The sequence below is a fragment of the Fundulus heteroclitus genome, chromosome 12 (genome assembly GCF_011125445.2).
Source record: "Fundulus heteroclitus isolate FHET01 chromosome 12, MU-UCD_Fhet_4.1, whole genome shotgun sequence".
Taxonomy (NCBI): domain Eukaryota; kingdom Metazoa; phylum Chordata; class Actinopteri; order Cyprinodontiformes; family Fundulidae; genus Fundulus; species Fundulus heteroclitus.
This window is the reverse complement of record NC_046372.1, coordinates 3685172-3806216: the sequence shown is the minus strand read 5'-3', so window position 1 is coordinate 3806216 and position 121045 is coordinate 3685172. Positions and strand designations below refer to the sequence as shown.

At 41.3% G+C, this 121045-nt stretch overlaps 6 protein-coding genes across 12 annotated transcripts; 3 read left to right on the top strand and 3 right to left on the bottom strand.

The window, feature by feature from the left end:
* The first annotated feature begins 5959 nt into the window (after nt 1-5959).
* Nucleotides 5960-17701, top strand: LOC105919091 (leucine-rich repeat-containing protein 43). 2 transcript variants are annotated; one of them, XM_021311588.2, is made up of 12 exons: nt 5960-6127; nt 6214-6432; nt 10016-10126; nt 10444-10583; nt 12359-12597; nt 12721-12884; nt 13520-13685; nt 13980-14119; nt 14191-14280; nt 16079-16288; nt 16420-16522; nt 17097-17701. In XM_021311588.2, the coding sequence occupies exons 1-12, from the start codon at nt 5999-6001 to the stop codon at nt 17264-17266; spliced, it is 1881 nt and encodes a 626-aa protein (XP_021167263.2). In that variant the 5' UTR covers nt 5960-5998; the 3' UTR covers nt 17267-17701. The 2 variants fall into 2 exon arrangements, with proteins under 2 accessions (XP_021167263.2, XP_012709787.2); XM_012854333.3 differs by having other exon boundaries at nt 5961-6127; nt 17088-17700.
* A 1557-nt stretch (nt 17702-19258) lies between these two features.
* Nucleotides 19259-53727, bottom strand: clip1a (CAP-GLY domain containing linker protein 1a). Of its 6 annotated transcripts, none has more exons than XM_036143751.1 (28): nt 53577-53727; nt 47864-48143; nt 46477-47033; nt 45751-45875; nt 45454-45670; nt 45162-45359; nt 44972-45063; nt 44828-44888; nt 41385-41489; nt 36218-37126; nt 35981-36097; nt 35776-35833; nt 35602-35685; nt 35298-35454; nt 34989-35154; nt 34402-34617; nt 30130-32562; nt 29331-29468; nt 27707-27813; nt 26508-26628; nt 26354-26406; nt 26161-26181; nt 24699-24816; nt 23976-24126; nt 23783-23835; nt 21796-21801; nt 20319-20440; nt 19259-20222 (listed from the first exon to the last, which is right to left on the bottom strand). In XM_036143751.1, exons 2-28 carry the CDS (start codon nt 47952-47954, stop codon nt 19994-19996), a joined length of 6705 nt encoding a protein of 2234 aa, XP_035999644.1. In that variant the 5' UTR covers nt 47955-48143; nt 53577-53727; the 3' UTR covers nt 19259-19993. The 6 variants fall into 6 exon arrangements, with proteins under 6 accessions (XP_035999644.1, XP_035999645.1, XP_035999646.1 ...); XM_036143752.1 differs by lacking the exon at nt 53577-53727 and adding an exon at nt 53111-53458; XM_036143753.1 differs by lacking the exon at nt 21796-21801.
* Nucleotides 53728-55630: 1903 nt separating this feature from the next.
* On the bottom strand, nt 55631-62459 carry zcchc8 (zinc finger, CCHC domain containing 8). The gene is made up of 14 exons (XM_021311594.2): nt 62240-62459; nt 62069-62111; nt 61891-61965; nt 61580-61682; nt 60004-60081; nt 59360-59463; nt 59086-59151; nt 58927-58987; nt 58712-58848; nt 58448-58590; nt 58238-58344; nt 57902-57988; nt 56987-57107; nt 55631-56831 (listed from the first exon to the last, which is right to left on the bottom strand). The coding sequence occupies exons 1-14, from the start codon at nt 62412-62414 to the stop codon at nt 56032-56034; spliced, it is 2100 nt and encodes a 699-aa protein (XP_021167269.2). The 5' UTR covers nt 62415-62459; the 3' UTR covers nt 55631-56031.
* A 1278-nt stretch (nt 62460-63737) lies between these two features.
* Nucleotides 63738-67236, top strand: si:ch211-110p13.9 (uncharacterized protein LOC562347 homolog). Its single transcript, XM_012854335.3, has 4 exons — nt 63738-63927; nt 64072-64201; nt 64312-64445; nt 66033-67236. The coding sequence occupies exons 1-4, from the start codon at nt 63814-63816 to the stop codon at nt 66804-66806; spliced, it is 1152 nt and encodes a 383-aa protein (XP_012709789.2). The 5' UTR covers nt 63738-63813; the 3' UTR covers nt 66807-67236.
* Nucleotides 67237-68041: 805 nt separating this feature from the next.
* Nucleotides 68042-74002, bottom strand: rsrc2 (arginine/serine-rich coiled-coil 2). Its single transcript, XM_012854337.3, has 10 exons — nt 73871-74002; nt 71910-72051; nt 71662-71702; nt 70548-70708; nt 69850-69981; nt 69649-69765; nt 69382-69467; nt 69031-69296; nt 68842-68931; nt 68042-68743 (listed from the first exon to the last, which is right to left on the bottom strand). Exons 1-10 carry the CDS (start codon nt 73874-73876, stop codon nt 68564-68566), a joined length of 1221 nt encoding a protein of 406 aa, XP_012709791.1. The 5' UTR covers nt 73877-74002; the 3' UTR covers nt 68042-68563.
* A 1663-nt stretch (nt 74003-75665) lies between these two features.
* kntc1 (kinetochore associated 1) lies at nt 75666-114792 on the top strand. The gene is made up of 61 exons (XM_036143749.1): nt 75666-76099; nt 76650-76770; nt 77213-77328; nt 77577-77655; nt 77813-77890; nt 77984-78018; nt 78110-78220; nt 78350-78443; nt 79723-79775; nt 79871-79983; nt 80137-80191; nt 80280-80378; nt 80484-80527; nt 80633-80695; nt 80786-80861; nt 83870-83995; nt 84086-84252; nt 84347-84458; nt 84584-84727; nt 84818-84874; nt 85620-85694; nt 85790-85909; nt 86975-87118; nt 89218-89313; nt 89458-89561; nt 89648-89750; nt 89841-89975; nt 90064-90183; nt 91392-91464; nt 93070-93137; nt 93241-93542; nt 93632-93804; nt 94154-94254; nt 95435-95579; nt 95681-95737; nt 95823-95986; nt 97695-97799; nt 97906-98034; nt 98336-98452; nt 99148-99257; nt 99388-99607; nt 100685-100774; nt 100863-101028; nt 101277-101335; nt 101758-101965; nt 102042-102115; nt 103622-103826; nt 104101-104213; nt 104312-104367; nt 105460-105538; nt 106910-107034; nt 107131-107266; nt 107345-107440; nt 107614-107670; nt 107926-107980; nt 108443-108506; nt 109175-109304; nt 109395-109484; nt 110431-110585; nt 114478-114575; nt 114654-114792. The coding sequence occupies exons 1-61, from the start codon at nt 75962-75964 to the stop codon at nt 114671-114673; spliced, it is 6618 nt and encodes a 2205-aa protein (XP_035999642.1). The 5' UTR covers nt 75666-75961; the 3' UTR covers nt 114674-114792.
* The last annotated feature ends 6253 nt before the right edge of the window (nt 114793-121045 follow it).

Below are 121045 nucleotides of genomic sequence, written 5' to 3'. Positions count from 1 at the left end.
ATAAATGTAAACGCAAATCCATAAATAAATGTAAACAAAAATCCATAAATAAATTAAATTAAATAAATAAATAAATAAATAAATGTTTAGGGATGTCTTTAGGCAGATCAAAAATTACAGGCTGGAGTGAAGTGGGTTACTTTCCTCACGGTAACATATTTGTGTAACTTTCAATCCACTTTATGGCGGTGCGCAAGATCCAAAGGGCGTACGTCTTCAGCCCGTAGTGTTTCTGTGGCGGTAATGTTATGGTGCAGTTCTTCAGATTTACTTTGCCCTCGCATTTGTTGATCCCTTTTTCCAGGTTCTCGATCATGAACTGGAACATAGTCGTGTTGCTGATGATGTCGTTCTTCGTGCTGTCGTCCAGAGTGAGGTTCCCGATCATCGGCGGCAGGTGGATTTTGAGGTATTCGTCGATGGCGCACAGGGAGTGCAGGGTCGTCGGATCGGTAGTGTTTCCAGCCGGAAAGCTTATTCCAGCGACTGGCTTCGAACTACTTGATGATTCGTTGTAAATGTGTTTGACCTGTGGAGGAACGGAGACGACTCGTTAGGAAGAAGGCACGCTGCAGCACACGACTCTGGAGAAGTCATCCTTCAGGCACCAAACCTGGGTATTCAAATATGGTATTTACGCATAGGACGAAAAACTTTAGCAAAGAGGGCATGTAAAACCAGATTAAACTGGATAGAGTGATGTGCCATTTTTAAAATTAGAATTAACATATGACTAAGGTTATCAGATCAACCTTCCTTTTAAGGCCTCTTAGAATTACCTAAGTTATTTCTAGTTACTAAATGCCAGTAAAAAGTATTTTTTTTTAAACTTTCTTCAAAGTCAGAGGTTTACAAAAATGAATACCTCTATTACTATGGTGTTAAACATACTGGAAAGCCCAGAAGATGATGTCACGACTTTTTAACCTTCTGATGGGTTCATTCACAGCATTGCAGTTAATAGTAGGCAAACCCCTGGATGGATTCTCCAGCGACAGCTTAAATAAGCGTGACCACCTTTGATGTCACACTTGCTTGTGTAACATTAAAGGAGAAGCCAAAGAAATCAGATAAGATATAAGGGAAAAGCTGTTTATCTAGATGCCTGAAGGTGCTACGTTCTTCTTTTCAAGCGATTAGTCACAATCATAGACACGATCATCATGCTGTTCAGGAAGAAGATGGGTTCTGTGTCCCAGAGAGGAAAGTGTTTGTGTGTGAAAAGTGCAATTCAGCTCTAGAACAAATGCAAAAGACCTTATGAAGACCCGAAGTCCCGCACTAACACGGACTTAGTAAAAGCCACTCATAAAGAAAGAGGCCATTAGTGGAAAAAGTAACAGAAAAAGGCCAGATTACAGTCTGCAAATGGATTCAGAACAAATACATTAATTGCAGAGACACGTCTTGTTTAAGCTAAAACTAGATTGTTTTTGCTCATATTGACTATTATTACATTTGGAGGAAAAGGAGGAAAAAAAACTTGCAAATCTGAACACAATTCAAACGCCTAAGTACGAGTGTGGCTGCGTCATGCTGTGTGGGTGTTTTGCTGCGGGAGAAACTGGCGTCTTCAAACAGATGCCATCATGAGAGGAGCGTTAGGTGGACATCCTGAAGTCAATACATCCATTTGGAAGGTTAAACATGGGCACAAATGGATCTTTCAAATGTACTAGGGCTAAGAATATGGTCAAATTAGTAGCTTGAGGCCAACAAAGTCTTTTTTTTTTTTAAAAAGCCATCACAAAGCTCTGATTTCAGTCCCAGTGAAAAAGTGTGGGCAGAGCTTAAAAAGGTGTGTGCGAGTAAAACCTGATTCAATTACACCCGGTCTGTCAGGAGGACTGAGCCAAATTATTGTGAAACAGTTGTGGAAGAATACTCAGTATGTTTAACCCAAATAGTACAGCTTAAAAGGAAATTTATGCAAAGATTTAAACTTAAGTTTTTTTTTTTTTTTAAATCTCTCTCTACTTTGGCATTTAGTAAACAACACAACGTTGATGTACATTATGCTACTTCCACTTGCATTTGGCGCTACACACATATCACAAAATGCCTACAAGCATACTTACATATAGAGATTCCGCCGCCTTCAGGTTGTTCAGAAAAATCTTCACGTTCCGGTTAAAGTTTTCTGTCTCGTTCCGTTTCTCGCACATCTTGACCTTAACTGGTTTGGAGGCCACCGAGGTCATGTGCACGATTGTGACGAAGAGAAGCAGAAGCTCTGCAAAGGGTCACACATAAAAGAATACAATGCTGTCATCTGCGTAGATAGTCATCCAAAAAGCTTGCTGAAGTCAAACCGAAAAAAAAACATTAAATCTAAACGACAAGAGAAAGGAAAATTTGATCTTTAAGGAAGTAAAAAAATCTTGTTAAAATTAAAAAACTAACATTGAAGCATTAAAATACACACGGAGTAAAGTCACCAGAGTTAAGAGATACTTCTAAATTATCTAAGAGGAGCATACCTTTAAGCAGGCTCATGGTGAGGAGTGTTTCTGTTCGCTGTTCAGTCAATGCTTCTGGCCTGGCACAAGGTGCTTATATACTCAGTTGCAACCTGGGACTTTTTTTTGTATGCCATCAGCTGGTTGATGACGTCACCTTGGCATTATCATTTCACATATCTCTGTGTACGTCTTTCGTTTTTGCAGTCGAAGGGCACCGCTCACCATAGTGGTTTTACTGTGTGGAGGCAGCGCGAGCTACCACAGAGAGCTATCGGAGGCATCTCAAGTCTGCACTGAAACTGCCTGGTAACGCTTTGCAGCGCCGTGACACAGAATCTCGAACACAGACATGCCGGCAGGTTAGGGGGGCACATGGGTGGGATGCATTCACATATTTTAGAAGCTGGAAAAGCAAACAGTCGAGGTTCGTCGCTCGACTTTTAGCTGTCGATTTGAACACCAAGTTTTCCAATTTCGTGTTCGTCCGCAGCGATATCTCTACCTGTGAACCCATGACGACGTTAAAGATATCCAGATTTGGATTTTCAAGGTGTATAAAAGCATATTAAAGTAGATAATCTAAGCATTTCCAAGTAAGACATGTTGTGTCACTTTCAGTCTATCTACCTTCATCACCTCCTCCTTCCGCTAGGATAACAAACCACCGGATTATTCATGATGCAGATTTGCTGTTTAATTGCAACCACAGACAGAAATCTGATTAACCTTTTTTTTTTTCACTATCCAACAGATTTCCTTGGGACGATGTCAGTTAGATTAACTTGAATCAACAGTGGATGGAAAAGATGACGCAAATGCCTGAGGCCCACGCCAAAATATTCCACTTTCAATAAATAAAGCGTGTAAATTGGCTTGCAACGGTATGTTTTATGCAAAAGACCAACAGGAAATAGCATAGAATCTAAGCAAAGGGCATCGTTTTCGATAGCTCATACAAACTAATTTGAAAAAATGTTTTATCTGCAGAACTGTGCACAGGTTGGTGCATGCATGCTCCTTTTAGGCTTCCTCCTCCTTTGCTATTTAGATCTTTCAGAGTGGTAATCAGGCCTCTGTTGTCAAGCATTCGGTGCTCCTGTTATCCTTACTTATTGTCTCCTTCACCTGGATCCTGACCCAGGATCAAGCTTGTGTTTCTTTTGTCCTGGAGATCAGTTCCTAGCTCCGTGGACCTAAGGGGACAACCTTGTTGAGAGTCCTGTCACTAGTCTCTCCTCTGCTTGGGGAAATATTCTCCAGAGAACGACCGCTCAGCTGGCTGCCCACCCGCTGATGCTGGCCACTTCACTTCACTCTCCTTCCTGGAAACACGGAAGAGACTTTCTATACCAAAAAGCCACCAAGCACCACCGCCTGTCCACCTCAGTCTCTGGGGATTGCTCACCTCTTCCTGGAAACCGCTGTTCTCCTACAAAAGACAAACACTTCTCTCCCCAAGATTCATTCATTCGTTAAGCTTTTCGAACCTCTTACCTCTCTTTCTCAGTTCAGAGAGTAACCTCCAAACGACAATCCAGACGTCCAACTTATTCACCTTTTTTTATTAACATGATAATCAGTTATCCAGTGTATGTAATTGTTGTCTGCCCAAGAGTCAATTATTTTAAAAAAAGAGACAGAAAGTTTAGTTGTGCATTTGTGTTCAACTTCCAGATTTGGCAGTTTGTAGACATTTTTGTTGCCGCAATTTTTTTTGTTATTTTTGTTTTGTTTTTTTGTTTATTTTGGGCATTTGCATAAATGCAGTAAAATCAGATCAAGAGCCTCTTTGAACAACATTTTTCGGGTTTCTCCAAAAATCCCCTATTTTGGCCTGGATTTTGGCCTGGACTTTAACTAGACCCTTTTAAACCTCCGGACCACTCAGGTCTTCTGACTCCAGCCTACTCTGCATACCTAGAACCAGAACTAAATAAGGAGAAGCAGCATTTAGTTCCTATGCTCCACTTATCTGGAACAAACTTCCAGAAAACTGTAAAAGTGCAGAAAGCCTGAGTTCCTTTAAATCAAGATTAAAAACACATTTGTTTAGGATTGCCTTTGACTGTTCTAGTTAAACTGTTTTACTGAAACATCATTAGCTCAACTTTGTAGTCTGTTTTTAATATTTGCTTGTAGATTTTATTTTTCCATGTTTTATTTTGTTTCTATAGTTTATTCCAACATGCTTTTATTGTGTTTTATTTTCCTATATTTTAATCATGTAAAGCACTTTGCATTGTCTTTGCACTGAAATGTGCTATACAAATAAATCTGCCTTACCTTTTGACACATGAATGTTTTGATCCAAACCGTTTCATCATTGCTCTGTATGTATTTAGGGCCGTTGTTCTGCTGGAAGGTGAACCTCCGCCTCAGTATCAAGTCTTTTACGCCCCTTTAACACTTTGTATCCATTTAGGTTTCTCAATCTTTCCATCGGTTTTGATCAGTTTCTCTGTCCCACTGAAGAAAAACATTCCCTCAGCATGGTGCTGCCACCACCATTTGTCATTAAAGGCATGATGGCTTGAGGATGTCAGTTTTTCCACCTAAGCAAAAAAAGTTCAATGTAGACTCATCTGATCAGAGCACCAATGTGCACATCTTTATTTGTCATTACAACTGTACATTCCTACAAAATACCTCTGCATTTAAACTACCTTGTAGGGAGCAGTGGACAGTTTACAATCTGGGGCCAAGGGTCTTGCTCAGGGACTCATAGGCAGTCAGCGGGGTTCAAACCAGATACTTCTGAGGCAGCGTACTTCTGCAAGCACGCTGCCCTAACCACTAGGCTGCCACTACTCCTTTACTTGGCTTGTGTCACTTTCACCAAATGGCTTTTGGTTTCTCTTCTACCATTAAACAAAACTGCCCTTAGTTTAAAACTGTGTTGCCGATGGCTAACAGTCAAGACCTGAGCTGTGGATCTTTACAGCTCCTCCAGAGTTACCACAACCTGCTTCTATAAATTGGTATTCAGGGCATCTAAGTGAGTAAAAGGGAGATAAATACAAATGCATGGCAGCTTAGTTTTTTTTATTTTTAAAGAGATAAAGAATTGTGAATCATTTTCCTTCCATTTCAATTATGCACAGCTTTGTGTTGGTTTATCAGATAAAATCCAGTTAAAACACTGTAATGGGACAAAATGTCAAAGGGTGTTACTACAAGAAAAACAAATAAAACATTAACAAAATCCAGAAATGCTCCTATTTTTTCTTGCCTGAAACCAACAGCATTGACATTTTTGGAGCTGTCCTGCAACCTTTTGTATCACAGTTTATTCTAAAATTATTGTAAACCTTTTGTCTTGTTTCATTTTTGCTTTCACAATTGTACTTTTTTTAATGCATTTTTACTTCTTTTTTTTTTATCTAAACAGAGAAGTCCTGTCATTTTCAGTGTAGGTTACACTTGGTGGTTCACAGCAGCCCCAAACTGCTCCAGTGTTGATGGACAGGAGCCCCACCTGTTGCCTGGTAACCAGTGATGTTTGTAAACAAACGGCAGAGGACAGGCGAGCTGATTAAATGGCTGACGGGTCACCAGGTAGGGCATTCAGCTCACCCATCATGAGCTCCAACACGGTCTCCGCTGTTCTGGAGAAGCAGATTAGGCGTCTGTGTCTGAATGACTTCCCCTGTGGACGTGGCTCCTGGGTGAGTTTCCAGCTTTTAGCTCCACGTTCTGCACCGGACTTATGGTTTTCATTGACAAAGATGACAAAACGGGATTTTGATCTCAGAGAAGGACCAAAAATGGTCCAGGCGGAGCGGGAACGGAGCCAGCGGATGCCCTCCTGGATCTGCTGAACTGCCCTCGCTCTCCGTGGAGAAACGACGGTCAGTCCTGGAGTCCTCAGGCTTCAGGGCTGAGAGAGCTGGCTGTGCGAGAACCAAGGCGCCACCTGCACACAGATTTCATATACAGTTACTTCACTACAATACGAATCCCTGGCAGGAATGTAAGTATGCAAAAGGACACACACACACACACACACACACACACACACACACACACACAGGTGTTTTACTCCAGTAGATTCATCAGGTCAGGATGGACGTTTGCCTGTGGTGGCTGAAGGAAATACCGACTAAAATCAACGTGTTTAACGGGTTTAATTTCATCACCCCGCAAAGGTCCCGATTAAAACACCGTTAGCTGTGCCCCTGTTCAACAGGAGGACAATGTGAAATATGAAGCTGTTAAAATGTATTTGTTTGTATTTTTCTTTGTCATTTCAAATGTTTCGGATCATCAAACAAAATTTAAAACCTGACAGCGATAACCTGAGTAAATGCAGAATTCAGTTTTCAAATAATGTTTTTTCTTTTATTAAGGGGGGGAAAAAAAGGGTGACAAGGTTTTCACCCACTAAACCTCATCATGACTGTTTTTACGGCAACAACATCCATCAAACTTCAGCAAAACCTGGCGACCACAGCTAACATCACTGTGGAGGAATTTGAACCCTTTTCTTTTATTCAGCAACACCAGAGCCTTTTCTACCTTTAACTGCATGTTTAAATGTCATGCCACAGCACTTTAAAAATATTTCTATGCCAGACTTTGACTAGGCCACTCCAGATTTAGCTTTGTTTAGCTATTCAGAGGTGGGCTTGCTGTAGTGGTCGGCTGATTGTCCGGCTGTGCTTCAACCTGAGGACTCACACAGATGGCCAGATGTTTGCTTTGCACCAGATGTAGCTGTCCACTCACCACCCCAAGAGTTACACTTTTCTCTCATCAGTCCTCAGAATATTTTTTACCAAAGGTCTTTGGGATCAACGAGAAATTTTGAGTAAACCTGAAACGGGTCTTTGGCGTCTTTTTGCCCACCATTTTGTACTGGGCTATAAATGTACGATATCGATGTCCTTTTGCCACGTTCTTCTTATTGTTGAATCTTGTTGTTGTTCTGGGTTTTTGTGTGACCTTCCAGATGAGTTGTAAACGGACTGTTGGAGTCATTTTGTTAGGCCGGCCTCCCTGAGGAAGGCTCGCTGCTGTTAAATGGTTTCTCCAGGACACTTTCCTGCAAAACGTAAAACAGATTCCCTTCCCAGACTGTTAAAATAATGACTTTCAATTTTGTCTTTTCTATAATTACTTACTTTTTGGGTTTTTTACCCTACTTCATGTTGTCAGACAAGTACTATTTTAGTTGTTTTTACATGCTTTTCAAACACGTGGTTAATCACATGATTAAAAATGGGAGATAAAATCAACAACAGCAGCAAAGTTCATTTAGTACCAAAGTGGTCAGGGGTGTCAGGAAACTATTCTCCACACCGTTACACCACGAGCTGCAGCCAGAACCGTTGATACAACCCAGGGAGAAGCCATGCTTTAATGTTGTTTACACCAAATTCTGACAAAGCTGCCAAAATATGAACTTTTTTGCTAAAATTCGAGACTCATCCGACCATCCAAAGTTTTCTAATCCGTTGTCGAACCTGAGTGAGTTGCTCCGTGTCCTGTTCTTAATGAGCGGCGCACAGCGGGGACTTCTAACACTGCAGCTCATCTTCTTCAGGGTTCATGTCACGTGTTCAGAGATGGTTATTCCTCACATCAATCGTTATTGGAGCTATTGTTCACTTTTCATCACACAGAACCGCTCTGCCCGCTATCTTCAGATCATCAAAGTATTTTGGTTCACACAGCCGTAGATTAGTGGTTATTTCCTCTTTTTTTTTCAGACCGCTCTCTGTTAACCAGCGGCTGTTGGTGAAAATCTGAGTATATCAGTAGTTTCTGGAATACACCGGCACCAAAAGACCAAATCACATTCAAAGTCACTTAAATTTCCATTTCTTCTCTCGTTGTGATGCTCCGCTTGAACTTCACAGAGTTGTCTTCCCAACATCCAGAAGACATTCAAAGAGGTTGATTTGTAGTTTGTCTTAACAAACTGAACAGGTGTACCTAACAAAATGGCCAATGAGTGTATGAGCAGCAACTCGACAAATTTGTGGTTTATTTGTTTGCTTCAATTCTTGAGGATTTACTTCTAATTATTCATAAATCAATAAAACTCTTGCTTTTCAACCTATGTATTTAATCTTCAGCCATTATAGATGTTAAGAGCCTAATGCATCTCTCCCTCCATCCATCCATCCATCCATCCATCCATCCATGCACTTGAAGGGATGCAGAGGAGCTGGTGTTTATCTCCAGTGGTCATGGGGCAACACCTTGAACAGGTTGCTAGTACATAACAGGGCAACACAGAGACACACAGGGAAAGCAACCATCACACACATTTTTGCACTGTGCGGGTAGAAGCCAGAGAAAAACATGCAGGAATGCAGAGAACCTGCGATCTCCATGCAGCAAAAGTCCAGGGCAGTTTTCTAAATCAGCAACATCTCACTACAAGGCTACAGTCCTAAGAATCCCCATCATGCACGCCTCTCTGTATCATGAGGGCAGATCTCTTACAGCGACTGAAATAAAAACTTAGGAATATGTGCAGTAAATGTTGCATGGTACAAAAAAAGATATAATGCACAATAAATGTTATGTTCCAAGTGCGTAATGAGCTGTGCTCTGGGAACCCAATATTTGAACCAGACACGGTGTTGCATTTGCATTTTTAAAACGTTTATTGAAGGGCTTGAAGACGGTGGCAGACAAGACAGGCAGATGAGAGCAGAGCAGGCTGGTGATACCAGAATGAACAGGTGATGGCTGATCATGGCTGAGGGCAGGAGCTGACCAGGCGATGAAGGCAGAAACAGGCAGAGGGCCAGAGTTACAGCCCACGAGGCAGGCATAAGTAGGCGGCGTCCCAGGTGGAGGGGCTTGGGGATGATGAGCAGCAGCAGGTGTAAGTCGTTGTGGTGAGTGGAGTATGGAATGGGAAAGAATCAGCCAATTAAATAAAAATAAAAATAAAAAAACGCCTAAAATAAAACATAAACGTAAAGCCCAAATTGTGACAAAGTGTCATTACCCCCCGGGGATTTGTGCTTTCATTTTGCACTGGTTAGTTTCCTGGCTCGTACTTTCTTTATTTTTTTGTCTATTGTGTTTATTTTCACTGTTATAGATTAATTAGTTCTTCGGCTCCTATTTCACCCAGTAATCATTCTTGCATCATAGTTCTGCTGGGTTTCCCGTGTTTCCTCCCTCTCTGCTTTGTCTATCATTCTCTCTCCCCATCAGCTCTCTTCCTTCATTGCTCTGTTGTCCTTCATAATCCTCTGACTGCTTCCACCTTTCTTCGTCCTCATCTCTCCACGCTGCCTCTGCTTATACCCCCTGGTTCCATCTCTCCATTACTGGTTTGTCTGTTTCCCTTTGTGGATTTTGCTTCCTGCCGCCCTGTTTCTCTCTACCCTCTGTATTTAGGGCCTCGCCGTCTGTACGCTTTCTCTAATCTTTTTAATTAAACCTGAGCCTGGATCCTCCTTCATATGCACCCTGACACCAAGCATGCATTGTTTGAAATGTTTCCCAGACTCAGAGGAACAAGCTGCACCTACAAAAAAACCCGGCAGTTTTGGTTATTGTGCGCCTCACGTTGCGTCTGCTTCTTCCAGGTATCAACTATTGACGAGGGCTTGTCGAAGTTCTCAAAGCTGGAGGAACTGGTCCTGAGCGTCAACTCGATCTCCGAAATTTCTTCAGCGAACCTTCCCAAGACGTTAAAGGCACGTTGTGGCGTTGCATCAGCGTGACGCAACGGCTCTCTGCAGCTTATCAGATAAGACGTCGGTTCAGCAGGTTCCACAATATTAGGAAATGCTCGTTCACGGTTAATCACACAGAGCAGGAAAGAAATCTACTTTCCTCTCGCTTCACCTCGCATCAAAAGGGGTTTCACCTGGTGCCTAATGTGAATCACATGGTGCAATATACAGTATCTGAAAGCATTTTTTTAGATGAATTCGTAAAGGCAGATGTTGCAATGCAGAGATGGATATCTGATCGAAGGTTGTTGTTTTCTTGCTTTTTTTTTTTTTAACAGAGTTTAGAGTTGCGTTCAAATCGACTGTCCTCGTTGAGCGGCCTCACAAGCTGTCCGCCTCCTCAGCTGCAGTACCTCGGCCTCGGATCAAACAGTCTGGGTTCCCATAAAGACTTCTCTCATCTTACAGGAAGACACTGGTTAAGACATTGGCACACAGACAAAACACACGCCGGAAGTTGTTGGGTTTTTAAAGAGGTAACCCAAAACCAGGTCAAATGAAAGCTCAGTTACAAATGTGGGCTTTTTAATTGGTCATGAGGTAAGGATGTGAAAGCCCTTTAGTGCCGGCAGGTTTCACTGCGATGTAGGTTTTTTTCTGATTTGACAGCAGGTTTCAGAGGGGACACCCACTGAAGCGCAGGGCGCTCAGTCTGAGCTACAGCTGCAGAAGAGGCTGCAAAAGAGAAACTTTTTGATGTCACCAGAAAAAAAAAAAAACATTTGAAGGCGGGTTTGCTCTGTTCAAAAGAGTTCATACTTTTACCAAATCACTGCTTATTCGACAGGTTAAAAAAAAAGAAACCTCTCTAGACACCATCACCGACAGATGCTCACATGTTTTAATAATTACATGGTGTCTACCAGCTTTTGCAAGTTATGAGACCATATTTTGTCCATTCCTCTTTGCAAATTAGTGTAAACTCAGTCAGATTGCACAGAGAACGTCTGCAACTTAATTCATAGATTAAAGTTTTTTGTTTATTTCAGCCAATATTTTTTGCATATTTTTAAGAATCAGAATCAGAATCAAGTTTAATCGCCAAGTAGGTTTGCACTTACAAAGAATTTGACTTGGTGTTGATGGTGCAGACAAAAAATAAGAATACAGTAAAATAAGAAGCAAAGGTTATATACATGTAAGCTGTATACACTCAGTAAACTGTGCGTTAATGTAACGCAGAAGCTTGTAAGTCCTGAACGAGGGAGAGAGACAGTGTCCAGTTTCACGGGCGGCTCACTGCAAAAATGGATCTAAAAATAAGTAAAATGTTCTTAAAGTTAGTGTATTTGTCCTTGATTTGAGCAGGTAAATAAGATTATCTGCCAATGGAATGAGTATTCTAACCCCTAAAATAAGATAATTAGACATCCTGCACTTGAAATAAGATGATGGAGATGAATTGTTCCTATTTTAAGTGCAAAAATCTTATTCCATTGGCAAATCATCTTTTTTACCTCCTCAAATCAAGGACAAATACTCTAATTTTAAGAACATTTTACTTATTTTTAGATCCATTTTTGCAGTGTGGCCTTGTTCATAAGGCTGCTAGCAGATGGTAAAAAACTGATCTTGTGGCGTGAGGTTTTGGTCCTGATGGACCGCAGCCTCCTGCCAGAGGGAAGTGACTGAAATAGTCCGTGACTGGGGTGCGAGGGATCAGCCACAATCTTCCCTGCACGCCTGCAGAGTCCTGGAGAGACTATGAAATCTAAACCATTGGATAGTAGCTCTGGATGTTTGGGCACCCTTGTTCTGCTGGACGATGAACCTCCACCATTGAAGCCCCCTACAACCTCCCGCAGGTGTTACCCTGTCCCTGCTGATGGAAAACATCCCCACACCATGACACCGCCAACGCCATGCGTTACAGTGGGGGATGTCGTGCTCTGGGTCATGCGCAGTGTTAGTTTTCCACCATGCATCTGGTTTTGCATGTAGGCCCTTAACATTACATTTTGGTCTTATCTGACCAAAGCACCGTCTTCAACATGTTTGTCCCCTATGTGGCAAACCGGCAAGCTCCTCCATAGTTACAAAGGCATGACGCTCTGTTCGCCCAGCCTGTTGGTTTAGCACCCCTGTGTGTTGGTAGGTTAGCAGTGCCGTACTCTGTTTTATGACCTACGCGGCCCTTAGGGGTTCTCCACAACGTTCTCCCTGACCCGTCTCTCTGATTCTTTCTAACCTCAGGCCAAAGCTGGTGTGTTTGGACCTCAGCGACTGCGAGTTTCAGGACCAGCGGGCCCTTGTGACCGCCTTAAAATCCCTCCCATGCCTAAAGACCCTGATGCTGAAGGGGAACCCCTTCACACTGGCGCCAGCGTACCCAGGTTTCACCGTGGACAGCCTGCCACAGCTCGTTCGCTTAGACTTCTCGTGGATCTCCTCGGAGGAAAGGTATCGGTTCGGCGGCTTGGCCGGGATGAGCGGTGAGCGCATGGAAGGACCCCTCGCAAAGACTGCCTGTCTTCAATTATCAAGATATGTCATTGGGTTAATTGGAGGAGCGGGCCTGTTGTAATATCAGGACGTTTTTTTTTTTGTCGTCACAGATCTGATAGAGGATGTGGCATCAGTCACTGTGAGTCTGAGCAGGTTGAGGGGAATACCAGACCCTCTGATGGCCGTGGATAAAAAGGCTCCTGACTTTCCAGTCGTCACTCACAGATACTTCATCTCATACCAGTTCCTTAGTCATCAGACATCTGATAACCGGGTGAATTATCCCTCCCACTCTTCACTTTTAAACGCATCTCGGGTCCCCGAGTGTTTCCAGCGAAAATGTAATCTAGTAATTATTTAGTATTAGTCAGGGCATTTGCATTCATTCGTTTGCTTTTAACCCAGGTTGAGTTTAGAGGAAAATGACGCAACAGATTTGAATTTGGGAACGCGGTTCTTGTTTGGGGAAATCTCTGAAGTTGAATATTTAATACCACACCAGAAAAAAAAGATCCGTTCAGATAAAGCAACAAAAGTCAACGTCTTTATGACATTAACACCAGTAAAGATTGCATGTAAACGTTGAACCAGGACCGAACTTCACCTTAATGAAACGCAACTTTTTCTGAGTTATACCTACTTTATTGCATATATGATAAAAAAAAATCCCCCCCTTGTTACAATTTTGGACCTTATAACATCGCTACAACTGCTGGACTGAGATTCAACAGAGTTCATTCTGATGCTGTTCAAGCCTCCAAATATTTGGCTCAGATACTTTTTCACCAAATCTTCTTTACCCAAAAACATGACAACTGCAGAGTTGGTAAATCTCAGATAACCTCATAAACTAATTGACGACGCAGTCACACTTCACGGCCCTTAACGTTGCTGCGCTGCTGCTTGCAGGGAGGTGACGGTGAAGCTAAACCTGACGCAGCGTCTCGGGCGGCGGAGGAGGACTCCATCTGCTCTGACCTGCAGTCGAACACAGAGCATCAAGGAGAGGCGTCCGTCCTGCAAACCGCAGGCCCCGCAGTCAATGCCCATGAAAACATTAGTGCAACCGTGCGCCGTAAGAACACTGTTGACTTTTGAGCTTCACAGATTTTAGGCGTTCAAGCACAGATTGTTGCACAACATGCGGAAGAGCTGACGTAGGCTGATTAAAGACAGATAAAACCTAAAGTCTATCAGGCATGGCACCGAGGTGGTTATAAAGGGAAGAAAATGCTCAGTATGTTAATACAGCTTAGTAATAGGTTCTGTAAAGCAGAGCTGGTCTTTTTTTTTTTTCTTATCGCTCTCTGTGGAATTTCCTCCGTTCATCTTCCTCTGGTTTCTCATCAGGTTTTCTCTTTATTCCAAGTGTCGCAATACAGAACATCAAAACTGACATGGTCAGACTGCATGGACCTGAGTCACTCACTAACACATACCGTCGGCCCACTGGGAGACCTGAAGAGGTTCTTTAGCCAAGGACTTTGTCTCAGCCTAGAGGAGGAAAAGGTACAGCAAATAACGCCTGATGGGAGAAAGATGTGTCCAAACTTATCTAAAGACAGTCTCTGACCTTGTAGATTCTGTCGTGGCCGGCGGCGTCTGAGGAAGTCCCGCTGGTCAAACCCAGCCCAACAACAAAAGGGAAGAAAGGTCAGAAGGACGAACAGGTGAGTTTGTTATCCGATCACCATAAAACCACAAAACTATGAACCAAAGGGGTTGCCTGGTCCAGTTTAAAGAATATTTCTTCTATTCCCCAGTGAACTCCCTCACAAACGCTAAGAAACTCTGACGACAGTTAAATGACAAAGCGCACAAAAAAAAAAAACTACGTTAAAAGAGCTTAAGAAAGACTGACTGCCTGGAAAGCAAACAAAAAAGAATAAGGAAAAGCACCTTTTTAGCACCTTAGCTCACTGAGAGTGGATGGTGGAGGCAGATTTAGTTTAAAAGAAATTAATCATAGCAGTTCAAAAGATTGAAAAAAAAAAAACGGTTTTGTAATAGTTTCCGAACTTCGAAGCTGCGAGTCAGTCGAAAATGACAATTTCAACTCTAAATACGAATATGATCTAAAAGATGATGTTTTCCAGAAAGGGGCCTGAAATCTGTGAGTTAGACCATAAAGTTGGTCAGAAAACAATTTTAGATGCCGTAGACTTTCATGTGTAGTTTATATTTATTTATGTGCTCGGCCCTCGCTGATAACAAAGCAAAACTGCTGGAGCAAATGGAGGATTTACATTGTTGCAGTGAGAGATTTAGTTTTGAGAATTTCAAACGATTTACTTCAAATTCAGAAGTTTACATTGACTATGATTAATAAGCCTTTAAGTAATTTTGGGAAACCCCAGCTGATGATGCCGTGGGTTTCATGCTTCATAATATTTGAGTTTCCCTCAGGCACGCCTACGGACGTATTTTAGCATGATGCTTCAAGATCCATGCTTCCTTGTGTGACATCATGAGAAAATTTAAATAAATCAGCTAAGACGCTTTTCCATGGAGAGACTTGTCCACCTCCACAAGTCTGGCTCATCCTCGGGTACAATTTCCAGATGCCTGAAGGCGCCTCGTTCATCTGCTCTAACATTTAAATCCAGGTACAAACCGCACGGCGGTGCCCAGCGGCCCAAGTAGCCTATTGGTCTGTGAAACTGGGTGAAGTGCTTTGAGAGGTCTGTATGACATGAAAAGTGCCACATAAATTCAGCCCATTTACAAATAAAATCCTTTAATTTTTTGTGGCATGTTACAACTATATATGAATGGCGGCAAATCAGGACTGACTTTTGGGGATGTTATTCTAATTGTCTACCAGGATAGCTGTCTGTCTCTGCTGTAGATGAATCACTTATTTCATGAAGCTATTAATGTTCAGGACATGATTATTTATTAGCTGCTATATTTTAGAAGACAAATTGACTGTTGCTCATAAAAAAAAAAAAAAAAAAGGTTTGTTCAAGAAACCATGGCTGCCTTTGTCTGGGCTGAAGATTTCCCAGTTTTTCAGAGAGAGAGAACATAAACGTGTTTAATCGTATCCTGTGATAGTTGTACAGAAAATATATTCTATAGCTAATTTTGAAAACGTTTTGGTTAGCATCACGTTGATAAAAAAGCAGATCTCTTATTTCCAAGACAAATTGCAGATTTAAAAGTTCAGATATTTTGCTTAATGTTCAGTAAAATATGGATTTTGGGCACATTACACAGTTAAACAAATCTTTTCTAATAATCTTTTTTTTATATAAAAAGTACAATTTTTACCTGTAATTTACTTCATAACCATGCATTTTGCAAAAAGACTTTTATGAACTCTTGAACTTGAACTTAATGAACTTAAAAACTTGAATTTAATGAACTTAAAAACTTAACATTAGTGCACAAAATGTACATTTTACACCCATCTGACTTGGTGCCTGAAAGGCATCCAGACATAATGTATTTATTCTGTTTTATCAGGTCAAATCAGCCTCTGCTAAAGACAAACCCAAAGACAAGAAGAACAAATGTGCACCACAACTGGTCCAGGATCCCCCGATCAGAACAGTACTCGCCTCTGCACACATCCCAATGCATAGCCTGGTCCACGGCAGCCAGAGGGTCGCTGTTGTCTGTGACTTTGGTCCTCTACCCACAGACTCTGAAGTGGAGGCTGCACACACGCAGAAGGCAAGTTTAATGTGCCGTAGCCTACATCCATTACTGATATGCCGCTGAGGCTGAATACAACCAGCGTTAATGGATTAGCAGCTGGGAAGTGAAACCCGTTCACGTGTGGTTCATTTTTAACCCATTTTAAGGATTCTGAAAGGACAATGAAAGAAGACAAGAAGAAGGAAGACAAGGGACCGAAGCAGAAAGAAACCAGCAGCGCTGCACATAAAAGTTCAACAGCTTCCAAAGGTTAGTGTGATCAAACTTTAGGAAGAGTCCTGCTGAGAAACCGCTAAAATACTTAAGAATCACCACAGTTCAGGTGAGCTTCCTATTTCCTTACTCCTCACATTTCAATTCAATTCAACTTTAATTTTATAGCGCCAATTCACAACACATGTCATCTCAAGGCACTTTACAAAGTCAAATTCTATTAAATCATAAAGTCAGATTGGTCAGAAAGTTTTCTATCTAGGGAAAACCAGCAGATTGCATCGATTCTTGACAAGCAGCATTCACTCCTGAAGAAGCATAGAGCTACAGGGACAGTCGTCTGCATTGTACGATGGCTTTGCAGCAATCCCTCATACTGAGCATGCATGAAGCGACAGTGGGAAGAAAAACTCCCCATTAACGGGGAAAAAAAGACCTCCTGCAGAACCAGGCTCAGTGTGAACGGTCATCTGCCTCGACCGACACAAATCACCTTCAGCTTTTCTCTTTTGTTTTGGGTCAATTCACAAACAGGATTTAGTATTTTTGATGGATTCTTGCTCTGTTTCTCAGGTCTCCCATGTTCATTGTCTCCGTTTAGGGACAGCAGGAAAGGGTAAAGACGTGGCAGACCACACAGACCCGTCTGTGCCGGACCAACAGGAACCAGCGACCGTGGAGCTGCGTGTGGAGCTGGAGAAATGGAGGACACCATCCGAAGCTCGTCGTCTCACAGCAGCGCCGATTACCCCAAAGCAAGGCATTCATGAAGAAATATAAACGTGTTGTTCAGGCAAAGAGGGGGTGTTTTATCTAAAAAGCCAGCAGTCTGGTATTAAATGCACAGCTGACATGGTGGTATTTGCTCAGTATGAAGTAAAAACTGCATCTACAGATCAGGGCAGAAACCCGAATCCATCCGTAATTGGTCAAACAATCTTGTAATCTTTTCACATCATTTCGGTGCTTTTTCTCTAATTTCCTGTTCAGTTTTTGACCATTTTCTTAGAGAGGTTTGCTTATTACTACCCTTATCGCCTCACCGATGAGTCAGAGTCGCTCATGCATTTACTCACCATGAGCATCAATGTCTTTTTTCATTTCAGGCTTTTTAATTATTTGTATCATTCTATCTCCAGGGAGGAATGACTGCAGTAAAACAATCAGCTTAAATTAATTAAAAAGAAAACATTCAAGAAATCATGGACGGAATCTAATGGGAGAGATTAATTAAAAAAACTAAATAAAACTAAAATAAAAAAACTAAGAACAAAAAGTGTGTTTATCAAGCTGCGGAGTGACTTTGTGGAACGGTTTGAATACAGACATGAAGTACAGTGCAAACATAAATATATTTCAAAAAAGGTATAAAAACATACTTTATAGGGAAGGTGAGGGGTAGGTGTAAAAACATGTGTATATATATAGATGTATATGCATGCATGTATATATACACATGGGTTATCTACACTGCTTTACGTATGTAAAATGAATGCAGTACATGTGATATGAAAAATAGACTAAGGTGAGAGCATAAAACAGTGTCAACTTCTCCCTTTTCAAACTTGTACTAAATTGGTTTGATACGTTTTTTATTATGACAGTTTCCTTTGTTATACTTATGTATTCTATGTGAGGGCACAGGTTTAATTTTATTGTGATATATGTTTTGCTAAATGTGCTTTTCATTTGGCCATCCTAAAAAACATACATACACATATATATATATATATATATATAACTTAAACTTCACCCCTTACGTCTGCAGTTGAAACTCATCTGTTTCAACAGCACCATAAAAACAGTTTCTAAACCCCAAACGTCAACATTTTAACACTTATTTAATCTCATTTAGCTCCAGATAAACCAAACTGTCCCAAAGGCGGTGAGTCCGAGACCTCGTCAACCGCAACAAAAATTTCCCACTGCGCTAAAGCTGTTAGTTCGGTTTGTTTTTCTCCACATTAGAGATTAAAACTGTATTCTAGAGGTTACTTATCAATAAAAAAAAAAAATAAAAACATTGAAAATGTAGGAATGATTCATGTCAGGAGTTTGACATAATATGCAGTAGTGGCTCAGAAAGGTCCCCTTCTGTATTCATTAACATATTGACACTAGATGGGCTCACATCCTCCGCACGGTGTGGGACTGAATGCATATCTTTGTTTTAACGAAATAATTCATGAAAATGTGCCGCTGAAACAGCCAAGATGAGCCCTCCCAAGTTTAACACGATGTTTTCTTATTTGCCACTGTGTTGAGAAAGATTGAAACCAGTTTAGTTGTTGGGACATTATGTGAGACCAAGACAAGGTTAGAGCCTGTTTTTTAACTTTTATCCATCCTCCCATCGACTCTGATCAGCTTCCAGGTCTCTGCTGAAGGCAGGCGTCCCGACAGCATGACGCTGCCTTCACTGTGCCTCACCAGGCAGGGTGAAGCGCATTGTGGGCTTTCTGGAAAATAGTTTGGATTCTTTAATTGTTAGTTTTGGTCTCATTTGACCTTCATTCACATCTTCACTGCGTCTACGTGGAGGCTTGGGTCAAATCATGGCTCTCTTGGCTGATTAATGGTCTCCTTGGCTGACCTTCAGCTTAGGTCTTGATAGGTTTACAACGGAGCCATCCAGCTCACAAAATCGCAATAAAATACCTTGAAGTTTGTAACGTGACAAAATGTGATCAGGTTCAGGGTGTGAATACTTAAAAGTTCTTGTTGACTTCAACTTAACAGGAGTTACCAGATTCTGGAAATAAATGATAACAGTTCACGACACATGCAGTTTATTTATTCATCCATAAACTTTATTTTCATACAGATATTTAAAACTTATTGATAACAATGCAAAAGGAAAGCAGCTTTATCAATAAGAAACTTTCTGAAAAGGCCATATCAACAGGAATAGAGGGTTTACAGTAGGCGAGAATCTTAAATCTCCCAGCATCCACTTCAAAAAAAGGACCATAAAAAGTTAAAACCCGTTGGCGCCGCATAGCTCCGGGTTTCGCCGCTCTGCTCCAGACTGTCCCCATCACAAAGTTACATTATCAAACCTTTTTAAACAGTACATACTATTTCCAGGCATAAAAAAATAAACTATAGCTCTTCGATTTTTTTGCTCAAAACTGTTTTCAATCAAGTATTTTACAGTTTTCAAATACGCGGCGTTTCAGATGCTGTATCATCTCTGTAGCCCCTGACGATCTGTGCAAACAATGGTGGGATACTGATAAATTAACTCCTCTGGAGACGACCGCTGGGTCCCCTCGCTCGCTCAAAACCAGCTCACTAAACATTCCCCCCCCCCTCCTGAGTCCTTCATAAACGTCCGGAGACGTGCTGGAACCGTTCTTCTACGAGGCTGCTTAAGGGCTAGTGTGGACAGCTGTGCTTGGCAAAAACAAGCATGAGAAACATCGACAGGCTAGGACCCGAAAAGAAGGGAGCATGATGTGCAAATGTACTGATTGTGCGAGCGGCGGCTTCAGGGGGGGGAAGGCTTTAAAAGGTCTGGTCGTCCGCGCAGGACTCGGTCCAGTGGCCGAAGACCTCGCAGGTGTCGCAGTAGGGCCGCTCCTCGCCCTTGCTGCCGTGGTAGGCGGTGTGGGGGGGGGAGTCGGGCGTCTGCTCCTGTAGGGGGCAGTCCTCCGTTTCGTGGAGATCGAAGCAGTCGCAGATGTCGCAGAACTTCCTCGGTGGAGGTTTCTTCTTCGCCGGCTGCTTGTCGTAGCTGCGGACAGAAATGAGGAGGGGCCCCCCCCTTAGTGAGGGATTCAGCCGGACCCAAAATGAAAAACCCAGAAAATCTGCCGTGAACGGGACTTACTTGTCATCCAGCTCACTTGGATTATTCCCATTGAAAGCAGCAGCTGCCATTTTCTCCAGCTTGTCCTTGAGTTCCTCGTTTTTCCTCTGGAGGTCGATGATAACAGAATTCAAGAACTCAACCTGTAGAGGAAAACGTAGCCAGATCATCATTTCTGCATCGTGTGAAAAAAATGCATAACAAAGCTGCAGATACCTGGATTTAACGTCTAGAGAACATCATTATTTACATGTAGAAACTTATTTACTTGCTGTGCGACTCCCTTGTAGTTTATCCTGCCTTTATGTTTAATTTCATCGCAGTTACGGTTGGTTTTAGATTTTAAGCAAAACTTTCTTAAAAGTAAATTTTCCGTAAAGTCAAAAAGTTGATGGTGGTGATGTTTTAAAAATATATATTTTAATGTGAAAACAATTAAAAGTTGAAGTCATTTTAAAATCCTATTTTAATTTCATTACTTCTACCCCTGCCACTGTGTTGTTTCTCGCCCCATAGTTGCTGCTGCTGTCACAGAGTTTACAGACTCCCACATGAACCCACTAAAAAAAGCTACTGTTGCCATCAAGTCTTTTCCCTTCAACATAGAAAGTACTCCTGGATCAGTATGTTTTTTGTTTTTTTTTACATATCTTGTTCCTTTCAAACCAGCAGTCAGATGGGCCCAGTTCTCAAGAAATCAGCTGGACTTTAACAACTTGATACCGACTGGCGTATTGAAATGGACTTCACTGCATAGTGTTATAACTAGGGTCATTTTCTATCATCGGAATTAAAAAAACAATCAAGTTTCTCTCACTGATTTACAACGAAGATAAACTTTCTTGTAGCATTTTCTAGTTTTGTTAAATGTAAAAGTTCAGTCAGAATTAATATTACAATTGGAACGGGGGAGAAAAAAAAAAGTTAATGGAAGAAGCAGGGATGTTCAAACGTACAAATGTATGAGAACTAAATGTAATTTAGGACATGAAACTTAAATTAATATTATTGAAACTCTGCCTTCCATAATATTACTTTTATTCTTTAACTCTTGTGTAAAGTCACTAGGTTACTAGGGCACATTACGCAGTTAAAACAAATCAATCACTAGGTTAACCTCAGTTACAATATAATCCCGTGAGTCACCGTAATCCCACTAGTGATGAAGATGGTGATTTCCTGCAGTGGGTTGTCAGCTTAAGATCAATCAGAGCTTGGATTGAGTCACTGGGTGTGTAGGAAAATGTCCCATAGTGGCTCAACGAACAATTAATCCCGATACTACTGCAGCTTCTCAAGCATCAGTTTTTTTTCCGTCCAGAATTTTAATCAGAGAGCCGAATGAAGCTGAAGGTACTTGACGAAACAAGCGGGATCGATCTTTAGGCGACAGCTTGCAGTTTTCACAATACCACTACGGTGTGCGTCAAGTGGATGAGGGATGGGAGCCACAGTGACAAGCATGCACAGATGGAGCTGATGAGAAACTTTAACAAACCGCTTCCTGATGGTGGTGCAGCATTGCCAACATCAGAAACAGAGCGGAGGAGGAGAGTCGAATTTAAAGAGAAAAAAAAAGGGAAAAAAAAAAAGATCAAAAACTGCAGAGGACACACATTCTGGTGATATCACACTTACGTCATCACAGATGCAGATAGTACAGGATGTTGTAGGGCCATAAACAGATGGGGGTGGAGCTGAGATGCTAATGGCTCATAGCGATCTTATGAGTGAGGCGAGGCTGCAGGAGGCCTACTATGTAGAATGAACCATCTTCACGAGCCTAGGTAGTCATGCTGGAAGATCTACAGCTCTATTTATAAAAACTACAACAATCCAAAAGTGGATTTATTTCCGTGACTCAACTCAAAACCTAGAACTCAGATCACAGATACAGATTTATTACACAGAATGTAGAAGTTTGTGTTTATATCTGTTATTTTGATTCTGATGACTCTGCACCTCAGAATATATAATTACTACACAGCACCTATAGGGATAAAAATAAAAGACCAACAATTAATGGAGAAATGTTATGACCTACCCACACAATCATGGGCAAGATGGCTACTTATACATTTGTCCAGCAGATGGTACTGACACACCAGCAAGGTCGGTAATCTATAAAAGGCTGCTGCTAGTGAGGATGTTCAGAGTCCTGCTTCCCCAGACGTGAATGGGAAGTTAAGTGGAAGGAAAAAGTGTGGCTGTAAAAGGATCACAAGCAACGGGGATAACAGCGGGCTTTAGAGAACCCGTTCAGGAATTTGGAGGAGATTGGACTGCGACTGGAGTCAGAGCTTCAAGAGCTAAAAACACACACGCGTGTCCAGGAGACTCGTGGTGAGATCCTCCGTAACCTGAGACAAAGTCAGGAGAATATTACACGAGTTAATAAGTGAAAGAACTTGGCTGTTTTGCTCGGTGGTCCAAAAAGAAACCTGGAGACAAAATCCAACAGAACTTCTTAATATTCAGAGTGAAACTCTGCGCTTCATTCTGCTGACAAGCTTTATAGAGATGCTAATTCAGTTAAGAAGCAGCAGTTCACCAAAACCTGATTTAATGGTCATGGATAAAAGATCCAAGAAGGTGAAGCTGACTGGGTACTTTGCCCACTCCTACCCGTGTTTTTTCCCTCCAGGAAGAAAAAAAAAAAGTGTGCTGTGAGAGTGCGAATCCAAAGTCAAATTCCTTGTTGGTTCACACAATTTAGGCCAATAAAGCAAATTGATTATATGTCTGTGACTGATTGGCTGGTTGTTCTGGCCTAAACCGCACACAGAATATCTATTAAGTCAAGAGGAGGACGAGAGACACCGGGGCCAACATTGCAGACAAACTGAAGGCCGCTGTTGAAGCAACCTGAGGCCTTCCAACACCTCGGCAGGACCACACGCCACGCCGCAGTGATCCGTGTGAAAGGAGCCGTGACCAAATGCTGCGTGCAAGGGAGTGAAATTTGAGTTTACATTAAGTAAATCATCTAAACCAGCTGAGGTTACAGTCCGTTCTTAAAGGTCAGGATCCTGCATGCTTCAACACACTGAGCATCTACAAAGGAGGAAACTCCATAACAAGCAGCTGTGTTTGGGCAGGGACCGCCGTCTGACCTGCAGGACACTGGCCCTTGAGGACTGAGGACTCTCTAAACTAATGGATGAAATGCATCCAATATATTAAATGCTTAAAATGTGATCATTCTGTGTGTTTAATTAAACTATATAACGGAAATTAAATTACTGAAATAAAAAAAAAAAACTAGTGCCTGTTCTTCCTTTCATTGCAACACCAGTCTGAACTAAACTGTTGTAAAACTGATCTAAATTAATATTTAAGTAGTTGATGTTTTTCTACACAGCTGCCTCCATACTAACGGCTTATGTTGAGAGGAATATGGTTCCTGTGGAAAACCCACCAAAAAAAATATAATAATAATACGGTGCAATGTTTTTTTTATTCAGCATAAGTGCAACAGCACAAACCTGACTCTCTACCGTCTCCTTATCTTTTCTCAGTTGGTCCAAAACTGCATCCCCTTAAAAACAGAAGGAAATCAGAGTTGGTGTTATTTTCAGCTAAAAACAAACAAACAAGGCAAACAAAAAAGCAACAAGGTAAAAATCAGTGAGCTAAAAGCCATGTCAGCTGTGGTTTGGAGTCGCTCCTGATTTGTACCTGAGGTCTGGTCGATGTTATCAGGCCTGGCTGTGAGCTCCCTCTCCAGTTTCTTCACGCGATCCTGCAGATGAGCTTTCTCCTCCTCCAAAGCCTGGATTGTACTCTGCAGCGTCTTAACTGAGGCACTTTCTTCCTGCACTGCAACCAGCTGTTAAGTGAAAAAAAAAAAAACATTCAATAAATACAGGACAAATGTTCGTCTTCATCAATGATCCTTACTTCACAACAAAAGGGGCAGCTGAAAGAAGGACAATCTTAACAATAAGAGCGGCTATAACCTAATAAAGCTGTCATTTAGTGAGTTTATACAGCAGACGTTAACCTTCGTAAAGCAGAGCTGGTTTTAGAAAACAGAAACAACGCGGATGTAATTCTGATTCTGCGAAGAAGAAGAAGAAAAAAAAAAAAAACGTGTCACTTTGTCAGCACCGACAGACGTTTCCAGATAATCATCTTCAAAGTCAATCTTCAAGCTCTGAGGAGAATTGTAAACACATACATGTGAAAGCAGGTCACTATTTGACCCAGAAATGACATCCTGTTTGATGGGTATTGTTGTTGCTGTCAAAAGGAAATTACGGTAAAAGCTGCCTTTGGGATTTAACAGATTTTAAAAGCCTGCTGTTGCTAAAGATCAAAAACGCTTCCTTGTTGTTTTTTCGGATTCTGCAGGGTAAGAGCAACTGTGAGTTAGGGTAAAACGTCAGATTCCTTTCTTACCTCACTCTTCAGATTCTCCACCTGCTGGTCCTTTTCTGCAGCTAAGGCACTGTTTTTATGAATGGACTGCTGGAGAGCGGCCTTCTCTCTGCTCAGCTGCTCCTTCAGAGTGCTTTCACTGTGAAACACAGAATCAGCTAAACGTCAGAGATACAAAACTCTGTGTGCAACGACCATTTATAAAACGTCACTTTGGGTTTATGGCAGATATTTTTATGGCAAACAGGCTTTGAATATGGAGAAGAAAAAAAAACAGGCATTAAGGAAGTAAGAGACAAGGATAAAGAGGTAGGGCAAGGAATGGAGGTGGCACATAAGGATGAGCGGATGCGAGGAAGGGAAGAAGGAAGAACAACAAGCAAAGAAGGCAGGACACAGGACAAAATGCAGGTAGGACTCAAGGATGGTGGAAAGAAGACAGGAAGGACACAGGCTGCAAGGTGGGAAGGACAGACCATGGGGATGTAGGACACAAGGAAAAGGGGAAGGAAAGATACAAGGTAGGAACCAAGGACAGATACAGTGAAGGAAGAACATGAAGAAGGGCCAGACAAAATTAAGAAGAGGAGGAAACATTAGGGAATGGAAAGAAAATCAAACCTAGAAATACAAAATCATTTTCCATTCTCTGATTTTCTTTTTTTCCAAACTTAAGTAGCGCTTGTAAATCCTGAAATCGAGTAAATATTTATAAGACATTTCCAGATTGGAAAGAAGCCTGACAATGTGTTCAGTGTGCAGAAAAAAACTCTGACTAAATGTTTGCGTCCTAGTCCTCCACTTCCAAAGCACCAACTACTCGGCCAGAACTTTGGGGGGAAAAAAAGCCGATGATGAACTAATCTGAAAAGATGACATGCAATGTTAAGCTGAATTTATTGATAAATTCACATGGGTAGGGTTGAATGATACAGAAAAAAAATAGCATATCAATAAAATAGAAATTCTATTGATCGATATCACTAATTATCAAAAAAATTCAAAACATTTTAAGTGCAGCCGTGACCATTTTAGGCTGTTGCTTAATGACTTATTTTTAGATAGAGAACAAACACTGAATTCAACCCTTTATTCCACCAACTTTTACCAAAACTGCAAGTTATTAAAAAAAAGAAAGAACTCTGAAGGGGGCGGAGCTTGGTCACAGAGTTCCTGTGTCTGCGTTTGTGATTGGTTGGGAGGATGTAATGACTGTAATATTAACCAACATGATAGTCTAGGATGCAAAAGAGTGAACTTTTTATTGACCTTTTTTTCCTATCACACCACAGGTCTATCGATTGATATACATTGTTATTGAATTATTGTCCAGCCCTACTTGAGCGTATACAAAGGCACACAAAGGATGAGGAACTGAGAGAGAGTCTGCAGAGTTCACATGTATGCAATCCCACATGAATGAGGTCAATAGCTTTGTTTTATGAGATGATGACGACACGTGATATCAGAAAGCATCAAGTACCTGAAGGCATTATTTGGCAGGCTTTGAAGGAAAAGAAGTGTAATATAATCAGGCACTTATTCATAAATGCACTACATAATTGGTAAATGCCAAGCTGATGAAACCATGAAAACATAAAAAATAAAATAAAATAAAAACATACTGAAGAATTGTGCAATTATATGATTTTGCTTCAACAAAAACATGATTTTACCTTTTCTTCAACTCCTCCAACTCTTTCTTGAGTTTTGAGTGCTCGTCTGTTAACTGTGAAAATAAAAATTTTAATTAAAAAAAGTTTAAATGACTGCTAATAAATGCTCTAAAATAATAATAATAATAATAATTATAGCACGGATGTCCCTTACTGTCACTAGATCGCCCTGGTCTTTGTTCCTGTCCTCCAGCTCCAGAGACAGCCTCTTGCTCTCATCTTCAAGCGTCTGCAGGGACTGCGACTTCACAGATAACGCTGCTTTAAGCTCCTCACTAATTAAACATAAATGTTAAAATTACCCAAAAAGACTCAGTCAATCCACGTTCAAGCCATAGATAACCTGTTAACTTTAAAAAGGGTTTAAAAAAGGTGCATAGCCACGCTATATGACTTTTTATTTATGTGTCTGTAGCTCTCTCTGGTTGCAGACAAAGTTTCTATGAGTGTATCACGTCCTGCTGGTGTATTGGTTGTTATTTTAGTGTTTATGCTTTGTTTTTGCTAATTTTTTTAAATAAAGCCCATTGTGTACATTTATAATAAGGGAAGTACGACACCGCAGATGTGTGCAGCGAATAAACAAGGAAGCAGCTAACGGCTATTAGCATCTCCCAGCAAAGTAATGGAAACAACAAAGAAAGGTCCATGATCCAGTGTAAAATTTTTTATTAAATACGGTTCCAAGAGGGAAAAGACTGGAATGTCGCTGGGAATACAGTATAAACGTTGGTGTTCACTGAAGCGGACGCTGAAGCTGCCGACACTCAGATGTGACCGCAGAGCTGACCGACATGAGTAAATGTTCTGATTAATACTGTGATGATAGTAATAGCAATGCTCTTCTTAGCCTCTACAGTCTGAAGTACTCAACACTATAAATAGATGACTGATTGGTTCTTACCTTGGTGTTTAGTCCCTGTTTGAGTTTATGAACGGGAAATTAATTTCTCTGATGATATGAGGTTGTTAGAGTTGCTGTTAGATCAGTTAATGTAATTAATTTAATAACGGGTTGGTCTTCGATCACAGCGAGCTGCTGCTTTACGGCGAGGCATTGCTGAGCTGTCAGGCTCGGTCAGGCATTATTTAATGGTCGTCATCTGGCTTTCTGATAGTTCTGAGGTATTGCCTGTAGATGGCGCCACATCTGTTTATATCTGCTCATTGCACTCCTTGTGAGGCAATATTTAGGCTAAAAAAAAGACCATTAAAATACTATCTGGATGAACGCTTGGTGTATAGAACCTCGTTTTTATCATGATCAAACGGTTTTTAGTCTTTTTTATGAGCATAAAATGTGGCTATACACCTTTAAAACAACTTTATTCTTGGGAAATTCAGATTACTCACATTTCCTGCTGAAGGCTCTTTGTCTTCTGTGTTTCTGTGCAAAGCTGCTCTTTGGATGTGTTCAGGTCTTCTTGAAATGTTGAATTCTCTTTCCTCAAAGTTTCCAACTAAAACAACAAAGACATCTGTCAATTATGAGACATCTATGGATAAAAAGGTCATTTCACTGTAATTCCTTTCTCTGTTGAACCACCATCTCATAGTGGTGGACAGGTTTTTTTTTACCCCCATGATCCTGAGGGCTCTGCTGTCCAGAGCTTTGGCTCCAGGCTTGGTCTCGCATGGCAGCTTGGCCTCAGCCGAGGGGTCAGACTAAGAGCATTTTAAGGATTCAGATGAAATGGCGGACGACAAGAAGTGGTTAACCTTAAACAATGCAAAAGGGAAACTAAAAGTAGGTACAATTTTCTTGAAATTAGAGTATTTTTCCTTGATTTGAGCATGTAAATAAGACTATTTGCCAATGGAATAAGATTCTTGCACTTAAAATAAGAACAATTCATCTCCATCATCTCATTTCAAATGCAGGATATCTAATTATCTTATTTTAGGGATAAAAATACTCATTCCATTGGCAAATATTCCCATTTAGCTGCACAAATCAAGGAAAAATATACTAATTTTAAGAAGATTTTACTGACTTTTAGTTCCTTTTTTGCAGTGAACAAATTTGGGGGACCAGGACACCCTCCTTGAGCCAGGCCTATGGGAGAAGCTCACCGACAAGTGCCTGCTGGTTGAGCCTTGGCCTCTGAGGCTCAGGCAGAAGAAGCTACAGAAAGCCTCAGCATATGCAGGGCGAAACGATACGAACAGTTGTGTTACGCAAGCTGGGTGGGGGGGGGGGGGGGGGCTGTGGCGTGCCAACTCCTAGTTTGTGGGAAGTAGATTGTCCCCTTACTGGTAGTCAAGGACCTGGAGCTTTAGCGTTCGGGTGAGAGATGCTTTGCACCCTGTCCCCACAAGGCATTTTGTTCTCGTCACCAGTGCGACTCCCCCACTGGGAAGCCTTTGTCACCAGTTTGTGTTTGTGGCGTTCACAGTCGAGATCTGAAGGCGTCTTCATGGAAAGAAGAGCGTCTGCAGTCCTAAGGCGATGGTTCTGAGCCGCTCTCTCTGGTTCTTACAACACTCAAAGTCAGATTTATGCATGAGTGTCGTTAAAGGAAATTTCCAAAATGTACCAACTCCTCAAAACGGTGATTGACAAATTGACTATTTAATAGCACATTTATGCACAAAATGGTACGTTGACTTCCTTGTATCACAAAAGCTATTGCTATGGTGTTGCAAAGCCATTGACTCCTAAATGTAATCAAATCAAACCCATAAATAAGGGTGTGGGGGGGGGGGGGGGTTCTGCGTAACACCTGGATGTGCACTGAACACAAACTGTCCAGGACAGAGGTGGACGCAGATCAAGTAAAGCAAATGTTGAAATAACCTCTGAAGTGTTTTATCCAGACGTAAAATGCTTTAAATACCTTAAAAAACCCACATTAAGATTTACGCATTTAGAAAGTTTTTTACGAGCACCTGTAAGATTCATTGATGACAAAAGCAGGCTGTTCCCCTCTGAAATATTACCTCAGTAGCTTTCCTTCTGCCAAAACCGATCTCTCACCTGAGTCTGAATGTCCTCCTTGGAGGTCTGGAGCTCTTCCAGCAGAGACTGAGCTTCGTTTTTCTCCTTCAGTAAAACGTCTTTTTCTTTTGTGAGCCGCTCCAGAGCCTCAGCGGTTTCATCAGAAACCTCTTTAGCCTAAAAACGGTGCAGGAGCAGGACACTCGAGATCAGCGGTTTTAAATGAAAAGCAGCAAACATTTAAACTGTGCAATCTCATTCTGGCACAATCTGAAATTTGACGACCATGCATATTATTCTTAGCCCAATTATTTTAATTTTTGCTTTTTTTAAATGGACCGAGATATTTTATTACCGATCAGAAGACAGCTACACTTTCCAAACGTGATTATATTCTCATTTGTTTTGTTTTTTGGACAATTAACAGTTGTAACAAGAAAGTAAAAACAATTGGTGACTTATCTAAAATGCTGCCTTTACAACCTGTGGCCTCAGAACGGAGACTTAAAAAACATTTAGCAATTCTTTTAAAGCAGATTTCTTCTGCCTCGCTGGACTGTCGAGTTCAATAAATAACAAATTGTTGTTTGATATTCCAAGCAGGCTGCTAAAGTATCTCAAAGGAACTTTACCAACACATTAGCTCACGTTATAAGTCCACAGGCAGAGGCCGGACGCTAAGGGTAATAAACAGAGGTTAGTAAATGAAGGATGAAAGTTAGGACATGAAGCTAGAAGTGAGAGGGAGACAAACCAGCAAGCATGCAGTGAGAAAGGCGGCAAAGCCCCAGCGACACCAGGACGTGCGAGTCAGGGATTAGTACTGCTGGAGAAATACCTCAAGCTGCTTAGAAATAGCATTTTTTAGTTGCAACTCGAGCTCCCTGCCTCGCTGGACGGCTTCGTCCCTCTCAGCCTGCAGGGCGTCCTTCAGAGCCGAGAGCCGCTCGGCGCTGGAGGAGATTTCTTCTTTCACAGCAGCGGACGCGGACGCCTCCTCCAGAGCATTCTTGTACTGCTTTTCCAAGTTTTCCTTCTGGGTTTGTTGGGCCTGGACGTCGGCCTGCAGCTGTTCGTTGCTCGCCCGTAAGCACTCCACCTTTCTGAGAAGCCCCGACTGCTCGGCCAGCAGGTCTTCTTTTTCCTGCTTCAGCTCAGACTGCCTGGCCAACAGCTCCTCCTGCACCGAGGTCAATAAGGCCGCCTGTTTGTTCATTTCCTCACACTTTGAAGATAGCCGTTCTTTCTCTTGCCCCAGGTGATGGTTTTCCTGCTCTTGCTGCTTTAATTGTTCTTTCAGAGCCTCAATATCTGCTTTTAACGACTTATTTTGTTCATCGGCGTTTTTAAGGTTGATAGAAACGTCTTCGTTTTCCCGTGTTACTTTGGACAAAGTTTTCTGAAGCTCCTCGATTCGTTGGGAGAAACCCTCTTTGTCGGCCTTAGCTTTAATGGTTTCGTCGCTCTCGGCTTGTAGCGTTGCCTCCAGGAGGCTCTTTGCCTCGGACACAGACGCAATCTGATGTTTTAACTCCTGGACCTCCTGCTGCAGCACCTGCTTCTCGTTCTGCAAAGACTGCGCTTTCTGCTCGGCTTCAGCCTGCACAGATTCAAGATGGCGACCGGCATTTTTAAGGTCGTCTACCTGCTGACGAAGCTCTAAACTGGACTTCTCAAACTCCACTTTGACTTTGGTGTGCTCGTCAACAAGTTCAGCTTTGGCTTTTTCCAGAATTTCTATTTTAGAGTAATGTTTCTGGAGCTCGTTCTGCAGGTCCGCCTTTTCTCGGTTCAGAGCGGTCGCCCTTACTTCGAGCTCATCCTTTTGGTGCTTGGTTTCCTCCAGCTTTGTTTCCAGGCGACTCTTCTCTTGAATAAGATCAGCATTGGTTCGGCTGTAGCCATCCAACTGGTCTCTAGTCGCTCGACTTTCACCAGCCAGCTTGTCCCGCTCCAGAGACAGAGTCTCTTTCTCAGCTATGGCTTTGGTGTACTTCCCTTCCAGCTCTCCCTTCTCCTCTTCTAAACCCTCAAAAGCCACTTTCTGCTGCTCAAGAGCCAAATCCAGGTTCATCTTTTCTTTGCGCAGGTCATGCAGGGCCATCTCAGTTTCTGAGCTCTGGAGACGCAGCGTTTGTTTCTCCTGCTCGAAAGAAGCCAGCGCCGCGTTATACTTTTCGTGAGAAACCGACAGCTCATCCGTCAAGGCACGAAGCTTCTCCTTCGTCTCTTGTGCTTCTCTGAGGAGTTCTTCTTTCTCGTTGGAGACCTTCCTTTGGAGTGCAAGCAGGTCTTCTTTTTCCTGCAGCAGGTTAAGCCTTTCAGAATCTGTCACTTGACTGTTTGTCTTGAACTCTTCGAGCATCTGGGCCAAGCTGGCTTTAGAGGCTTTGAACTCTTCACATTCGCGAACTTGACTCTCCAAGTCTCTCTTAGTTTGGATGAGTTTGTTCTTGAGCTCCTCCTTCTCGGTCTCTAGGTCCTTCTTCTCCAACGCAGCAGCACCGACCTCCACCGACAACTCCCTTTTCTCATTAGTCAGCGTTTCTACCTGAGCCTGGAGCTGCGCATTCTTCATCGTTAGATCTTCTTTTTCTAAGTTCGATGACTTTAATTTCTCCTGCAGCTCAGCATTTTTCGTATCGAGAGACTTTCGGGCATTTTTGGCCGAGTCTCGCTCTAATATCAGATCGTCTCTCTCATGCGTGAATTTTGACTTGGTCTCCTTTAGGTCCTCTTCCAGGCGGCTCTTCTCTTTGCAGACGTCTTCATAATCCTCGAGCAGCTGCTTCTTCTTGGACTCTATTTCCTGGATATCCATCTCATGCTTTAAGATGGAGTCATTCATTTTGGTATTTTGTCTTTGAAGCTCCTCAATTTTGGCCAGATATTCCCCGTTACCACTTTGTAGTTCTTTGTTTTTGCTCTCCGCTTCCTGCAGGAAGTGTTTGAGGGTCTCCAGTTCCTTCTTCAGTGAAGTCCTCTCTTCATCTGATTGTTTGGTATTGGTCTGAAGTTCCTCTTGAAGTTTTGACAGTTTATCATTAGTCGACAGCAGCTCTTCATTTTGCTTTGAAACCTCCTTGAAACTAATCTCGAGGGCAGAAAATTCATTTTGCATCTCGGAAAGCCGCCTCTCCAAATTGTCTCTCTCAACTTTAGTCTCTTCTCTTTGCTTACACGTGTTTTCCAGATCGAGATTCTGCTTATCCAGCTTTTCTGACATATTGTCAAGATCATGCTTGTAGGAGTCAAGCTCAGCAGAAATTCGCTGGAAAAATAAAAGTGAAAGAAAAAAAAAAGGGGGGGTATATATATATGCACACACAGGGTAATGCATGAATAAATACAAAATAAACCCAAATAGATATGGACATAAGTGATATGCAAATGGAAAGGTTAAGCCTCAGAAGCATAAAACCAGAAAGAGGATCACACCAAAGCTTTCAACTCGATACGTTTTAAACTGCAGAGGCAGAAAAAATGTTTCCTTCAACTGGAAAACCGTTTTGATACCAATAATGGACTTAACACAGGTAAACTGAATTAATAACAAAGGGGCTGCCACTAATGGCAGCATGAGTATAAAGCACTTATACAGTAATATAACAGACAATAAAATAATTTAGCCACCAGCACAAAGATTTTTCCTATTGCGTAAATAATATTGACTATAATTAGTGGAAATTGTGTCTTAATTATCAAATAATATCAACAAAGGCTTTTCTACTGATTATCAAGAGTGCTATAAGTTTTTAAACATGCCCCGTTTCTTCAGATGTACATAAAAAGTGTCTTTATTATTATTATTATTATTATACTATTATAGAATTTGGAAGATGTCTCCAGTTTCCATCTGAAACAAACTTAATAAACACAACTTTGTTACATCTAAATCTGCCAGTGAAGCAGGGCAAAAATGAATCCCAAAATAATCATGTCACAAAAAGGAAATTAAAAAGAGAACTTTGATTCTAGAGAGAATTAAAACTTGACAGAAGCTCAATAGCTGACTGGTCCTCGCATGTTAGAGACTTGGGAAGCTCAGTTTAAAGCCTTTTTTGTAGTTTGGTCCAAGTTGTCAAAAGTCATTTTTCGTAAAATAATAAACTCACCAGCCCTTTATAAAGCTGAGCTGCTGATAAAAACAAACGAGCAACTCAATCCATCTATGTGTCTAGACATGGTCTGGTTGTTAGAGCTAGACGAGCTCTCTGGGTATTTCAGGAACTGCTGAACTATCCAGCGAGTGGCAGTGTGGACAACAATGCCTTGTTGACATCAGAGGTCAGGAGATAACAGGTGGCTTGGTTCAAGATGATGGGAAGGCAACAGTAGTTTAAATTTCCACACTTTGGGAGCAAAGTTTGGGGAAACCAAATGGGTTACAGCAGCAGGACACCAGACTGGATCAAACGCCAGACTAACAGGCTCACAAAAATTGGAAAAATATAAGAAACAAACATGGCCTGCGCTTTGACGAGCCTTTGTGACATTCAGGATTTGTGCTTTCATGCCGTAAACAGCATGAAACTGCCACCGTTTATCAACAGTAAAGGCTGATGGTGCAACGACGGCAGATATTTTGTTCCTTCGCTTTGAACCACTTAGTACCAATTGAGAGTCTTCTGTAAATCCCACTGCCTATGTGAGTGGTGTCAGTTACTGTACTGCTATTATGTTAATATTAATCATTTTCTTACTGTAAACAGTAAACGGAAGATGAAAATGTTTTTTTTTAGATCTATTGAAAATATATATGATTCCTGAAGTAACTACAGTGACCACTTTCCAATGGAAAACCTGTTTTTTGCAAGAAGAATACTCTGTAAATACTGTAGAACAGTGAGAAGAGATGATATTAAATGTACAGGTTCAATAATGCTAATATAACTAAAATAACTGTAAAACTATGCTATTTAAAGCTGCGTTTCACGCTACCCATTGGTGATAAAAACAATCCCATGTCTTTGTAGTCAAAATCAAAAGACCATTTCTAAGACTACCTTAAACATTTAGGCTTTCAGACAACTAGAAATGGTCTTAAACTTTGAACATGCTGCCAGTAGAACATACTGATCCCTGTAATGTTCCTCCTGGCTGTGCTTACCTCGGCCTGTTCTTTGTACGGCTGCAGCTCAGACACCGTTTTCTCCAGCTCTTGAGTTTTGTCCTTAGAGGAGGAGAGCTCCAGCCTCAACTTGTCGATCTGTGTTTGCAGAACCTCAAGTTCCTTCAAATGGAGCGCCGAGGCCTCAGAGAGAGATTTCTCTTGTGATGCCTTCAAATCCTCAACTTGCCTCTCACTCTGTTTAAGAGCGTTTTCCTAGCAAACAAAATAAACAAAAAAGAAAAAACACAAAGACAACATTAACGTCCCATTTTTTTTGACACCCACTAAAGCTGCTTACACATCCACAGCAGTCTTGAAATGTTGAAAATACATTTCAACACCATGATACGAGAGAACCCACATTACTTTAGGACCTTACTTTAAAGTCAAATCACACTGGAACACTAAGAGACAAAGGAGGATTTAACGGTCAGCATTTTTGAGGATTTAATAAAAATGCTGCTTCTGTCATGATTTTCTTGCCACCTCTTCATGAATTTAACCTCATGGTTACTGAAAGTCTGAGGTGTAAACAAAACAAAAACATAAGACGTTACTAAAACAACATTACTAAAAATACTAACCAAGGTAGTTATCTTTTCCTGAAGACCACTTGTTTCAGACTGACGTGCTTCTTTAGCCTCTTTTAGCTGCTGTTCTTTGCTGGACTGCTCTTTTTGGAGCTTTTCATCCAGGTGTGCCACCTTCTCCTTCTCCTCTGCCAGCAGATTCTGTAACTCCTCAAGTCTCCTGTGGAACATCAACAAACGGGGAGTCGATCAAGGTGAGGGTTACAATACTGAAGACACAAAATTCTGTCCACTGGGTTTACCCCATTAGAGTCAATTGGAACCAAATATGTTTAACATTTAAGTAATATTTAATTCCAGCACCTTTCCTTCTGCCTGAGGTCTTCATTCATTGTTGTTAGCTGGACTGAATTGTCACCAGATGCCTTCATCATGTCTGAAATATCCTTTTCCAGCTTGCTTTTGTCCTTTGTGAACTGCTCAAGCTTTTCATCTGCAGCCTTCAGTTTCCTCTCCATTCCTAATGAAAAGCAAGAAAAGTTGTGTTGGAGGGCCCCGATTTGGTCAGAAAATCAGAAAATAATATACTTCAATGCAATACTAGTTTGGTGCAGGTTTACAATTAATTATTCAACATTGAAAAATAATGTAGTTTCAATTTACTCACCAGCAAGCTGACTTCTCAGGGACTCTAACTCGTTACTGAGGGATGTGCACCGTTCCTCCTTCTTACTAAGGTTCTCAAGTGTTTCTGCACAAGATCAAACATGGGTTTCAATCCAAAACAAACATTGCAAAACCTAAAAATATTAGTGGTAAGATGACGTTGATGATGAATTACCTTGCATAGATTCTGATGATTTATTCAGTTTCTCTGTGCTTTCCTGCAGCTTCTGTTTCTGTAGGGGGAAAATAATTGTTTGCTAATCATGTCGTGACTAAAATGGAGTGAGAAGGTACTGCAGTTGCAAAAGCAAAGAACAAACAAAGAAGTAGGCCCTTATTTTTCCAAAGGGGAAACACAGACACCGGGCCATGAACCTCACCAGGCTTTGAATCTCTTGGTCGCTGCTGTCATTCTGCTGCTTTAGGGCAGCCAGGCTCTCCTGGAAGGAGACCACTTCCTGCTCTTTGACCTCCAGCTGTGATTTCAGTTCACCGATCTGCAGTCAAAGTAAAACATGACTGTAAATAAAAGAGCCCGTGCTTATTTTGATACAGTGATGATGCATAAAAAGCAATTACAGAAATATGAAATGATCGTAAGGCGTTTTCTGACCCACCTTTGCTCCGTTGTCATCTCCTTGGTTCTGGAGCTCCTCCAACTGACTTTTCAGAGCCGCACACTCCTGGTTACTTTGTGCCAATTGGCTGCGTAGAGCCGCCGTTTCTGCCTGTTGATCTTTGGTTTCTGCCTCCTTGTCCTGAACCTCTTGAGCCAGCCTGGTTTCTTTCTCCTCGAGCTCCTTTACCCTGATTTCAGCAGCATGAAGCTTTCCAAGGACATCCTCCATCTCCACCAGGTGCTGCTCCTCTGCTTTCTCAACGCTGGACCGCAGCGACTCCTCCAGTCGCTCCTTCTCCTCGGTCAGAGATGACAGCTGAGCCTTCAGGGCCTGCGCCTCCTGGCTCCAAGCTGAGGCCTTGGCTTCGTGTTCGGCTGTAGCCTCTTCTAAAGCTAATCCGTGCTCTAACTTAAGCTTTTCCAGAGCACTTTTGGTTTCTACAAGCTCTTCAGTCTGAGCACCTGCACCTTTGCTGAACGACCCTCTCAGCTCCTCCATAGCTTCCTGGTGACTAGAGATGGCAGACTCCAGCTTTGAACGCCACAGTTCAACAGTGTCGGCGTTGTCTTTCTGTGCTTGGCTTAGACGCATCTGTAGCTGTTCTTTGTCGCCGGACAGCATTACAGACGTAGCCTGGAGCTGGGCAACTGCCTCGCTGTGGATTTTCTCTTGAGCTTCCAGCTTTTCTCTGCATTTCTCCAGCTCTTCTCGCTGTTTTGCTTCTTGTGCTGAAAGCTGATCCCTAAGAGAGTTTATCTCCTCCAGGAGCGGGGACATGGTGGCGTTCGAGTCCCCGGCGTTCTGCTGCATCCCAAGACGCAGCTGCAGGTCAGCGACTTCCCTGGTGCGCAGCGAAAGGTCTCGCTCGAGTTCCATGATGCGGGACCTTTCCGACACCGTGGCGACCTTAAAATGCAGAAATCTTTCATTTGCAACAGAGTTACATTCAGCATACCTGAAACATGATTACAACGCATGAACGGTGTCTAAAATTAATGTGTGACTAATACATTGATGAGTAAATGACATTACAGACTAAATACAAGCAGTTTTCTAAAAGAGAAACAAATCAAATTGCTGTTTAAAGTTGAAAATATACAAACCTTTGATCACAAACAGGCATTACACTGACCTCTTGTGGTTAAGGCACAAAGTTAAACTTCTAGGTCAAATTAGAATATTGCAAACTCAAATTGTTTTAGGAATTCAAATGAAAAAGTGAAACTCATATTGATTCTTTAAACTCAGAACGATGTATTGCAAACATTTATTTTCTGGTAACTTTCATGATTACGGCTTACATCTAAAGAAAAACCTAAAACTAAGAGTCTCAGAAAATGTGAATGTTAAATAAAACCAATTTTGAAAATGAATAAAGAAATCCCTACAAATGACTGTATCCACACCACGTGGCATGGAGGCAGCCGGTCTGTAGTTCTGTTGAGGAAAATTAAATCAGCTCCTCAGCTTGCCAGCAGAAAAAAGCATCGACTGCTTTGCTTCACAATCCCCTCAAGGCTGTACTTACCCCCATTACTTGCGCACCTTTCATTACCAGACTTTTTCCTTCCTCTCAACTTTCCCTTACTATGCTTGGATGCAGCATTCTGAGCAGCAAACTTTGTTAGCAATGAGCTTTTGCGGAAACGGGTCTTGCCCTCCCTGTGGAGTGTGTCATTCACTGATGGACCACAGTAAAGTCAGCAGTCTTCCACATAATCATGAAGGCTGTAACAAACCGTGTTAAAAACACTCAGCCATTACCATTAAAATGGTAATAACAGCTTGAAATATATCAGTCTGTGTAAAGAATCTATATGAGTTTTAAGTTTTTGAATAGAATTTGCAACACAAGTTAACTTTTCAGTGATTTTCAAATTTATTGGGAACGACTTGTATTTTGGGGCTAAAGGGGAAAGTTTTCTACCATCAGATTAATTCTGGTAAACGAAAATAAAACGCTCAATATTATCTAAGAGCTCTAAAACAGAACGCCAAACAATACTTTCCCACTTTGCTTTCAACAGGTGACACCATTTTATTACAAACAGTTTATACTATCTTCAATTCAATAGTGTCATTTTTAAATAAAAATCACAAATAACTAGAAATTGGCGCATCTTATGACTTTAATACCATGAAAAAAAAATACCAGGACGCAAAAATCAGGGGAGTGGAGGAGTTCTTAGACTAGCAAAACGCTGGGACACCAAATAAGCAGGACAAATGGATGCTAGGAAGGACTGGAGAAATACAACATGGGACATCTGGGAAAATGATTTGAGACGGGGAAAGATTGTCTGTCTGGTTAAGCAGGAATATCAGAAAAGCATTGGTTCATGCCAAGCAGCTCGTAAAGGCATTTAAAAAGAGAATTAGGGTAACATTTGATTGAAGTTTAAATTTTGGTGATGAAATGTTCAAAACCTGACTTCATGCAGCACGATTTCAGTCTTGAAAGGCTAAGCTGTACACCCAATGGCCACTTTACTACATACACAAGTTGAACGGCTTGTTAACACGGATGGCAAAACAGCCAATCGCAGGCAGCAACTCAATGCATTTGGTCTTGTAGAAGTGGCGAAGGCGTCTCGCTGAAGTTCAAACTGAGTATCAGAAAGGGAAAAGGGGATTCTAGTGACTGTGGCATGGGTTTTGGTGCCAGGCAGGCTAATCTCAGGGATGCCAGAAACTGCTGATCTGCTGGGATTTTCACACACAAACGTGTCAAGTTTTCAGAGACTGGCCCTGACAAAAAGAGAGAAACTATTCACAGACTGGACATGAGGTATGTGAATGCCGCCTTGAGGATGTCTCAGGAGAATGTAAAACTGGTTCAAGATGATAGAAAGGCAACAATAGCTTAAATAATAGCTACAACCCAGGTACGGTAAATATTCCTCGAACATGTCAAACCTTGAAGCAGATGGGCTACAGCAGATGATCAGACTAACAGCTACTCCTCTTAGTGAAGAACAGGAAATTAACCTATAATTCACAGAGACACCAAACTTGGACCATAGTCAAAAGAAGACATGTTGCGTGAGCCGACCCTTTTTAAAGTCAGCTACAGCCTTCAGATGGTAGGGTCAGAATTTCAGAAGGGTCTGGCTGCAGCCACTACGAAACAACACGCCGCCCCTCCCCCCGCTGAATGCGCCTTTCCCTGTCCCCCTAGCCGTAAAGTCAGAGGTCATGTTTTGCAGCATCCGCAGCCAGATATACTTGCAGAATTTGGCATATAAAACATGAAAGCCTCCCTTGTGTCATGATTTCAGGCTGCTAGTGGTGATGAAATAATGTGGGGAGTATTTCTCGGTCCCAACCAGTGACGTGCCGTCAGGGGAGGCAAGTGAGGCCAGGCCTCACTTGTCATCATGGAAAGAAAGAAAATATATAATAATGATAACATAATATAATTTTTGATTCACTCAGTCATTTATAATAAGTATTTTTTTTATCCAATTTCCTCATTTTTGATCATATTCTTTTTAAAATCGCAGACTTTATGCTGTTTTCCATGTAAATCCTTGGTGGCGCTTGCTAGCGAAGCCGGTGAGGCCACAGCGAACTTGGCCTCCCCTGGGATTGCGCAATACCATGTTTACTGCGCTGGCTTCCATTCTGTGAATGCATCTTCCTGCGTCTAGATCATAAATTCAATTGTTCAAACAGTTATGAACTGATTTTCCACAATTTAATGTATGTGGATTACGAATTGTGTTTTGGTCATCTAACTGTGTGCAGGTAACATGTTTTCGTGCTGCTGCGCGATCATAAAAGGCAAAGAACTGATTGTAGGTGAGACCGGCAGTTCCTTGGTCTCTAGGCAGGGGGCGCTCAAAGAGCACCGCTCGTTAACCCAAAACTGTAGAGTGACAGCAAGTTATGGATGTATTATTAGCGAGTTTTGCTAAACAATAAGCACTAAAAAGACTCTAAACATCCAGCTGGAACAGGACTGACCAAGGAAGGCTTTCCTCCCTGGCAGTGAGCTCCACTGAGACTGAGAGACTTTTAAAACTGAAGAAGATAAAAAGAACTTTTACTGGAAAATTATGATACTTTTGTTCAGAAAGGGCGCCGCATGGACTTCATTTATAAGTAGAGGTAAGACAGCGATAATTATTCATGTTTTGTTTTTGTAATGAAATGTGCGTAATGTGGGTTATAGTTTTTAAATGTGTTACAAATGCCGAAATCCATCATAACTCATAAACTGTTACCAATCAAATGACAAATAATTTATTTTTATTTTTTTTTTCCATCAAAGAATCAATATTTTTTCCATGTCTCTTGGTGATTTGATTTGTCTCAGTCTCCTTCAGCACTTTGCCATGAGTCTACTCTGTAGAGTGTATATATATTTGTAAATCTGACTCTGATGACGTCAGTGCCTCACCAGCTATGAACCCTACAGCACGTCACTGGTCCCAGCTAAATGTAACAGTCTTCCTGAACATTGTTGTTGACCAGGTCCATGCTTTAATGAGCCCAGTGTAGCCACCATGGCTTCACCCAGCAGGATAATGCACCATAACACAAAGCTCAAACCATTTAAAACCGGTATGATAAACGTGGGTTCAGGGTACCCAAATGGCCACCACAGTCAACAGATTTCAGTCCGACGGAGCCCCTCAGGGATGTTGTGAAACGGCAGACGTGCATCAAGGATGTGCATCTGACAAATCTGCTGCCACTTTATGATGCCATCACATCAATATAAAAAACAAAATCTCTGAGGAATATATATATATATATATATATATATATATATATATATATATATATATATATATATATATATATATATATATATATATATATATATATATATATATATATATATATGCGCTGAAGCACTAAGGCAGGTCTGAAGGCAAAAGGTGGTCCAGCCCTATACTAGCAAGGTGTACCTAATAAAGTGGCCATTGGTGTTACATTCCCAGTACAAGCTGATTTTTAAATATAAGTTGGGTTATATTTGAAAGTGACTCGGTAAAAATCACATCTTTAAATAAATGGTCACCACAAGCCCATACAAAGCACGACTTACTGACCGACACCTCTCAGAAAACCTCAACATTGATTCGCTCTGTGTACCTTTTCTCAGGCCCTCTTCCCCACTGCAGCACCCCGCCCATCCCCAAGCAGAATTCATTACCCTAGTGTCTTCTAACTCTCTTTGGAGTTTCTCAGCTTTGGTCTTTTCAAAGAGCAGGCTCTGTTCAAGCTCCTTAATGTGGGCATGCTCCAGTCTGGTCTGCGTCTGTTAGTAAACAAGGAGGAGAGGAAGAGAACACACCAGTGCCACCATCACATGCCAGCCCAACGCAGACAGAGCGGGAGGGGGGAAACAGGAGAGAGACTGAGTGAGTTGTGTCTTTGGGTGTGATGAACTGAACGGGTTCAGGAATTGGGTTCTGGGTGGGTGCGGTTCGTTGTGAATGGCTGGAAATGAGAAGACGCCGCATGCAGGAATGTCATGCCGTGCCAAATGGGCGGCTCTTGTGAATGGGTAACGGCAAATACGAGACGGGCGTGTTGCATGGGTAAGCATGAAGATGAGCATGTATGAGACAGTTATAAACATGCAAAACTGACACCTGGTGAATAAAGCAAACCGTTATGGTTAATAACACTGATCACGCGTATCAAACCGATGCATAAAACGAGTTTAATGGCTTCATAACAGCGTGGAGAGAAAGCAGTACTGAGCTGTAACTTGGTGATCTGCAAAGGTACCGACCGCATTCATGTCATGTTACAACCACAAGCTTTCATGTATTATACAGGGATTCTATCTGATGAACACAAACTAGATATTGTTTGAGAAGTGGAAGAAAAAGGATACATGATTTTATTTATTTTTTTATACAAAAATAATTTTCCAAAGTGTATTTAAATAACCTTGCCTGCAAGATGAATTCTCGCGGTATTTGTGCGTTCACAGACTCACGAGAATCCAACTTGTACGCGGGACATACAATCTGTGGCGAAAGGGTGCCGAGCCCACATCTGAACCAACATAAACATGGCGGGGCAGGAGGACGCACACGTAGCTGCTGCTGTCACGTCTGTTTAGCAAGAATCCATCATTTCTTCTTTGAAAGAAGAACAGCGAGAAGTGCCTTGACTAGCTTACCTGGCTTCTCATAGCTGCTGCTTACGTCTTAATTTTATACCTTTATTGGCTAAAACCAACCTTTGGTAGGCGGGCACTAGGTGTCGCTTCGCCCAATCAGCTCAGAGTTCTGCTTATTGTCCCTCTTTTCCCCTAACGGATTCAAATAGGGGCAGTCCCAAAATAATGATCTGCAGAACTAGAGTGCTACACATTATTTAATCTGACCGGCCAGGTTGGTATTCAGCCCCCTTTACTCTGATACTCCTAAAATACAATCCAGTGAAACCATTAGTTTCAGAAGTCGCCCATTTAAGAAGTGGAGCCGGGGCACCCCTTTTCCTGTCAGTTAACGGTAAAATAAAGGCTACCGGTGCCACAAAAATAAAAAAATAAAAATAATAGAAATAGAGCCTCCTTTGTTTGTCCCTTCTCTTGGTCAATCATATAAAATTTCCAATAAAATACATTATAATTGTGGTTGTAACGTTACAAAATGAAAAAGCTTAAGGGGTAGGAACCCCTTAGCAAGGCACTGTACTGCCAATGCATTCTAATAAAGTAGTTTGATAAATGCCTACATTTAGCATACTTAGCCATGATTTGATAATAGCAAACAAACAAGTACGCTGCTTTCTCTCTGGGTTATTAAGGCCATTTCCTCAATGTGAGTATCTTAGAAGAAACCAGCAGTAATCAGGCCACCATGTGCAAGACTTGTGACCAACATGTCCTGTTGGAAAACAGAAATGGTCTTGGACCATGACACAGAAATAATTTAATTTGACTTGTTAATATCGCGTGGAATTCAAACTTATTTTATGCTTCTAGGTCATCACAACAAACCTCATCTTAAGTTTTTCCTAGAAAATCAAAGTAGAAGTAATTCTACATAACCACTCAGTGATGCATTTCATGCATTTTGTGGTCCGTGTCTCAGAAACAAAAATCTGTACACTTAAAAAGCTTGGAATCCCGTCAAATGTAAAGAACCGGGCAAGATGCAATTAAGAACATGTAAAAATATTTTGAGATCACTGCTATGAATTCATCCCTCATCTTCCTTTGGAGGTCCTATAATCATGAAAACAGTGCGGCGATCAAACTGAACGTTACATTTGAATAACCGACACGATTATGATTCCACTGCGGCTGCAGAGCCTGGAGGGATTCAGGTCTGTGACTGTGTAGTGAAATGACGAGGGAGCATCCAGTGATTTCATGCTGAGCACTGGACCAACATGAAAGACGGGGATGGGGGGGAGGGGGGGGGTTAAGAACAAGTAATAAGGTCACATTACTTGACAGGAAGGCACTGAAAATCACAGCTGAGCATCAGTACAACTTTAACAGCTTAGAACTCGAGGAGTTTTAGTTTGGCATGATTACTTTGTTTTCGTTTTGTGCACTTCAAGCTGCATGCTTCTTTTAAATAAATTCACAATTGTTAAAAACGGTTAGAGCACAAGTAACAAGAAAAGATTAAAAAAAGGGGGATTTCCAACCCTGCTGCTTTAATTTTTAACATCTAATTCAAGCTTGGATGTCTTCGGGACAGATAAGCGTTCCTGCGTAGCACGCTGTGAAATAAATACATTCTTTGATCAGATATAGAAAAACACAGATAACCCTGGGCTGCTTTACTTTGTCAATCAGATCTTCTGTTTAAACTTGCTGGTAAAGAAAGGCTAAAGCAGTAAAAACAAGTTCTGTTTTTCTCCGACAGGAAATGTTTACTCGGCAACGATCCAGTGACTAGTAACGTGTTTGTACAATAAACCCCTCAGTGGTACACTGACAGGATTCAGTCAGTCTATGGAGATCGGGTTTGGTTAAGCAGCCATTTCCTGCTTTAGAGCATAGCGGTGACGTCGCTCTACTTGGATACCGTTTTGCCACTTGGAGCATTTGACTGCTTATCTGCTAAAATGCGATAAAGCTAGCGTGTAACTGTCCATTTAAATTAGCTAAAGGAAGTTCAGGTGTTTTTAATTGATAACAAGAGAGATGCAAATGAATAGCACTCCATAGACTGCAACCCTGTGACAAAGGCTGCTGGTTAATTGTAAGCGCTCGCACTTTATATATTAAATGGTGCCGTTGTTATTGTTGTCCGTATTGTCCATTAAGATGTGTGCCACTGCATTTATTGACCAGGTCACCCATGTGAAAGAGATCTTGATCTCAATGGGTCTTTTATCTGGTTAAATAAAGGTTTAATAAATAAATAGAACTACCTTGCAGTGGACATACTACAGAGGAAAAAATGCTATTAGAATTTTTAGAATCAAGTAATTCAATGTAAATTAAAGATACTGAGTTGAAACTACAATCCATGTTACAGCAACTGCTACTAATAAAAATGTTTTCCGTTTTTACATTTAATCTAGCTGGACGTGAAGAAAATAAATACTCCTGCCAAGCCTTGATTGAACATGTTGCACCGTGACTTGCCGGCGTAAAGCTTTGTGTTCGACACTTACCTCCAGGTCTCCTTTGGTAATGCAAGCTTCCTCTACGCGAAACTGAAGGTCTTCGACTTTCCTGGTAAAATATCAAATATCATAATTAAATGGAGAACCGGGTCCCACCTGAAGGTGCATTTTTTTTTTACAAATAGTTCTTACCTGCGCTCTTCCTCAAGTTGATTTAGCAGCTCTACTTTCTCTTTGTCTGCAGCTTCCACTAAAGATCGCAGCTGATCCATCTTCGCCTCCATCTTCAAAAACATGAAAACCAAAAGATTATACCGAGTGTAAAACTATTTCTAGAAACCAACGTCCAGTTATATAGTCACGCATCGCGGAGTGACCCGACCTGCTCCTGATCTTCCCTGAGAAGGCCGATCTCTTGCTCCATCTCTCGAACGTGGCCATTGGCCTTGGCCACCTCAGCTCTCTCCATGTCCCTCTCACCCATCAGCTGCTCGATATGCTGCTGCTTCTCCTTCAGGGCCTCCTGCAGCGCCGTGGTTCCTGAAATCTTTCGGTTGTACCTAGATGACGTTTCGGTTAGCTGTTCAAACAGAAAAACTAGCATGACCATGCTGCTGGGCACAGAAAGACAGTCGTTTATGGCAGCGACGCGTCATAGTGCGCCGATGTCTCACCAGGCCTGTCCGGCTCGGCTTGGTGCTGACAGAAGACGCCACCGAGCTCATGGTGCTGATTGACGAGGCACTGGGGCTTCGCTTCAGCCCCGACGGCGTGGCCACTACTTTTCGAGCTGTTGTTTTCGCTTTGGCTGGGGTTGTGGAGGGGAAGCCGATGCGTGTGACTTTATGAACTGGAGCAAACAGGCCATATTTTGGCTGGCACTGAAAATATCTAGAGACAAAAAAAATGAGAATAATTTAACCGGAGAGTGAAGGCTGGTGGCTTATTTAAACGGTCAGTGGCTTTCATACCTGGTGCCAGCCACTGCCCCGTCGTTCTTCCCGAGGGGTTCGTCCAGCTCCACGCCGCACCACTCGCCTTTGGCAAAATCTGTTTCGCCGAGGAAACGCACCACTCCTGCCTTTGTGCCGCCAACCTGAGAATGACACACCGACCATGAGCCGACATAATCCTCTCAACTAGCAAGTCTAAAAAGCAATCCGCTTTGCCTGCTAATAAACCCCGAGATCATTCCATTAAAGCAACAGAAACAAAACGTGTTTAAGCTTGGAACTAGACGCTCAGCTTAATAATGCTGGAAATGAACTGTACTTTGCCTTCCTCTATCAATTATTAAAACATAACAATAACAACAACAATAATAATAGCTTTAAAGTTCACAAAAAGCTATATTTGCTGATGGTGAGTGCATTTCCTCTGCAGCCCCACTGGATGAGCAACACTTCCTGTCAGCCAAACAGCTTAAGGCTGTATCAAGGGGCAGAAAAGGGAATTTATAAGGAGGAAGGAAGGAAGGTTCTCGTCAGCTTTTAATTAGGCTGAAAGTAAACAGATGCCTCCATAAGAGCTGAAAGGAGTGCTAGAAAGGCGAAGGTGCAGTTCAGTGAGACATGTGACCTGAGGATTACTATCAATGCAAATACTGAGCCGACCAACAAGCGCGGATCAGAATTGGGTCCCTTTGCTGAAATATATGGGATTTTTTTTTTTTAAACAGCTATGGAGACAAACTTTACCAGCACACGATCCCCCATCTTCAGCTCCCTTTCCCCCTTCTTGACGGAGCCGCTCTCAGAGAGATTGGAGACGGAGTCGCTGTTCGTGTTTTGCAAGTTAGAAGGCGCCGCTGCGGTGGCCGCTGCGGTGGAAGAGGCTTTCTTGGCAGCTGTGCTACTGGAGGGCAAGGCTGATTTAGTAGCAGCGGGGGTTTTGGAGGCCACGCTTCCAACTGAGGGGGTGGGTGATGCCGCGCGGGACGGCGGTGCGGTCTGGGTCCCATTGGCTTCCCCTTCTGTGCGCGACAACTTGGAGGGGCGGGTGAAAATCCCTCGCAGCGCCTCACACTGGAAGTAGCGCACCCCCGCCACAGAGCCGTCATTCTTCCCGATGGGCTCGTCCAGGACGATGCCCGCCCACTGGCCGGGAGCAAACTGCGTCTCTCCCAAAAACTGTACGAAGCCGGGCTTGTTTCCGTTCACCCACACTCGCTCCCCGATCTGGAAGCCGTCGTCGGCGCTCTTGCCATCCTCTCCACTGGAACCAGCAGCTGCTTTGTCAGGCACAGCGGCTTTAGCTGCGTGTACAAAAAGAGAGAACAGAGGTCCCCCGTTAATTAAATGGCTTTGTCAGACGGATCAGGAGAAAAAAAACAACACAGCCGGCCGGCTCAGTTCTTTATGCGTTCTTAGTAGAGATGCGGCAGTGAGTCAGTCAGTGAGAGCTGGAATCTGTTAATATTCCCTTTGTCGGGTTTGATCTGGGAAAAATAGACAAAATACAAAAACAGGCTTTTTTTCCCCTGTTCAGAAAATGCAACATAACTAAGAACTCCAATCAACAGCAGTCGGTATCAGCAGGATGTACTTTTTTTACTTTAAGAAAAATAAGTTGAAGGTCAGGAACACATGCCTCCTATAAATAAATTTAGATATCCTTGCTTTCCTTACTTTTACGTTTGATTCAAAACTGCCACATTTTATCAAGGGCTTTTTTTTTTCTTTATGCATCATAGCCCCATCAAATAAATAAATCTGTCGCCAGGTCAAACAGCAAAGAAAACCAGGAATCGGTACAGGCCAGAAAAAGCCTGATCTCAGGTTGTTGGGTCGAGAATCGTATCAGTTCAGCGTTCCGATGTAAACCAGACTTCACTGGGTTTTATAGCTGTTTTAATTTATTACACCCCAAAAGAGGATTCAACTTAAAATAAAACAATACTAGCAAATTATTTAACAAACCAAGGACGGAGAAGCGAATGAGTGGATTCCAAACTTATAATCAGCAGATTATCAACTCATTTATTTATCTATCCACCACACAAAGGTCAACTTTAGCGCATCATTCAGTGATGAGAACGTTCTCCAAAAGCCAAACGGGGGCCATCTTTACTGCTTCGTACCATACCTGCGGGTGGGTTGGTCTTGGGGGCTCCAGTTCCAGGTGGCTTGCCGATCTTGCTGGGGGCTTTGATCCCGGTGGGCTTGGCTGTGCTCATAATGTCCCGCAGTGAACCGACCCACAAAGCTCGCGTCTTTCAGTGGGAGCAGGCCGACTCCAAAGCATCAAAACGATTTTCTCCAGGCCTGTGACGGTGAAGCCGTTCTCGCCGCGCAAAACGAAAAACGAAAAAAAAAAAAAAAAAAAAGGAAAAAGGGAGAAAAAGTCCTGCTTACAGAGAGGAACCCTGTGGAGAAAGAGACAAAAAAAACCAGCATTGTTTCTAAAAGGCACCAAGATTTCTTTTTAACGAGAGCAAACAGAAATATCACGGGGTCGCTGTCATTCACTGCGATTTTGAGGACACTGTTAACAGAGACATTGCGTTTCTATTATGACAACAGACTTCTCTGAGCAGGCAGTCACAGCTCTAAAAATATCCCGTCAGAAAGGCCAGCCGACGCGCAGCCTTCGGTAGACGCACAGTGAACTTTGGATTGCTTCAGCACGGGACCGTGATGAGAGGAAACGCTGATGTGCAAATGTTCTCCCACTCAAATCGTTCTGCCGTCTAAAATAATGTACTGCTCGCTGGCAGCTCGGCTGAAACAGGATTACTGCTGAAACACGACCACCATCGGCAGCAGATGATCCACTTGGTCGGATTTAGCAGACACCAAGCTCTGCCACAACCTCTGCTTGTTGCTTATAACAATGCTTTGCATCAGAGACGGTTTAAAATGACCCGCCCTGGAGGAATCCCACATAAACAAACCTACCGACGAGTTTCCCGGCCCCCCTAATGAGAGACCTGCAGCTTTTAGACCCTTTCCAGGGACTATTTGCTTTCCACCGACAACAATACGGCAGAACAGGTGGACAGAAAACAGGAAGCTGAAGGATGATGTTCCTGATGGTAACAAAAAAAAAAAAAAAAAAAGGTGAAAGCTAAACAAACAACATGAAGCAAAGCTGAGCAGAGGAAATGAATACTTCACAGAAGATGGAGGCGACAGCCTTTTTGCAGCTTTAATGTTCCTAGCTAAGTGTACAGGGACAATAGTAATGGGAATAAACAGCTGATCAGAATAAAAAATGCGTCATGTAAACAAGCCGATCTGAATATGATGATCGGATTAAGCTCAATCAGAATGAAATTGTAATCCGAATGAGAGGGGTGGGTTACGGTGATTGATAATCCGATCAACGTGCATATAAACGCTTGTCAGGCTCAAGTTATTCTGAATGTGGCAAACTGACCCAAGTTTGAATGTGCGCCTGACATAAACATGACGTATTTCAGCTTTGGTGAGTGGTGGAAATACGTCAGGAAGCAAACTGTCGGGGCTCCTGATAAACCGTTCTGTTCTTAAAAATAAAAGAGCTGACAATTATTGCTTACTCAGTAACATTTCAAGCATAATTAGAACATCGTGCTAGTCCAGCCTGGGCGCTTGTAAAACAAACAAACTCCAATAATACGGCTTTGTTTACTATTTTTGTAGTTTAGCAAAGACCGAAGTACTTCTTCTGTTTTTTTTAGGGGAATTTAATAACTGTGCATGTCAGAGTGGTTCTATTCTGAATAAAACCAGCCGCATATACACACACATTAGGATCGGATTAATTGATTGTGTCCATATAAACGTTACAATCGACTATTTAATACAAATACATTTCAATCCGATCGTGAAATTTTGTGCATGTAAACATAGCTACTGTAGAAAAGGTATTACTGTTTAAAATGTTTGGATGGTGGCGGGATTTACTTTTGGAGTACAGGAACTGGTAACAAGTCAAATTCTCTGCCTTGCCTTTTAACAATCAGGGTCAGAACAACGCAGACGCTGCTGGCAACACTGAAATAGCCAAACGGGTTTGCTTTTTCTGACACAACGGTAGCAAATGGGGCTTAATATCCCCTCACAAGGGGAAAAAACCCACAACAGATCCCACTGAACCCGTTCAGCAGGATCAGGAAAACATGCCTTTCATTCATGAAAAAGCCACAGAGCTGCGGCATTTTTTTCACTTTCAAAACAATAAAAAGGAGAGGTGACGGGTGGAGACTTCCGGACAGACTCAAAACTCGCTGGAGAGACTACATGTCTAAGTAGGAAGAAGCGACTGAGGATACCAATGTCTGCGTGCTTCTGCTCAGACTGCGTCCTCATATAAGACAGACAGTAAAATAAATGTTGGGCTACCTCCCCCAAGACACATCTGTGAGGAAAAGAGGACACTCATCTACAGGCATGACTTGGTCTGAATGCTGTGTTCCAGTTTTCCTTTATGTGTCATGAATAGATCCCGCCAGAGCCCTCACTTAAAAAAAAAAAAAAGGCCAGAGGAAGAAGGTATCTCCCTTTTTGTTTAAACATTTTTTTCAATTTACTGAAATAATTAAAAAAATTGATTCATGAATTTGTTCAATTCATGTCTAACAGCTGTTGGACATGAATTGAACAAATACATGAATTAAAATATTATTTTTTTTATTTCATTTCACCTTTAAAGTTTTGCAAGATGGCATTTTTAGCCGTGGTCGGTAAGCTGTCAACTACAGATGATCGACTTAGGCTGAACATTCTCCCAGTAACGTTAATCTTTTGCCTCTGACTCTCAGTCTAATCTGTAGCTTGAATTGGAGCCAAATTCCAGTGTTTTGACGTTTTTTCAAGAGACTCTCAAAAAAAAAAAAAAACGGTCAAGCGTCACATTTTAAGCAAGAATTTCTACAAATCTATAAAGCTAAACAAAACCTCTCTGCCCTACGAGATCAGCCTTGGGCAAAAAAGTGTTGACTTTTTGCCAAGGACGGTGAAATGACTGGAATCTCGGATGAAAACATTGGCTGAAGTCTGCAGATTGCATTAAAACCAATAACTTCTCTCTAAACGTTCCTGCTGAACGTTTATGCACAGTATTTGGCTCCAGCTCTGCCGTCCTTTCTCTGCGTCGAAGCCAAATGAAGGGAAGGGGAGCATTTGACTGCAGCCACGGTCTGACTGTACATCACTTTTTTCACTTCCCTTCCAACCACCACATTTGCAGTATGATGTGACTTTTTAGAGGCAAAACATGTTTAAAAAAAAAAAGAAAGAAACCAAATCAAAAACTGAGCTACATTACAGCTATACGTAACTCAAGCGTAGTTTTACCCTCACCTTTAAAATGGGATTATGTGTAGAAAAGTGAGATCTGCACATGCGCAAGAAAAACGGTTGTTGGGAGAAATGGTGGAGAAACGATGCGGGTCAGACCTGAAGCAGAAATTATAATGTGTGCCAGAATGTTGACAGAGTTTTCGTGCTTCCGATTCTAACTTTTGCTCCAAGCGGTCATTCGTCACTGTCGATATCAACAGGCAGACTGGCCTTGAAAAAGAGCCCTTTTAAAACCGCAGGTAGGGTACCGGTTTCGTAGGTCTTTAAGCCACTGTTCTCGGACAATATTTTCCCCCGACCTCCTTTCTCTTTCTCTTCACTTTACGAATTCTGCTCTTTGGGAGGCCCTTGTGTGATGAAGAACGATTGTCCGATTCAGCTTTCCAAAGTTATCATCGTGGCTCTTTCTGCAATATTTGGCTGGGTTTTCTTCTCTGCCATGCCTGCTTACTTATTTTCTTTGGTTTTCAGAAAAATATATATCTTTTGGTGAGATGGTGAGAATGACTATCACCATCGTGCGCTACAAGCCTGAACAAACAAAACAAGAAATTTTTTTGAAAATGTTTAAAAAAAATTCTGCTATATGCCCTTTAAAATGAAAAGTATTAAGTCAAAAACTAAGTTCTGTAGTTTAAACCCCTTTACTTTTTCCACCAGCGCAGTCAGAAACACAAACGGTGGTTTGCAAAACAAAACTGAAATCCCTGAATGGCAACCTTACCATGCCGAACTTCTGTTTTTATAGTGACAGTCGGTATGTTTAAAGTGTGTGTGCGCTCAAGTAGTAATATTGAAACCCTACACCTAGCCTTAAAAAAAAAAAACAAATCGTAATATGCATTAATGTTTCTTCATAATATCAAGAAGCTGTTTACTGCCAGCTGATCGGTGAGTGGAAGTCGTTACACAAAACCAGTGGGCTTTCATTCCAGTCTCTTTCAGCGGGGTAATATTAGCCTGTGACTTAACGAACAGGCCACCAAGTATAGCAGGTTCACATGTGTCAGCCAGGTCACCTCCACAAACCACGAGTGTTGAGGTATCCCTCTCTGCTACGTCACACAGGGTGGAGATAAGGCATTTGTTAAAAACGGCCTCTCCTCTTAAAAGCCTTAACCTAAAGCAGGGCTTGTAATGGGAAGTATCCCACTCTGCCCCCCTTGGTTTGGTCGTCAAACTCTAGCTCTTCCTCAGCGAGGAAACATCTGCTGGGATGATTACGTGGGCCCTGTGCTCGCACTGACAGAGGAGGTGGAGACGAGAAAACAACAGAGAGAAAGAAGCAGCAGAAGGAGTCAGATCCTGTGTGTCTTCAGGTGGTGGAGGCAGATTCATCGACTATGAAATCAACAATCCTCACCATCGACAGGCAGACATCAGCCACAAGACCAATCAGGACACTGCGTTGCAATGCTACCCAATCAAGGATATAAAAGACATCTAGAATGATGGTTAAATTTTTTGCGAATTGTCCTTAGAATGGAAACAATCTGACAATCACTAAAAAATCTAATCTTACACAATAATGGCTTGTAGAAGCCATAAAGTCCGTTTTGTAAACAGAAAGGAAACCAGTGATTGAGCCTCCTTGGCAGAAACCCTCTGCAGCTTTAATAATCAGCTCGACATAAACTAAGCTGCTTTTCTCTGATTCAGAAACGCAAAAATCATTTCGCCAAAACAAAAAACAACAACAGAAAAATCAGACCTTTAAACTGCAACACATGCATATCCAAAGTCCATGACAGCACAGCCGCTTTAACGACACGCCGCAGCCTAGCAGAGCCCCTTTTAACGCGGTGAACGTGTTTTATTTTAGGTTCAAAACACATGGATTATTAGCATAACTTGCTTGTCCGCCTCAGCGCCTGCAGCTAACGGGATTAGGATCTGACGATGAGGTGGCACATCTGGGAGCTGGTGATGGACCATCAGAATGTCAGCTGCGCTGGCAGTCTCACAAACCCGTTTTTTTTTTTCTTTAAATATATACATCTATACATGATGGCACTAACGTTTAATTTTTTTGACCGTTCACGCTCACCTTAAACACGTCGTGAAGCGAGCGACTGGAAGCAAATTCCACAAGTAAAAAAAAAAAAAGGAAAAAAGACTCCGCAATGTCAGCCAAGATCCACGCAGGAAGCACTAAGGTTCTCGCAAGTTGAGCGTCGGCATTACGGGGACGGCTAGATCGGATCACCTGCGCGGCTAGTTCCGCAGTCTGTTGACTTTAACCGTCGCCTCGTCGGCTCGTTCGAAGCCCCACGTCTGATATCCCGGCGAGAACAGACGGGATTTGTTGCCAAGTAACGTTAGGCCCGAGCTGTACACGCCGGTGGTCGGGAAGGGCTCTTAGCAACTTAGCTTAACTAAACACCTCAAGTAACGCCGACAGCACCTGAACAACTTTCTCGCGGCGTGACCTGTCCCTGCTTTAACGACTCACGAACGGACCGAGAGACACGTGAACACACGCCCGCCCGACGTCGGCGTGAGGTACTACTGACCCGATGCGTTCCCAAACCGGGCTCCGTCTTCAGGAGAGGGAGAGGGGGAAAAAAATGATCCGGCTAGCTAGCTGAAGTAGAAAACGAAGACTGCTCTGATCCCGCACGAGCAGCCAGCCGCCTGTCCAACGGCCAACAGGAACGTCAGGGTGGGTGCTGCTCGCCGAAGATCGTCTATTCAGACCAGACCGACCACTCACTTCGCAGATATCGGCGGCGAAGTTCAACGCGTAAAAGAAAAATGTTGAATAAACTATATCATGTTAAATTAAATATGCACTAATACACATTTCAAATGTTTATTACATACAGAATAAAATAAAAAAAATAACATTTTGCATGCATATGATACATACGGAAGCATACTTAAATAATATTTAACACATCTACTTTATTTTATAGCCCTGTCATATTTATTGAATGATATATTTGTTTATTTTATATTATCCCCCTTAACCTAACCTTCCATAATGTAATGTAGTTTTGATGAGTATTAGCCTATCCCCACAAAAAGAAAAAAATCCAAGGGCGGGGCTAATACTGCTATAAATAAGGTGATTGGTTTCACAAGCCATTTACAAGGAAGTTACAATTCCTCGCAATGGACTATAACGCAGAACAAATTAAACAATTGAATTAGAATTTCACAGATATTTAATTCAAGTTTAAATCAATAGTTTTAACATTTATTTGTGTGATTAATAACTTGACATTAAAGTATATTTATTAAATGTGTATTTCATTTTTATTTCATATATTCATACCAATTTCATTTAAAATGATTACATCTTAATATTTCCAGTGTTTAATTTAAATCTATATTGTCGACACAATAGAATCGATACATATAATTTACATATTTCACATTTTTATTTAGATTTTAATACTTTGCAGTTTTTCTCTATATTTATTAATTGTACTGAAGGGATTACAACTAGATTTTTTTATATTTTATTCTATGATTTAACAAATTATATTTTTTTGTTTGATTGTGGCCTTGACAGATTAAGAGGTACATTTTAGAAATAAAACATTATCTATCAAAAAATCAAGTTTTTTTCCATTTGTCTCTTTTTGGGTAATTGGTTAATTTTTTTAGAAGTTGTTTATGTTGTTAGCATTGTCTATTGTCATCCATTGTCTATTTCGTCCGCATGTGCTCGAAACCATTATCGTTTTTTTATTTGCAGTAAAAATAATTTTCATCACTTATGTACAGATAAAAATGTTCAAATCTCATCTACAGTTTATATATTAACTTCAGAAATGTTTGTGTTTATGTTGGTGCTGATCTCAGTTTTATTCCAGTGAAAAATGACAGTATATTGTCCCAATCTCACGTTCCTAGTGACCACTTGCTAGTGGATATTTACTGGGGTCATCTTTCTTTAGTTTATGGTTAGAAAAATATTTAAAATCATCAGTTGTCAAGAGTACATATGAGCAGACTTGTTAGTAGAACACATCTTGGGTTTAATAACCTGAAAAAAATTAGGTATGTAAAACCCCAAACCACAAAGATATGGCATGGTGAATGACCAGCATCTAGTTTTTATACTGCAACTATTGCTTTCAAAACTTGGGGTTGCCACCCTACTGTTGATCATAAATAAAACGAAGGGGTCCTTGAGATTACCTCTAGAAATGTATAAGATCTTCTTTATTGTTACATAAATTAAAACCAGACGTAAAAGTATAAATATAGCGTTTTCATGGAAGCTCTTTATTGTTATGAGCAGCTTTCTTACTTTACCTGTAATAATCTGGGATGCTCGTCTGTGCCTCCAATTTGGGATGCTGGAGCTCAGAGGAAGGTCATTTCAGCTGCTTGTATCCAGATCTCACTTTTTTCAGACATGATCCATGTTCTCCTGGCCACAGGTAAATATGGATCTAACTAATATGGATCTGGTCCATCTAACCCTCATGGACCAGTAAATGATTCACCCCTCCATCACTTGTAAGACACCAACACAATTAAATGTCTCCACTTGAGGCATGGCCTGAGCCTCGGCCTGGAGGTGGCAGTAGAACTTTCTGTAGTTGCACCATGGTCTCATAAATTATGCTTTTATTTTGGAGGTTTTCCAGGTACTTCCCATCAGGAAGTACCTGGCAAATATCTAGGAGGGTCATTCTGGTTAAATGTATGAAAACAAGTGAAATAAAAGCAGAGGGGGAGAATACAGGCATGTTTACTTAAGACTTTTAAAGCAATCTAAATTTGACAAGTGAAAAAAGTCACTTAAACATGACCATAGAAAAAATAAACACAGATTTCATATACATATATAAAAAACGTAATGTTTCTGCTACAGAAACTTAAACTATACTTGTTGTAGTCTTACAGATGGACTGATTAAAAACAAAACAAAAAAACAGTCATGTTTAGTGAAAATGAGAAATTTACATTAAAAATGTCCACGTTGTGTTCTGAACCAACGCGACTAACGTTTTATTTCTTCTTTGTCAGGCTTCGGGGGGAACCTTTCAGTAAGTCTCTGATTTTCAGGTATGTTCCAGTGGCTTCGGCTACTTCCGTGAATTCAGGGGTATCTTCAAACGGAACAATACCAGCTGCAAATTTGCTCCGATGAGGAACAGCTACGATCTTCTCCCCATGGTTAACAGGAGCATCTCCAGCCCCCTCTTTAGGACCCTCTGGGTCTGGGCTCTCGGGGCTTTCATCTTGGGCCCTGACGGGCTCCGGCTCGGGGCTCTCAGGACTTTCGTCCTCCACTTTTATGGATATAGGCATTGCAGCCGAAGCCTCTTGTGCATCTGGTTCCTTTTGATTCTCGCTCTCACGGCACGGTTCAGGAGGTCTCACCGTGTCCACCGACTCGTCAACATCTTCCATTTCCGTGTCAACGTGTGCTGGTGTGGACACGCTGGGAGAGCTGGGAGCGGGTGTTCCCACAGCGGGTGTCTCGCTGTCGCTGTTCGTGGCTGTGTCGGCGTTTTCCAGAGCTGCCCAGATCAGCCTCTGCTGCTCTTCCAGCTCCTCCAGAGTCAGGTCGTCTTCAGCTCCTCCCGCGGTCTCGTCGGCTGGCGGCACGTTACGCCTCTGCAGAGCTGGAGAGCCGTTGGTGGGAGTCGGTGGGGGCGTACCTTTAGGGAGAGGTGGGCGAGTAGGAGTGGAGGGGGGGGTGCCCTGGGGTAAAGGAGGGGGTGAACTGAAGCAAGGTGAGCCTGGAGGTAGCGGTGGTTGGAACTTGAAGGAGCTTGAGTGATATGAAAAAGGTGTTCCTGAATCTGAAAACAGCCAATGAAAACAATAAATACGCTGATATTTTCCATATCAAGTTTAAGAAGTTAGCGAATATTGATTCTGGTAAAAAGAACACAGTCACATTCCTGAATGAGTGACATCTGGTATGCATAAGAAAGTGACTAATGTGCTGTAATACCTGAGTCAATGTCCATATCTGAGCTTCTGTCGGAGTTCATATCGGGGCTAGACTTGGTCCTCTTCCTGAGATGGGCCGATGAGTCGAACTCTTGTTGCCTTTTGTTGCAGGAGCCGCCAGACTGTTGGCAACGAAAACTTACATTTTAGGGCTCCAATCAAACAGCCAATAATAGTCCTCTCTTCACAATGCCAACGATGTAATAAAACAGGTTCAAGTGCACAAAATCAGTCTGAACGTACATCAATTGGTATTTATCTAATTCAGCTTTTTTGAGCTTCTTGTTGTTCCTAAGTGTTTCTAAAGTGGCTTTTCTTTCAACAGGATACACTTAGAAGCCCATTTCCATTCAACACATAAAAAAAGCCTGATTTCTATTCCTGTAAACAAGATAAAATGGTGGCAGAAAAGTAAGAGATATCTGAGTAAAATCTGCAGAGGTGGTTGGAGGTGATCTGACAGGCTGACTGAACCTAAAACAGTCATGGGAAGAAAAGCAATAATGTCCAGAGGTTGAGGGACTGAGCTAAGCATCGTTTAGCAAGCTAATTTTAGCACTTTAGTTATGGAACTTATTTATTATCTGCATATATTTTTGACAAAGAAAAAAAAAACGCTATTTATGTTTTTGTTAGGTCTTCTTTTTTCATAAACATAAAATCTTCCATTCAAGAAAACTGAATAATTTCTTTGTAAAAGTTATAAAACATGGGATATTAAACCATGCTTCTTTACCCACAACAAATCGTATAAAAGTAGGTATTTACATTAATAAGAATTAGTTATTCTAAAAAAAGGGGGAAAAAAGCTTCTCTTTGGATTGTAAAGGTTAGGTCTAACTGAACATGACATGATTAACACCAAGCTGCTTTTATAAAGTGCTGAGTTTCATGCAGAAAGAAAGACAATCGATACCGTGGGGAAGTTGTTGGACAGGTAGGCGGCGTAGTTTTGCTTCATGTGGCTAGTCTGCATCGGGATCGAACCGTGATGCATAAATTCCTGGAAGTCAGATAAAGATATGATTTTTTTTTTTTTTTTATGCAGAGCAATCACACCAGATCTTTCCAAAACCCCTGAACTCAAGAAATGTGTCTGGTCAATGAGTCACGATAGATTTCTTTTCAAAATCCAACACTACAGTATCTCTCTTAGAGATAAAGAAAGAAAGAAAACACTAAAGCTAACTTTAGCTTTTTAACTCTGAGATTTTTAAGTTTAACATTTGATTCGAAGGGCTGTAAGACTCACATCCTTGATTTGATGAGACGCAGGCACATTAAAGCCTGGGAAATCCACCAGTTTGGAAACATCATAAGAGATGTTTTGTGAAGTGCTGCCAAAGTCATCATTTGATGCTACGAAAGAAGAATGAAAGTCAACATTTTATGCAGCCAATTACATTTCAATATAAAAAAAACAAATAAAAAAAAACAAGAGAAAATATGATTACAAACATACCGTTTCCGTCATAGAGCGATAAACCGGAGTTTTCCATCTCCGCCTCTTTGAGCCAACCTGGTGGGTAACCTAGATGCCTCATTCGGTAAATCAGAGGAGGGAGGGTGGTACCGTCCACGCCCAGGGCTGCTAAAAGCTCCTCGCTGTTTGGAAATTAAAAAGCAGTGGAGACATTGATACACACACAGACACGTTCTCTGATTTTACCAGAGATTGCACGTGATCATTGCCTTTTCTGGTTGGCAGGGCAAGAAGCAACCCTACCTCAAGACTCCAGGCTTGAATTTAGCGAAGCGCTCCTCCACTTCATCAGCATGGTAACGCTGGTTGCTCTGTGTGACCTGGCTCGAGTTCTGATTAAACTCTTTTCTTCTTTCATTGATCGCAGCCATGTCTCTAGGCTAGGGAGAGGAAAGGGTATAAATGCAGAAAGCTCGGTCTTTTTCTCTGTCACAACAATAATGACTCCAGTAGAGTACCTGGGGACAGTCTCTGAGCTGATGAGCGCTGGAGCCACAGTTGAAACACATTGACTTGGGTCTGTGGGGGGAAAAAAAATAAAATAAAAGTTGTTCAAAGCAATTAAAGCATTTTAGTAAAAAAAATAGAAATGGATATACGTAACAGAAATCTTATACCTTTTGTTTTTAGATTCCATTTCCAGTCCATCTGTTCCAATAACTTGGTTAAAAACCTGCTGGTAGCTGTGCAACAATTCAGGAAGTTGAAGTACTTTTTTCTCTCTCTTCGCATCAAATATAGTTTGATACAACAACGTTAAAAAATATATTAGGAAAGTAGTCCATTTTTCTTGAAACCCAATTGTTGCCCATAAGCAGGTAAAAGAAAAAAAGATAAAAAAGAAAAAAAAAATCCCTGGGCAAAACGCTAAATAATTATTTTTAAAGATACATCGGAACATCCCATCCATCAGTCAGCTGGGGGTTTTCATTCACCAGTGGCTGTCCGAGTTTGTCAACGCTGAAGGTAGAAAAATATAAAACACTCCCAACAACCTAAGAGACAAAACAATACAGATAAATACATCGTTGCCATTTCATGACAGCAGGTTCAGCTACTGTGTCTTGCAAAAGTACCCACCCACCCCAGGTTTGTACCCGTTCTGTTGTATTCCAACCTATATATGTGTTTTTAAGGCTTATGTGATAGACCTGCACAGGCAGCACAGAGACCAAAGGGAGTCCTGAAGGAGTTGCAGAGACTGAAGGATCTGTCTGGAAGACCACAATAAGCCGTACTCTCCATAGCTTAGATAGGTTAGACTATAAACCGTCCATCATGAAGAGGCTGGAGTAGTTTGCACTAGAGGAATTGGCAAAAATCCCAGTGGCAAGATGCAGCAATCTCCTAGAGACTGATCCCAAACCAGGAAAAGGTGCCGCTGCAAAGTACTGACTTAAGGGAGAGTTAACAGTTATGCAGGCTAAGGTTTTCTGTCATTTTGTCATATTTATTGTTTTTTTTTTTTTATTTTTTTTGGGGGGGGGGTACTTTTGCAGGCCACTGTGCATGTACAGATAGAGTTCGAAACTTACTTTAAAGGCTTCTGTTGTGGTTCTCACACTACTGGAGGACAACTTCTCAGGATCTTCGTCCAACTCAAAAGCTGAATTCTTCGGAAAGCGAAACAAGTTTCAGTGCAAGTCGATTTAAGAGTGCAGGCTAGGATTTCTAAAGTAAGGTTCTGTTAAAGATTGTAAGCAGTCAGTATCTTCCCTGGTGTAGACAATTCTCTTAGCATCTTCATTTAATACAAATCAGCATTAATTTGGACTAATGGCTAGTCTAAGAGGAGCGAAATGCAACTACTGCCATCTTTAAACAACTTTATACGAGTGCTATTTTGTAAACATTTAAGTCATTTGGAAAGCCAATGATTATATACACAGTTAATTGAAACAGAAGATGGCACACCTCCATTAAACTTCCTGTGTGAAATGTCTTAAAAGTGGAACTCATAAAGCATTTCCGGTCACATTAACTGTCAGATACAAAAGTAAGGCAGTGGAAAATCTATCAGTGTTCACTTAAACTGCTTTAATACTTTTTGTCAACCCCATTACACCACTTTACTTTTACACCAAAGTAAAAGTTGTGTGCAACCTACCACAGTAACGACAGTAAAGTGCTTTGTTTTGACGGCTAATCATAAGTAGCGATCGGTATTTTGCAAATAATCTGTTGAGGTAAATTTTTTCTCTGTTTGTTTCAATAAACATGCACTTAAAGACATCTCCCTACAAAGCTCTGGTACTTGTTGCTCTGTTTACAGCTGCACGGATAATTGCACAAAGCTTCATTTGTGACTTTGATAAGTGCATGTTGAACCCAGTGTGTTTCTCTTCTCGTATTGTCAACAAGAACTTGAAGGAAAATCCTCATCCCCACATTGTGGTTGGACCACGATCAACCAGAGGAGAAGAAAAAAAAAAAAAAAAAACTTGTGAAAAAGAGGAACAGATCAGGTATTATTTGAAGCCCTAAAAACAAGTATTGTTGTTGGTTGCATCCTTTCAAAACAGTGGACAACTTTTTAGTTCATGACATCTCTGTCTTTGCAGCCCGGTCTGATACAGCAGAAAACAACCACTTAAACACATTAAAATACACAACTGATGACCACCCAGCCAATTTTAAAGCATAGAAAGCCACACATTTTGAAACAAATCAATTATCCAAAATCAAAGAGCTCCCTGGTACCGCGACACAACGGCAGCCGCCTGTCTGTGTCCCTCCCAGCAATTATCCTAATATTCAAACCAGGTCTATAAGATGAAGGTGCATCTATTACTATTTTATCCATTTATAAAATTTGTAAAAAAAAAGTGTGTTTCCACAAGTTTTTAACTGCAATTCAGCTGCAAATAAATAAATAAAAATCATGCGTGTACATCCAATAACACATTTCGAGAAGCAACACACTAATTCATGCCAAAGGAACATGGTTTGTAGGAAAGAAAGTGGATATTTAATATGCTGACAGAGTTACCTACCACAGGTAAGATATTAATAGCTTACGACTCTTTAACAGAATCACATTTTTTTTAAGTCTTGGACTATCGCTTTAAACAGGCATTATGGAAAATACACCATTTCTAGACGAGTCAATACCTGTGGCTTCATGTGAAACACAGATATCTTCTTTTCGTTGCCTGGCTTCTGATGCTTCAAAATGACGCTGCAGACGCAGTCTTCGATTTCCTGACGACATTGCCTTGCAGAGGAGCATTGTTAAGTGTTCACATTTGCCACCATGCCAGCTGCACATTAAACCAGAAGCTTCCTAAACTAGCACAAGCAAGCTTAAAATGTCAAAATTAGTTTAAAAAAATATCTAACATATACAGAAGCTGCCGAGAACTCTTAATATTACTGGAATTTCCTCTAATGAGCCCCTCTGAATGGTGCAACATTGAACTTACTTTGATATAATATTGTTGGTAAAGAGGATCTGAAGGAGCGGCCCGTCGATGTTGACGTCCTCCACCGTGATGCCGCTGTAAAAAAGCAGGTGGAAATCGGCGCTGTGTGAATGCATCTCCCGAGAGGTTTCGTTTCGACTAAAGTGGGCACAAACAAATTTTAAAATGACAGGTTTACCTAGGTCGTGTCAGGAGTTTGAGCTTCCGTCTCAATACTTTATGTGAGCTAAAGGTTAAGGAAATGCAGAGACGTACAGTAAAAGACAACAAAAACACGTAGATTTTTATAGAGCGCGAGCTTTTAATCGGGGCTAGGGATAGCAAACATGCTACAGTGACACAAGGATATTCTCCTCCGAAAGTCTCTCCATATGGTCTTCGCACTCCTCCAGCCTGCTCCGGAGCTGGCTCGCCTCTTCGTTTTCTCCCTCATCGTCTGTGAAGCGAATGTGCCTTGAGACCGGCGGTGCAGAGTCCTCCAGTTGCTGGAAAAGCTCACTATCTCCGAAGTCCACCTCGGCCATTTTTAGCCTCTCAGCGCTAAACGGAAGTGCAGTCGTGTGAGGAGCCTTTCTTCGCGTTCATTGGTCCTTCTCCTGTCACGTGTTATGGAAGCCAGTTGGACCATTTTAAACCCACAGTCATGTATTGCATTATGACGTTAGATGTAGTGCAAACTGAAACAAGCTTGTTTTTTGGCTTTGTTTTTTGTTGTTGGTTGTTTGTTCGTTTTTTTAACATGCATTAACAACAGAAAATCAAAGTAAACGTTTGACAGACTGTACGCTTAAAGTGCCTTACAAAAGAATTCACACGACCCTTTGAGTCTTATAAACACTATACTACCATGGTCTGGGTGAATACTCGATTCTGATTGGCAGGCAGGGTGTCCGTTAAAAGGTGTTATAGGACACGTATAAAAAAGTTCCGGTCAAATAGCCTGATTGTTCTAAATTATTGCGCTGGCTCAAACATTAACTGATAACGGCAAGGCAGTTAACGCTGGTTACCTTGACAACGCATCATCCAGAAGAGATACTAAATAGTTCTCTCAGCCGCGTCTTGTGAAAAGGTTTTAACGGTGAAAAACCTTGGAAGTATTAATAATTGATTTATTATTTATTTAGTTCCTAAGTGACCATGGTATAAGAAGGATAACGCCCTTCGAGGTGTCCATTATGTCCTTTTTGGACAGATTGCTGTTACAGTAAAATATTACCGTCCAGCAGGTGGCGCTGATGCATCAAAACGTCATTTGCCAAACCACCCTTAAACAACAAGAAGATGAGCAACAGTACCATTGACTTTTCCCTAGGGAAAGTTTGGATCAAACAAGTTATATAATGATAAATAAACCAATAAGTGAATATTCAAAGTTGATACTATGAGATATGGGACTATGGAAAACTCTCCAGTTGGAAAGAGGCTATAGTGGTTCCAATACCAAAAGCTGGGTAAACATGGCTCAAAACCAGTACACTAAAGACCAATTGCTTTAATGTTATACTTGAGTGAGATTATGGCAAACATTGTTAATGAAAGTTTAACCTTTTTAACTGAATCCAAGGGATACTTGTTCGAGTGTCAAAGTGGTTTTAGAAGAGGGAGGAACATCATGGATCCAATGCTATGTGTGCAACATGAGGTAATAAAGCAAAAGTAGATAAAGAAAGTGTTTTGGTGATCTTTCTAGATATAGAAAAAGTGTATGATATGATGTGGAAAGAGGGATTAATGATCAAGGTGAGGAAAATGGGTATTTGTGAAAGAATTTATCATTGTGGTTTACACTCCAATTCAGAGGGTGGCGGTAATGCACACTCAAAAGTGGTTTGTCAACCTTCATAAAATCCGAAGAAGAAGAACAGCACTATTGAATGACAGCCGCACAATGCCGGAGTGAGAAGCTCGTTCGCTGCAGCCATGTCCAGCTGTTCACCTGACCAATTAACTTTACCACAGTGGGAAGGGAGCTGTCGTAAAATTCGTTTTATTTACTTAGTCAATCCAACATCGTTCAGGTTGACCAGCTGTCAGGTAACGACGCTCTTGTTGCGTAGTTTACGACGTACTTTGCCGTTATTTAAAATGATAAATTTGTTTCAATATAACTACAGTCAGATACGCGCAGTTCATCTGCCGTTTTCCACCGATGACATAATTCCGTTTTTAATTTGCCAGGGTCCAGCGGTCCCGCTGTATTTAGGAGCTGATCTCCTGTCCAGCACTGACATCCGGGTAGAGAACCATCCCAGGTACCATGCAAAGTTTGCCAAGAAAGGACTCGCCACCAAAATCCATTTTTCCTCAGGTAAAATATATATTATATATATATTGCAGTGCACTGTACATCTCAACAGCACGGCTATGCATGCGCTGCCAGGATCATTAGGTTTACTTTTCATTGTTTGTTTGTTGCAGCGTTCAGATTCCAGGGACTGAAGGTGCCTGCTGCCAACAACAGCTTGTGGTTTTACAGCGTTCAAGGACTTTTCCGGTTAGCCTTTGAAATGTACAATCAGCAGGAGCAGCTTGCGGTGATGGAGAACTTCCAGGTGTGCGTTAACCTGATGATCTGTTTGCTTGGATTATTGCATACAGTTCTGGTCTCATCCTTGTCAAGAATTTAGGTGTTTTTAAGGATTCGTTTTGAAATGTTATTTGTGCAGAGTTGAATATTTATACAGCTGAAAGATTTTAAAGACCTGAATTTGGTGCATACGTTTTAATTTATTGTGGATATTTTCTAATCCACACTGGGTCGAAAGTACTTGGAGGCTGAAGTTTATAGTGCTTTTAAATTGACAGTTTGCCCTGGGGTTGTCAAAAGTATCGATACTCTGAAAAGTATCGATACTCAAATGCTGTATCCGGATAAAATACTAATCTGGCATGGTACTGATACTGAATATATTAGCGTAGAAGGAAAACCCAAAGATCTTTACAAGCCTGTAAGCAAACAGTGACTTACCAGCACAACAAACCTGGCCAAACATCTCAAGGTCTGACATCCTGGCCTTCATAATGAATTCCATATTAAATTAAATTGCGTTTATAAATTTAATACATTAATGATATTACTGATGTTAGCGCGACTGGCGGTCGGCATTAATGTTGAGTGATTAGCTGTGGCTATTATGCCACTAGGCATGTGTTATATTTGGGTTATTTATTTAGCATTGATTGTGACACTTAAAGAACGTTCCAGGTAAAGAGCCTTGAGATGATGTGTTGTGAATTTGTGCTATATAAATAAAATTGAATTTAAACATTTTATCGTATGCTGAGACTGAAAAGGTGAGTTTTTCATGTTACTGAAATATTTTTTATCCCTTTTTAATTATTATTATTAAAATTATTATTTTATCCCTATGGTATTGAGTATTGAATATTTTCCTGGGTATTAATATTGAGTTTGACCTTTTAGTGTCGTGGCAACCCTATTTTGGAGAAAGTATAGTTGTCAGGAGGGACAACGATTTACCCTCCTGGCCACATTGAATGTAATTAAGTATAATTGTGTTTAGAGGAGTCAGAGTGAGGCTTGTAATCCTAAGAACACCTTACCAGCTATCGAGCATGATGGTGACAGCATCTTCAGGGTCCGTTTTGCTGCAGATGGAGTTTATTCCATAAGCTTAAGGCTATAAAAAGTGATCCATTTCTTTGAAACTAGCTTCTTTCTACAAATGATATATAATTATTTGTTTATAATTGATCATGTACAATTCTGGCCCTGTGTAGATGAGAGGAAGTCTGCAGTGGCTTTAAATGTTCCAATACGTAGTTTATGAAACCGTTAAAGCTGTATGTGGTATTATCAGGGCATCCTAGTAAATGTACAAATAATTAAAAGCCCCATATTATTAGAAATTCTATGTTGATGATGGGATTAAGTATATTTGTTGTTTGATATCTTTGTTTCTGAGTCGTCCTGGATGTTACAATCCTAGGTGTTTAACCAGAAGGCAACTGGGCTTCTTCTCTGGATTCTTGAAGACATTTGACCTCTTATCCGTAAAGACTTCATCAGAGTGGAGACATGTTTGGGGAAGCAAGAGAAGAAGCCCAGATGTCCTCTGTTTCAGACCTTAGCAACTGGATATGTTTAACATATGATGGATATGATCTTTTATTTGCAGGATGTTTGGAAATCACAGATGAATGAAAGCCCTCTGGAAATGAATTACAGCCTCAGCGTGCAGCTTGACACCCTAGAGTCCCCAAGCGTGGCCGACACGGGGTCAGGACGTGCAAGACCCGGATGTAACTTTAGCAAGATTAACAGGAACATTTGGCCTGCATGCGCTACAGACGCAGCCGACGCATCAGCAGATCACGACTACTGCTCGTTTACAAAGCAAACCGAGCAGATCCATCCCGTTGTAGCCGCACTCAGAGACAAGCTGCGACACTTGGACGAGCAGCTCCGCTCTCCCCCTCAGAGCAACGCAGAGCGCCTGGAAACCATCCTGCTGCTCTTAGAGAAGACCGATCGATACATGAACGGCAACCTGGATGAAAAAGATGCAGCCGAAGCCGTGTTGGCGCTACTGCAGACGCGAGATTGGACTAAAGGCTCCGTGTATTCCAGTTACCTGCTCACTTGTATAGGACGCTGGCTGGGGCAGCAGTTTCACGCGGCCAACAGCAGCATCAGCGAGAAAGTGGAGGGCTTTAAGGTTCAGCACATTGAGCGGATCAGTGATCTGCCCCCTGCTGAGGAGCTGGCAGCAGAGCTCTTTCCAGAAGCCATGCAGACTCTGCTGCTGCACTGGATGGGCTTGTGTGACGAGGCCACTGAAGGAAAGAGACGCAGCGAATATCCGATCCTGCTTCTCATCCTGGAGTTTGCGAACCATAACCTCATTACCGGTGTCGCGCATGTGCTCTACTCAAGCCTTATATGCAAATGAGATGATTTCTACAGGGCTACCAACACAAAACTTGCACTTTTCTTATAGATTGTAATTTTTCTATAAATCACTTCTTGCCAAGTCATTTCCAGTCTTCTCAGATTCGGAGCATTGGATAAAGATTTGGTGTAAAATCTCTATGAACCCATTTCAGTCATAGAAATGCTTTACCTTTATAACGATATCACCTAACACAAGTTGCACATTATTGTGGGTTTTCTGATATTCTGTCCAGATTTTTTTTTTTACTTCAGCAAAATGTTAAAGTTCTGTGTAAAAGTCTTGAGATACGACTTGTTCCTGTATAGAAAATGTTAATTAGGTCCGTTTTAAATGCAATAAAGTTTGTGCAAAAATCTGTTTCCTAACAAAGTTGAAAATTGATATTACTTTTAACCTTTATAATAAACATGTTCTACCTTAGACAGTTTTATGCCATTGTCTTATATTTTTTTAAAATATGAAAAAAAAAAAAAAAGTACATGGGTCAACTGAAGGATGTATTTCTCACCTCCTGTTTTAGTTCCCTGGATTCCAAAAGGAAGCACTGAGGAATTAAATAATTTTTACAGTATTCTATGTAAATAAACCAGTCATTAACCAAATCTGGATTGCATTAATGAGATTAAGAAGTAAGGATTGGACAATATTCACCAGTTCAATAAAAGCTTCATAGTAACAGGCATAGACAGGATAATGATATTGCAGTGAAAGTTATTTTTTTTGCCATATTGTCAGAACTGAATAACTGACCTTGAACTAGTTACATTTTTAGTAACATTGTGAAAATCAAACTTGACCCTTGCTAATTTCTAGTTACCCCACTCTCAAGTCACTTCACTGAATGAAAAAGCAATTTTGACCAGAAGCAGATTCACTTTAAAGTGAGCTTTTCACTACCAATCTGGCAGCAGACATGTGCTGCTGGAGTGGAAGTGTGCCATAATTTTGTGTTTCAGACATTAAAACGTAACAGCAGGATCTGCTGTTAGAAAGATTGTCGAGCACAAACCCATCTTATTTTACAAAGACGACACCCAAAGAGCTGCTTCTACTGGTATATTTAGACAGAAAAAAAAAGACCAGAAAGGCAGAAACCCAATAAAACTATTTAAACCAGTTGTACTCAAAATCCCATTTTCCATCTCTCCTAAACCCACCTGTGACACCAGAGAGAAATATTTAACCCTAGCTTATCGACTGAATGTGGAAACAAATAGTGATGCATAAAACCATTTTTTTTCTCCAACACAATTTATTACATGAATGAGTGAAACCTTTGCTAAGTCATTTCAAGCTCACTCCTACCCGAAGCAGTCCAGGAGACAGGAGTGGAGTAAAAACCCTCGGCAGATTTTCCTCCACAGACAAGTGAAGCTGTGGGATTCCCACAATGCTACCGTCGACCTTGGCTATCCTTAGCTGAATTGATGTAAACAGTGTCCACTTAAACCACGTCGTATTCTGACAACCACACAATGTACATTTGTTTTTCATAAAAAAAGATATCACATTATCGAAAAGAAATATCTACTTCGCCGCCGCATCAACCCGGTCCGGATGATGCTTCCTTTTGCCGCAGACGTCCAGATTAATAAACACTGAGACCAACTCAGCATCTCACTATATACATACATGTTACAATTTACCAGGCTTTTGTCTATAAATAATTTACAGATTCAGAGCAACATCCATGCAAGCTTGAGGGCCAGCGATGAATTATGTGATGAGACGAGGAGGAGAGCCGAGGCTCGGCACTAGACAGAATCCATTCCACGGGAGAAAGAGGAGGAAAAGCCGAGGCCCATTCCTCTCTGGGTGTGCGTCTGAGATCGAGCCATCTCGTACTGGACGTCCAGGTTCTTGAACATCTCTTCTTGCTTCTGAAGCGTCTTCAGACCTTCTTCGTTGAGCTTTTTTGCAGCTTCTTCCTCACCCTGTAAAGAAAGAAAAAAAAAAGAAACATTTACTTTAAAGTTACCACTCAAAAAGGACAAAAAAGTTTCTAAATTATGAAGGAAAACAAGAGGTTTACCTTAATACCCATAAGCTTGCGGAATTTAACATTCTGGTCCTTGTTTCCGAAGTTTAGCTTCTCCCACAACTCGGCTGTTTGCGACTTTTCCTTAGAAATTAAAGACAAAAAATAAGCATCACAAATACTCGCTCTTGTTCACAAGTTTACAGAGAAAAACCTGGAAGACGAGTTAAAAACAAATCCTACCCCATCCTTCTTTCCCTGCCATAGCATTTTCCTCTTTTTCTCCTGCTCTGCGAACTTCATGGGGTTGACGGCGGACGGGTTGTAATAACTGGGCACGGCGATGCCGGTCTCGGCGAGCGTTTTGGCCTGCAGGGCCGCCATCTGTGCCGCCATGGCAATCTGAGGGGTCACCTGCGTCCCCGAGGCCAGAAGGGCGGCGACGTTTAGGGCGGGGTTCGATACGGCCGCCGCTGCAGCAGCGGCTGCTGCGATAGGAGCGGCCACAACTGCGGACAGACGAGTCAGCGTCAGCACCAGAACCTGAGCACAACGGTCCGCATGTTGAACGCTTATGCAGCAGGAATATCTCACCTGCAGCCATCTCCTGCTGTTGCTGCTGCTGTTTCTCCAACATCTCTTTTTCTTTCTGCTCCTGAAGTTTCTTGGCTCTCTCTAGTCTGGAAAGACAAAAAAAAAAAAAAAAAGTCAAGTTTACTTTGCAAGACTTAAACACGGTTTGGCTAACTTTCCTTTTCAAAATCCCACACTTCTCCAGTCGAAATCCCGTTAGATGGTTCTATGTGACAAGTGAATTTCTCCAATGTGAGATCAATAAAGACTATCTTATCTTATCTTTACCTCCTGGCTAAAGCCTCTTGTGCGTCCATCGCTGTGTTTCGCCCACGGAAGACCAGTGGGCTAACAGATCTGCTCGGACTCTTCCGATGAACTTTCTCAACCCTCTTCTTACGCTCCCTGAAGCGATAATAAACGGAAAATTGAAGAGAAAATCTTAGGGGGGAAAAAAAAGCTATCGATTTTTTTTTTATTAACACTCACCTGCTTTTGCTACGACTTCTGCTGTGGTGACGGTGTTTGGGTCTTGAACCTGAACGAGACCTGGCCTTCTTCTTCCTTTCCCGGCTGCGTGATCTGGACCGCCGCTGATCCTTGCTTCTGCTGTGATGCCGTCTGCGATTAAAATTTTTATTTGTTATTGGAAATAAATAATAAAATAATTTCATCGCTGCTTTCTAGGCTCCGCTGATCTTTGTAAAGCTTTGGGCTGATCTCTTCAAAGAGACACTTGGCCCTCAAATGTTGTTAAGTCACCCTCAGGTTTTAAAGAAACGCGCGTTTGTTCCTGATAGGAAACAAGACAAGTATGTCTCAAAAGACTTTTTTTTTTACTATAATTATTTAAACCCTCTTCAATAGTCAAAGGGAAAGTCTTTATTGGCAGTATATAAATATCTCACTATTAAAAGGTTTACTAACTGCCAGAGTGGCATCACTACCTACAAGGGTAACGGAGGTCTGATAATAATGGACAATAGGTTTTTTGTATCTTCTAACTGATAAAGAAATGATAATAAAGCCGTTGTCTTCTGTCTGAAGCATAGGGGCACTTTTGGAGAGGGTTTGCAACTCACCTGTGATAATTTGGGTAGAAAAAAAAAAAAAAACTATTCTCCTCATCTGTCATTATTAGACAAATGGTGCATGAAACGAGCAGCTTACTGATCGTCCTGACTAACCTCTCTCTCGAGTGCGACCTGGACAAGCTCCGCCCCCTCGACGACTTCCTCTCCTTCCGCCTGGACCGCTCCTCTCCGTTCTCTGCTGGGTGTCTCTCCTGCTCTTGATCGGCTGACTTTCTGTGAGATTTCGGCGGCTTCTCGGAATCCCTTTTTCGTGCCTGTTTTAAGAAGAAGTTGTCTCTTTCAGGAAAATAGTGCAACAAAAAGAGTTAGTACCATGGCTTAGAGCAAAGGGTATGTAAAAAAATCTGACAAGACCTTGTCATTTCGAAACCCGTCGTCATAAAAGTAACAGAACATCATGATTGTAAATTGTAGGTATTGCTCGGTATGCACGGTTTTGGCTGCACTGATAAGGAGACCAAAGTATAGCAACAGTCACAAATGAAGCCAGCATTTTTTTTGGGAAACATTTTTGCTAGATTCAATGACGTGCATGCAAATGTTAACTTCTGATAATCAAGGCAGAAACTCCAAATTAGTTTTAACATTTGGTAACAATTCAATGCAACCTAAACACTTTGAATTGGACCAACTTAAAAGGTTAAAATAGGGATGGGCATCCCACTGGTGTTCTGTTTTTTACGTTTAAAGCATTTTGAGAGTCAGTGAATGCCCATTCCTAGCTGCAAGAGATGACAGAGTTAATGCCACTTTTTCTACAAACATTGTGAGACAAATAGGAGTTTGAATGGCAGATAGTTACCTGTCCCAGTAGTAGGCATATTATTTTGCTATGTCAGCAGGGTCCTCTGTTCAGTCTCTTCGTGCATTAGCACGCTGAGTATGATTTATTGTAGAAATGTTATCATGTGATCTCCACACAGGATTTTAACAAAAATGAAAGGAAAAAAAAAAAAGCTATTCTTCACCAATTTATATGTTTAAAATAATCACAGATATCCAAGGACACAAGCTTCCTGCGATACATGTGAGCATTAGGAGGGCAAAAATTATCCTTTTGACATGAGCCTGCACTCTTCTTTTTTTTTTTATAATAAAATGTTGAACTTAGGCACCACATACTCACCATGACCTAAAGCTAGCAACTACTGTTCTCAAAATCAAATTAAAAATGTTTTTCATTAGATGAATTGAATGCATCAATTACCTCTTTGCTCCTGCTGCGACTCCGTCTGTATTTTCTGTCACCTGGAAAAGCAGAACATGAGATTCACCAGCTGATCAGAACGTCCATGGGAGCAACAGAGTAACATATCCTCATAAAGAAAGGCTCCATGTGAGCCCCTCACCCCAAACATTCAACAGAAAGCAGTTACTGATAATATATTGGAATTTAATGGTCGACTATATCAGAGCCTTCTTAGTCATGCCTCTGCTCCGTTTCTAAACACTCACGTTTTCGGTCTCTGGAGCGCGACCTTGATCGTGAATGGTGGTGTTTGGAGGATCTGGGAGACCTAGAAGACTCCATGCTGTGCTTTCTTCTGTGATGATTTGGAGAGCTCAATCTGGTCAGCTCGGCAGAGTCGTCGCTTGCCTGAGACGAATAGCAGTGAAAAGTCAGATTGGCAGCAAATCTACGTGAAACACAAACACACTAGCGTCTACAGAGAATAAACTCCAGAGTAACACAATACCCTGGCATGCTGACAGACAGAATAGAACCAATGGCAGTAAACATCAAAGGGTTTGCTTTGCTCTTTTCCGACTCTCGTTGTTTTGCCTCAGTTTTTCCATTGCGAATGGCTCCTGGGATATTTTGCCGTATATTTAACAACCTTAACGAGGCCACCATCACTGTTTGACAAGGAATTATCGCCAGATCTTAAGCTTTCAGTCCACCATCTCCCTTTCATTTCATTTAAAAACTTCTGCAACCTTAAACACAAACATGACAGACGACATGCGAGTCTTTACAGTCAGTTCGTATGAGTAGCAGGTCTGTTACTATCAGCAAGTCTGTGGCTGCGTTTGAGACTCAAATCATTAGTAGTTTTCAAAATGGCCGTGTGCCATCCTCTCACAAAAAAACAAAAACAACAAAAGCAGCTGATTTGCTCTTGTAGGTTGTAGTTTCCAGAATTCCTGTTGTATAAATGAGTGTAAACAAATATGGGTGGGCGATATGGACTTTACATTTTTTAAACAATAGAGATAAACCAATATATAAAGGCTCACCCCTAGTATCTATACCCAAAATACAGGTAACCATCTTTCTCTTTTTTTTTTTTTAACTCCTGTTAAAAGCATAGCTGAGGCCTATTGTTAAAGTTTGCTTTGTTTACCTGGATTTCAGTGTTTTTAACAGACCATATAATTATTTTTTAAGATGATGTACACAAAAAAAATAAAATAAAAACTAATCTGACACATGATCACCTTTCTAATTAACCCCTGCAAGGTCCAGATTCCAGAAAATATTGGAACCATCTAATTTTAAGTCTTACTAAGCATTTTTAATTGGATTTAGCTCTGGGCTTTCTTTTTTTTTTAAGAATACAGGTTTTTTTGAGGCATAACATTCTCAAAATGAATAACAAGACTGTTACAGGCCAATAAATTCACAATTATAATCACCAGAAAGGCAGAACATTCATCGGATTTCTCTCAGTGACTATCTCAAGGGACACATTTTGAAATGACACTTATTTTTCTTCAATTTTGGGTCACAATTCATCACATGTTCCCATCTAAATAGAGTGACAAAAAATAAAACAAACCTTTGAAGGCTTTATATTTTCTTAATGAACTAAATTTGAGGCTACACGCGGTATTGTTACGTTTCAATTGTATCTTCAGCCACTTTTAGATTATTTCGTCTGTTTTGACAAACAAACGTGAACTCTTAAAGAAAAAAAGCCCACATACTTTTTTTTTAAAATTGCTGCCAAATTTCCAAATTTTTCTTCACCATCACGCATTCACTTCAATCCTAACCCACTACTTTAAACAGACCTCATCAACACATTGCAAGTTATTAGTCTGGTCATGCTAGCGGGTCGCTGAGTGTTTATTTAAACATGTATGACGCGATATTAAGCTCACAACTAGAATACTCACATAAGTGCACAGCTAAACCCCATACCTTTCATTGAGCGTACGTTTGGCTGGCCCATTTAAATCACCACACCGTAATCTAGGATAGTAAAAGGCAAGCTATAACAGCTAATGTTAGCACTTGTTTCCCTATGTTTTTCATAGAGCCGGTAGCCATGATGTCGCTAGGCTAACAACCTCGGACCGTCGCCATCTTGAAGAAAAAAAAATCTCCACCACATAGTACATTTCTACCAATTCGTCGTTAAAAACGCCTTAATTTGAATACGTTTAAGTGCAGTTGAGCCATTAGTGCTTACCGACATAACCCCGGGTCACCGATTTATGTGCAATAAATCTTTTTTTTGTGGCGGTCCGCCGCAAAACGAGAGAGGACTCCGCTTCCAGTTAGTTCGACGCGCTCCTCAGCCACTCTGAGCTGGGTTGCCAGGTTGGACCGTGTGTGTGTTTGGGGAGCGGGTAAATGTTGTCAAATAATCTTGAGTTCTTGAGCAACTAGAAAATTGAAGAAGGAACATGGAAAATGTATACAAATACACATTTACAAATATTGATGATATAAATCTAATACTAATTATCTCAGTCGATGAAACAACAAAGATAATTTTAAAATGTTTAAAACAATCCGCAGTTAGGGTTTCTATTGTCATGCCGGCACTTAAACATTCTTTAACAAAAAGCGTTTGACATGATACGCATTCTGTTCATTTTACTATTCCGTCGTATGAGTAGCACACATATCAGCGGTAGCGTACGAAAAACACAATACAACCGCCCACGGCTGAAAATACAGCGATGTACACGAAACCTGGCAACTTCAAGTGGTCAACGTCTGTATTCGCCCCGCTAAAGTTTTTACAGGCTCATGTAAGGCTTTGCATTCCACATATGTTAAACGGATTTCGTTTCATACGTTGGTAGGTGTAAATTACACACGTTCAGGATTAAAATTCGTGTCGTTGGGTGGATAATGGCTTTGAACCGTTATTAAACAGACACGTCTTTTCGTGCCCTATTAGAGACGAGGCACCTGCAAGACAAGACGCAGGGAAATTCACGTAAAGCGACGCCGTAACGAGCACACACACAGCCGAAGGAAAACTGGTGGGAGGGGGAAGAGGACGCAGGAACAGACCGCTGATTTTAGAAAATACTAATTTGTACCGAAAAAAAAAAAAACGGTAGATAAACATCCAACAGGTAGTTGTGAGTGTGGTATGGATGTGGAAACAGTAGAGCATGTAATAATTCATTGTGAAAAATATACATGAAGTAGAGAGAAGCTAAAACAAGAAATTAGGAAATATGATATAGAGACATTAAAACGTAATAAGTTATTAATCAAACATAAAATAAATAGAGCAGTTATTACATTTTTGAAGGAAACAGGATTATAGCATCACCCCCAGTGTTTTTTCACAGGGGCACAGAACAAAAAGATTGGGGGGAAAAAACTTAACAGGTCAACATTTCATCGTTTAATATATTAAGTAAGCCAAAGAGGCAATTGTGGCTCTGGAACTGCAGGTTGCAGACCCCTGATCTTTTCTTAATACAGCGGGAGCTTAACGTGAAACAGCTTCATTTTTAATTATTATTTTTTTATGTTTATTTTTTAATTATTTTATTTTATTATAGGGTAAAAACAAACGAAAAAAATACAACTGATCCAAATGACCAGTCAGTCACGGCATCTTTGTCAGCATTTATTATCCTAAGAAATTTAATATCATGTTTTTAGTACAGGGGCCATAAGAGGGGCCAGGAACAGTTCTACGGGGGCACTGGCCCCTGTTGGCCCCTGTCTAGAACCGCCCCTGGTATACAGCCTCCGTGTACATATCCTTTTACTTCTTATTTTACTGTATTCTTATTTTTTGTCTGCACCATCAACACCAAGTCAAATTCCTTGTAAGTGCAAACCTACTTGGCGATTAAACTTGATTCTGATATAAGAATTTAGACTAAAGGGAGACACGCTGGTCCACACTCCAGTACAGTAGATGGCGATAATGCGTCTTAACATTAGATGTCACCCGCCATTAAAAAAAATCACAAAGAAGAAGAAGACGAAGAAGAAGAACCCGCCAAATTCTAAAGCTAATGTTGTGGATTCGCCCTGATCCTACCTCTAGGTTTGGGAAAACAATCTGACCGATAATTCGCCGGTAACGTCTACATATTCCGCCCGTTAGAACGCCGTAGCGCTTGACAATGACGCCAGCGTTTGATTGGTTATAAAGTTTATCGCTGAATTTTACGTTAGCGTCAATGTGACGTCAACATTCGTAGAGATTTGCATAGGGTTAAGTCAAAGTACGAAACAGCTTGTTTGATAGACGAGAGGCTGATGCACACGTTTCCCATATTTTGTGTCTCAGCCTTTAGAAATGGCGACGTGGAGCGACGTTGAGCTCCTGATCAACGAGGATACAAACACCGGCCGCCTGGACAATGTGTCAGGAGAGCAAAATGGGAGCTGCTTGTATCAGGTTGACACACTGGTCAAAATCTCTTCAGCCGATAAGGTAATTGGTGCAAGTACTTATACTACAGAGGCTTTTTATTATATTCAGAAATGACCTGGAGGCAATCAATTGTTCTGTAATTTATAAATGTGGAATTAGAGTGTCGTTGCTTTGGGATATAAGCACAAGCCCCAGGGAAAGTAAACAGTCCTGTCAGAAGGTATGTCTTCTTGGACATGAAGCTTTCTTTGCAACGCCTGCAGGTGGATTTTGTGCCTGAAACTAGCTAATTGTATTTTTATAAGTTAATGTAACCGTAAATGCTAAATTCAAGGCGTGAAGTTAGAGAATTTCGGCATGAAAGCCTTGGAGTTGCCAGCCAAATAAATTAAAATGCAGGTTGCATTGACAGATTTATGTTAACTTGGGTCAAAACTATACAAATAAACGTTGAGTGACTATGTTAATGATTTAAAGTATTATTTGTAATTGATAGAGGTTTAAAATAAAAAAAAATAATAGTCCCGATAGGGCTTTTAAATTCTTTAATTAAACTGAATTCTGATTTTTCTGCATTGCGGTCAACAATCTTTTGAAATGCTTTTTGCAGGTAGCAGCAGATCCCCAGCTTTCGTCCTTTGGTGCATCAAATTGGAGTATTGTCATCATTGACAAGACGGTGATCCTGTTAGATCAGAGTTTTCAGACCATCTTGCTTCTTCTCCACTTTGGTAAAATATTACTTGTTTTCCAGGTCAAACGGTGTTTTTGTTTTGTTTTTGTGTTGTTGTTTTTTTAGTTTTTTTTTGCTGAAATTGTGACTTGAGCAAATCTTCTCCAACCTGAAAAAATAAGCCATTCTATTGTTTTGCTTAAGGTTATTCAGCATTTGTGTAAAAACGTACCTTTGCTTTTGGGGTCTGTAAATGCATCAATGCTCATGACATTCTTTGATTTCTATTTTGATTAATTGAGTAAAATCAGGTAAAGCCCAGTTTTTTGACGCTTAAATTGGAATTTTTAATTTTCTGTTTTAATTTTAAAGTTAAATAACACTTTTTCGCCTTAAACACCAAAAAGTCTGAATCGTCCAAATGGAAATTGGCAGGTTGGATCTCAAAGTAACTAGAAATCCTTATTTGCCGATAAATGTCCGACTAATTTGTTTTTCAGAAACTGATGTGGACGCCGTTGACGTTTGCCTTGAGGGACAATTTTTGGTGGTCTGTGAAAGAAATGGAAACCTTCATTTGATCTATGTTCCACACAAAAGAATCCTCTTCACAAGGGTTTGGGATTTTTTATTTTTTTATTTTTTTTATTTTTTTAGTGCTGTGATTGTGTTTGAACATCTTATAAAGTGGATTTACGTTGAATATCCTCAATTAATTGGACAGTCAATAGTGAATTGATTAAAAAAATAGTGATTTCTGTTTCTGCATGAGAAAAAAAACTGGAATCTGTCTTGTTTGTCTTTTTCCGCTCACATTTTGTCTTCTGTGTTTTCCCTGTCCTGTATTGTGTTTGACATTTGCAGGCATTGGTTGACAAAGCATCCAGTGAAGATAAGAAAACCTACCGCTATCTCATCATAAATGAGGACAAGTCATCTCCTGGTAAGCTTTCAGCCCTAATAAGAGTAGAATGACTAATAGTCAGTGGGTGTTTTCTGTCATTTTGTGCGTAAATTTTAATTGCATGTTAGATTTAATCAAGTAGTGTTTGCTTTCTTTCTAAAAACTGGAAATCTGAAATCCCTGTTTCTTGTGACAGGGTTGTACCACGTCTTTCTGCTTATAAAGGATGGCTTTTTCCACATTTCAAACCTCGCTCTGACTCAGATCGAGACAGGTATCGAATGTTTTTTTTGCTGCAGTGTGTGCAACGTTTATTTGACACCGCTCTTTGAACACAATAAAATATTTTCTTCTTTCACTGTCCAAGCATGTGAGAATATGGATGTTGGAGCTTTGAAAGAGGTGAGCTAAGGCCCCTTCTTTCCATTAACGCTGCAGGATTACTAACTGAAATGACAGAAAAATAATAAAGTGATCAATCCCCCATTTTCAGCTCCAGACTATGATTAAGGTGGGCTTCTGCTCCACTGAGGATTACCACGATGAGGGCTGCAGTACAGCGGTGATCTTCAATGTTGGCCTCGAAATCAACCTAATGATTGGGGTTCGTGTGCCAGAGCGATGTTTGATTTACTCGCTGTGTCTGTGTGTTAGCATGTTGGATGCAGATGAAAGCAAAGTGGAAATTTTTCAAAAAAAAATGATAAAATTTCTCCCCTTTAAAACCTGGCAGGGGGACAAAGAAAACGTAGTGACTCGCTGGAAGATGGATCCTCTTCAGGGAAAGATGTGCTTTGCTCAGTCCATCAACAACAGCCTGATTCCTCGTAAAGTGTTTTTTTTTTTTTTTTTGCCTAATAATGGTTTTTAATGTCACATTTTTAGACTGTAGGCAAATCACCGAGCTTTGCAGTAGGAAGTAAACCCACTGACTGCAAAAACGGAACTAGAAATAAGTACAATTTTCTTAAAATGTGTGTATTTGTCCTTGATTTGAGCAGGAAAATAAGATGATTTGCCAATGGAATAAGATTTTTGCACTTAAAATAGGAACAATTCATCTCAATCATCTTATTTCAAGCGCAGCATGTCTAATTATCTTATTTTAGGGGTCAAAATACTCATTCCATTGGCAGATAATCTTTTTTACCTGCTCAAATCAAGGATAAGTACACTAACTTTAATAACATTTTACTTATTTTTAGATCTGTTTTTGCAGTGCTTAGATTTTCACAAGTGGCCACTTAAAAACCAAAAACCTCAAAGTGGTTAGTTGGGATTTTGGGTGATAGACCAACATACAAAGTAGTGAGTAATTTAGAAGTGGAAGGAAAATATCAACCTGCCAACAGGACAGCTGTTAGCCGTGACAAGACGAACGCCATTTCTGAAAGTCCTGTTTTGCTGTGTTAGACAAGGGGTGTGTGTGTGTGTGTGTGTGTGTGTGTGTGTGTGTGTGTGACACAGCAAACATGACCAAGAGATCCTGTATCGAGAATTGGTTTGGGATTTGCCCCAACGCTGCACATTGCCCTGAACACACAGGTGGAGTTGGCAGCATCATGGGATGGCTTCAATCAAAGCGTATTCATGTGCTAGGATGGCCTAGTCAAAGCCCACTTTAATCTAATTGATCATCTGTGGCAAGAGTTAAAAGTTTCTGTTAACTCCATCGTATTTGAAGAACTGGCTTAATGTCTCTCTGTAGATGTGGAAAGCTGGTAGAGACATGCCTCTAAAGAAAAGCTGCCGTAATCGCAGCAGAAAGGTGGTTGAGCAAAGCATTGACTCAGTGGGACCAAATACCAACACAGGCCACATTTAAAAGGTTTCCTTCCTCTTCTCAATTATTCTCCACTTTGTGTTGATCTCCCATATAAATGCACTAAAATATACTGACATTTGCTCTCATATTGTGAGAAACTGTGAAAAAGCTCACTTTATAAACAAGTTTCCAATGCACTGCAGTGTGTTTTTAGATTTCCCCCTGTTAAATCGTGGTAAAAAACAAGTTTATTGACTTCTAATGACCTCCGGTGCATTTTGTAAACAGAAACGTATAACACGCAGGAGGTAAAATGTTAATGAGCTCCTTGTCCTCCTCAGGCGTGAGAAAGATGGTGGTGATGGAAAACCTGCTGTATATTTTGGACTCCGAGGTGGGTTCCCTGGCGCTATTAAGAGCTCTTTACTGTTTGTTACACAGGCAGCGCGGTAAATGTCTAAATGTGCTAAATCTGGTCTTCTGTGTCAGGACGTTCTGAGCGTTTGGGACCTGCATTTTCTCGTCATGATTCACTGCTGGCCAGAGCTGGCCATTCACGACTTTGAACTAACCACGGAGTGTGGCTCTGCCTCCATGGTGGCGTACGTACGAGTCTGTCCTAATAAGGTCGTCTAACTTCATCGTCTAGACGTGTCTCCCAAGTCAAACTCCTTGTTTACGTACACAGTCTTGGCCTCCGAAGCTGATTCTGAATCTTCACGCGGACTCTGATTGCTTTGTTTTGTTTGTTACAGCCAAGACAAGAGCAGTTTGAAGATGATTACTCTGTTGAAGCAAGCCAACAGTCAGGTAGCCGCGCAGGTCCCTCTAAAGCGGCCCAGAAAGCCAACTGGTCACTAATCCTTCGCTGACAATCTGCTGCTGTTTCACATTTCAGATCAGCTCCCTTCAAATAAGATGTCTACCCTCCATGAGCGTCTGCTACTCGCTTGATGTCTCCTCGGTCTCCTGTCTCGTCCAGATGAAAACAAACATGGCGAGCAATCAAACTTATTTCAGACGCGTAACACGGATTATGCATTCTTCCTTCTTACATTTATTAGCATTTCTTAACATTACACCGTGTTTTGTTCCCATTCAGGATACAATTTATTTGGTCGAGGGGATTTGTGAGAACCCAGAAAAGTGAGACCTGTTTATGTGATTTATGTTTTTATATTTCAAAATTATTCAGGCCTCGCTTCCATTTTATTACTATTAAATGTTGTTTTTAATTCTCTCTACACACAGCCGTGGAGAGCCCATAGCATCTGTTGTCGTCAGATGTTTCACAGAGGCCTTACCCGAGAACAGGTACCTAATTGTTATCTGACGCATTTCCACATGTACTGCAAGTCGTCACTAATATTTTATTCATTTTCTTTCCTCCCTCTTTCTCTCTAGGCTGAGTCGGCTTCTACACAAACACATGTTTGAGGAGGCTGAAAAGTTTGCCATCGCGTTTGACCTTGATCTAGAGGTAAATGTTGCTCCAAAGTGACAACACTGGCACGGCTTCCCTCAAACAGGCTCTTTAATAAATGCCGTGAAAACTACAGAAATAAAGAGAAGCTTTAGAAATAGATACATTTACAGACAGTCAGGTGACACTTTAACAAAAGTTACCTCGTGACCGCCTGCCACTTCGGAGGTCTTTAACAGATTAATTCTTCGTTGTCCACTCTAAATTAAAATATGAAGTAATTAAAACACCATAACCAATAAATTTACAAAATATTACAAACATAAATACAAATACCTTAACAGCTACAGGAAATACAAGACTGCTACTTGTAGCTCCTTTCCAGATTTCTGCTCCTTCTCTCATATGCAAATCTCGCTGCCTTTCTTATATACACAAATCTCGCGGTAACTTTCAACAAATAGTTTGAAAAGAAATAAAATACAATAATTTTACATAAACCTCAAAATGTGAACTAAACAACTTAAAATACATTATCTGAAATAAACATACATTTTTTTCCAAGAAATAAATCATTTCACTGTCTCTTACAGTAAATGTATCAGTTGGGTGAATAAAAGTAAAGTCAATGTGAAACCGCACTTGTGCACAGTTGGAAAAACTCAGCTGACTCCTTGGCTGAGATATTTAAATGGGAAATATCACACAAAATCTCTAGGAGTGCAGAAAATGTTAATGCAGTCTGTCCAGGTGCTGCGTAGATATTTTTAAATTCTGTTTGGGTCATATTTTTCAAGCCGTTGAGTTTTCTATTATGCTTTTTAAACAATAACATCACAGTATTTGCTGCGGAGCTGCTAAACAAGAGCATGGACTCTCAGCTTACCAGTCATGCAAATCCAATATTTAGATTTTTTGCAACGATTTTGTAGTCCAATCTCAAGGATGCTGAAGCTACAAGTGGGTAAATAATCGGTTGATCATTACACCGTCCCCCAGCATACTATAAAAATTACTATAAAATACTATTAAAAACGCTCTGTGACCTGGAGAAGGGCGGGGTAGAAGTGCCTCCTTTAGATTTAAAGAGACGGCACCAAAACGAGTCTCTCTCAGACGCACCTCAGAACAGGGGGGAAAAGAAGGCAATGTGGGGATAAATTAATGGGGATTTCAGACCAAAGCATTGCAGTTCCAATTTATATTAACCACAGCTGAATGATTTCACTGTGGGAAAAAAATATGTCCCCCTTTAAAATATGTACACTTTAAAAAATGGATTTTGAAATGGCAATCTACAGTGGCTTCCACAACCATTTTTTTAAAGTATGCTAATGTTTTAATTCTGTGACATAATCTTATGTTGAAAGTCTGGGGAAAAAAATCTGAATACACTTTATTCATCAGGTATACTGTATAGAATTGGACATTTTTGTAAGGTATTCTTTACTTTTTAAGTTGAGTAATCCAGGACTTGAATAAATGGGACATGTTCACAAAGGCCCTTTTCTCTTAGCCACTTTTAAAAATAGGAAAGTCAATAGAACACGCCATTCCAGTAAGGGACTGAAAAGGTTATAAAAAATAAACTTCCTGCTAAACCTGCCTACACTTGTAGCCAGAGTAATGATGCAGATGTTGAAAAGCAACGGACAATGTAACGAAACGAAAAAGAAGGCTGCACAATGACACATGTTTATCTTACCATCCCGCACGGTGAGGGGGGTGGGGGTAAAGGGGGAAAATTTAAATAACCTCACCATTGGAAGACTGCAACAAAGCGTAGCCTCTTTGACCAAGACACAATAACAAGCATTAGAAGTTATCTACATGCAATGTCGCTCGTCAGGCAAAGGCCTTTTCTGTCCTACCAGCACAAAAGTAAAACACGGGAAGTTTACTTTAATCTGCCGGTGCTTAAAATGGACCGTGAGCTTTGGTCCAGTCAGACTTAACTAAACTAAAACTCCAGGTGTTAAACAAAGGAGGAAAATGTGGAACTCGTGACCACTGAGCTAGCAGTATGGTTATTTTATTTATTTATTTTTTTCACCATTGGTTCAATGAAAGAATCATTAAGCATGAATTTATCTGTAAATATGAATATATGCAGTTTTTATGTAGTTTTTGTTGTCTTACATTGAAAGTGCCTGATGTAATGGCATACCTTAGTCGCTTGTTTAATAATGGGGATGTTTTTTTTTTTCTTATCTCTTTGTGGAGCTTTTACTATATTCAGCGACTTGCGGACATAGTCGGGCATGATGGTGGGTCAGAGGTGGAGCAGGCGACCGATCTTCAAAGGCCTCAGTCCTGCGTTCAAGTCCCTCTAAACCCCATTTCCTGTCAGTTAAAAAACGGCCACTAGTGCCACAAGATAAAACAAAAATAAAAAAAAGGAAAGAAATACAGTCATAGTCATACAAGTTATTGCCAAAATTGTTCCTTTTTTGTTAAGACCGTCCATTCCTACTATTAGTGGTGGATGAGGCGTGATACTATGGGGCCGCTTCTCACTGGGAACCTCATTAGATGGGTCTTTTTTTGGGAACCTCATTAGATGGGTCTTTTAAAATACTAAGATGTCTTAAATAAAAGTCTGGAGGACTCTGGAGGACTCTGCCAGAAAGCTGGAAGTGAGCCGTCACTGGGTCTTTCAGTAGGATGATGATTAAAACGTTTGGCCAAAGAAGCAGAACCGCTCCATCACACACAAAACCAACGTTCTTCCTCGGCCATCTAGGTCCCATCGGTAAATCCTGTAGGTCAGCTGAAAAAAAGAGCAGATGACAGGAATCTGGCTGATCCAGACATGTTCTGCTGGAAGGAGAGGTCAAGACATCCTTCTCTTAATTTCCAAAGTTTGTGAAGCGCTGTAGAGGAAAACGGTTTTCCTACTAGCAGAACAGGGCAGCACAAAGCATCCATGGCAGGGTCTGTTTTATGCTTCTTCCCCAGGTGTACCAAAGATGGTCCATGGTTTGGTATTTTTGCTTTAGTTGGGTTACAGCCTTCGTTAAGGCGGTCGCTGGCTGATGATTGTTTTCTTTTTTTCTTTTGTGCAGCTCGTTTACAAAGTGAAGCTCGACTTCGTGCTGGAGCAGCTGGCCTCCGCGTCGGTGGGGGGATTGGGACAGGACGTGTGCTCTGAGCTCGTGGATGAGGCCAAAACAAACCTGATGAAAATCACAGTAAGTTTCCATGAATTTCCAGACTCCCCCCGAAGTCACCGTCGCATGCGAGCGTCCACAGGAACGGAGTTCTTTTTCCTTTTTTTACAGGATGAGCATTACGTGGTGAACTATTGCCTCAAGGCTCCATGGCCGACCTTTGAGACCACAGAGAAGATGCTAAACCACGCTGCCTCGCTAGACCCCTCCTTACAGATCCAGGAGGCCCTGGCTCGACTGGCGACGTTCTGCAGCCTCCACGGCTCGGAGAATTTCAGGTAAAGTCCGTATGGTTTCGTCTGCGTGTTACGTTATATTTGTTGCTGGGCGTGACTTCAGTGATTCTTTTGTTTGCTCCTCTGTCACCTGCAGTGGGGTCGCCTGGATTGAGTTTCTGTACAGCACCGACAATCTGGGAGACGTTCTGACCCACCTGAGAGAGGGAGACCTGAGGTGTGCGCAGCTTCTTTGGCTGAGATACGAGGTAACTGGTTAATGAGTCAGAAAGCCGTATTGGAAACGCATTGACGTCATCAAAAGTGACTAATCAAGACTAAGAGACGATGTGATGGTGAGCTTTGATCTGGGCTTCCTGGTTTAATTTTGTAGGGACAGATCGCTCTGGAGTTCGATGAGAAGAGACTTGAGGAAATTCTCGGTGCCATCCCAGAGGACCTGCCGTCGCAGGACCTCTGTCCTTGGTTCAGGACCGTTTTTGTCCCTTTCGTGAGGAGAGTCCTCCCAAGAGGACAGGTGGGACACGTTCACGTTCGTATGGAGTTGCTCCTCCTTCACCCTACGCTGTTCTTTCAAGTGAAATAATCTTTCTTCATCTGTTGATAGAGAATCCTGGCGAAATGGCTTGAGCACAAAGCAAGAAATCTGGAGCTAACTGAAAAGGTAAAATGGAGAATCAATACTGGTTGATTAAAAAATATCTTATTATGACGTGTTGTTGATGGTAGGGACTGATTCTTGCCTGTGAAATATCACGGTGACTTACGTACAAACAGTATAGAAATTTCTTAATCTACTGGTAGGACAGTGCTTCTCAAACAGGGGGGCGCCTCACTGCCTTGACGAAAAAGCCTTGACTTTTTTATTTTTTATTATTGTCCAGAAAATACAGGCCTTCTAAATCATTCTAAATGTGACAACAGCACCCCCTGCTGTTTGGTCTGTACCCACGGTCTGTAGTATGTTAAATACTATTAAAAACTCCTAAAAAAAAAAGTACAAAACCTCATGTAACTGAAGTTTCTCTTTAATATTAAAGGCTTGATATTATATTTTGCAACATGACGTTCACAGCTAGTTAAAAGTTGACTGCAGGTACGAGACAAGCTAAAAGCCCTTTATATTGTTGTTAATATTAGATAGTTAAAGTGTGATGTTGAAACCTTCTAATTGTTAGAAACCATTATGTTATAAATGAACACGTATTTATTTATAATGTGAGTGAACGACAGATTTAATGCATTAAAACAGAAAAGGATGACCCACTTTTTTGGGACGGGGGGCTGATAATGTTTCCTTCTTGAAAGGGGGGCGCAACAGAAAACATTTGAGAACCACTGATTTAGTGTCATGAATCAAAATGTCCCTTAGGTTGTGCGTTGATTGGATGAATTGAATCCTTCCTCAGGGTCGTTGGCCTCAGAACGGGCTGGATTTGGCTGTGCTTGGACTTCCCTCTTTGTGGACCTGGATGAAATACATTGTAAGAGATTTTGTTTTCTGCACAATTATAACGCTATTGACCCGATTGATGGGATATAACTGAGCCTTTATTTTCTTCTCTTCGTATTCCTGAAGGAGGATAATGATTGTGAGAATGAGTTGCAGAGCCTCAAATCCCTTGTGTCCAACCTCCGCCAGCTGCTGGACCTTCACCAGAAATACAACTGCAGGCTGTCGCTTTCAGTCTTTGAAAAGGTTTGTTTTGTTGTTGGAGATTTGCTCCATCTAGGCTTAATAATGTGTTCCATCTTTAATGGAGGCCACTTCTAATTAGTTATTGGACAAATATTGAAGGGTCATTCAGAGGCTGAATAAGTAGGACGTTTCATTGAAGTATTTTCTGGGAGGGGATAAGTTTGGAAAAATATTTGTAGATTCAGAATTTATCTGTGATCACATCTGTTTGAGGGATGTTTCTTCCATTCTTTGTCTCTTATCTTTCTTTACTTCCTTTCTTCCTGCCCCATATTCTTCGTTTTTTCCTTGTGTTGTTCCTTGTTTCCTTCCTAGTGTCGTTCCCACCTTGTGTCCTACCTTTGGTCCATCCTTCCATCCTCATGTCCTTTCCTTTGCTCCTCCTTTCATCAATTAATTTTCTTTCTTGTCTTTCATTCACCCATTCATTCTTTTGTTTATTCATTCCTTCCTTTCTTGTGTTCCCCTTCCTTACATACTTCCTTAAGTGTTTCCTTACTTAATTTCTTTATTCCTTCACTGTGTTGCTCCTTACCTCCTTCATTGAATGCTTTCTTCCTTCTCTCTTTTCCTGTGTTTGTCCATCCGTTACACACTTTAGTTTTATTTTTTATAATATTTACATTTACAGTTTTTTTATTTTTTTTTATTTTGTCTTTTATTCTTTTTTTGTATCTGCATGCTCTATTTGCATTTCCCTTTGCTCCTGGGACACCTGAATTTCCCCACTGTAGGACAATACAGCATATTTCTATTCTATCATAGTTTCATGTCGGGTGTTTTCTGTGTCTTTGAATTCTTCTCACTGTAAAATAGTCTGATATAATTCACAGTAAACTTTAGTATTTTATAGTTTAAAGTGAATATAAAGGAACAAAAAGAGGTCACAACAGTTTCAGTGTCATCCTCATGTCCTTGTTCTTTCAGCTGCTTAACACAGAAGCATTAGAAGCTTCAATTACTGCATGTTTGTTGCCAAGAAAGCCAGACCAACAAATTGTCATGACGTGGAAAAGATCTGTTAAGTGAATTAAGGATTTTATTTATTTATTTGCCTATTAAAAGGGGAGTGTGTGGAGCGTGGCGTTCTTCATGCTGGACAAAGTTCCAGCTCCAGAGCTGATTGCCACCACGGTGCAGACCAGCGTTCAGCCCTACGCCGCAGAGCACAAGCTGCCCTTAGATGAATTACTGCTGCAGTACATCAAGGTAAAACTCACGTGCCGATAAACACCATTTTAACCGCTAATAAATAGATATTCAGTCAAAGCTGAAAATTAAACTCATATTTTAACTGGTAAGTAGTTAGAATTATACCCAATAACTATAATAACTATAAAACTCATAATTTCAATACAATTAAAAATTTATATCCTGGAATGTGTCTTTAATTTAATACATTTTAAAGTTTCATACTATCTGATGTATTTTAAATTACTCTGCTAGTCCCATGTCACATTTATTCTTGTTTCCTTTTTTCTGCTGCGTCTACTCTGTAAGACGTTACAGTAAATGAAAAATGACTTGTATTTATGTCCTTTCACATAAAACAACACAAATAATATTTTTCATTTGTAATAAGGCTTTGAACATTAACAAAATGAAACCACGCTTTTCATTTGTAATATATTTAGAAAGGGTAGCGGGAAAAGGGTAGAGTGCCTTCTCCGGGTTGGGGAGGATGTGCTGCCCCTAGTGGAGGAGTTCAAGTATCTTGGGGTCTTGTTCACGAATGAGGGGAGGATGGAGCGGGAGATCGACATGCGGATTGGTGCAGCGTCTGCTGTGAAGCGGGCGCTGTACCGATCCGTTGTGGTGAAGAGAGAGCTGAGCCAAAAGGCGAAGCTCTCGATTTACCGGTCGATCTACGTTCCTACCCTCATCTATGGTCACGAGCTTTGGGTCGTGACCGAAAGAACGAGATCCTGGATACAAGCGGCTGAAATGAGTTTTCTCTGTAGTGTGTCTGGGCTCTCCCTTAGAGATAGGGTGAGGAGCTCAGTCATCCGGGGAGGACTCAGAGTAGAGCCGCTGCTCCTCCACGTCGAGAGGAGCCAGTTGAGGTGGCTCGGGCATCTGGTCAGGATGCCTCCTGGACGCCTCCCTGGAGAGGTGTTCCGGTCATGTCCCACCGGGAGGAGACCCAGAGGGAAGACCCAGGACACGCTGGAGGGACTATGTCTCCTGGCTGGCCTGGGAACGCCTTGGGATTCCTCCAGAGGAGCTGGCCCAAGTGGCCGGGGAGAGGGACGTCTGGGCCTCCCTACTGAAGCTGCTAGCCCCGCGACCCGACCCCGGATAAGCGGAAGAGGATGGATATATTTAGAAATTGGAAGATGATTCAACAAGGTTCCTACAATTTCTGGAAAAAACTTGAATTTTCCCTACTTCACTGCAGGTCATCCATAGGTGGAAAAGAGGGAAAAATGAGAGTTTGTTCTGCCAAGTAGCAGCTAGCACAGTTCTCAGACCATCCAGGGCAGATCGTCTCATAAATGGGCTTCACATATCCTGGTGGGGGCTCACCATTCCTCAATGGAACCCACCGTCTCTCAGTATTCTTTAAAGGACTACTTTAAAGAATACAAATGAAATCCTTCATTTGTGAAGGATCCCTACTTATATCCTATACTTATATCCTTTACAAATGGGGAAGGGAGCGGCCGGGTGGCAGCTGCAGTGAAGCTAGAGAGGCGCGGCTTGTCACACATCTTGTTTTGGTCTACAGACAGTAGTGAAATATCGCTTATGGCTCCTTTAAGGATGAATTTGTGGGGGCGGGACCTGACCAAGAACACAGATTACAGAACTTCTTGCAGATCTCTGAATTGCAAAAAAAAAAAATCCAGCAACACAGTGGGTTAATCCATTAAACAAAAGCCTGGAGTGCTTTTTATAGGAAGTCTTTAAATCTCTAAACCCTGTAAAACTTTGCAGCGTAGAAGCCTTTCAGTCTCTGCTTTGCGTTGCGGCTGTGCCCACTTCACTGAACACTCGGGGAAAACTAAACTGCCTTTTTTTTTTGCAAAATCAATTCTAACTTACTACTTTCAAAAATATAAATATTTCTAATAGAAGACAAACATATTTTGCATGTAGGAAACATTACCCAAAGTGATGAACCATTATATTGGTCTATTACATGTGTTCAGTCTCAGATTTGACAAATTTAACTCTTGAAAAATACTGTTTTTAGTGATTAAATATATAGAAACTCTGTAAGCTAAAGGTTTGTAACTTGATTAATTTATCCCGTGCCCTCCGGTACTCGGGTAGTTTTTAAATTCTCTGGTGTTTTTCTTATCTAGGATCTGTTGGAGCGCTGCAGCTCTCAGACCACGACGCTTTTCACAGGATGGGAAGCCAAAGCAGTAGCTGTGCTCGGCTGCATGACCGACACTGATGTGAGTTATAAATGATACATAGCAGGGGGTCGCCAAAGGTTTCTAATTCCCTTGTATTTTATGAAAACAAGCAACCTTAGCAGCAGCAGTAAGAACGAATAAACAAAACAAAAAAAAGAAAGTTGCTCTTTTTTACCCTACCAGCTTATGGTGGATGCCGTGCTGGAGATCATGCAGAAAGCTGTGGTACCCTGGAGCAATGTGGTGGAAAAACTCGTGCAGCAATACTTGGAGATGGATGGACCAAAGTATGTTTGTAAAACTCTTGTTTAGGAATTGTTTTAACCTACTAAAACCATCAATACATTAAGATTAAGCCTTTTTTTTCTTCCAGACAGGAGCTTTTGAAGGAGAGCTACCACATGATGGAGATTAGAAAACTTCTCAGAGGCTACGGCATCCGCAATTTCAGCCTCTCCAACAGCACTCAAGCTATGGTAATGAATTATTATTATTATCATTATGAGACATATGTCCTGTGTTGTGCCCCAGCTAATAAACAGCTGTATATTAACTTGTTTTGACAGTCGCTGATTCGATACATCCTGAAGCAGGACTTACCGACTTCTTTAGAAGACTCCCTGACACTAGCAGAAGCATACAAACTACCAACAGTACAGATAAATTATCTATATCTCACCCAGTTGATAGGCCAAAGCAAGGTGAGCTAAAACACGCATAATCACAAGGTTATTATTATTTTTTTATCTGTCTGTGGACGTGGGATGAAGTCTCTGGTGCTGCTTTCAGACTGAGGAGGTCCTGACTGTCCTGAAGAGGCTATCTTCTGCAGAGGCAGAGTGTGTGATCGAGCGTCTCACGTCGTGGGCTCGGCTGCAGCTGGAGGACAAAGTCCACATATCTGACGAGGTGAGAAGAGGACAGGTTCTGTGCAGCTTTAGCCAATAAGTCATTTGCAGTGCCTTGCAAAAGTATTCCCACCGACACGTCCACCTCAAGTAAAAGTCAGTGCTGGGTAATGACAAAATATCAAAATCAGTGACTTTAGCCTGGAGCACCGTCGAATCCATCACCTTTAAGTGAAAAGCACATGATAGTCAAAGAAGCAGCACAGAGACCAAAGGTAACCCTGAAGGACAGTAGACAGTAGACATCTTTATTGTCATTTTGTATGCACAAAGTGCGTACAGAACGAAATTTCGTTTGCATACAGCTTGAAAAATCACAGTATATTGCAGTAAATTTCAGGATGAAGATGCAGCAGCGATTTATGTAAACAATGTAGACAATGCAGGGGAAATAGACAGTGTGCGATTCACGGTGTCCAGGTGAGTATTATTTAAAACCGTGCAGATATACGAATGTGGTACAGAGTCCATTTTGTGCTGCTGAGACTGGAGGGTCTGTCCATAGGACCGCAATGAGCCGTACGCTCTGTAGAGCTGAGCTTCATGGAAGAGTTGCCAGGACAAATCCATTACTTGGTGTTTAAAAATAAGAAGGGGATGGACAAAGACCTGAAAAATACTGTTAAAACAAAAATTTAGTGGTTTTAGGGGGTACATTCAAATGTGTTGGAAGGGCCTAGTCAAAGTCCTGACTTAAATTTAATTGAGAATCTGTGGTTAGGCTTAAAGAATGCTGTTCACACGAGAAAACCATCCAGCATGAAGAAGCTGGAGCAGTTTAGCCCTGAGTGGCCAGATGTGGCGAGCTCACAGAGACCGATCCAAAACCACCTGTAGTACTGACTTTAGAGGACACTGAATTGTTCTGTTATTTTGGCCCATTTGTGATTTGCTTAACAGTAAAAAAAAAAAAAAAATACATCCTCAAAGCTGTAGACATGTTTTGTAAATGTAATTGTGCAAATTATCAAACAATCAATTTTTAATGCCAGACTGTGAGGCAACCAAACAAGAAAAATGCCAAGGGGTGTGAATACTTTTGCAGCCCACTGCACCTTTACGAGTGCCTTTGCCTTTTCCATTGGCTTTTTAAAATGATCCATGAACATGATACCGCTGGCTTGAACAGAAGGGGCCTAAGAAATACAATATACAGGATGCTTGTCCCATTTTAATGAACTCAGCTTTCTGTCACCTTGACCTTCACAGCACAAGAAGCACCAGATGGCCGTGGCTCAGGTGGCGGTGGAGGCTCTAAAATACCTGCATTTAATTCTGAAACGTAAGTGTTGTATAAAATTGTCAAGGCTTTATGTGTTTCACAGTCACGCAAACACTTTGTGTTTTTTTTTTTCTGTGTGATATCTAAAAGGCTTTCCCACAGTTATTCCTTTGAGATCATTTTGTCTCATTCTGGGCAAATCAGCTATTACCCCTAGTGTTTATAACTTTGATTTTTTTTTAAAAATCCCTCATAACGGAATAGGAAAGCTTTCAAGGCTTACTACTTCCGCTCACTTTCAGCTGGAAGCGCCATTTAAATTTTAAATGGGTCCAAAGGCGTTGGGCTAAAACTAAATAAGGTGCTTCAGCGACTACCTTTTTGTTGCTTTCTTTCAAATATGTCTATCCTAAGGAATTTAAACGATAAGAAAATCCATTGCATGTCTACATTGAGCCCATTGTAAGGACAGTCCAGGTTTTTAAAGAAGAGAATGCATTGTTCATTTGTGCTGCGTGTCTATTTATCACGGTGGGACAATAAAACCTGCATAACTGGGTTGACAAAGTTCATGTGTCAAGAAACAAAAACAGTAACACGGTTACGTAAAAGCACGAGGTTGGACTCACTGGTGGGACAAGTGGTGCGCCTCGGTACGTCTTCGCCCAAGATTGTCTTGTAAATTCATTTTAATTGTATTTTTTTTTTTTTTATTTATTCTATTTACAAACATCAACAAGTCCAAACAAGGCGAGACCTCACTATGGGAGATGTTGGTGCAAGGAAAGTTCATTCATCAACTATTTCTTAAACAAATCATAACGAATGAGCTGCAGAGGGGAACTCTGGAGGAAAGGCTGAACGCAGACTGGCACAAACCAAACACAGTCATGGATGGAGACGCTGCTTTCAACATGTAGTCGCTTGTTCCTCTGTATCAGCTTTCTTTTTATTATTTTTTATCATGAACGTTTCAGATCATCAAACTAATTTTAATTGGAGAAAAACAACCTGAGTGGAAACAACTAGCAGTTTTCAAATAGTGACTTCATTGACTAAGCAAAAAACCTATTCTTACCAACCTGGCTTTATGAAATAAAGTTAAATCATCAATTAACTGCAGTTAACCAAGTTTTATTTTTTTTATGGGGGGAAGCAGAGTTTAGTTCAGTAGCGATGGCCAGTACAGATTATTCTTAAATCAAACTGACCCTGTCAATCAACAAGAAGTAGGCAACGGCATCTTAAAAAGCGATGCATAACACTCCTATCTATCTGGGAAAGGCATTAGCGCCATTTCTAAGGTTCTGGGATTCCAGTGCGACACAGTTGGAGCTGTTATTTAAAAACAGAGGAAAACATGAAGCGATGGTGAACCTTCCCAGAAGTGGCTGGCCTGTCATAGTTACTGCAAGAGAGACCCGGATGTCACAGAATTATCTGAAATATGTCAGTATGACAAGAAAGCAACAACTGAAGAAAGTCAGAAAGAGGACAGATGGTGATTCACAGCACTGCAGGTTGTAGCCGCACGTTCAGCGGTTTCCTGTTTCCTGGATCTCCAGCAGCCTCACAGATCTGAAAGCTGATTATCCAAACAAAGGTTGTTAATAAAGCATACGTAAACGGCCCACACTTGATGCCAGTTATCTTTGCCTGTCGCAGACAATCCTCTCAAAAGCATGGAGTGCGAGCACAACCTCGTCATGTTCAAGGCCATCGCCCACCTACAGGTGACCTTCACTTAAACTATTATTATTATTTATTTATTTTTAGCATTCCCTAATCTGTCCTTTTGAGTTGTGACACCGGTTTCCCTTCTAACCGCTTCCTCAGGAAGATTTTGATGTGTTCTTCACCCCTTCCAACTACGAAGATCCCAACATCAGAAAGCAAATCCAGGAGCATCACATCACGGCGTATGAAAACACCCGCGCTCGCCGTCCGTCCAAAGGGAAGGCTTTGTCCGCCCCGGTCGTGGCGAATGATCCGGACGGGAAGACCAAGACCATCTCCACGGAAGCTGGCCTGCGGCGGCTCGGCAGGCAGCTGCAGCGCACCGAGCAGGAGCTCTGGTCCGACCTGGGCCTGCGCGCTCTGCACGCCGGGAAGGTGGAGAAGGCCCTCAAAATCTTCAGGTTGGGGAGGATGGAGCTCATTGGTTGTTACCGAGTCGGGGCGCGAGGTGTTTACAGGACTGAAGGTTGTTTCCTGTTCGTGTCTGCAGCGAGCTGTACGAGCATCACTACAACAGCAACACGGGGAAGGTTTTGTTCACCGCTGCCAAGAAGCTGTGTCAGATGCTCCAGGCGGACATTCCCATGGTGATTCCTGAAGGGATGGATTTGCCTGCAGTCATCCACGATCTGGCCTGCCAGGCCATCACTTTGTGCAACTCGGGTAAAAACTGCATAAGAACCATTTCTACCGTTCAACTGGCTTTTATTTAGGTAAAGATTGATGTTTATTCTCACTACAACTGGTATTTAACGTCATCTTTGTTTGTTTCTTTTTTTTTCCCTATATGTGTGTGTGTCCGTTACAATTTAATTATGTAAACACGGGAAACATAAAAAAAGAAAGCTTTAGTACACCAGGACATTAAAAAAAGTCCTTGAATTAAATTTAAAATCGTTATCTGGATTTCAGCAAGATTGTCTTAGTACAAGGTTCACACCTCCAAACATTGTTTTTTTTTTTTCTTGTACGATGCAAAATTCCCAAAAGGTGATTAACTTAATTGTTCCAGACCTGCTTCTGGACTGCCTGGAGCTTTGCAAGTGCACACGGATCGCCATGGACGTGTATCATCAGTGCCAGTTATCAGACGATTATGGATTCGCAGCAAAGGTCAGTGTTTCCATACGCAGCGGCTTGCAGAAGCATTCCCACCCCTGAACTTTTCCACATGTTGTCATGGTACAAACACTAATGTCAAAACTTTTTACCAGGATTTTGAGATGGATCAACTCAAAGTAGTGTATGATTGTCAAAGTGAAGCTGAACGATCCATGTTTTAAAGTTTAAATGAAATATCTGAAAAGTGTGGCTTGCATTTGTACTTAGCCCCACATGAGTCATTAGATTCCCCTTTTGTTGCCGTTAAAGCCGTGAGACTTTTGGGGGGTGTCTCTGAAAGTTTGGCCCAATCTTTGCAAAATTGCTCAAGCTCTGTCAGACTGGATGGATATTGGTAGTGATGAGCAAAATATCCAGTTAGAATATGAAAGAATATGCTTTCATCTAAACAGTTGACGGTCCGGTTCTATGTTTGTGATTGAAGAGGCGCTGGAAGAGGAACAGATCACCCGCTATTACCATCTAATGTAGAACAGATTACTAGATCAATGTTTGCTTCTGTGCTTTTTTGTCTCTCTTGTTGTGTCTCTGTTCTGTCTTCTGTAAACCCCAGTCGGTCGAGGCAGATGACCGTTCATACTGAGCCTGGTTCTGCTGGAGGTTTTTCCTTCCCGTTAATGGGGAGTTTTTCTTCCTACTGTCGCTTCATGCTTGCTCAGTATGAGGGATTGCTGCAAAGCCATGGACAATGCAGACGACTGTCCCTGTAGCTCTACGCTTCTTCAGGAGTGAATGCTGCTTGTCGGGACTTTGATGCAATCAACTGGTTTCCTTATATAGGAAATTTTTGACCAATCTGTATAATCTGATTGAATTTGACTTTGTAAAGTGCCTTGAGATGACGTGTTTCTTGAATTGGCGCTATATTGAATTGAAAATTGAATGGAATTTCACACACAGATTAGTTGTTTAATAACTGGGTGACCTTGCAACGCAACTGGTGGCACAGGACTTTATTTAGGAGCATCAGAGTTTAAGGCACCCGTTTTACATTTTTATGGTTAAAACCATAATTTTTTCCCCTTCCACAAATCAATAACTGTAAATCCCTAAAGAAAAAAAAACTGGTTTGGGTTGCAGTGTTGAGGGAAACAAAGAAATGATGAGAAAAGTTAGTTTAAATATGCTGAGTGTTTTAAAATTGGCTTTATTTCTGTTTTAATTGTTGCAGGACTTGAGTCTGGAGGCAGAAAAAGATTCTTACTCCCAGCTGAGCTTCCAGGACGTTTTTAATGAAGACTGCATTGTTTTGGATCCAGTGTCCGTTCTACCCGTGCAGTACGAAATCACCAACTGCCTGTTGCCTATTCCCCACGGTACAAAAAAAAATGATATTCATCTCTTGACACAGATTTATCTGATATCCGCTCCGTTCTGCGGCCCAATTGTGAAGCTGTGACGTGTTTTATTCTTGCAGACACCAAACTGTTTCCGCTGGACTGTTCCTGTCTGTCTCACTGCTCCTTTGCAGACGGTAGGGATTTTTCTTGCCTCGTCATTTTTTCCCCCCCTCCCCATCGTCAAATAAAGGCGTTAACCTTGAGTGTAACTTGGCACAGGTTCAAACCACCTGCAGACCCTCGTGGACCCGCTGACCAACATGCTGCAGATGCTCCAGGAGTGCAGCCAGCTGGAGTTGGCCCTCCGAGTGTTCGTCAACTCCTACGGAAGCTGTCTGCAGCACATCACCTCCAATATCATGGACACAAAGCTCAGTGTTCAGGTATGACTGACCTATGCTGTGTTTCCTGAATAACTATCCCATTTGTTTGGGTCATTTTTATTATTATTTATTTATAACAAGGATGCAATATTTACAAGATGGTGCCCCGGAGTGGAGCCTCGCTCCTTCGCTCTCTTGCACTTTGCATGTTTTGCTGTTTATTCTGCTCTTTGCCACCATTTGCGGATCACTTCTACTAGAGTGCAACCCCTAAACACCAGCCAGTCCTCTTTTGGCATTTTGTTCTCCATTTTTTCATTGGTTGGCGGCGCTCTGGGATTTTCGGCCAGGGAGACGCCGCGCACGCTTGCCTTCAATCCACCTGGCTAATGTCCACCCCCTGGCTAATAAAATGGACAAAGGACAACTTGTCTAAAAACTTCCACGGATCTGCCTCCCCGTGTTTCCTCCTGGCTCGGTGAGGACAACCGGCACAGCGCACTTCAGATGCAGAGGATCCGGCTGTTTCGTGCAGACCGCAGCACAGAGCTCTCAGGAAAAACAAGAGGAGGTCGAATCCGCTTTTATATAAATTACGGTTGCAGTGCAGTGTTAAATAAGACATTGGTCACTAGAGTCACTTTTTCTAGACTCTAGTTCTCTTCCTTTGTTTCGGCCGGTGTTTATATCCCACCACAAGCCTGCGCAGCAGAGGCTGAAAAACAGTTTGCCGAGCTGATAACAGACGTGGAAAAAGAAACATCCAGACTCTCATCCTTTGTCTTTTTTTTTTTACGGCACAAACCTTTCTGATGTACGTCCAAAATACAGACAGCTTATTTTTTTTTTAAAGCGTCTTTTTGGAAGGACGTGTGTGCAGACCTTTTCCACATATAGCAACAATAAACCATGGTTCACTTCAGTACTGAGTAAATTAGGGGCGCCGCATGGAGAAGCTAAAAAGCAGCATTTTGGTTAACGACCCTGCTGCTTTTTGGGAAGCTTTCAGTCAGAAGTCCAGGAAGGCTCCGGGACCTGACGACGTCTCCCCGTCACGCCGTGTGCTTACCAACTGGCCCCCACATCTTCACGCTGAAGGGGGGACATCACACAGCCCAGAGACCTGTTCAAAAATCAAACACTTCATCATCTTCCTGATCCCAAAGAACCACAAATGACCGCACCTCAGCAGAGCCGCCTGTGAAAGGCCTGAAGTTTGCAGACGACCCTCCTGTGGATCATTTCCGGTTTCTAGAAACCACGCTGTCTCGGGGACCTGAGATGCTCTTCACACACAGGCGCTATGCAGAGGACGGCCCAGCAGGGACCGTACCTCCTGCAGCGACCGCAAATAATGCAATTTTAGTTTTGCCTCCTTTTAAACCTTTTACAATGTATGCCTTCACTGCAAAAACAAATCTTAAAATAAGTAAAATGTTCTTAAAATTTGGGTTTTTGTCCTTGAATTGAGCAGGTAAATGATATTATCTGCCAATGGATTGAGTATTTTGAACCCTAAAATAAGATAATTAGACATCCTGTACTTGAAATAAGACGATGGAGATGAGTTGTTCCGATTTTTGGTGCAAAAATCTTATTCCGTTGACAGATCATCTTATTTACCTGCTCAAATCAAGGACAGATACGCTCATTTTAAGAAAATTTTACTTATTTTTAGTTCAGTTTTTGAAGTGTTTTTGTTTGTGGTATAGATCCAGAGCAACGTTCATGTAGTTAAAACATTACTCTGGACCGTGTCTATTTTCAGCTTTACAATAACCAGGATCTGAAGAAGTACAACGTCAGCCTGAGTTATGTCAGAAACACAACGGTATCCACGCTGAACGCTGTGGCTTTGGGCCTTTTGAACAAGGTGAGCGTACAACGTGTTTTTATTTTTTTCCCGAAATTAAAGCTTGGGAAATTCAGTTTTTGAAGGTGTTTTATGTTTATTATGTCTTTGGTGTTTTGGGCTTCAGGTGTTTAATTGGAGAGTGGTCGACTGTGATTTGGCCGTCGGTCTTTGTACACTCCTACCCAAAGCAGAAGTCTTCAAACTGTTGTGGAAAGTTATAGACAACACCTGGCAAAATTATGATAAGATCCTGGTAGGTATCTGATCTTGTTTGTTTTATTGTCTTTGATTTGTTAAATATAAAGAACTCAAGATGAATATTTTCCCAGCTTTGTTTTTAAAGCTAAGCTCATAAAGTTAGCAGATTGATGCGATGTTCCTCAGTCTGCATTAAAGCACACTATTTGACATCTTCCAGTATATTTCCCATGTGATTTGCCTCGTCAGGTTAACTGTAATATTTAGAAAAATTTTTTTTTATTATTTAGGCATGTTTATCCTCCTGACTGTGGTAACTATAGAAAGTCTGTGTGTGTGTGTGTTGGTTATTTCAGGCGGTGGCGGAAATCGGGGCCAATTTGTGCAGTTTATATAACGAGCCAGAGGAGCAGAAGAAGTTTCTCTCCGTCATCACGGACGCAGAGTGGGGAGTTAAGCTCGGAAAGTTGGGGGTAACACGGTTCTTATTTCTGCTCCAGATTGACTTCCTTCTTAAGTTATATGTCGTGAAATACCGCGGAAAAATAAAATATTTTTTGTCACTCCTTCCATAAAGTGAAAGACGCTTAATATGCAGATTCAATACATTGGGTAAAATATTTTAAACCTCTTGTTCTTGTCATTTTGAAGAAATCCATAACTGAAAATCCACAACTACACATAAGGACCTTTTTAAATGAATAAAATAGCCATAAGCCAAATTAAATCAAATTTGGTAAATCCCTGAAATTCGCTCAACGTTTCAGGGATTTACCATCGCATTCCTCTCCCCTGTGTTTACCAGGTTGATGTGTACCACAGATTAACACATAAACTGTGACAATGTGTGAGACGATCATTTAAATACCGCGGTGACACGCTGCATAATGCAGCACCGTGGGTGATTTTCAGGGATCAACCTGCTGGCCCATGATCAAGACTTAACTAATGTGCCGGGTTAGACTCCATAGAGGATTGCAAGTGTTACGCATGATTTTTGGCTTGAAATGTAAAAAATTAAGGCTTAAATTATTCTATTCTTTGTATAATGTATGTATTTGGTACAAGTTTTTCTTTCTGAAAGGAGTGACGCGAAATATTGAACTTTGTAACGATGTTCTCATTTTACTCGATTTACCTGGGCGCCCCATGTCTTCCTCTATCCCAGATCTCCATCCAGCCGGTGTTTCGTCATCATCCGGAGATGAAGCTCTGTCTGATCCCTGAAATGGTGAAGAACAGGAGGATCACCGCTGACACTATCCTCCAGTATTGCAGGTCAAACACCCACCTCCTCACATCGTGCCTAATCAGCTGTAAAAAAAAACAAGAAAAAAAAAAAACATCTTTATTTTTCTAAGAGATTATATCATCTTATTCTGAAAATGGCCCCTTTGTCGGTCTGCAGTGCTTTTGGTCTAGACCGCGATTGTGTCATCAACCAGTACATCACCACCATGCTGCTGCTCCAGGAGGACGACGACAGCAGCTCAGGCGACGCTGGCTCAGGCCCGGATGAGGGGCAGCCAATAGGTGACGAGGAAGTTCTGGAGCGGGTCCTGCAGATTATCCCCATGTTGAACAGCAGCTCCGAGCTCACCAGCAGTCTCTGCGCGGCGCTGTTTAAGGTATCAGCACTGCTCATTATTGTTAGAGGTTACACTTCCTGGTTTTGAATAGAAAATGCTTCTTCTTCTTTTTTTTTTTTCTTTTTTTTTTGTAATCAGTGTCTTAAAAACAGCTAAGCAATGTTCAATTCAATTAAATTTTATTTATATAGCGCCAATTCATGAAACATGTCATCTCGAGGCACTTTATAAAGTCAAAATCAATCAGATTATACAGATTGGTCAGAAATTTCCTATCTAAGGGAACCCAGTTGATTGCATCAAAGTCTTGACAAGCAGCATTCACTCCTGCAGAAGCGTAGAGCTACAGGGAGAGTCATCTGCATTGTCCATGGTTTTGCAGCAATCCCTCATACTGAGCAAGCATAAAGCGACAGTAGAAAGAAAAACTCCCCCATTAACAGGAAGGAAAAACCTCCAGCAGAACTAGGCTCAGCATGAACGGTCATCTGCCTCGACCGACTGGGGTTACAGAAGACTATCACTGAATATATCACTGAATATCACTGCTGCAAAGTTCCCGGTGGGTTGCTATGTCCCATTCTTTGCAATAGGGAAAGAAGGGGACATTGAAATAAAGCTATAACATTTGTTTATGATCATTGGTTGATTTCATATCACTGCTGAATTACTTTGCTGCACAGTTCCAGGGGCTGAAATTGGAGAAACAGTGTTTTGAAGACAGTTAAATATGGCAGAATCTCTTTAATGCACCATTACCAGGGTTTTCATATGCTTTTTTTTTTTTGGTACAGGAACATAGTGCATTGGAATATGCAGTCACGTAATTATTTACCAATGATAGTCTTGATTAATGCAAGCTCAAAGTATATGCACAGTTTCCACATTTTAGAAATTGGGGCGGGTGGGGGGTCGTCTATTGCCATTGATGTATATTATTACCGGTAATATAATAAACATCAATTGGCTATTGCTTTAATAAGCCATATTTAGTTTCCACTCTGACCACTAGATGGCGGAGCAATGCTTCCACTAGATCCCCCCCCCCAGTTTGAGAAGCATAGTTAGCAGAAGCTTTCCATGTGGTCTAACCTTTGCAATGGCCCTCACATCCAGCTCAGCCCCTACAACTACGAGCGGATCGAAGTGGTGCTGAAGATCTTGGAGGCTGCAGACGTGAACGTGACCGCCTTCTCCATCAGCCAGGTGAAAGCCAGCACTCGCTAATTACATTTTAAATAAAGCCCGTGCGATCTGTCGTACTCACTGGGAACATTTTCATTTGGTTTCAAAGACATCAGGCCTCCTTCAGCACCTGAAGTCCTACAAGAGAGTCTCCCCTCCCTCAGACGTGGAGAACGTGTACCTTCTGGAAAACGGCCTTCTGCCGAACCCCTTGTCCAGCAGCAGGCTGCCTTTCCACCTTCTCATGCAGACCAAACATTTCTGGAAGATTATCTGTGAGTTGACCACCAGCCTCCGTTTTGAGATATTTTATAATTATAATTTAAGCCGGACACGAGACCCTTATTTAGCTCCCAGTTGGAAGGAAACTAAATGAATCAGTCTCTGAGCTTTATTTGTCCCTATGACTTGGTATTTAAAGCCTCGGTGAGTAACTGTCTGAACAGATTCCCCACAGATAAATTAAAGCGTTTCTTTGTGCTTTGTGTTAAAGCGTGGGGTTAAAAAGTATTTCTGTTTCTAGCTCCTGAGCTGAGTGAGGAGACGTTCCCCACACTTCTCCTTATTAGCAAACTGTTGAAGGTAGGTTTCCAGAATAAAAATCTAACCTTTGCTGTCTGAAAACCATCTCCATATCCGCGGGCATTTTTATTTTGGTTATTTCTCTATCATCTATTTGTCCATTATCTGTCCCTCTGTCCATTAGGGCCATCCGTTCATCTGTTTCTCCAGTTAGCTGTTTTTTTTTTCTTCTTTTTCTGTACATCTATCCTTCAGTCCATTGTCCATCCATCTACGCTTCTTTCCTCCTTTCCTTTCAGCTTCTGTTTTTCCAGAATCAGCAATTATATATTGCAAATATGACAACAAATGGGCCAGAAGGCCTGAAGCCTCTTTAGATCTGAGTCTTGTAAATGAAAAGAGAGGGAAAAAAAAGTCAGGAAATATTGCATGAAATGTCCGTGCAGTCGTGTAAGGTGTGAACGCTCCCTTTTTTTTTCCAGGTCAGGCTCGATAGCCTTTACATGTCGGCAGCAAACCACGTGTTTGAGAAGATGAAACCCTCCATCTTTGAGCAAAGGAAGAAGGGTCAGGGCTGCGGCAAGGAGATTCTGAAGGTGACCGAGACCATGAGGAAGTACATCGAGTGCATCCAGAACCTGGAGTGGGCCGTGGCCACCGCCCACAAGATCGCACAGGAGCTTCCGGCAGGTGCGAGCCGCGAATTGGCCGCTGCTCTGCGCTGTGTGGCTGTACATGCGTCTAATTGTTACCTGCTCCTCTGAAGGCTCGGAGAAGACGCAGTTTCTTCAGTTCTGTCTGGGTCTTGGAGAGATGTGGCTCAAAGATCCGAATCTTGAGGTCTGTTTTCCTGTTTTTTTACCTGCAGATACATTTATTATCAGATTCATAGATCCATATTTATCTTAACAGCAGGATGGTAAAATAAGAAACAATCTACAAAGCTCACTGTTAGACCCTCAGCAGAGTTTTATCTGTGGGTCAGCCAGAATGACCTCTTCTGTCCTCGCATCACAAATATAACTCCACCGAGACTTTAACCAGAGCTGCATTCTTTGTTAACATAAAGTGAGATTAATGTGAAATAAAGGAAGATTATGTGGAAAAGCACCATGTGCCCATTGTTAAGCATGGTGAGGGGTCTGATGCTTTGGAGCTGTTTCACTTTCCAATGCTCTGCAATGATTCTTGACATAATCTCCATAACAAGGATTTTAAATCTAAATCTCGCAGGCTCTCTTGGAAAACCAAAAAAAATGTTTTAAATTGGGTCTTTTTAGATAGATAATAATACTAAACATGAGTCCAAATCAACAGAGAAATGGGTCACCAGACACAAAAACAACCTTCATCCATGCCAGGAGCAATGGTCAAAAGGCACGTTTTGATCGTAGCTTCCTGAATGTTTCTCTCCTGAACTTAACCCCCCAGGACCATTTTCTTTAGCTTTTTTATGTTTTATGTGCATTTTTAGTTCATCGGCCTGTTTATGTAGAAGGGGCTAATTGGCTCCCCCCTCTGCAGGAGTGACCCCGTGGTCTTGGTGCACAGATCTCCGCCCATCAGCCAGGTCCAGAGCAATTAGGTGTGACTTTGGGCCAAAGCTGCAGAATTGTCGCATCGTTTCATAGCAGCTGTGGTTTAAAAGTCATGAACCAAAACAATTGAGATTGCTTTAATGTATAAAACATTCTGACTTTGAAGAAAGCGTTACCATCTCTGTCTCCGTGGAGAGACGGAAAGCAGAAGTCCACGCTTCCTTTTAATTAAGCATTTCCTCCAAAGTTGGCATGTTTCATCACTGTCTTTTAATATAAACTTTACAGAAGTCTGTCGTTGGAAAGTGGTTAACCAAAATGCTAAATATATTCAAGCAATGGGAAATGTTGAACAGTCTCCCGCCACAAAGCTCCACCTGTAGTTCAACGCCCCTCCCTAAAGTCCTACCTCTCTCTCCCAGGGACATTTTCAGTGTAGTTTTATTCCCGATTTTGTCTGTTTTGGTCCCGTTTCCTGTTGCAGAAACGTGGGGGGTTGAATAGAAATATTTGAGAAAACTACTCTGGTCCGTAGAAAGAAAGAGGGAGGGGAACCCGGTCCCTGCAGTCAAAACGCACCTCTAAAGATGCCTTGCACTCCGATCTGGTGAAACGTTGACGGAGAAGACCTATGACAATATTTCTCCAAAACTAAAAGTTGGATTTAAGAAGAAAAAAAAATCTTCAATAACAATTATTTTTTTAAAGCTTTTTTTTCACATCTTTAACAATATATCCGTCACTGTCTGCATATAAAAAAACCAAAACGACATTTTCAATCAGCAGCCGTCTTTGCTCTCTCATGCAGGAGAGGGGCCGAGGGGAGACCTTTGTGTCCAAACTGAAGCTGCAGTTCCAGCGCTCGGCCACGGAGAACGTGCTGATAAGCAGTCAGCTGAGCAGCCCAGAGCTGCTGAAACTGACCGGGCAGCCGGCCCGGCTCATCGTGACGCTGTACGAGCACAGCAGCGTGGAGCAGCGCTACAGAGAGACGGCGGGTCAAACCTTTCCCGGTGAGCCCTGCTTTAACACGGCAGTCTGAAATGGGCTGGTTTTTGGGTTTATGGGTAATTTAGGGGCAGGTGGTCATGATTGGGATAAATTGGGTGCTTTATTGAACAATTTGGTGCGTGTAGCCTGGGATGAATCAAATTAGCTTCATGGCAAACCAATAGTTGTTTCCTTCCTACTGGTTCATCACTGCAGGCTAGGAGTTTTATAATCACCTATAACTATGTGTTTTCTGGTTATTTATACTACTTCTTTTAAAAAACAAACACGTCTCAGACTTACACGCTGCTGTGAGGGAAATTGCCACAATCAACAACGTGGACCTTGTGAAAATCCGCAACATGCTGATGGAAAAATGGATCTGCAAAACTGGCCCAGCTGTAACCAAGGTCTGTCAGTCAAATCAAACAGTTTCTATCCCTGCAATTCCAATAAATATTTTCTATTTCATGTACATTTTCTCCATTTTTTTTTATCTTAATAAAAGGAAATGGGAAATCAAGACTGTGTCACCAACATTGAGGAGGATCCCAACTTAATGAGGTAATTATCGCAGTTGCTTTCCTGCCGTATTTTGAATTTCAATACCGTTTATTGAAAGTAACTTTAGAGCAGTTGTAGTTTAAACCAGTGCCGTGCGAGTTAACAAAAAAGTTCACATATACACGCAGGTTAAAACCGAATTCATTCAAGTTGATCATTGTACACACCCAGCATGAACAGGTTCTCGTTAATTCATCAAAAAAATAAAGTCCTTAAAGATATCTAGAGCCGTTATGTCATGGGTAACGGATCAGGTTTATGTGTGGCAGCTCTTTATCTCGTGCTCTCTTTGATCGATCTCCAGATAGAGTTGCACTCAGTTATGTAATTTCCTGCTTTCGATGTCAGATAGCAAAATGAGCCTTTCATACCTGTACGATGGTCAGAAAGTAAAGTTAGAGGTGTCAGAACTCCAGAAGCTGCCGCTATAGTTCTCTGTTGCATCTGCAAACCTGCAGCTGATCACACTACCCGCCTGCAACACGTTCCCACATAGTCATAACAGAACCAGGGGGGCGAAACGACTTCAATTTGTATGGTAACGGCGTGAGGATTTAGTTCTCATTAACATTAAACATTAAATTGAAGGGAGAGGAACACCTGCAGAGATAAAGACAGGTCTGTTTATCACGGCATGAACCAAACAGCAGTCAATATGTAGGGACTCCTCAGTGTACGCCGCCAGTAAAGAAAGTTTCTCTGTTTTGCCGACCGTTCACTCCTAAGAGTGCAGTTTAATGGCGTCAGGGTGTGGCAGTGCTAAAAAAAAAAAAAAAGCCCCACACCTTCAAATGTATGCAAAAAACATAAAATCAGACTATATTTACTCTATTTAATGGATAAAAAATAGTGATATACAGTATGTAGTGGTGAAGAGTGTCCGTATCTTTTTTTTTTTTTAAACAATACCACCTTTATTTATAGAGCACTTTAAATAAGCCACGCTCCACAGAGTGCTATCCATATGCAAATAACGTAAACGATTAAAGAAACCAAAATGAGACAAAAACAGAGAAGTTAAAAATGCAGTCAGCCTCCCGGTATGTTGTTTTCAGCTAAATCTGTTTTCCTGTCTATGCTTGACTCCTGCAGGGTGGTCTACATGCTGCAGTCCTACCCTGTAAACGATGTAATCCACCTCCTGAGCCCTATGCTTTCTGCCGAAACCTGGGTGCGTTTGAAAAGCTACGCTTTAGACTCAGCAGCAGATGTATTTCACTGTGAGAGTGACTGACGTCTCTCTATAAGCTAGACAAACTGTTAGGCCTGGTTGTCTTTTGTTAATCCTAGGGTTCTAGAAAGGCTGAGGCCTTACCTTGCTCAAAAGAACAGACCTTCGTGCATTTTAGATTGCTGCAAAACCTCTTCATGATAGTTTTCTAACTTATTTAAACAACTGGACCTCGGTTTTCTAAGTGGGGATATACTGATAGATTTTAAAACATTGGTACATACAACAGGACATTGGATCTGTTTTCTTTTCCCTGTTTGAGTTTATCCAACTGGTTCTTCATGATTGGTTGAAATAACCAGTTTAATTTTTAATTAAGTTAAAATATCCACATTTAAAGCTGGAAAAGTTAACAGAAATATCTAAAAAATAAGAAAAAATTTGGAATCTTCGGGCTGAAAATCCAATATGGCGGCCTGGTATCAAAACTTAACGATGGCTGCAGGGAAGTTACTTGTTTCCTCATTTGAAGGTTTGATTTGTGTCTAGTTGACGACGATTCACGGTTTTCAAAGTATTTACAATGAAGAGGGCTGGATTTAAATCCAATCGCCGCTTTTCAGATTATTTCTGCTATCCTTACGTAAAAAGTACAGCAAGCAGTCGGTCTTAAACTGTCATCTAATCTGATAAAGTACCCTGAAGATTATGGTTGGAAATGACAAAATGCGGATTAAATTAAAACACTGTAAATGTCACGTTCTTAATTTGTCTCCCCTTGCACGTCTCGTTTGAGATGTTCCTCACGAAGCAAAGATCGATGGACTCACGTTTTTGGCTTCTGGTGCTTTTTAAGCTCTGCACCACATTTAATCAGTGTGTGTTTACCTTGCTGACTATAATAAGAAGAGTTGTTTTTAAAGTGCCACTGAAGGCAGCATAAATGCCACCACCAGCACCTGCACAGCAGATTGGGAATCTTGATCTTCAACTGTGCATCAAATCCTCCGATACCTGCCAGAAAACGATGCGAAACGCAGCCGCTTGTCTTTAGGCTGAAAAGAGATGAAGTGATCGTTTTGCTGCTGGATCGGCCCATCTACGCTGGCTTCCTGTTAATATCAGGACCCAGTTTAAGATTTTAATTTCTGCTGGTTTTAAACACTTCAAGGAAAACCACCTGGATACCTAAACAAAACAAAAAAACATTCTCCAATAAGAGCAGAAATGTTTTAATCTCTGACTATTTGTCTTTTTTTATTTATTCTCATATTTTACTAATATTTATGTTTTTTAAGGAAGGACCAGTTTGTTAATGTCCTGTGTGAATAAATTTCACCGTTGCTTTTTAAAACTGCTTTTTTTCTGCAGCCGCTCAGCTCGTCCGGGCCTCGCCTGACCTCCTGCCACCGAGCGCGAGTGCTGCTCTGCCTCATCCGCCTCGCCGACGCCGTCACTCTGGAGGCTCAGCTGCAGATCCCAAGGAGCAAACTAAAGTGAGAGGCCAGTGAAAGCAACAGGGTTTTTTTTTTTTTTAGATGAGGCATTGGCATGAGTACTCTGCGTTTTTTTTTTTTAATATTCTTACGCAGGTATTACCTGAAGGCCTACATCTTCGTGTCTCAGCTGGAGGCGTTAAATAGCCCCTACACCGTGCAGTCCTTCCTCAACAGTCCCAAGGAGGGCTTGGTTAAGGGGCTGTGGAAGAACCACAGCCACGAGCCACAGGTGGGTGCAGGCAGACAGCTGTGAACTCACCAAGTTCATTAATTCTCCGCGCTGGTAAAAGGGATCTTGGCGTTTCAGGCTGTGCGTCTGGTGGCCGACCTGTGTCTGGAGTACCAGGTGTATGATCCTCAGCTGTGGAACAGTCTGCTGCAGAAGCTGCTGGGCTTCAACTTGGTGAGGGGGTCCTGCACCTGATTGGCTCGTATTGCAAAGACATTTTTATTTTATTTTTTTTTTTTTTTAGATGATTAAGGGAGGGAGCTGTGATATGTCTGTAAGGGACTATAGGAAAATTCCCCGTTAAGAGTTCAAACCTGTGTCTCTGTGCATGTGCGTCCTTTCTGCAGGTCAGCCATCTCCAGAAGGTGCTGGAGGCGATCGTGGCAGTGCCAACTTTATGGGAGGTATTGTTGCAGTTAACAACTTTAACACATTTAAAAATAAAAACACCTATACTGTTTGTTTTTAATTAAAAATAGAAAACAACAACCTTTGGTACCATTAATACCTGCTAAACGCCAGACGTCATTCACATTCAAGCGGACATCCTGTTAAAGAAAAAAAAAAAAAAAAACCTGTTAACCAAAACCACAACAGAAGATGTAGTCTTAACAAAAGGGGCTAAAGGTTACCTGCTCTCTCGTGCGTTTCGTTTCCAGATTTCCAGCTTCTCCAGGACTTGGAGGAGTATGATTCTGGCTCCTTTTGTCTCAGGTACGACACATGAAACCCTAAATCAGTGGGACTCACACTCACATCCATGAAGGCGGGTGTCCTGTAACTTTTAGACGTGTCCCTCGGCCCGCGTACCTGAATCAAACGGCTGAAGCAGCTCACTGACGTGCAGCCAAGCTCTGCTAATGAGCTCATGTGTGAGCCGGGTGGGTTTCAGCAGAGACGCATCTAAAGGTTGCAGGACATCACACCGGTGATTTCACTGATTTGCACTGAAGAAAATAAAAATTAAAAGTTCACGGTACATTAAAAATGTGATATTTGTTGTCTGTTGTGTTGAAATACTTCATTCATTTAGGCTTGGTTGTATTTTTTTTTAATCACAAATGTTTAAAATAAAAATGGTGTAAACAAGGATTTTTTTAGAAAGGTTTGCATGAATTGCATTGGTCAGTATTTATGTTGAATGTTAAAACATTTTTTTTGTATCTTTGATGACAGCATCACTTCCTTTGAACCCAGACCAGCAAGCGATGCTCTACAGGACTTTTGTTCTCTTGCTCAAGTAGGTCTTTCTACTCCAAACTCTGAAGAACAATGAATATTTATTAGCTTTTGCATTTAGACTCAGAGATATTCAGAAACAAACTAAAAGGTTTGCATGTGATCGGCTTAGTAAAGCCTGTTAATATTGGTCGTTTGTAATCTGTGTAAGACGAGGGAAGTGTTGCCAGAAACGAGGACATCTTGTCCTGTTTGGAACAATTTAGGACATTTTTCATAATCTCATAATCTGAATAAGTACGGAGAGAGACAATAAAGTATTGTGCCTTCCTAAAGTATTCATGCCCCTTTAGCGTTTTTACATTTTGTCACATTGCAACAAACAAATTAAAGTTTTATTGGGGTTCCAGCACAAAGTAACACACAATTGTGAAGCAAAATGGGGAGAAAACATGGTTTTAAGTAAAAAGGTTTTTGTAAGTCAAAATGTGAACATTGTGTCACACGTCTGTATTCGTTCTCTGTAAGTCAACACTTTATAGATCAGCCTGTTGCTGCAGTAAAACTGTAGGTGCTGTGGCCAACAAATCTAATCACTGATCTAAAGCTCTCCATTGTATCTCTGGCTGCTTGTTGGTCTCCTCTTCTGATCAGCCTTTAGCAGCTTAGGCACAATAATTGATAAAATTTACTGGAGGTAAGAATAATATATGTTTTTATTTTCTGAAGGTGTCCCTTCCTCTTGAATCTGGACTTGATAGGAATTGCGAACCGCTTTGCGCAGTTCAATCTTCCTGCCTTCGCTTTGGGAACCCTGCTGCTCATCCCCTGTGCAACAAAAAGAGCTCAGCAGATCCAGGTAAGCGCATCAACGCCTGTTTTCCTTGGGGGTGGGAGATGTATTTTCTGGGCTTTATCTATAACCAGACACTGTTTTTGCCGTTCCCAGGGCTTTTTGTCCTTGTCCAACCCGGTGGCTATCCTCGAGCAGGTGGATGAACTTATGAACACTGGTGAATTGGCTGGAATCCCTTCACAGGTCAGACTCTGTCTGAAATCTTTCCACTTTATGTAGGGTCATAATAATGCCCCTCTGTAGATATTCGTCTAAAGATAATTAAAATAAACAAATATTGTAATTATTACCCCATTTAATGGTGTTGGTGTATCAGTAGGAGGCAAGCAAACTCAGACTTGGGTGGAAAACATGAGGAGTATTCACACGGGCAGAAAGTGACGAGTAGCTTATCTATAGATACTGTTTGATAGGTGTTTTGATCCCTTTAAGATTTCTTCTGTTTTTGCTTTTCTACACTTTGATCATCAAACAAATTTTAATACAAGACAACAAGAACTTGACTAAACAATAAAAAGCAGTTTTCAAATGATAACTCCACTTTTTAAAGGGAAAAAAGCTATCCAAACCCACCCGCTGCTATGTGAAAAAGTCATAAAATATGTAAAAAGTACTTTTGCTCCAAAGGTAACAGGAAGCACACCTTTGAAAATGGTTTTCTGCTTTCTTGTCAGTACTCGGAACGAATTCCCAAAAGTCTCAAATAATCCAGATGCTTTTGTCGCTGTCCCCAAAGTGTAGTTCATTACAGATTTGTTTGTTGCACTTTTTTTTAATGCATATTTCATGCAGAGCGCACTGATGGATCTCATTCATCTTTAAACCACTGATGTTATCGGGTTCCCAGCAAAGAATCAGAAAACGTGCTAAACAGGAAATGATAGCAGATGAGTCTGATGGTGCGAAGTTAAGGAAGCCGTATGCTAGCCGCTGGTTTTTTTTTTTTATGAAACACAGTTTAAGCTGTTGCAGAGTTAAAATTAAAACACTGAAGAAATGCAGCAGAAATACGGGAAAAACCTGACCTCTACAACAGATGTAGAGGTCAAGTACATCTACAACAGATATACTTTTCATTGTGGTTATGTTCTCTTAAAACCCAAGTCTTTTGTTTTTTATGTTCCTCCAGATCAGGGCGACCGTATTAAAGTTTATCGGTCGACACGGACAGCACCAGCAGCTGATGAAGACGAAACACTTCGACCGCCTGAAGCAGCTCGTCGCGTCCGGTGGCCAACCCGGCCAGGTGAAGGAGTTGGTGGAGTTCCTGATCAGCCAGAACTGGTAAGGCTTTTTTTTTTTTTTTTAACTAAATATATATTTTCCGCTCTCAGTAAATCCAAACAAAGCATCTTTGATGTATCTTATCAGAACTGGATTGTTTTACTAGCATAGATCCCCTGTCATCCAGGGCATGACAGTCGATCCAAACGTGTCCCTTAGAGCTCACATGGCACCGTTGGGGACACGCATGGATCATCAAGCAAAATTAAAAGACCCAAACATTGAGCTAATTAGACTGTGGGACCAGAGACTCAATGTCCCAGTTGTCCCATTAGTGACTTCAGAGGCCCTGTTGATGAGATTGCTGTGATTACAGCAAACCGTGATCAGAACCGAATCAAATGAGAGGTGAAACATCTTGAAGAAACAAGAGAAGAAGAATTAGCTTCTGCTTGAGCTCTTGGGTCCGAAAGGAACCGCAAATCAAACATTTGTAGTCTCCTGATTAATCATAATCAGTTGTTTTGAACAGTATTGAAATGATTATTTTACATGTTTGATTATTACTTAAAGGGTAACTGACTCTCAAGTGGACTTTTTTGCTAATAAACTGCTAACATGGATATCTTATAGTGCGGTCCACATGTACTGGTCATTATTTTTGACAAATCACTGCACATTTATTGAAATTATGCTTTTGTGTCTAAAACTGTCTTTGTGGCGTCCTCCTCAACGAGTGTACTGCATTTAAATTTCAAATCAGTATTCTTATTGGCTCAAAAGATATTGTGACGTCAGGAGCTCTGCCGTGGGGTATGAAAGCAGCTCGGTCTCGAACATGCCACCGTAGAGAGTAGGAGGTAGATTTGTGATCCTTTTCGATTTATTTATTTTTTTATTTTTTATTTTTATATTCTAATGGGAAATTATGCAGGCCCCATGGAAACCAGGCATACACTCATCTTGGAGACGGGGGGGAAAATGGCGACGCAGACGGTAAAGTGGTGAATTGCAGCAAGACTGCATGATAATTCCTCTCAGACGTTCAATTTCACTCCATATCAGACTTTAATCATATATCGACTTCATCATAAGCATTCAAAACCTGGTGACACACAACTACACAAAAGGACCCTTCAAAGAAATTAAAAATGCCCATAAGCCATCGTAAATCTTAAATAAAAGTCCACACATTTTATTCTACCGTCGCATTCCTGTCCCTGATGATCACCAGGGTGAGATTAACAGATACATTGTGACAAGGTGCGAGGCAATTACTTGAATTTACTTTAATTTAAACAGTCAAACAGCCTTGTGCGTACTGCTGGGTGCATTGGCGCCACTGGAGGACCTGGCTAATAGGAGAATTGGGAAGGAAACACGGTTCTGGTGATCCTTTCCTGGCCCACGGCTAATATGCTGCTTTAGACTCTAAATATTGCATTCTGGTGTAACTTACAACCCCCGATGCTGGGTCCTAACCCGCTCTCCAAACCCCAGACCACAGAGAAGGTGCGCGTTAAAACCGCTCACACCCACGTAGCGCTGAGCTTCAGGAGAAGATGCGGCGGCCCGTCGGCTTCCTAAAATACTGTTTCTTTATCATGTGGTGGGAGAACCGCTCTTTTCTCCTGGTCTCCGTCTCACCGCAAAACTTCGATCTGAACACACCAGCCTCAGAGTAATTTCTACACGGAGCCTCCGTGATGCTGTCGTCCCACGTTTAAACCAACTATCAACTTTACTTTTTACCAAACTCTTTTAATGTGGACAACATCTGTGGTTCTAACCTCTGATTTACACTTTTAATAAACTCCTCTGAGTAATTTTGTTTACAGTTTCTTTGCTTTTTCTCCCTGGTTGCCATTTCGCCATAATAAGAAACAATGAGCTGACTCATTTTTACCACACATTAACATTCATGAGGTGCTTTTGCACTGACCATTGATGGTTGAACCTGAGTTAGAACCAGGCACACAAACGTTGAGGTGCAGCTCTCGTCTATGAGGGAAAATTGTGTGCCTGTGTGCGTGCTAGTGGTCTTATAAATCTGAATTTATTTTTGCCTTACGCCATTCTCTCTTTCTTAAGTTACGTACACTTACGTATGGATTCTACGCAAAGTTTTGTAAAAGTGCTTTTAATTTTTTTCCAGTTCCAACACTTACTCTAAATGTTCAGTGAATAGTTTTCAGTTCCAGGTGCCACAATACCAGCTGCAGCCGAGCCGATTCACAAAATACAGCCCAGCTGCAAACCGAACAGGCGACAACAATAACTCTGCTCCCTCATTTGTCATGAAAGTTTTTAAAAAATGTACACTTTAAATGGGAAACGGTTTACATTTTCCTTTGCGTTGTGGATTAATGGCATCAGTCCAAAAAAAAAAAAACATATGAGCCAACTACAGCTTGAGGTTATTTGTGTCTCTGCAAGTACGCCTCTATATATCTGTGTGCTCTAAACACCATGGAAAACCACAGACTGTATACGAAACATAGATGACATGAAATGGTCCTGAGAAATAAATAAAGCAGAACAATTACCTTCTGGACTAAAATAGCTGCTTCTACTTCAGGGACGGACTGACTTATGACTAACAGGTTGTATCTTGGTTGCATTTAGTGTTTTGCAAAAGTATTCACGCCCCTTGAATTCTTTCACATTTTTAACCTTAAACCTTATTGTGTTTTATCGAGATGTTAAACCAGCACAAAATGGTGCATAAAGAGAGTCTAACTATGTGTTTGATCGTGATACAAACCCAGCTGTTCTTTGAAATGCTCAGAGGGTTGTTGTCCACATTAGAGGAGAAAACGACATCATGGAGACCAAGGAGCACAGCAGACGGGTCGGGGAGAAAGTTCATCACAGCCTGCGGCAGGACGGCAATATTTGACGAAAACCAATGAAGTTTCATTCTGCCAGAATCCATGTAGGGGAAATAACAACCATGAGGAAGAAGGTGCTCTAGTCTGATACATGCAATCAGGTTTGCAAGAAAACCTGTAAGAGGCTGCAAAGACTTGACTTTGGAGCAAATGTTTCCATTTCCAGCAGGAGAACAACTCTAGGCATAAATGCAGAGCTAAATGTTAATGGTTTAGTTTCCTGCATACTTATGTGTCAGAACGGCCTAGTCAAAGTCCAGGCCTAAATCCAAGAATCTGTGGCAAGACTTGCAAATGAATGTCCACAGAAGCTCTTCAATTTGACTGACTGCAGATTTCCACCACTAGATAAGAAAAAGAAAAAGTATTGCAGCACTTTCCGCAGTGGTTCTGCAAAGCAATGACTCAGGGGGACTGAAGGCAAGCGCAGGCCTCCTTTTTAACTAAAAAATTTAAAAATATATATTAAAATGTATAATTTTCATATGCATTTAACTGTCATATTTCACTTTACGGTGTTCCATGACATAAAACTCAGTAAAATAATTTGAACTTTGTGGTTGTAGAGTAACTACATGTGAAAGAATGCCAGGGGTATGAATACTTTTCCAAGGCAGAAAAAAACACTTTGGCCTAAGGTTCATTAATATGTTGAAGAACAGTTTGTTCAGGTGTGTTTTTATCACAGTGAGTGTGGCATGGAGAAGAAATCATTTTAATTTGGGCATTTTATGGTCAAACAACACAAAAAAAACAGCTAAATGAAGAACAAGATGAGGACAATACAAAGAGGCAAGCATGGTGGTGGTAGCATCATGCTGTGGGACTGGTTTCCTACAAACTCTGACCAGAAGTAAATATGCACGTCTCACTTCACTGTAAAACCCTAATACGATGTAGGTTTTGTTGTTGCTCTACAAGGTTAATGGTTCGGGTCATACATAGGTACTGTATTGTTGACCGCTGACTGTTGCTAATAGAGTGAGCGGTTAAAATGACAACAAAGCTTTCATAACATCACATGTCGGGCTACTTTAAAATGTGTTGAAACTCCTCTTCAGTCAGGAGGATGCCGAGTCGCTCGCTGTACCTGAAGCCCACGCAGCACCAACGGGGGAAAACGCTGCCCACCGGCTCACTTTGACAGGGCTGCCTGAAGGTACAATCACATTACTAACCTGCTACTGTTCTGTGTTGGTAACAAATCAAACTTAACACTGTTTTTATTTGTTTTCAGGAATTTCGCAACATGACTAATGGAGTATCTGGATGACGCCTCTCTATATTCAGTTGTATTTTGAGTTGCAATATTTGCACATAGCATTTGTCTTTTAAGGTTTTTTTTGCATACTTTTGAATAAACTTTTGACACTTTTGGTTGAGTAATTCTTAATGAAGGGGAAAAGAAACATTACTTTTTATTCTTATGCCTACGGGTTGCTGGTCATTTCACCCCTTCAGCAATTGATTAGAAATTAAAGGCCTTTGGAATAATGGAAGAACCTTCAGCAACTTAAGAGTCAATCAATAGACGCTAAAAGATTTGATTATATTCTTCAATCCTGTGTTGGGAAGGTTTCAGCACCTTTTTGAAAGGATGGGGACTAGATGCAGGCTCCACTCCACCAGAGCCTGCATCAAATTTACTAAATTCTTTCTTGAGAAGATCCAAAAAGACTAGAGGGGCAGTCTGTTTATTCATATCAAGCTCAGTACCAAAGCTGTCTCCAACTAGAACTGATTCTGATAAAATGTCCCAATTCTGCCAAGTAAGCTACAAAAGCTTAGAAGAAATCATTCACCAGCTAAGTTCCTCCTCCTGCTGTCTCGATGTTCTACCCACAGTTTTCTTTAAGAAAGTTTTGCCTGTCATAGCGTCTGATTCAACTCTGATAATAAACACGTCCCTTCTGTCTGGAATTCCCCCAGACTTTAAAAACAGCTGTTTTCAAACCACGGTTGAAAAAGAACAATTTATGCAGAACTACAGGCCCATCTCAAAAACCTCCCCATTTATTGGTATGATTGTTGAAACACCTTAACAATGACCAGCCACTTTGACGTTTTCCAGTCAGGTGTCTGTGCTCACCAAAGTAAAGAGACCGCCCTTGTCAAGGTGTTTAATTACATCCATATAAATACAGACTGTGGAAGAACCACGGTGCTGGTATTACTGGACTTCAGTGCAGCATTTGATACAGTCGATCATTCCATGCTGTTAGAGTACCTGGAAAACCGGGTCGGTCTTTATGGTACAGCTCTCCACTCTAAATCCTAGTCCTAATAGGGGACATTTTTGTCAGTAGGTAACTTTACATCAGAGACCACAAAAATCAAATCTGGGATTCCCCAAGGGTCCATCCTGGGTCCCCCTCTATTCAATATCTACATGCTCCCTCTAGCTCAGATCATAAAAAACAACATCAGCTACCATAACTATGCAGACGACACACAACTCTACATCACCATGTCACCAGGTGACTATGAACAATTGAATAAAACTTAAACTGAAGTAATTTATGGCCAAATAAGAGTGTTTAAGAGTTGGCACACAGCTTCAGCTAGAAACCACTGATCAGGCCTGAAATCTTTGTGTGATGATGGACTTAGGCCTGAACCTCCAAAAGCATCTAAACACAATAACAAAGTCAGCCATTTATTACCTGAAGAACATTTCCAGGATAAAAGGACTTGTAAAGATTAATCAATACCTTTTATCTAGTTGAATATATTACTGCAACAGTGTTTTCACAGGTCTGCTTAAAAAGTCAATCAGACAGCTGCAGCTCATCCAGAACGCTGCTGCCTGCATCCTCACTAAGACTAAGAAAGTAGGAAACATAACCCCAGTTCTAAAGTCCTTACACTGGCTCCCTGTATCTCAGAGAATAGACTTTAAGATACTTCTGTCAGTCGATAAATCATTAAATGGCTTATCACCTAAATACATCACAGACTTGTTATCAGTGTATCAACCCTCCAGACCACTAAGGTCTTCTGGTTCAAGGCTACTCTGCATACCCAGAACCAAACAAGGAGAAGCAGCATTTAGTTTCTATGCTCCACTTGAGTGGAGCAAACTCCCAGTAATCTGTAAAAGTGCTGAAACACGGAGTTCCCTTAAATCAAGATTAAAAACCTGTTTGTTTAGAATTGCCTTTGAATGTAAATGTTTTAGTTTGTAGTCCAACTTGTCTTATAACTTAACCTGCTGCTACTATTCCACTGCAATGTGCTTTTCTATGTTTTCTTTTCTTTGTTCTGTTCATGTACAGCACTCTGAATTGCCTTATGTGCTATGCAAATAAACTTGCCTTGCCCAGAGGCCTTGAAAGTCAATCTCAGTAGCGTATTTTCCTTGAATCCCACTGTGGTCAGAGACATAAACAATCCCTCCTATGTGGCAGAAGACCTCAGTCTCGATCGGCCCGGGATCACACACTAGAAATGTGTTTCAGCACCTCAGCACCATCTCTAGAGGCTGGAAAACACTGACACAACATCCTTTGAGTCAGCCCTGGGGATTGCTTCAGAGAAGAGCCAGGAGCAGCTTCATCCCCTCTTCAAGACAAGTTGTTTGCGGCTATCAACAATAGGGGGGGGGGGGGGGGGTGTTTTTAGTGAACTCTCCACACAATGGCTTTTCCTTCAGGATGACAGGGAATGGATAGCAGACAGGACTGAAAGCTTGATGGCTTGTTCTTGTCAAATTTGGGAGCGCTGACAACACATGGACACGTCTTGAGCTTGTCTGCTAATAAAAGTGTGTTTCTTACACTCAGCAGCCACAACACATCTGTCCAGAATCACATCACCAAGGAGAGGATCAGATTTTCCAGTGTAAATTAATCATTTCATGATCTGAATTTGTCAGCTTGAAGAAGATAATAGTCCGTTTTTCATCTTGGTCTTTGAGTCTGAGTTTGTTGCTTACTAAACACAATATACTAGAAGTAACACTGACCTGAAAGAAGGATAATGTAATATCTTTAGGGTTCCCCGGTATGTACAACAGTATAGCCCAGCGACACTGATTTCCATCATTCAAGAGAGTATTCAACGTTATCAAAAATGGTGGTTCCTAGAGTCTCTAAAAGTAGAATGGGAGGCAGATCCTTTAGCTATCAGGCTCCTCTCCTGTGGAACCAACTCCCAGTTTTGGTCCGTGATGCAGACACCCTGTCTACTTTTAAGACATATCTTAAAACGTTCCTTTTTAACAAAGCTTATAGTTAGAGTGGCTTATGTTACCCTGAGCTATCTCTGTAGTTATGCTGCTATAGGCTTAGGCTGCTGGAGGACATCAGGGCCTATTTTTCTTACTCTGCTGAGTTCTACTGTTCTCCAGTTTTGCAATGCTTGTCGTCATTTCAGCTTTTAACTTTTTGTTCTCTCTCTTTTTTCTTCATAGTAGGTACACCTGGTCTGGCGTTTTGTTAACTGTGACATCATCCAGGGAAGACAGATCACCCGCTACTACCATCTAATGTAGAACAGATTACTAGATCAATGTGTGCTTCTGTGCTTTTTTGTTTCTCTTGTTGTGTCTCTGCTCTGTCTTCTGTAACCCCAGTCGGTCGAGGCAGATGACCGTTCATACTGAGCCCGGTTCTGCCGGAGGTTTTCCTTCCTGTTAATGGGGAGTTTTTCTTTCCACTGTCGCTTCATGCTTGCTCAGTATGAGGGATTGCTGCAAAGCCATGGACAATGCAGACGACTCTCCCTGTGGCTCTACGGTTCTCCAGGAGTGAATGCTGCTTGTCAGGACTTTGATGCAATCAACTGGGTTCCCTTATAAAGGACATTTTTGACCAATCTGTATAATATGATTGAATTTGACTTTGTAAAGTGCCTTGATATGACATGTTTCATGAATTGGCGCTATATAAATAAAATTGAATTGAATTGAATTGAAAAATTCAAACTGACAAGCTAAATGGCTGCAAAGTCATTTAAGTGTACATGGGAGAAGTAAGAAGTACAGAAATGGCAATGCGTAGGATAGAAATGTGGGTATGGATTACAGAAGCAGATGATCAATCCAGAACATTTTGGTGCTGTCAAAAATACATGTGTTGAGATGCAAAAGTATCTCACCTAATGTTGAATTATGTAATTAAAGACAGTTAAGCCCCGTTGCTGGTAATCAACTGGTTATTTTGTGACTGAGAGGCAATGTTGCCATAGAAATACAATTATGTACAAACTACTGAAACTAAAAAGGTTTAAAAATAAAAAGGTGCTAATTATCTGGTGCCTCCTGGTTGTGTTGCTTTGACAACACTTGATACCGATGTTTAAATTGTTGCAGAAAGTTTCTTACATGAAAAGTTGTCACAGAGGATTATTTACATACATTTGCGCGCACAAAGTGCAGTGATGTGCTAGTTTATCTGAAAACTGCCAAGCAACCTTTGTAAAGCATATTTGATTGTACTGCTAGTATAAGACAAGCCTAATTTAGAAAATGCTGTCTGTATTTGTTAACGTCCATCCAAGGAGTTATTGTTTACATGAAAGGTACATGAAATAAAAAAATAGTATTTCCACCTCAGATGATTGATATGTATTTGCAACTTATTTAAAGTGAGAGTGCTGGTCTTATGGTTAGAGAGCCGGCGTTTACGTGTTGGAGAGGGCACTGGTTTGAAACTCAGTCTGTCACTCTGGGTCCCTGAGCAAAACTTGACCACAGACTGCTCTCAGTGCACCAGTCAGTGTTGGCAGCACACTGCTCACTAAGGGATGGGGTAAACGCAGACGAGATGAATTTCCCCTCTGTGGGACTATAAAGGGAAATGTAGTGGCGGCTGGCCCATAGGGGACGCTCACCAAAGCTTTCTGACGCTCGCGAATGCATCACACTGGTCTGTGAACGCTGTGTTGATGCACAAAGCTTTGTAGTTTCAAAACTCACGTCGGCGCTCACGGTTTATTGTTGTGTGTGAATGACAAGAGAGCACAACAAATAAATCAGCCATACCTCAAGGGAACGCAAAAACTTTTGCAAGGTAACGCAATGTCCCCTAGAGGGCTCCGTAATATTAAAACGTTTTGGTATCATTATTTTAAGAACAAGTAACTGGGTTGATCCGTTGTCTTCGTCGATATTCAGTTGTACAGAGCGAGGCGCGCTCCCGCGACAGGGGATGCATATCTCGGAAGGCATGCACTTTTCGGAAACTTGCACTTTTGCGAGGGAACGCAAAAAGAAAAAAAATCCCCATGTCCCCTAGAGGGCTCCGTAGTATCATGTACATAATTTTGTTAGTTGATGATTTTTTTTTCATATTTTGAAATTCTGTTCTGTTGTGAGACCCATTGTGTCATTGTGAAACTGTTTGGCTCAAGATAATGGCAGTACAGTATGGCGTTTGCCTACTTTGGTGACAAATAGTGAATTTGAGTGTTGTATTTAATACTGTTCCTTTCCAAAATAAGACCTAATATAGCTGTAAATGGTTGAATGTATCTGTAAGCTGCTGATTCTGAGAAGGACATTAAATGCTTATTGTGGAATCGTAGTAATTTTCTGACTTTTAATTTGAATGTATGTACTGAGTTAGGCAGGGAAATCTATTGGCCAGCCCCACCAAGATTTTTTTCACCAGCCGCCACTGGAAATGTTTACTTTATTTGTAAAACTTAGCTTTGATTCAGCGAACTTAAACATGACGGTGTGGCAGTTTGCAAAAAACATTACATTTGAATTATTTCATGATACCACTATTGTCATGGAACCAAAGCTTTCAATTCATGAAAAATCCTATATATGATATACTATGTATGTATGTATTTATGTATAAATATATATATATATATATATATATATATATATATATATATATATATATATATATATATATATATATATATATATATATATATATATATTAGGGCTGGGCAACGATTAAAATATTTAATCGCGATTAATCGCATAATTTGCCTGATTATTCATGATTAATTGTATTTACAAACTCCAAGAATGAATTCAAAAGTAGTGTAAAGAGCACTTTTATTTTAATGTTCTGCTGCCATATTAACAAAAGTGTTGTAGCATTTGTAGCACTTATCAGTAACACATATTTAGTGTAAAGCTCAACTTAGACATGTAAAACAAAAAATAGCAATAATAAAAAATTAAAGCTTATTGCCAATGACAGGGAATTCTCTTTATGGAGAAAAAATCTACCAAAAACAGGCAATTTCTGAGGTAACAGCAGGGAGCAGTATTACCATTTTATGTTCAATACCAAAGTTTAACTTGGCAGTGGTTACAACTAACTTGTTTCTGTCATATCCGTTGCTGGAAGAACTTTAAACTGAAATGCTTGCTAACTCGATATGCGTGCATGTTTATTTGACGTTAACACGCGGTTTTTTGTTGTTGCTTTCTCGCGTGCATATAGTGAATGGCAGGGAAAAACAGGCAAAAACACATGGATACTTTGAAACGAGAAGCAACTTCACCGACAGCGTCGATGCAGACCCCGCTCCGCTCCGCACAAAACTTGTTCCGTTCGCCAACTCACCGCCTCGCCTAAGGAAATTCCTGCGGGAAACACCGCCTTCCCCATGTCAGCTTTGTTTTTTTTCCGCGTTTTCCTTTAACCAGCCAGCACCTTTCTT

Bases quoted from the DNA above. Each gene is read 5' to 3' on its own strand.
- LOC105919091 (XM_012854333.3), top strand. From the start codon at position 5,999: ATGGCTGACGGGTCACCAGGTAGGGCATTCAGCTCACCCATCATGAGC. The intron at 6,128-6,213 runs GTGAGTTTCCAG...TTTTGATCTCAG, and splicing joins CCTGTGGACGTGGCTCCTGG to AGAAGGACCAAAAATGGTCC. The intron at 10,584-12,358 runs GTTAAGACATTG...TTCTAACCTCAG, and splicing joins CATCTTACAGGAAGACACTG to GCCAAAGCTGGTGTGTTTGG.
- clip1a (XM_036143751.1), bottom strand. From the start codon at position 47,954: ATGAGCACAGCCAAGCCCACCGGGATCAAAGCCCCCAGCAAGATCGGC. The intron at 35,155-35,297 runs GTGCTGGAATTA...GATGTTCCACAG, and splicing joins GACCTCAGGCAGAAGGAAAG to GAGACTTGAGGAGTTACAGA. The intron at 26,182-26,353 runs GTAAAATCATGT...TTTCCTTCAAAG, and splicing joins TTGGAGGAGTTGAAGAAAAG to CCTGCCAAATAATGCCTTCA.
- zcchc8 (XM_021311594.2), bottom strand. From the start codon at position 62,414: ATGGCCGAGGTGGACTTCGGAGATAGTGAGCTTTTCCAGCAACTGGAG. The intron at 61,966-62,068 runs GTAAACCTGTCA...GCTTTTTTACAG, and splicing joins AAACTCCTGACACGACCTAG to CGGCATCACGGTGGAGGACG. The intron at 58,988-59,085 runs GTATAAGATTTC...TTCCCCCCACAG, and splicing joins ATGGAATCTAAAAACAAAAG to ACCCAAGTCAATGTGTTTCA.
- si:ch211-110p13.9 (XM_012854335.3), top strand. From the start codon at position 63,814: ATGTCCAGCTGTTCACCTGACCAATTAACTTTACCACAGTGGGAAGGG. The intron at 64,202-64,311 runs GTAAAATATATA...TGTTTGTTGCAG, and splicing joins CAAAATCCATTTTTCCTCAG to CGTTCAGATTCCAGGGACTG. The intron at 64,446-66,032 runs GTGTGCGTTAAC...TTTTATTTGCAG, and splicing joins CGGTGATGGAGAACTTCCAG to GATGTTTGGAAATCACAGAT.
- rsrc2 (XM_012854337.3), bottom strand. The intron at 69,468-69,648 runs GTAAAGATAAGA...TTGTCTTTCCAG, and splicing joins CAAGAGGCTTTAGCCAGGAG to ACTAGAGAGAGCCAAGAAAC. The intron at 68,744-68,841 runs GTAAACCTCTTG...CTTTCTTTACAG, and splicing joins GCAAGCTTATGGGTATTAAG to GGTGAGGAAGAAGCTGCAAA.
- kntc1 (XM_036143749.1), top strand. From the start codon at position 75,962: ATGGCGACGTGGAGCGACGTTGAGCTCCTGATCAACGAGGATACAAAC. The intron at 83,996-84,085 runs GTAAGTTTCCAT...CTTTTTTTACAG, and splicing joins CAAACCTGATGAAAATCACA to GATGAGCATTACGTGGTGAA. The intron at 107,035-107,130 runs GTGAGAGGCCAG...ATTCTTACGCAG, and splicing joins ATCCCAAGGAGCAAACTAAA to GTATTACCTGAAGGCCTACA.